The 142,642-nt window shown below is 33.0% G+C and overlaps 14 protein-coding genes and 1 pseudogene across 19 annotated transcripts in view; 10 read left to right on the top strand and 5 right to left on the bottom strand.

Annotated features, from left to right (window-relative positions):
• Positions 1 to 2,365, top strand: part of LOC114750151 (B3 domain-containing transcription factor ABI3-like) — a 2,593-nt gene extending 228 nt beyond the window's left edge. The window contains exons 1-6 of the mRNA XM_028938697.1: positions 1 to 1,425; positions 1,515 to 1,607; positions 1,700 to 1,800; positions 1,884 to 1,930; positions 2,057 to 2,133; positions 2,231 to 2,365. The exon at positions 1 to 1,425 is cut by the window's left edge and continues 228 nt beyond it. Of these exons, the coding sequence (XP_028794530.1) occupies positions 1 to 1,425; positions 1,515 to 1,607; positions 1,700 to 1,800; positions 1,884 to 1,930; positions 2,057 to 2,133; positions 2,231 to 2,365 (1,878 nt within the window). The remainder of the gene's footprint in view (positions 1,426 to 1,514; positions 1,608 to 1,699; positions 1,801 to 1,883; positions 1,931 to 2,056; positions 2,134 to 2,230) is intronic.
• The window catches only part of LOC114750155 (beta-glucuronosyltransferase GlcAT14C-like), a 25,254-nt gene extending 20,910 nt beyond the window's left edge, over positions 1 to 4,344 (bottom strand). Inside the window, exon 1 of the mRNA XM_028938702.1 lies at positions 4,340 to 4,344. The gene's annotated coding sequence lies outside the window, so the exon portion shown is untranslated. The remainder of the gene's footprint in view (positions 1 to 4,339) is intronic.
• Positions 4,345 to 9,042: 4,698 nt separating this feature from the next.
• Positions 9,043 to 18,365, top strand: LOC114750145 (uncharacterized). 3 transcript variants are annotated; one of them, XM_028938692.1, is made up of 5 exons: positions 9,043 to 9,377; positions 10,472 to 10,533; positions 10,650 to 10,754; positions 11,042 to 11,201; positions 18,345 to 18,365. In XM_028938692.1, exons 1-4 carry the CDS (start codon positions 9,149 to 9,151, stop codon positions 11,189 to 11,191), a joined length of 546 nt encoding a protein of 181 aa, XP_028794525.1. In that variant the 5' UTR covers positions 9,043 to 9,148; the 3' UTR covers positions 11,192 to 11,201; positions 18,345 to 18,365. The 3 variants fall into 3 exon arrangements, with proteins under 3 accessions (XP_028794525.1, XP_028794524.1, XP_028794523.1); XM_028938691.1 differs by lacking the exon at positions 18,345 to 18,365 and adding an exon at positions 11,376 to 11,550; XM_028938690.1 differs by lacking the exon at positions 18,345 to 18,365 and adding an exon at positions 11,808 to 12,085 and having other exon boundaries at positions 9,044 to 9,377.
• LOC114750143 (alcohol dehydrogenase 1-like) lies at positions 12,305 to 15,986 on the bottom strand. Of its 2 annotated transcripts, none has more exons than XM_028938687.1 (10): positions 15,820 to 15,986; positions 14,688 to 14,824; positions 14,529 to 14,575; positions 13,937 to 14,262; positions 13,653 to 13,735; positions 13,472 to 13,547; positions 13,279 to 13,340; positions 13,096 to 13,191; positions 12,737 to 12,898; positions 12,305 to 12,622 (listed from the first exon to the last, which is right to left on the bottom strand). In XM_028938687.1, exons 1-10 carry the CDS (start codon positions 15,980 to 15,982, stop codon positions 12,506 to 12,508), a joined length of 1,269 nt encoding a protein of 422 aa, XP_028794520.1. In that variant the 5' UTR covers positions 15,983 to 15,986; the 3' UTR covers positions 12,305 to 12,505. The 2 variants fall into 2 exon arrangements, with proteins under 2 accessions (XP_028794520.1, XP_028794521.1); XM_028938688.1 differs by lacking the exon at positions 15,820 to 15,986 and adding an exon at positions 15,320 to 15,344.
• A 944-nt stretch (positions 18,366 to 19,309) lies between the features above and the next one.
• LOC114750144 (alcohol dehydrogenase 1-like) lies at positions 19,310 to 24,119 on the bottom strand. The gene is made up of 10 exons (XM_028938689.1): positions 23,962 to 24,119; positions 21,696 to 21,832; positions 21,538 to 21,584; positions 20,860 to 21,185; positions 20,576 to 20,658; positions 20,395 to 20,470; positions 20,202 to 20,263; positions 20,019 to 20,114; positions 19,661 to 19,822; positions 19,310 to 19,527 (listed from the first exon to the last, which is right to left on the bottom strand). The coding sequence occupies exons 1-10, from the start codon at positions 24,107 to 24,109 to the stop codon at positions 19,411 to 19,413; spliced, it is 1,254 nt and encodes a 417-aa protein (XP_028794522.1). The 5' UTR covers positions 24,110 to 24,119; the 3' UTR covers positions 19,310 to 19,410.
• A 3,570-nt stretch (positions 24,120 to 27,689) lies between these two features.
• On the bottom strand, positions 27,690 to 33,669 carry LOC114750142 (uncharacterized). Its single transcript, XM_028938686.1, has 7 exons — positions 33,289 to 33,669; positions 32,870 to 33,002; positions 32,323 to 32,426; positions 31,276 to 31,447; positions 31,041 to 31,181; positions 30,723 to 30,951; positions 27,690 to 30,607 (listed from the first exon to the last, which is right to left on the bottom strand). The coding sequence occupies exons 1-7, from the start codon at positions 33,318 to 33,320 to the stop codon at positions 28,062 to 28,064; spliced, it is 3,357 nt and encodes a 1,118-aa protein (XP_028794519.1). The 5' UTR covers positions 33,321 to 33,669; the 3' UTR covers positions 27,690 to 28,061.
• A 1,995-nt stretch (positions 33,670 to 35,664) lies between these two features.
• On the top strand, positions 35,665 to 37,146 carry LOC114750150 (beta-amyrin 11-oxidase-like; annotated as a pseudogene).
• Positions 37,147 to 41,323: 4,177 nt separating this feature from the next.
• On the top strand, positions 41,324 to 43,723 carry LOC114750139 (pentatricopeptide repeat-containing protein At5g48910-like). The gene is made up of 2 exons (XM_028938681.1): positions 41,324 to 41,545; positions 41,694 to 43,723. Exon 2 carries the CDS (start codon positions 41,825 to 41,827, stop codon positions 43,721 to 43,723), a length of 1,899 nt encoding a protein of 632 aa, XP_028794514.1. The 5' UTR covers positions 41,324 to 41,545; positions 41,694 to 41,824.
• Positions 43,724 to 51,361: 7,638 nt separating this feature from the next.
• On the top strand, positions 51,362 to 54,360 carry LOC114750149 (putative kinase-like protein TMKL1). Its single transcript, XM_028938696.1, has 2 exons — positions 51,362 to 52,784; positions 53,624 to 54,360. The coding sequence occupies exons 1-2, from the start codon at positions 51,362 to 51,364 to the stop codon at positions 54,262 to 54,264; spliced, it is 2,064 nt and encodes a 687-aa protein (XP_028794529.1). The 3' UTR covers positions 54,265 to 54,360.
• Positions 54,361 to 55,849: 1,489 nt separating this feature from the next.
• Positions 55,850 to 60,609, bottom strand: LOC114750154 (probable pectate lyase 20). Of its 2 annotated transcripts, XM_028938699.1 has the most exons (8): positions 60,469 to 60,609; positions 60,247 to 60,300; positions 59,810 to 59,875; positions 57,948 to 58,049; positions 57,016 to 57,658; positions 56,679 to 56,782; positions 56,166 to 56,304; positions 55,850 to 56,071 (listed from the first exon to the last, which is right to left on the bottom strand). In XM_028938699.1, the coding sequence occupies exons 1-8, from the start codon at positions 60,588 to 60,590 to the stop codon at positions 55,850 to 55,852; spliced, it is 1,452 nt and encodes a 483-aa protein (XP_028794532.1). In that variant the 5' UTR covers positions 60,591 to 60,609. The 2 variants fall into 2 exon arrangements, with proteins under 2 accessions (XP_028794532.1, XP_028794533.1); XM_028938700.1 differs by lacking the exon at positions 57,948 to 58,049.
• A 12,293-nt stretch (positions 60,610 to 72,902) lies between these two features.
• LOC114750141 (tetratricopeptide repeat protein 1) lies at positions 72,903 to 76,671 on the top strand. 2 transcript variants are annotated; one of them, XM_028938685.1, is made up of 5 exons: positions 72,903 to 73,322; positions 73,986 to 74,165; positions 74,994 to 75,120; positions 75,302 to 75,415; positions 76,343 to 76,671. In XM_028938685.1, exons 1-5 carry the CDS (start codon positions 73,050 to 73,052, stop codon positions 76,456 to 76,458), a joined length of 810 nt encoding a protein of 269 aa, XP_028794518.1. In that variant the 5' UTR covers positions 72,903 to 73,049; the 3' UTR covers positions 76,459 to 76,671. The 2 variants fall into 2 exon arrangements, with proteins under 2 accessions (XP_028794518.1, XP_028794516.1); XM_028938683.1 differs by having other exon boundaries at positions 73,983 to 74,165.
• A 6,179-nt stretch (positions 76,672 to 82,850) lies between these two features.
• On the top strand, positions 82,851 to 85,535 carry LOC114750148 (disease resistance protein At4g27190-like). Its single transcript, XM_028938695.1, has one exon. The coding sequence runs from the start codon at positions 82,851 to 82,853 to the stop codon at positions 85,533 to 85,535; it is 2,685 nt and encodes an 894-aa protein (XP_028794528.1).
• Positions 85,536 to 87,663: 2,128 nt separating this feature from the next.
• Positions 87,664 to 92,967, top strand: LOC114750147 (uncharacterized). Its single transcript, XM_028938694.1, has 7 exons — positions 87,664 to 87,870; positions 88,002 to 88,739; positions 89,152 to 89,982; positions 90,176 to 90,586; positions 91,100 to 91,166; positions 91,901 to 92,103; positions 92,572 to 92,967. Exons 1-7 carry the CDS (start codon positions 87,664 to 87,666, stop codon positions 92,965 to 92,967), a joined length of 2,853 nt encoding a protein of 950 aa, XP_028794527.1.
• Positions 92,968 to 110,533: 17,566 nt separating this feature from the next.
• Positions 110,534 to 116,799, top strand: LOC114750146 (probable disease resistance protein At4g27220). Its single transcript, XM_028938693.1, has 4 exons — positions 110,534 to 113,368; positions 115,372 to 116,103; positions 116,279 to 116,554; positions 116,650 to 116,799. The coding sequence occupies exons 1-4, from the start codon at positions 110,534 to 110,536 to the stop codon at positions 116,797 to 116,799; spliced, it is 3,993 nt and encodes a 1,330-aa protein (XP_028794526.1).
• Positions 116,800 to 140,496: 23,697 nt separating this feature from the next.
• On the top strand, positions 140,497 to 142,050 carry LOC114750140 (probable disease resistance protein At4g27220). The gene has a single exon (XM_028938682.1). The coding sequence runs from the start codon at positions 140,497 to 140,499 to the stop codon at positions 142,048 to 142,050; it is 1,554 nt and encodes a 517-aa protein (XP_028794515.1).
• The last annotated feature ends 592 nt before the right edge of the window (positions 142,051 to 142,642 follow it).

Here is a 142,642-nt window from a genome sequence, read left to right as displayed (position 1 = left end):
TCGTCTTCATCTTCACCCCCAGCAGTCACAGTCAAAACCGTCACGTGCGCCTCTTCCTCCTCTAATACGTCGTCGTCTAATTTGGCGGCTTCCTGGGCGAATCTCAAGTCAGATGCAGAGCTTCGTCTCCCACCGCCACAGACCCAGCCACCGGCGTTATCCTCCACTGCTTCTATGGAGATCCAGCAGCCGCCGGATCATCAAGGCGGCACTAATGACAGCGGAGATTGTCTGGACATGATGGACACATTTGGAACTATGGAACTCATGGAGGGAAATGAATTCTTCGATCCTTCATCAATCTTTGAAAATGAAGAGAATCTATTGGACGAATTTGTCCAGTGGGACCCGAATCCGCCGGAAGAGGGACATGCAAGTGGTGGAATGATACTGCAGGAGGAACATCAACAGCAGCAGCAGCAACAGCCACCGCCATTGGCGGAGACGGCGACGGATGAAGAGATGAGCTCGGTGTTCTTGGAATGGCTAAAGATAAACAAAGACAGCGTGTCTGCGACTGATTTGAGGAACGTGAGGTTGAAGAAGGCGACAATAGAGTGTGCAGCGAAGCGTCTTGGTGGAGGGAAAGAAGGCATGAAGCAATTGTTGAAGCTAATTCTGGAATGGGTTCAGACGAGCCATCTTCAGAAGAAAAGACGCCTGGAAAATCATGTTAATAACAATAATGAGAATGACAATCTTTTCACCACTCATTTTCTGGATACCACAAACCCTAGCTCTAATCTCAACCACCAACCTTCATTTGGCCTGGAATGGATCTCTCAGCCGCCGTACGGGGTTGATCCAGCGGCTTTACCGGCGGCCCCGCCACCATTTCCGCAACCTCTAGTTGGTTATAGCAATAACCTGGGAGACCCGTTTTCCAACGGAGCTTCAAATGAATTTCATGCGCCGGATTCTTCACATTCATGGCCTCATTCGCAGTTTACTGTTTATACTAACCACCAACCATATGGGAACAATAATCTACACCCGTCGGCGATGGCGGGATTTGGCGGTTATGGGAACAATCAGTACCCGTATCAGTATTTTCATGGCGGCGGCGGCGGCCCAGATAGATTGGGTCCGTTGGCGACAAAAGAAGCGAGGAAGAAGAGAATGGCGAGGCAGAGACGGCATTTATCTCATCACAGGCATCACAATAATGTCCAAGACCATCAACAAAACCAGCAGAGCCCAACCAGTGATTATTACACTACTGCTACAGTTGTACCGCATGCAAATCCACCCAACTGGTTGTATTGGCCGCCGGCGGCGCCGTCTAACGGTGGAGCCGCTTCTGTTGTGCCAACGTCTCAGGCGGAGCCACCACCGCCGGGGAGAAATGTGGGGGATCGGATGGCGGCCATGCAATCCGACCAGAATAATAATCAACAAAACCGGGTCTCATCAGATAAACGACAGGTAGATTATATTCATCTAATAAGTCTGGTATCGTGACCTTTGTAATGTTCTGAAATTGAAACATTGAACTATTTGGGATTATGTTATAGGGATGGAAACCAGAGAAGAACTTGAAGTTCCTTCTGCAGAAAGTGTTAAAGCAAAGCGACGTGGGTAATCTGGGGAGGATAGTGTTGCCAAAGGTGATTCTTGTTTTCTGTGATAAATTTGAATTATTGATGACTGTGTGGTTGTAACGGAAGAATTAATTACTTTGTTTGGATTGCATCATCAGAGAGAAGCAGAAACCCATTTGCCAGAACTGGAGGAAAGAGATGGGATTTCCATAGCAATGGAAGACATTGGAACTTGTCGTGTTTGGAACATGCGCTATAGGTAATTCCGAAATCAATTTCTCTGTTTGGTTGGTGTTTATCTTTCTAATCAAAATTATAGAAACTGAAATGTTGGCGTATCAGATACTGGCCAAACAACAAAAGCAGGATGTATCTGCTTGAGAATACAGGTGGGTTATTCCTAAATCAATTAGCTTCTCATCAAAGTTTTCATTTTTGCTGTTTCTTTTGGGTTTCTCTCTCTCTCTCCATATAGATATATATATATATATCTGATTGATCATAATGATTCTCAGGAGATTTTGTGAGAGCCAATGGACTTCAAGAAGGAGACTTCATAGTGATATATTCAGATGTAAAATGTGGCAAATATGTAAGAGCCGTATATTCTAATAATGACATTCTGTTTAATTCCTTTGCTTTAATCTCTGAAGATTAAGCCCAGTTCATGTTTTTGTTTTGGCAAACAGATGATAAGGGGTGTGAAGGTAAGGCAAGCAGCTGGCACCAAAGTTGAGACGAAGAAAGCAGCCTCAGGAAAATGCCAGAAGGCTAATGGATCTGATACATTTTCACCAAACAAGAATGAGAGAACAAGGCAATAACGTTGGATGAACAAGTCTTGAACATGACATATATATTATTATCTGTCGTTCGAATCTATAGCGAAATGGAAGGTGAAGTTCTGTACAGCGACAAATTGTAATATTGTAATATACATATATATATATATATATATATATGTTCTTAGTTGGGATTAATCGTCAATTATGTATTATTCTAGTCGCTGGCTTATGCACTTTATGATATGCCAACTTGGGAATACGTATAATTATCTGTTTAAACCTTGTATTACTACTATATTTGCTATCATTTTTTAAGTGTTTTTTTTTTGGCCAACCATCATTTTTCAAGTGTTAACTGATATAGACACACATACACACAGCAGTCGCAAAGATATTCAAACATATCAGACTGAACAAAATATTTGTGGAAAAAAGGATCAAATTAGCCAACGAACACAATTAAGTTAAGTGCGAATAAGGGAAGTTTGACTTTGATTTTATTTACATTGGGATAAGAAAAACTTTTCGGACAGAACCAAGAATAGTTTAGCTGGCTAGGACGTTTGTCAGTTTGGTTTAGTTTAGCTCTTTTCCCCATTTATTCAATTTATTTTTGTTGTTTAAAAGTGTAAGATATTTTTAATAATTAATTTACAATGTTGCATCCCTCAATAAGTTCGTTAATTACACATTCTTTTCATAATTACGTTGAGTATCTTAATTAGAAATCCTTGTACCCTCAATCAAGGAATTTTTTTCAAATTTTTTTTTATTAACAACACTTTGGAAGACCAAAATACCTTATATCTTTGAACATGGTACTTCAAAATATGCCTTGTAACTTTGAAATGGAGGGAGTAAAAGTTTCATTTTTTAAAATGTAAAATTTAATTTTATATTTCTACTAAAAAAAATGCCCTCAAGAAACAAGACTAACTAAAAACTACAAAACTTTTCATACCTCGGGAATTGGACTAGGCCGAAACTGAGCTTGGGCCAGCAAACGGACAACCTTTTTTAGGTAATACAAAGAACAAGGACGCCACCTTAAACTTTTTGGCCAGACGAACCCTTCAATGAATTTTACCCAATTATAAAAGGTAAAAAACAGCTTATAACTTTAAAATTTTTTTATCAATACATAATATCAAAGTTTTTTGTTACAAACTTACAATATACTCACATCAATTTTACTTACCTCACGCACATGACACCCTCACATTGTCAACTCTTTGGTTTTCTCTTCTTTTAGCCCAAAAAAAAAACAATTCTAATAAAAAAATTCCAATAAACTTCTATATCATTAAGGCCCTATTTGGCAAGCACCATAAACCATGGTTTGGGGAGCCAAACCATGGTTTGGGGAAAATGCTAGCCAAACAGCCTCTGGAATATTTAAAACCATGGTTTGGGGGAAACCATGGTTTTGAACCCCCAAACCATGGTTTCATTAGAAGCCATTTTCGTCTGCTTCTAGCTCCAATTGTTGAAGGCTGACGGTGGGCCCTCCTCACATGACCGAATAGCCCCAGCTTCAATTATCCTCTGGCTTCAATTATTTCTTCCATTCCAGTCGGTCCAAAATATCTTCAGAGCTCCATTCCAGTTTGGTCGAAACTTCCTCTCGCTTTCTTCCCCACTCGGTCCGCCTGCTTTGGAGATGCTTTGGGTTCCATTCATTCCCTGTGCACGGTCTTCCTTTCCCCCTTCGGTCTTTCCTCCTTGACAGAACGAGTCGCTGCCCGTGAAGAAGTGAATGGTTTGAAGTGCCGGTGAGAGAAATCGCGTCGGTGGAAGAAGATCAGCTATCAGTTCCGACGCTCAGGTTCGCTCTGAAGCATTCGGCGGTGCTCAGTGTTCCCTGGCTCTTTCTTTGGCGCTCAGGTAAGGTGGCTCAGATCCGGCATTTATCCTCTGCTACTCAATCTCTTCTGTTAATTTCAGTGTCAATTTAGCTCAATTTTCGTTTGAGTATTTGTGGATTCTGGATCATATTTGTAATTGCAAATTTACAACTTGCAAGCCAAAACCAGAGCAGCCTCTGTTTCTTCCTCTACCGGTTGCGACGTTGAGTTGTAACCGGGGGGGAACCGTAGCACAATCAAAACTAAAAACCCAAGTACTGTGAATGGGATTTTTGTGAAATCAATTCGGATCAGATAATGAGAGATTCGAAAACAAAAAAAAAACTACTTTTGTGGAACAGATATATTAAAGTTGTATTATGTCCGGTTGGTTTGAGCCTGATATATGGTATCTTCGGTTGGTTGATAATCTGTGAATTTGTTTTTGGTTCTGAGATCTGTTTATCTAGCTCCACATCTCCTTCACCGGACTCTCATACGCACAAATATAGCAAATGGAAATCTGTGTTTAATATTTGTAGTTTGCCACCCTATAATTTTTACGAGCACTCAACGTTGATGATGACCGGGCTGTCTAAAATTTTGTTTTATATACTCTGCATTTTTTAATGTGCATTGAACTTGTCATGGCTTGTCGTCTGACCGGGGTAATTTTTTTTTCCAGTACTGGCTTGGGGTGTTTGGTGGGTGCTGGTTTTGCTTGGTTGATAGTTATTGCTGACGTTCTGCTTCAGTGGTGGGTTGATTTTCATTCAAGAATTCATTTGTGTAGCTTGGTTTATCTGATTTCAGTTAGAGGATTGGTTTTCGGTCTATTCAAGTGACTAGTTTTTCCAGAGACATATATTTGTAATCCTTATATTTTATTTTTCGTAATCCTGTTTTGAATAAAATTATAGGATGTTGTATTTGTGGTAATTAAAATTAATTTATTTAATTTTTTTCTAGTCATGAAAGGAATGGGAACATAATTCCATTTTATGTTGGATTAAAAAAATTAATTACTTGTTATAAATACATAGATTGAATTTCTTTTTGTTTTAAATAATGAAAGAAAGAAAAATGTTAATATGGTATTCATAGTTGATTTGGGTAACAATGACACTTGTTATTTCAATTAATTTTGAGTTGATTAACCTGTGATGACTGAAGAGCTGTAATTGTGATATAACATAATGGGTAAGAATACGGTGAAAGCTTCCTGGGACCTACGAACCACGAAAGTGTTTATTGACTTATGCATTAAACTTGTGCAACAAGGGGAAAGAAAAGGTACTAGCTTAACAAAGAAAGCTTGGGATTCTTGGTGATAAATTTACTGCCAAAACTGGAAGAGTGTATGAAAAAGCTTAATTTAAGAATAAATATGATTCCCTACGAAAGGAGTGGCAGACATGGGATAGGCTGCTTCGTAAGACAGGATTGGGATGGGATACTGAAAGGAATACTGTCAGTACAACTGATGATTGGTGGGAGAGAAAAATAAGGGTAATTATTGAACCTTTTGATCTTACATTTTCTCTACTTGTTAATGTTTTGTGTATATTTACTGTTTTTAAAATATTTTATGATATTATTGGTGTCTAATGTGTAGGAAGTTCCAAACTACGAAAAATTCAGAGAAAGAGGACTTCAATTTAGGGATCAATTAACTCAACTATTTGGGAGTGTAGCTGCAACTGGACCACAAGCATGGGCACCTTCTTCCATGACACTTCCAAGTGAAGGAACACTGAATGAAGATTTGGAAGAAGGGTCCGGAGATAGTGATGAAATTTTAGGTGCACCAACTGGTATAAGTGAGGAATTTAACTCAGTGAACTTCAATGACAATAGTGGAGGTAGTGGGGGCAACACTGAATTGAGGTAGGATAATAGTGGTGGGGGTACGAGCAGAGGTGGGAGTCGACCTAGTAGTTCACTGGGGGTCAGAAGGAAGAGTGAAGTCATGAAGAAACACACATCTCCCTCTATGAAAATAGCGGATGCACTTAGCAAGATTGCTGAAAAAAATATTTCTGAGGCTGAGCGTGGCAATGAGGTCATTTCACGAGTAGAAGCTAGAAGGTTGGAAGAAGAAGCGCGTGCTCATGAGATTTCAATTAGGGGAGTCCTGTCTCACCTCAAAACAATTCCTGAAGTTGTCAGTGATCCTGATTTATTTAGACGGTGCACACAACTCCTTATGGAACGGCCGGAGGCACGGGAAATGTATGCAGCTCTGAAGGATCAGAAGGAACAACTTCTACCTATTTTGGAGTTTTACACTAGGGATTTATGACTTATTTATTATATTAGACAGTTCCATATGTGTATGTTTTATGTGATGAGTGGATTGTTATATGAATCAGACAACTCTGTAACTTTTATAAATGTTTCGTAATTTCTACGTAGGAATTCTAAACTTTATGTGTATGTGCACAGGATAAAACGAATATGGATGATGAAATTAAACATGTGGAAGAGCATGCTAAGGGACGAAAAAAAAGGGTTAACAAAGTTGCAGCATTGGTCGGTGCATATGCTACTTTGAACTTGTGTAAGGGGCCTCGGCATACAAGTGCTTATACAAGTAGCTTATGGGTAAGGGATGTTTTACATGGCAACCCCAGTCGTTGCTATAACATGTTTAGGATGGAACGAGATGTGTTCTTAAGTCTGGTGGAACAATTGCAACAACATGGTCTAAAAGAAACTAAAAATATAGGGTTACATGAATCAGTTGCAATGTTTTTACATACCGTTGGCCATGCACTTAGTAGTAGAATGCAACAAGAAAGATTTCAACATTCAGGGGAGATAATTAGCAGACATTTTCATAATGTTCTAATGGCATGTTGTAGACTTGCCATGTCTAATATCAAACCAAAAGATCCAACATTCTGGCATGTTCATACAAAAATTCGGTTTGGTAAATATTGGCCTTTTTTTAAACATGCTATTGGAGCAATTGATGGCACACATGTTTTCTGCGTTGTCAGTGCAACAGATCAAACTAAATTTATCTCTAGGAAAGGAACAGTGTCACAAAATGTCATGGCGGTTTGTGATTGGGACATGTGTTTTACTTTTGTCTTGGCCGGATGGGAAGGTAGCGCACATGATGCTCGGATATTTGATCATGACCTCACAACTCCTTCAATGAACTTTCCCCATCCACCTGAAGGTATTTTTTATTTCCTGCATTTTTTTATATTTAGCTTAACAATAGAAACATAATTTACAATAATTTCATTTTTTATATAGGAAAATATTATTTGATGGATGCTGGATACCCAACACCGAATGGATATCTCGGCCCATACAGACGGGAGCGTTACCATCTGCCTGATTTTCGAAGGACATCTGGGTTTGAAAATGACAATGAGATCTTTAATTATTTCCATTCAAGTTTAAGGAGTACAATTGAAAGAACTTTCGGAGTTTGGAAAAAAAAAGTTCGCAATCTTACAAAACATGCCATCCTATGATTATGAAACACAAGTTAAAATTGTTTGTGCAACGATGGCTATACATAATTTTATTAGAACGACATCTATTACTGATCCTGGATTCGTTCAGTTGGAAGAAGAAGGTACTTATGCAGAAGATGATGATGATGGGGTTGGATTTTCGCGTATACATTCATCAATTCAATCTTCATCTTACATGGCTCAGGTTCGTGACAGCATAAGAGACGAACTTGTTAATTTAATACGAGGATAGTAGTCATGTCTTATTTATTTCCTTTTATCATAGATTGTAATATGTAGTTAAAAACAAAACCTATTACAAATGCTTTGTATCGATGCATCATCTTAACGATTATGACACTTCTTTATTTATATTTCTCTTATTAATATTATACCTTATATTCTCAAGCTAATTATTACTTACTTGAATAATTAATAAATTATTTTAAGACGTGTTTATTCTATTTTATCAAACAATATCATCCCATTTTATGTTTATAATCTTCATGAAAAATACATGACTTTTTGTTTGCAACAAAATAATTCATCTTCTCTAAAAATATTTTCACTCTTATATTTTATGAATATATATGTGTGGTGACAATTAATTAATTAATTGTATTAAACATAAGAGGTTATTATACATGTAGTATGTTATTACAAAAAGTAGTTGTGAAAAAATGTTATGGGATTTCACGTTTACAATCTTTAAAGAAAATTAATATTTTTCTATTATAAAAAAATCATTTTTCTATAAACATATTTAATATTATGTTTTATAAATATATGTACACATATTAATTATGTATTAATTATATTATCTTATATATTATTAATTATGTTAGTAAAAATTTTTTCATTAACAATTTTATTTCTTCAAATCAAAATAAATCATAAAATCTATCCCTTATATAATTACTCCTCCGGTCCTAATTATAAGACCCAATTGACTTATTTGAGGAGATTAAGGAAGTAAGTTAAGTTGGTTATTTATAATAAATAAGTGTTGTTATTCCTAAAATATCTTTGCTAATTAAGTATATTGGCTAAAACTATCATTATTAGAAGGATTATTTTGAAAAAAATGCATAAATATAAAAGAAAAAATGGATTGGGTCTTATAATTAGGACCAAATAAAAAGTCAAATTGGGTCTTATAATAAGGACCGGAGGAGTATCATATTAACTTATACCCTTTTTGGTAATTTTCGCATGTAAAAAGTGTTTCTGGTAATAACTATCTAAACACTCTTACTTCTTAGAATCACTTTTTTTCAAAATCTATTCTCCACAAAATTTATTTTCCAGAATCATTTTTTCAAACCACGGTTTGGTTTCATCCAAACACACCCTTTTAAGTACTGGAAAAATGGTTTATTTGTGAGGCTGAGAGAAGCGGCGGCATTCTGGTCACACTTTCTTCCCGCTTTCTTTCTGGCTGCGGCAAAAGCTTTCGCCTTCTTTGATAGCAACAAAAGGCAGAAACTTTATGCTCAGAGGGGAGAATGTGTTCTTCAGTTCTTAATATTCATAGTTCATGTCCCATTTCGTCCTACTCCCCAACTTGCTTTCATGGTCGACCCTGTGCTCTAACCCCTCTTCGATTTCTTTCGTCCAATTCCTCTTTGAAGTTCAAAAATCAGCCTTTGAGATTCTCTCGCCCCAAGAGATCCAGAACCCACAAGCGTCGCTCTTCCTTTGTAGTTCTCGCAGTACAATCGAATATCTTTCAAGGTTAGATTTTTCTTCATTCGGGCAGTCTTGTTCATTCAGGGTATGTTCGGATTGGACATGTTATTTGCTCACGGTTCCAAGCTAACAAAAGTTTGAATCATTTAAAAAGAAGGAAAACATATTTGTTTATATCCAAACGAATGAAATTGTCAAACTTATGAATACTTCTGATATTTGGGACGATGAGATTTCAGTTCACTGACGAAACGATAGTGGAGATAAGCCGATTTCAGAATTATTTCCGGGTTATTAGATTATATTTGTTTGCAAGTTCTAGGTTTACTGGCACAGGAGACTTGGTATAAATAAAGAGAATCGGATTTTGAATGACCATTGGTGAAATGATTTGTTATATTTTAATTGTGTAGCTGAATTTGAACTTGCTTGATCTTCTTTTGTAATCTGTGAATTGGATTATAGTAATTGACATCAATTTGAATTTTCTCAATCCTAAGCACTATCTGGCTGCAGTTATCGCCCTTGTGACTGATTTTTGTTGAGTAAACTTAGGGTAATGGATCATCCTTGATGTCCTAGCGGCTTCGTTTCAGTTTTTATATATATATATATATATATATATATATATATATATATATAGGATTTAGGAAGTTATGCATAATAATAAGAGTATGATGAAGAGCACTACGTTTAGGTAATATGAACTGTCTAATCTCAAACAGAACTTGATCTTGGGTCACAATCTGCAATTTGCATTTTGTAAAGCAAGTCAGTTAGTTTTTATGCAAAATTTTCAGTGGAATTTCCTGACATCTTTGAAGGGTTTCCTATGATGTGATGACTACCTAGACAATGAATTTTATCCTTGCTGAGGAGTGAACATATAAACCCAAGAAAATTCCCACCCCCAGTACTCGCCTCCCCATCCATAATGAATGTAGTTGATTAGCGTGTCTGGTTGTTGCTTCTTGACAATATCATATGATTTGTTTAAAATTTGATTCATGGTATAGTTTTGTGTTATAAATTTTGAACTTTTACTCTGAATGCTGCATATTGCCTTAACTTTCATGCTTCTTCAGGAAAACCTAACCTTTCATTTTGATTCCCACTGCCGTCATGATTATGTTTAATAGCTCTCCAGACAGCATGGAAAGTTGGTAGGGATGGAATTGAGGCGGGTACTAATCTGGTTCCTGTAAGTTTGAATAGCCCTTTCAACATGGCAATCCTTGGATCAAGTCTACTTATTGAATACTTTGTTCTGCTTTATTATTCATTTTATATTTCTTTTCTTCTCCTTTCTGGCACTAGGATTCTATACCAAGACCGGTAGCGAGGATTTCTGTAACTTTTGTAGCATTGAGCGTTGGACTTTTTGTTCTGAAGTCTTTCCTCTCTACAGCATTCTTTATACTGGTGAGTCAACAACTTTCTTTGTGCAAAGAAATTTAAGTCTGGACGTTCTTTATACTGGTAAGTTCTTAAGGCAGGATAAGAATGCCAGGAATATCAAATGAATATATTTTTTCGATGCACTTCTTTGTATCAATATTTCTTGTCTTGCCTGCTATTCTAAAAATGGGATCAATTATTGCAACCTGATTCAATATTCTGAAGTTAATAAATCGTCTTCAATATTATTTTGGCGTTCATTTGATAGGCAATATTGAGTTCATAGAAACAAATGATTTGCATGATGTCAGGCCACTATGGGACTTGCATATTTCGCATTCCTAGCTTTTAATAAAGATCAAGGACGAACAGGAGGCAGCGACACCACCTCCACTTCCACCTCCACCCCTATGGAGGATCCAGTAGAAGAAGCCAGAAAAATAATGGACAAGTACAAGTAGCGTCACCAGAGTAAGTCATTCCGAGCCATTTTTCTGCATTCTATAATTGTCCATTGCAATGTTGGATGTGATGCCTTGCTCATTATGGAAATCTAGATCTTACATATATTGTGCTCCTTTTCTTTTCTTCCTTGCCCCATGAAATGAACGCTATCAGTTTGTTAAAAAGTTGAGACTTTGACAGATCTAAATCCATGATGATTGAGATGGAAGAGATCGAGGCTTACTTAGAGCACAGTCATCTTCAGTCATGCAAATCATGACATTTTGAGTTGTTTACATCATTTCATAATGTAACAATTTTGAGGCTTGTTGTTTAGGGAAAAAATGACCCTAGGTTAGAAAAACTGTTGTAACGTTCCACTTGAACCTGTTTCTTCTGGTGATATCACTCAACTGCAAATTAGTTGTAGATAAACCTGAAGTTAAAATAATCATATGCCCAGAGAGCATGAGAATACTGTGATTTTTCCATTGGTGATGGCTGTCAAAGGGATACTGAAATCAAATGAGAGTCCAAAGTTTATGCTCTCTCTCTCTCTCTCTGTGTCTATTTAATTAATGAGAGGGCTGAGTTGGGAGGTTTTACAGGTTTGTGCATTTGCTTATCCTGCAGGTCTTCTCACTCAGAGAATTGTAGCTGCACAACTTCATTATGTAATATATGCTAACGCTAAATAGTGGAAGTTCATGCAAACTTTACTAGGACCCTGTATAAAAGAATTTCTTAGTCATTTTTCTTATCAAACTTTGCATGATAGAATTTTCAGTTCCTTTGGGAACTTTTCTTGTGGTTTTATTATCCTTTTGCACGTGTTGTTATGCCAAGATATATTTATAAATAAGCACTAAACACTATTTAATTAGGTTATGCAATTTTAAATGGTTTACAATGACTTTTACGCATTATATGTTACAATCGTGAGTTGTTCTATTTGGCTTAATCTTATTTAATATCATCTGACCTTATGTGTTATAATATTAATATCCTAATGAGAAACTTACACATAATTCTGGAACATTATATTAAAAACATTATCTCGCCACACCTTTTTATTTAGTTTTCTACGCTATCAATAAAAATATAACAGCCTAAATAATTTAAAATGCAAATTGTGAGGAGCCTCTGAGGGAAGAGTAATATAAGAAAATATTGTATATCATTTATGTCCTCTGTTCTTACTCGGTTCTCTCTCTGCCCCTCGCAAAAATATTTTACTAACGACACGTTCGAGATAGTTCAATCGTTAGGGGTATAGATGAGAATTACATAAAGGCAGCTATGGATCAAACGATATTATGCATTCCAAAATTCTATTCGTCGATGTCAATGATACAGCGTAGCCCCTCTCCCCTTATCATCAACTCGAACGCCTTGTTAATCTCAGAGAATGGAACTCTGTGTGTTATAAACTTTTCCAATTCCAACTTCTGCAACCAAACAAAACACGCAAAAAAGAAAATGCGAAGTATATCAGTTTGCATAAATTTCACTCATTTTATCAGAGACCTAGTGACTGTAACAGAATGAAAAACCATAGTCACCTTGCTCATGTACATGTCAACAATAGACGGAAGATCTGTCCTGGGCTTGTAGTTCCCAAAGAAAGTCCCTTTTAGTGTTCTTTCGTTCAGCACATTGATTGGCTTGGTCATGAACACTGCATCCTTGGTGGGTACTCCTACAAGAACTGCAACTCCCCAACCCTAAAATGTTTTGCACAAAATTATTAGCCATATAGCCGAATTCCTATCCTCAACGTAGACTTATTCTCCAAACTTTTGAGGGAAGAAGCTTTGAAGCTCTCTAGCTATCATTAATATAAGTTATTGGTCCTTAACCATCATTTTTCCAGATTTTCTGCTATCATATGATATGGCTATCTGATAAAAAGGTGGCTTACATCATGAACACATTCAAAAGCAGAAATCATGGCGTTGATGTTTCCAGTGCACTCCACACTGCGGTCCACTCCACCGTTTGTCATCTCTGCAATAACCTGTGATTTATAACCATAGCTTCATGAAGCCATAAAAGACCAGGTGAAGTGAACAGTGAGTACATAGCTGATGGAAAGTTGATGTACCTCTTGAACTGGTTTATCATAATCCTTTGGATTTATAAACTCAGTCACCCCAAATTTCTTGGCTACAACATCAAAGAAAAAGAAAACAAACAGTCAGATTCTTAAGTTCTCAGTTTATTAAAAGGGGGCGATTTCTGAAACTATCAGATTATTAGTAAGGGGAGATTACTGTAGGTCTGAGAACAAAATCTACCTGCTTCAAATCTGCTAGGGTTCAAGTCAATCCCAATGATCCTAGATGCCCCAGCAATTCTTGCCCCCTCTGCAGCCTGATATTTTAGAATCTAGTTATAATATTATGATTGAAGAATTTGGTAGGGCATTGAAAATCTGTATCCATGTTATGTTTAGAGAAACATTAGATGTTAACTTACAGCAAGGCCGACAGTTCCAAGGCCAAAGACTGCAACAGAGGAACCTTTCTTTGGCTTTGCCACATTCAGAGTTGCTCCCAATCCTGAAATCTCAATGAGTATTGTTCCACACAAATCAGTCAGCAAGAAATTGAATCTAAAGCTGAAATCTATTCATCTATGCATAACCTAAGAGTAAAGCAACAACTCAATTTGTGAATTATCAGATTGTTTTAGCTGCATGTTAGTTTTCTGTCAAACGATCTGGAGATGAGCTAAAAACTTAAAGTAGAGTGGGACTTGACCAGTCGAAATGCCGCAGCTGAGAACACAGACTTTATCCATAGGTGCCAGAGGGTTGATCTTTGCAAGGCAGCCAGAGTGAACCACAGTGTATTCACTGAAAGTGGAAGTGCCAAGAAAGTGGTTGACAGGGTCGCCATTAATGGAGAACCTGCTTTTTTCATCACTGAGCATCACACCTCTGTTTGTATCTATTCTCAGAAGGTCACACATGTTGCTCTCCTCAGACTTGCAATGTGCACATTCTCCACATTCCCCTGTGAATACCGGAAGCACATGATCCCCAGCTCGCAAGTCTGTCACTCCTTCTCCAACACTCTCCACAATTCTGTTCATTATTCAAATTAAGTAAACTAACACAATTCATTGCATGATGTACAAATAATTCTTTGATTTTTAAAATTTGAGAAGGAATCTTAATAATCTGTGTCATAATTAGTTTACTAGTAGAAGGATGACAAAGTTAGGGTACCGGTGTTAACTATAGATGATTTAAAGAAGCTATATGCATATAACACAGTACGAGGGAGTCACGTCCAATTAAACTTTCTTTGTTGAAAACAACTTGCTTTAATGAAATAGAACACGTCTTACCCAGATGCCTCGTGCCCAAAAATTCTGGGGAAAAGAGGAGTTTGCCCCTGAAACACAAATAAATGAAAGATCAAGCTTTGTGAGTTGGAGAACAAACATAGTAATATTCTGCATGTGGCTTGGATTTTAAAAAATGAAAGAGAATTGAGTTAGAAAGACCTTGGCCTCCCAGAAGTAGAGATCAGTGTGGCAGAGAGACGTGTATTTGACCTTGATCCTCACTTCCATCGCCTGTGGTGGAGCTACTTCCACTCGTTCCATCACCAATGGTTTCCCTGCTTCCCATGCTACTGCAGCTGCTTTTCCATATATTTCATTCCATAAATTTTGTATTCATTCCTGTATTTCTCGTACTAAAAACTACATGTATTGAAGCATTTCAAGCCTAATGAAGAGGGGGAAAATAAAAGAAGAAATATAATTTATTTATTTTTTTGGCTGGATTTCACACGAATGAATCTCATTTTTCTTCTACTTTGTTTAAAATTAAAATAAAAATGTATTTCAAACCATTTATTTAATTAGCTATGTATTGGAAAGATTAAAAAAATAATTATTCATTCTTTTAAAAAATTATATCAGGAAAATTAGAATCCTCAAACATTATAGATATCTTTACCTGCATTACCACTTATGGCTAAAATACATGTAACATTCTCAAAAAAAATCTAATAACTTCTTTCGGAAAATCATGTGGAGTTGAAAGTACTAAAAAAGAAAGGGGAAAAAAAGACAAATCCATAGAAAGATAACATAAGCTATTGTTGTTTTGTAGTGCCAAGGATAGTGACCGCATAACATCACAAAGAAATGATCTCGACCCTTAATTGACTATCTTCATCAATGGTTTTGAAACATTCGCCTTATTTCATTGATCCAACCGTCTACATTCGGATATAGATCTCAGAAGGCTTGAGAACATGAAATCCAAATTCTAGTTGTGTGATTCTCTTATAGAGACTTGTATAGAGTTGATTTCGCTATGGAAAAGGATTCAGAGGAGGATTCAGCAGCATTTCAGTCTAAATACCTCTTTCGTCCTATCTGTGGCTCCGTGGATAAAACTGAAAATACAGAATCGAACGAAACGGAACGGAACCGAAGAATCAAACCTGATTTTGCTATGGAACTCAACCTTCTGCTCCGATTAGAATTCTAATTTCCCAATTTACAGTATGAAACTAGACGAAGACTGAATAGAAGAATTCGTTACAGTGTCCAGCACCATCTGGTTGCGTGATTTTGCCACGAAAGATTCTTAAAAATAAGGATAAACAAAATGGATTCATACCTTTGCATGGAATCGTCAGACCAGCAGTGGTGGACATCGTGGTGAAATCTGCAGATGAGGAATGCGGGTACGAATTAGTAGAAAATCTCCTCGAAATACTGCTCCTTAGCGTCCGGACACAACTTATTAGCCTCTGGGCATGACACATCTGTCTAATATGCATATGCCAAGGGCCAACTGTGTAATTTTCGTTTTCACTATCTGTCACCTTTCAATCATTATCTTTATACGTAACACAATAGAAACAACGGCTTATAATTTTCTAAGGAAACGGGATTTTGGACCCCATGAACAGTGAATAATGCTGGCTAGTTCTATGGATGCAGCCAAATGAGAGTTTCAATATCAAGAGGAAGTTGCAGAGATTCAGTGTCTGGTTTTTTGAGTCAAAGTATTAAATGAACGAACCGCCCATAGATGGATGACACCGGGTTCTGGGGATGGAATCATGCCAAGAATAATAGAATTGGTAGTAAAATGCCAATCATCAACTTGGTTTGAAAGCAACGAATCAATGCTATGAATTTGCTTGTTTCATTAAACTGTGGTCTCTCTCTTACCCAAAAAAAAAAAAATCTATAGTTCATCCTTTGATGATATGCTTTTTTTTTTTCCCTTGATACTAATACCAACATTCAATCCTAATTATAAAAGCCAGTTGACTAATTTGAGGAGATTAAAAAAATAAGTTGAGTTAGTTATTTGTTCTAAATAGGTGTTGTCTTTCCTAAAATATCCTTGCTAATCAAGTGTATTGACTAGAACTATCATTGTTAAAAGGACTACTTTGAAAAAAAAGTATAAATATGATAGATAAAGTGGATTGGAATCTTATATTTAGGAGCAAAATAAAAATCAAACAGAATTTTACATTAATGACCAAAAGTAATATTTTCATCGGGTATATTAAGATTGGCCAATGTAAATCAATTGGGTTTTTGGACCTTGGTAAACCAATTGGGTTGGCCTCTTGCATATACTACCTCCATTTTTTAATATAAAAATTAGTTTGATATTTAATTTAATTTTAAATATAAAATTTTAATCCATTTTATTTTTTATATTTATTTATTTCTTTTTAAGATAGTTTTTGCAATAAGTTGCACGTTTTAAAGATTTCATCAAATAGTAATTCTAATTAACATACATAATTGGTAAGGATATTTCAAAAAAGATAATATTTATTTATTATAAATAACTAACTTAATTAGTTTTTTTAATCTGCTCAAATTAGTCAACAAACTCTTATATTAAAGACCGAAAATATAGTATTAAACATGGTTTTGTATGAGTAATTTTTTGAGCATTATTCTGACCCCAAAAAAAACAAAAAAAAAATTGAAGCATTACATCTTTAGTTTTAGTGGTTCGATTCAATCAAGTGGAAGTTGTTTGGCAGATGCTAGTCTTTATTCTCCTTGGAGCTGTCGCCCACAGCATACCCTCTCACATTGGCGCAACTATGGTCTTGCTCATCCTATTGGAAAGGTTAATCTGTATTTTTCATTTATTTATATTTAACTTTATGTATTTTCATTCTTTTATATAATATAATTGACATTGTTCTTAAAAAAAAAAAGGGTAGGCCACGTTCATATAAAGCTTTCTCAATGACAATTTCATTGATACACAAGACTTGAGCTTGATCTTTTAGTTAAGAGAAGGAACTAAACCAATTGTCATGGTTTCTTTGATAATAATTTTATTAATGGGATGTATTAACAATGGAAAACTGAAAATAAATCGTTGATGTAAAGAAGAAGAAAAAATTAACTACAAAAAATTACGCTTTAAAAAAAATCAGATTGTCTTGAACATGAAATTAACATTGTTAACGTAATTTTATATAATTAATTCAATTTAATACATATTCCTTTTTAGAACAGAGACTGATTTGAATTGAATGCAATTTCTGTAATCAAAATCTACGGCAAGAAGTCAATGTTCGGCTTAAAAGCGTGTGGCAAAAGAAAATATCCAAGTACATGCAAAAGAGGACATTGACATCTAGCAAAAGGAAAATAATGGACAGGTACAAGTAGTGTCACCAGAGAAGTCATTCCGAGCCATTTTTCTGCATTCTGTAATTGTCCATTGCAATGTTGGATGTGATGCCTTGCTCATTATGGAAATCCAGATCTTACACATATTGTGCTCCTTTTCTTTTCTTCTTGCCCCATGAAATGGGATTTGGATTCTCTCCAATTTTTCTCCCATCCTCTTCCCCTCCACTACCTTCTTTTTCCCTTCACAACCATTGGATTAAAATTCTAATGGTCCAGATTTAACATCTTATAAAAATAATATTATTAAAAAAATAAATAAATTTAAACTGTTAAAATCTGATCTAAACAGTTAACAACTGTAATAAAATATTAAATTTGGACCATTGAAGTTTTGATCTAATGATTATAAACGGTCAAAGAGAATAGTGAAGGGGAAGAGGATCAGAAAAGAAACGGAGAGAATCCAAGTCCCATGAAATGAATGGTATCAGTTTGTTAAAAAGTTTGAGACTTTGACAGATCTAAATCCATGATGATTGAGATGGAAGAGATCGAGACTGACTTAGAGCACAGTCATCTTCAGTCGTGCAAATCATGACATTTTCAGCTGTTTACATCATTTCATAATATAACAATTTTGAGGCTTGCTGTTCATGGAAAAAAATGGCCCTAGGTTGGAGTTTTGTTGGGTTCCACTTGAACCTGTTTCTGCTAGTGATGTCACTCAGCTGCAAATTAGTTGTAGATAAACCTGAAGTTAAAATAAATAAGGCTCATACAATTTTAAATGGTTTACGATGAACTTTACGCATTATACTACCTTCAGTCCTAATTATAAGGTTTTGTTTGCATATTATAAACAAGGTCTTATAATCAGAACTTGAGGTAATATATTACGATCATGAGTTGTTCTATTTGGTTTAATCATATTTAATATCATCTGACCTTATCATGTGTGATAATATTATTAATATCCTAATGAGAAACTTATACATAATTCTTGAACATTAGATTAAAAACATTATCCGCCACACCTTTTCATTTAGTTTTCTACGCTATCAATAAAAATATAACAGCTTAAATAATTTAAAATGCAAAATTGTGAGGCCCCTCCAAGGAAAGAGTACGGTAAAAAAATATTATATATTCCTTTGGTCCTTAATATAAGATTTATTTAACTAATTTGATTAGATTAAAAAAGTTAGGTAATTTAGTTAATTATAGGAAATATGATATGTTTTTCCTAAAATATCATAATTATCTTTCTTAATATTCTCCCTCTCTTTTTTACTTGATTATAGTTGAAATAGTATTCATAAGGGTACTTTAAAAATTTTTGATAAATATAAAAAATAGATCTTATATTTATGATCAAAATTATTAATAATTAGGTCTCATATTAAGAATCAGAAAAATACAATATTTATTTCCTCTGTTCTTACTCAGTTCTCTCTCTCTCTCTGCGCCCGCCCGTCGTGAAAATATTTTACTAACTACGCGCTCTAGATAGTTCAATCGTGAGGGACATAGATGAGAATTACATAAAGGCAGCTATAGATCAAATGATACGATGCATTCCAAAATTCTATTCGTCGATGTCAATGACGCAGCGTAGCCCTTCTCCCCTTATCATCAGCTCGAACGCCTTGTTAATCTCAGAGAATGGAACTCTGTGTGTTATAAACTTCTCCAATTCCAACTTCTGCAACCAAACAAAACACAAAAAGAAAAGAAAAGAAAAGAAAAAAGCAAAGTATATCAGTTTGCATAAATTTCACTCATTTTATCACAGAATCAGACCTAGTGACTGTAACAGAATGAAAAACCATAGTCACCTTGCTCATGTACATATCAACAATAGATGGAAGATCTGTCCTGGGCTTGTAGTTCCCAAAGGAAGTCCCTTTTAGTGTTCTTTCGCTGAGCACATTGATTGGCTTGGTCATGAACACTGCATCCTTGGTGGGTATTCCTACAAGAACTGCAACTCCCCAACCCTAAAATGTTTTGCACAAAATTATTAGCCATATAGCCGAATTCCTATCCCCAACATAGACTTGTTCTCCAAATTTCGAGGGAAAAAGCTTTGAAGCTCTCTAGCTATCATTAATAGAAGTTATTGGTCCTTAACCATCATTTTTCCAGATTTTCTGCTATCATATGATATGGCTATCTGATAAAAAGGTGGCTTACATCATGAACACATTCAAAAGCAGAAATCATGGTGTTGATGTTTCCAGTGCACTCCAAACTGCGGTCCACTCCACCGTTTGTCATCTCTGCAATAACCTGTGATTTATAACCATAGCTTTAGGAAGCCATAAAGGACCAGATGAAGTGAACAGTAAGTACATAGTAGATGGAGAATTGATGTACCTCTTGAACTGGTTTATCATAATCCTTTGGATTTATAAACTCAGTCACCCCAAATTTCTTGGCTACAACATCAAAGAAAAAGAAAACAAACAGTCAGATTCTTACGTTATCAGTTTATTGAAAAGGGGAGATTCCTGAAGCTATCAGTTAATTAGCAAGGGGAGATTACTGTAGTTATGAGAACTAAATCTACCTGCTTCAAGTCTGCTAGGGTTCAAGTCAATCCCAATGATCCTAGATGCCCCAGCAATTCTTGCCCCCTCTGCAGCCTGATATTTTAGAATCTAGTTATAATATTATGATCGAAGAATTTGGTAAAACATTGAAAATTTGTATCCATTTTATGTTTAGAGAAACATTAGATGTTAACTAACAGCAAGGCCGACAGGTCCGAGACCAAAGACCGCAACAGAGGAACCTTTCTTTGGCTTTGCCACATTCAGAGTTGCTCCCAATCCTGAAGTCTCGATGAGTATTGTTCCACACAAATCAGTCAACGAGAAATTGAATCTAAAGCTGAAATCTATTCATCTATGCATAACCTAAGAGTAAACCAATAACTCAATTTGGGAATTATCAGATTGTTTTTGTTGCATGTTAGTTTTCTGTCAAACGATCTGGAGATGAGCTAAAAACTTAAAGTAGAGTGGGACTTGACCAGTCGAAATGCCGCAGCTGAGAACACAGACTTTATCCATAGGTGCCAGAGGGTTGATCTTTGCGAGGCAGCCAGAGTGAACCACAGTGTATTCACTGAAAGTGGAAGTGCCAAGAAAGTGGTTGATAGGGTCGCCATTAATGGAGAACCTGCTTTTTTCATCACTGAGCATCACTCCTCTGTTTGGATCTATTCTCAGAAGGTCACACATGTTGCTCTCCTCAGACTTGCAATGTGCACATTCTCCACATTCCCCTGTGAATACCGGAAGCACATGATCCCCAGCTTGCACGTCTGTCACTCCTTCTCCAACACTCTCCACAATTCTGTTCATTATTCAAATGAAGTCAACTCACACAATTCATTGCATGATGTACAAATAATTCTTTGATTTTTAAGATTTGAGAAGGAATGTTAAACTCCCAGATTTGTAAAATAATCTGTGTCATAATTAGTTTACCAGTAGAAGCATGACAAAGTTAGGGTACCGGTGTTAACTATAGATGATTTAAAGAAGCTATATGCATATAACACAGTTCAAGGAAGTTATCTTGGTTGACACTGACATTTAAAAGTTAATAAATTATCTGCCCATGATTCACAATACGAGGGAGTCACGTCCAATTACACTTTCTTTGTTGAAAATAACGTGCTTTAATGAAATAAAACACGTCTTACCCAGCTGCCTCGTGCCCAAAAATTCTGGGGAAAAGAGGAGTTTGCCCCTGAAACACAAATAAATGAAAGATCAAGCTTTGTGAGTTGGAGAACAAACATTGTAATGTTCTGCATGCGGCTTGGATTGAAAAAATGAAGGAGAATTGAGTTACACAGACCTTGGTCTCCCAGAAGTAGAGATCAGTGTGGCAGAGAGACGTATATTTGACCTTGATCCTCACTTCCATCGCCTGTGGTGGAGCTACCTCCACTCGTTCCATCACCAATGGTTTCCCTGCTTCCCATGCTACTGCAGCTGCTTTTCCACATATTTCATTCCATAAATTTTGCATTCATTCATGTATTTCTTGTACTAAAAACTACATATATTGAAGCATTTCAGGCCTAATGAAGAGGGGAAAAATAAAAGAAGAAATAGAATTGATTTTGTTTTTGGCTGGATTTCACACGAATGAATCTCATGTTTCTTCCACTTCATTTAAAATTAAAATAAAAATGTATTTCAAATAATTTATTTAATTTGTTATGTATTGGAAAGATTAAAAAATAATTATTCATTTTTAAAAAAAATTCTGTTAGGAAAATTAGAATCCTCAAACATTATAGATATCTTTACAAGTATTACCACTTATGGCTAAAATACATGTAACATTCTCAACAAACAAAAAATCTAATGACTTCTTTCGGAAAATCATGGGGAGTTGAGAGGACTAAAAAAGAGGGGGGGGGGGGACACAAATTTTTTTAAATAGGCTATTGTTGTTTTGTAGTGCCAAGGATAGTGACCGCATAACATCACAAAGAAACGATCTCGACCCTTAATTGACTTATTTTCATCAATGGTTTTGAAACATTCTGCTTGTTTCATTGATCCAACCGTCTACAATCGGATACAGATCACAGAAAGCTTGAGAACATGAAATCCAAAATCTAGTTGTGTGATTCTCTTAGGCTCTGTTTGGTTGGAAGGTTGTTGAGGGGAGGGGAGGGGATAAATGTGTTTGGTTGGAAAAAATATAGATGGGAGGGGAGGGAAAAAAATTTGTCTTTTAGTGCTCCCCTCCAAATTTGGGGTTTTTTTGGAGAGGAGAGAAATATTATGTTTAATATTGACTAAATTATCCCTACTAGTTTGTTAATATTCTAGGCTTGCCCCTCTTATTAGAAACCCTTTTCTCCCTTCTATCTCTTTTCATCCAATATTATTATACTGTAGGGAAGGTTACCGACTTACCGCTTAGCTGTTTGAAAACTCAAAGTCTTTGTCATCGTCAGTATGCCTGCATACTTAATTTATATATATAGGCCTCACATGCTGTATGATTGTTTTCTATTAAGTTCTGACTCTGTTGTGTCGATATAATAATGCAACATGGCTTATATTTTGCATAAATTAAAAACGAATAGGAAGAAAATACTCAAATTGAGAATAATTTTAATCAGTTTTTGAGAGTGAAACTAATAAAAATATCATATATTGAGCAATTGAATTATTGTTCATATGCATTGATTGATATATACATATCACAACGTGTGTGTATTATAATTATATATCATGACGTGTGTGTATTATAATCTCAGATAGGCTGCAAATATACATATATATTAATCTCAGATAGGCTGCACACATGCATATATATATATTAATATATACATATCATAGCGTGTGTGTATTATAATTATATAATATATACATATCATATGTATTAATATACATGTGTGTGTATTATAATTATAAAATTAATGAGATAGAATGTTAAACTTTTTATCATATTTCCTAATTTTTTTTAGTTTTATCATAATTTTTTTATCACATGTAAGTGAGGTAATTGGTTTTTTTGAAATTGATAAATTAAGAAATAATAATTTTGATATAAATATTGTAATAAAAGAATAAAGTAGTCTATATATATAGATAAGAGTATATTTGTTAATTTATAATTACCTCCCCTTATGAACCAAACAAGAAATCTCCCTTCCCTTCCCCTCTCTTCCAACCAAACAAAACCCGTGACCTCTCTTTCCCTCATTTTCCCTTTTTTTAATTAACCTCCCCTCCCCTCCGTTGAACCAAACAAAGCCTTATGGAGACTTGTATAGAGTTCATTTTGTTACGAAAAAGGATTCAGAAGAGGATTCGGCAACATTTCAGGCCAAATACCTCTTTCGTTCTATTTGTGGCTCCGTGGATAAAACTGAAAATCTAGAATCAAATGGAACGGAACGGAACCGAGGAATCAAGCCTAATTTTGCTATGGAACTGAACTTTCTGCTCCAATTAGAATTCTACTTTCCCTCTTTGCAGAATGAAACTAGACGAAGATTGAGCAGAAAAGTGATCGTTATAGTGTCCAGCACCATCTGTTTGCGTGATCTTTCTCCGAAAGATTCTTAAAAATAAGGATAAACAAAATGGATTCATACCTTTGCATGGAATCGTCAGACCAGCAGTGCTCGACATTGTGGTGAAATCTGCAGATGAAGCATGCGAGTACGAATTAGGAGAATATCTCCTCGAAATAATGCTCCTAAGCGGCCGTACACAACTCGTTAGCTTCCGAGTATGATACATCTGTCTAATATACATATGCCAAGGGCAAACTATGTGATTTTCGTTTTCACAATCTGTCACCCTTCAATCATTATCTTTATACATAACACAATAAAAACAACAGCTTATAATTTTCTAAGGAAACAGGTTTTTGGACCCCATGACCAGTGAATAATGCTCGCTAGGTCTATAGATGCAGCCAAATGAGAGTTTCAATATCAAGAGGAAGTTGCAGAGATTCAGTGTCTGGTTTTTTGAGTCAAAAATTAAATGAATGAGACGCCCATGGATGGATGACACCGGCTTCTGGGGATGGAATCACGCCAAGAATAATAGAATTGGTAGTAAAATGCCAATCATCTCAACTTGGTTTGAAAGCAACGAATCAATGCTATGAGTTTGCTTGTTTCATTAAACTATGGTCTCTCTCTCTCAAAAAAAAAAAAAATCTATAGTTCATCCTTTGATGATATGCAATTTTTTTTTTTTTCCTGTTTCGATGCTAATGACAACAAATTTTGAGAAGATATATTAAGATTGGCTAATGTAAATCAATTGGGTTTTTTGATCTTGGTAAATCAACTGGGTTGGCTTCCTTGGACATACTACTTTCAGTATTTAATATAAGAGTTAGTTTGATATTTAATTTAGTTTTAAATATAAGATTCTAATTCACTTTATCCGTTTCTTTTTAAAATAGTTCTCACAGTAAGTTGTACATTTTAAAGATTTTATCAAATGATAGTTCTACTTAATATATATTACCTTCGGTCCTAATTATAAGATCTCGTTTCATCAAACGAGGTCTTATAATTAGGATTGGAGGTAGTATGATTAGTAAGGATATTTCAGGAAAGACAATATCTATTTACTATCTCCGGTCCTTAGTATAAGATCTCATTTGACTTTTATTTTAGTTCTAGATATAAGACCCCAATCCATTTTGTCTCTCATACTTGTTCATTTTTTCCCCAGATAGCCCTTCTAATAATGGTAGTTCTAACCAATAAACTTGATTAGTAAAAATATTTTAGAAAAAACAGCACTTATTTATTATATATAACTAATTTAACTTATTTTTTTAATCTGCTCAAATTAGTCAACTTACTCTTATATTTAAGACTAGAGGGAGTATTACAAATAACTAACTTAACTAATTTTCTTAATTTACTTAAATCAATTAACTAACTCTTATATTAAGGGTAAAAATACAATATTAAGCTTGGTTTTGCATGAGTCATTTTTCGAGCATTATTCTGGCCGGAAAAGAAAAATTGGAGCATTACATCTTTAGTTTTAGTGGTTCGACTCTATCAAGCCGAAGTTGTTTGGCAGATGCCAGTCTTTAGTCTCCTTAGGGTTTGTTTGGTTGGAGGGGAGGGAAATGAACCCCTTCCCTCATTTGGTTAAAATTTTAGAAGGGAGGAAAGCCAAAATGTTCCCTCCCCTCTCTCCCTCCCATTTTAGCTCTACTTCAAATTAGAGGTTTTTGGATGGGAACTAAATTTTTGAACAATTATACCCTTATGGTTTTTTTAATATTTCACTACTACCCATAAAATATATTATTATAATATTTATTTTATTAAAATACATTATCCTAACTAAAAAATAAAAAATATAAATTATTATAAAAAATTATTTAAAAAAATTATAATATTATAAAATTAATTTTTTTATAAGTATATTATTTATTAAAATATTTTAAAGCTGAAAAAAAGGATAGCCTAAAAAGAATAAAATTTCATTTTTCTTAGAGTATAAAATTTGTTAATTTGATTATTTTAAATATATTATTATATTAATTAGAATAAAAAATTACTGTACCAATTTTTTAATGCACATATTAACATGATAAGACTGAATTTTCATTAAATTATATAATTTAAATTAAGATGTAAATTAATTTTTATAATATATCAATAAAAAATATAAACTAATATGTAAGGGTAAAATAATAAATTGATTATTACCATCCCTCTCCTCCTCTTCTTGAACTAAATAAAGAATCATTAAATATCTTCCCCTCCCTTCCTTTTTAATCAAACCAAATAAGGTGAAGATAAAACCTCCCCTCCCCTCCCCTCAAATCATACAGGCCCTTAGAGCTGTCTCCCACAACACAGCATACCCTCTCACATTAATTCGCAACGATGGTCTTGCTCATGCTATTGGAAAGTTTTGTATTTTTCAGTTATGTATACTTAACTTTATGTATTTTCATTCTTTTATATAATATAATTGACATTGTTATTTAAAAAAAAAAAAAAAGGCTGGCCACGTTCATATGAAGCTTTCTCAGTGACAATTTCATTAATGCACAACACTTGATCTTGATATTTTAATTAAAAGAAAGAACTAAACCAGTTGTCATGGTTTCTTTGATAATAATCTTATGAATGGGATGTACTAACAATGGAAACTGAAAATAAATCGTTGATGTAAAGAAAAAAATTAACTACAAAAAATTACAATATAAAAAAAAAAGATTGTCTTGAACATTAAATTAAAATTTTTAACGTAATTTTTTATAATTAATTAATTAATTGAATTTAATACATATTCCTTTTACTATGAGCACATCTAATTTTTAGAACAGAGACTGATTTGAATTGAATGCAATTTCTGTAATCAAAATCTACGGCAAGAAGTCCATGTTCGGCTTAAAAGCGTGTGGAAAAGAAAATATACAATTACATGCAAAAGAGGACATTGACGTGGGGAAAAAAATAAAAAAAGAAAAAAAAGGAGGACATTGACTTTCGTTTTTTTTATTTTTTATTTCTATTCTGCTCGACTCTTGCTACGCGCAACAGGTTATTCATGTTCATGATTTGACGTAATAAGTATTAGCCCCTAAAATAATACTACCCCCTCCACGGCTTAATGTAGAAGAAGCTGATTGATATAAAAACTGGTTAAAAAATTAAATTTGATTTTAGATATAAAATCTAAATCTATTTTATTTCATATTTTTCTTAATGTTTTTATTGATTGCAAGAGATTTCCACCAAGATATGATTTCAACATACATAATTAAGGAAGACAGTTTACTGAAATCAATATATATCTATTATAAATAATTCATTTAACTATTTTTTTTAAATTAATTAATTATTTTTTATATTAAGCACCAGAAATAATATTTTGATTAAAAGCATGGTGACCAGTCTTAGCAGAAAACGTTCTTTCTTCCTATCCATGAAATTTATTCATGGGTACAAAACAGTTATTGATATTTAATTTCATCCTAGATAGAAGTATTCGAACTTCAATTGTATTTTTATTCTTTTGTCGCCAAGGAAGACTAATAGAAGTAGCACGAGTGATTGATGGTTCACAGTTTTTCTATTTTTTTAATATAATCCCACACCATAAATATTCTAAAATAATTTGGGTCCTTAAGTTGAATTTCATTATAAATATAAGATTTCAACATGTTTTATCTCTCATATTTATCATTTTTTCTCAAAACTAACTCAACTTATAAATTACTATATAATATAATGTTGGTTGTGAGAAATTTGCACAATCACCTCTAAATTTTCTTAGAACAAACATGAGAAACAGGTAATACCAACCCAACCAGTCATGTGTCACGTTCAGACAACCCAGCTCAACTCACTCCAACTCCATGAATACAAGCGACAATACAACCGGTGCAAAAGCCAAAGAAATAGATAAATAAAGATCCCAGGACTATATGCCCATGACACAAATCTTACTCACAAGGTTTCTGAATTCTAATGAAGGTTCTAACACAATCACATATACATCTGGTACTGCTCAATTTATTGGATATGCGCCAAAATGGTGTAGCGAAACAAATGCATGATCTCAATTTATACAAGAAAAATGTATGAATCACTATGTTCCTAACGTAACTCGAATCTTATTCCACAGATTTACATGTAGAAAAGGAACCAACTATTATGGCAGAGCCCTAATAGTGCTGCATGCAATCAATTCAAATTCATTGACGACCCTTCTTAAGAGATAGGAAGTGTGCAGCGAAGGAATCATAGTCGGGCAGCTTAGGATGAACGTGACTAGCCGCCGCCTTATCATTAGAGGGAGCATCTCTATCAGTACTTGGAGAACCTGAAGCCTCTGCGTTATCTGGTGTCACCGTTCTAGGTAAAGGATGGGAAGGTTGCACCTTCGCAGATGGCCTTGTAACTTCATCTAAGGACTTGCGAGAATCTGGGATTGGTTTAAATGCTGCTTTTTCTGCTGATCCATGCTCAGGGTTTGCCACATTATCAGAGGTCACCATCCTGGAAGAGGCCATTTTCTGTTTTTCACTGTCGTTATAAGCTCTTGAAGATTTCCATACGAGTCCTGAGCCAGACGCTGAAGGAGCCTCCTTGGAGGTTGAACTTGCACCAGATTTTGAAGAAGTTGCTGTCCTTCTAGGAAATCCACTAGCAGGGCGTGCACGACTGTCTGAATTTTGTCTGGGAACTTCATCCTCAGAATAACTACTATCAGAATCAAAGTAAGTATACGAGACCTTGGATCTTGATTTCTTCCTTGCTTCACTTTCCTCTGGCTTTTGAATGTGAGGGTCTTGAGTATCAGTCCTGTCTTCATGCGACTTCGGATCAGGGTTGAAACTATCAGAATCCAATGTTTTCTGTTCTCTCACCATACTTCTCCTTCCACTACTCACCTTACTCTTATATGCATCCCGATGAGCATCGGAGTTCACTGACGTCCTCCGAGAAGGAAAAGATCCTTCATCCTGCACTGGAATGTCCTCCAAGGATGAAGAACCCTTATTTGAGCTTTTAAGATATGGTGGCCGCCTGATACCTTTATTGCGAAACCCACCCTTCAGTGATCCGTAGTTTAATTCCTTACCACTTTCTTCTATAAGAGATTCGTCTGAAGTATGAGGTGACTTTGATGAGAGGACGCTTGTCTTGAAATTTGAACTCAACGAAGAACTTACTTCAGAAGATGGCCTGTTGGTTGGCAGTTCATCATAACTGTAATTCTTTCCTGGCACACTAGTGATGTCTATCTTTCCCTTAAAATTCTCTTCCACTGTATCTAAATCAGCTAAAGATGAAGATAGTCCAAGCTTTCTGTCAGAATCAACATTTTTATCATACAATGATGAGGACTCTAAGGCCTCATGGTTTGCACTCCGACCAGGGAAAGAATTTCCATGATTGTAACTCTCGGTAACGTTAGACTTGACCATATCCTCCTCACTATCTGAACTTGGACCATCTGAATCATCAAAAGTCACAGGTGGCAAGTCTTCTTTCCCAGAAGAAACGGCAGACTTTCTCAAGCTTTCAGAAACCTCAGAAAAATGTGACTGTGAACTTAAGCCTGTCTCTTTCCCCTCAACGACTTGTCCAGGGCTCCAAGCATTGGTATTAGCTAATGGATCTGCATGTGATTTGTTATCAAGAGATGAGAAGAACGAACCAGATCCCTCTTCCACATGCGTCTTATCCAAAAATTTATAATCATCATCCTCTGATGCTGAATCATCAAAAACAACAGGCGTATCATCATGAGAAGTCGTTTCCATATATATGCTATGAATGTTTCCTTCATCAGTAACAGAAAGGTCTCCCACAGGACTGTTGTTTATCTTAGGATCATTCGACTTGAAAACATCATTACGATTATCACTTGTCATACTAAAGTGAGAACCAGAAGGGGAAGCATTTCTAGATTGCCTATCCATCCTTCCACCTCCAAAGAGATCATAGTTCTTCATTCCAGTATCCATATCAGCATGCTGTTCACTGACTACATCTACTTCAGTTCCACTCGCCCCTTTTTCCATGCTCACTTCGTATAGGTAGTCACTACTTTCTTGCCTAAACAAACTATTTTCAGGATATAAATTTGCCATTTTAGAATCCACAGCAAACGGGTTATCATCATTAAAAGGACCTCTAGATGTGAAGGAAGTAGACTGGGGACGTTTCAGCACATTCTCATGAATATCCCTGTAATATTCATCAGGCGCTCTTACTGGTCTATCCTGTTCTTTTCTGTTAATTTCCTCATTATGCATTGCCAAGCTACTACTGCGAACGATGTTATCAGCAGAACCAGTAGAAATATGAATTTCATCGTGAAAAGGAGGATAAGGTAATTCATTACTCTTGCGTGATATATGTGATCCAGTTGAATACTGCCTGCTGGTCTTTTCATGGTTTGATTGTTCTGGAGCTGCACTAGCAGTCATGCCTGAACGTTCTGTAGGAAGATGTTTGTCATCATGAAATAAAAATTCTTGAGGAACTTCATGTCTTAAACCACTTCCAGAAGAACTCTGTGATCCACCTGAATACTGCCTATTGATCCTATCACGGTTTGAGAGTTCTGCAGCAGCCCGAGCAGCCATACTTGCACGCTCTGCAGATTCTGCAGCTGCCTGCGCAGCAGAGGCAGCATCTTTAAATTCCATGTTCCAATTTATATTATCCGTAGGGGCACCCCTTCTGTTTTCATAATAAGCTGCAGAATCCATTTCTTGATTTCCAGTTCCTGTTAGACAGGTCCCCACAAATCCATGCAATGGACAGGATATAAGTCCCAAAATAGAGCATATTATCATCATCTTCGAACAAAATAGATGACATAAAGTAACTGAAAAAGTTACCTGAAGATCTAATCCCTGGACTAGTGGTCCCTGATGTTGTTGACTTACCGCCACCAACCATTTTCTCGGCATCATTTGTGGCCTCAACTAAATTTGTAGGCGTATTTTGCATTTTTTCATATTCAGAGAAACCACGTAAATTAGGAGGTCCCATTTCATCACGAACAAGTGGAACATGAACTTGAGGAGGTTCCACGTAGTTACCCTTCTCATAAGCATTTGTCCCAACCTTGAAAGATCAATAATGTCATATAACACAGCATGACGTTTCCATAATGATACAAAATCAACTAATCATCCATGCTTGACAAAGCCTACCTGTGAACCTTGAGAAAGCTTTACATCACTTTCTCCGAAAGACTTGGGTTCCCACTTTATATTATGTTCCTCTGCAATTGCAGTCAGTATTTTCATCTTAGTTGGACCATCAGGTGCTTTGGCAGACAGTTTCTCGACCAACTGAAAAGACAAAATCAAGTGAAAACAAAATTAACAATAAATAAGCTTAAAATTAGTCCTTGTTGCAAATTTTTAAGAAGGAAGAGGAACTTGCCAGACGATTTACACCACAGTCAGGGCGTAATTCAACAGCTGCTGAGATGAATTCTTTTCCATACTTAGCTGTAATATGCTTTCGCACATCCATGAGCTCAGGTATATCTGAACATCGTGGTGATGCAAATATTACACTTGATATTGCCTCCTTCAGATCGATGGGACAGTTTCTGAGGGAGAAAACAAAGTGAGCCACCTCAAACAACTACAAACTAGATTCTCAGTCGCAAATTCAACAGTGTCAAGCAAAATACACAAGCAGTTAATCCTTAAGGCAAGCGCAAGGTCATAGCATATGGTAAAATATATACACAAAAGCATGCGTGGAAAAAATTACATGAATGCGAGATAATACTGAATTGAACATGATGACAAATAATGAAGCACCGCATTACAGAAACCAGAACAAGTAAAGCCAAAAGGTTTCAGTGGACCTATTCACTGGTATACCAGATGCAGATTTTCTGCATGAAGAATAATCGTAAGGCTGATAAAGAAGCTTCAAGGATGAAGCCTTGCAGATCAATGCGCTATCTACACTGCATCCTTCCTTCAAGACGAAAGTGAACTTCTTAACCTATCATCATCCACCACCTCCCTATAAGAAAGGTTGTGGCTGATATTGCTTATATTTTTCACACAAATTCAGATTCTCCAGAAATGAGGTGTTAACATGATCAATAAGATGGCAAAGACATAGTTCCACGTTTTGTCAAGTTGACTTGCCTGCTCGCTATTCAAATCCTAGTCTGACTACAACTTGTCCTCAGCCCCACTATAACTTTTACTCTTTCATAGAGTTCCAAAAACTACGATCATACATTTCCTTGACAAAGCATGACATGTGAGATATAGAAGAAAATTTTGTTTTGTTGGCTAAATTACCCATGTATTTTAATATAAACACCAAGGCAGACCAGCCCAAAAATTGAAAAGGTGATATTGACTAAACAGGAAAAACATACAGTAAACATTAAAAGCAATTTCATGATGTTGACAAAGTAGAATGCACCAAAATTATTTGGACGAGTTTCAGATCACATACTTCTGTGATTCAATCATTGGCAAGCGAGCTGCAATCAGCTCACAGTATATTTCTATAAGATCATATGCGGCCATTGTCTTCTCTTCCCTAACAACATGTTCAACCTGAATGAACAATGAAATAAAAGTCAAGGGTCACAAAAAAAGCATCACAGAAAGAGGAAGAAAAAGTTTTGCCAGTAACCATATTACAAGCACAACTCAAGCAACTGGAGTATTCTATAATTTTTCAGTCATTTTAGAATCTGGTTGTACTGTTTCGATCCATTTCTGAGGCACTTAAATTGCCACAAGCATGTGGCATTTCGATTTTAAGGCGTCACATCAGTGGTTTGGAAATTTATCTTCATCCAGTGGGATAAATAATTGAGTGAAGATTGAGTGGTTTTTTTCACTATAATCGTGGTACCAGTCCATAACGATCAAAGTCGAATCAAACCCCAGTTTAAAGACAAAATGAACTTGAGCAATAGGGTTATTTTATACCGACATAAGCGATGACGCTGTTTTTAAGGACAATTATGGATTTCTCTTATCTATATTATTACCCGGATTCTAGCAGTCTGGTCCTGCCCAGACTCGAGCAATTGGGCTAATTCCCTCTTGTGTTGCTTCACCAGCGCTTCTCTTCTATTCTTCAAAAGCTTTATTCTTGAAACCGCGAGTTTTAACGCTGTTTTGCTGTAAGGAAGTTCAAAATACAAACATATTGTTATTTTCAGTAGAAAAACCATCTCCATCAAGAAAAATTACAAGATTATCAATTGCAACACTAAACCGGAAAGTTAATTTCAAATCAGTATACTGCACAGAGACAACGACAAACACTAATTAGATTTCTAGGCGAACATGGAATCTGCTATCAGCGAATTCTACCACAAGTCAATCACTAAAGGATCATATCAGCCTACTGAAATCGCCGAACGGCATAATAAATCGGTGTGGGCAAGACAAGATTGATTATTACCATTTCGCGGGCTTAAAGCTTCGATGTAACATATTTGCTACGTAATCGGAGAGAAGACTCTGATTCTGCTTCAATCAAAAGGATTGGATACGGAGCAGTTGTGCAGTTATGGAATAAGGGTACTTTCTAGCCGCGAAAACGTCAAAGAAACGGCTTTTTGGTTGATGAAATTAGTTGTTGAGGAGGAGGAAGACAACAACAAAATTGGATCTTATAGTCTTACAGGTTAAGAAAAGAGAGAATAAGCAACAGTTATTGGAACTTCGTGGCAATTCGGATCAAAGAAGCGAAGAAACCCAGGCGGCCCACATGGCCATGGGAACCACGAGGGACGGAAGCCGAAGCTGACTTTCTCTCTCTTCGGAAAGTTCCTTCCTCCAATGAATCTCTCCCTCTCTCTCTCTCTCTCTCGTGAAAGGAACTTCGATAAGCGCTAAAAACACGCCATCGCAACAAAAGAGAGGAATTAATTTTTTTGACCAGAAGAGGAGAATTAATTAGTATTTACTCCGCCGGTTCTAAACTACTCCTCCGGTATTTAATATAAAACTTATTTAATTAATTTGATTAGATTAAAAAAGTTAGTTAAATTGGTTAATTATAAAAAATGTGACACATTTTTTTTAAAATACCATAATCATCTTTCTTAATACCCCATCTTCTTCTTCTACTTGATTATGGTTGAGAGAATATTCATAAGGATAATTTAGAGAAAATTGATAAATATGAGAAATGGGTCTTATATTTAGAATCAAAACTAACTCAACAATTGGGTCATATATTAAGGACCGGAAAAGTACTACTGAGCCATAATTCATTTCTAAAAATTTAAAAATATTAGTTAAATTAATTATTTATAAAATAACATTTTCCTAATCCTAGGTATAAGACTCATTTTATGGTAAAAGATTTACACAACAGAATAAGTTTTATGTTTAGAACCAGAACAGTAGCCAAATATCCAATTTTTGGCCATCATGTAAGCAGATTTTCATAAAAGTAATCTTTTTAATCATTTGAATTGATTCAGCTCAACAAAAAATATTTGAATTGAAAAATATTAGTATTCATGATGAAAATAAAAATGTTTAATATATATAATTAATAGAAAAGGTTTTAAAAAAATTATAAATTTGAGAGATAAAATAAATTAAAATTTTATAACTTGTGTAATTAAAATAAGGGGTTGCTCTCAATAATAATTTAGTAATATAGCCAAGATAAGTCTCTCTTCTGGCTTGCTTTGCGCAGTGAGCTAGTGATGGGGCTGTTTAAATAACTTATAAATAATTTTTTAATAATAATTATGAAATATTAAATAAGTGCGTAAAATTCTTTAAGAAATAGATAGATGATTGTGGGGCATTGCTGCCGTGCGTGGCCTGTTGCAATTACGGTGTACGAGGAAAGATGTGAAAGGACTTTTTCCAGTGTAAAAGTACATCTAAAGAAACAAATCGCAATGTTCAACTTTTGCTCCTTTTTGTGGTTTCTCCAGACCATGAGAATTATCTTGAGTGAGAGTGTCTCCTGAGTTTGTTCATGCGGTTAAAAGGTTTAACCTGTTCATCACAATATTTATGAGTCTAACATGTTTCTAAGAAAGTACTCCTTCCTTCCGTACTTATTAGAAGAGATATTTGATGCTTATGGCATGTTTCCATATATAAGAGACATTTAAAAGTTGTCTCTATTTTTTTGTATTGATTTCTTATTTTACTCCTATTTATTTTGTCTCCAACTCATGCTCTCTCTCCTTCCCACTTCTCTTTCTTTTAATAATTTAATTGTTCTCTCTCATACTCTCTCTCCTTATTAATAGGGGCATTGTTGGACAAAACATTATACTTTTTACACATTAATTGTCCTTAACTAATTTTAACTGTTTTTTATCAACGTAATTTAGTTATTTGTCTCTTATAATGAGGAACGGAGGGAGTATATAATAGTCGATATTACCTGCTTAAGTTTGCCCCAAAAAGGAAGTGAATCTCATGATGTGCATTGGGTAACAACGATATAGGGGGTGTTGGGATTGCAACCAAACCATGATTTCAGAAGTGATTTTACGGTCTACGAAGTAAATATATGGAAGAGTTTATCTTGGGTGTTTCCAAACACCCTCATAGTTAGAACTTGAACGTGATTGAGATTATTGATTAGGAATCATTATTTAGTTGCTTACTAAACATATATGCCTTTTCCTCTCTTACATTCCACCCGTCGAAGAATTTGAAAGAATAACAGCTCAAAACAATCTCTTAATAATTTGAAGACTCCGCTTTACTTTGTTCGAATTCTTCATGACTATACATATAAGCTCAGATTTTCAGGGGACAATTCAGAATCTGCTCCCAACTTATTTTGCATATGACGATGGGCCAGTGAAAATTGAAGCCTTGTCCGATTCAACATTTTGAGAAAGCAACACGGGCTAACATTCATGACCAAACATGATCAATACTTCCAAACCCAGAAAGGAAACATTCCATGAAACTTCTCCATTTCTTTATCATCCACTTCCCTAATATCCTGAACCTTTTCATCAAACCTGCGGCTGAAAACTGGCAAACGCACCTTTACAACACGCACTACAAGAATTCTCCCTCTGATCCGCTTTTTATTTCACGCACACTACAGGAATTCATCAAATCTCTTTTTAAAAGGAGATCTAGTTAACATTGAAAGAAAAACAAGGGAAAATAATAAATAAGAAGACTGACAGAGGAACAGATGAAATTAAACTAAAAAAGCCATCAAGTTTTACTAGCTTAGTCACTTTTTGGTGTTTTTATTTCTGTTTTAGATATGGCAGAACTGGCATGTATACGTTTGGAAGCCCTAGCATCATTGTGTGCAGTCCAGACGCTTGCCGGAAAGTGCTCACGATGACGACCGATTCGAGATTGCATACCCCACCTCTACCATCGCCCTCATCACCGGCAAGAGATCTTTCCACAGCATTTCCGCTGCCGAGCACAAGCGCCTCCGCCGCCTCACCACCGCTCCCATTACCCGCCACGAGGTTTTGTCTTCCTACATTACGATCTCATCGAAGACATGACCGTTAAATTGTTGCAAGAACTGAGTAGCATCCAAATGCCGGTTGAGTTACGTTGTTGACTGAACTGAGTAAGCTAAGTTTGCCTTTGCCGTCATCACCAACATCTTCTTCGGCTTCGACATTGATTCCGTCGACCTTGGCCTCGTCGAAAAATCGTGCACCGACCTTAATCGAGGAATGAAGTCCCTCGCCATTAACTTCCAGGCTTGGCTTGCCACAAGGCTCTCAAGGTTAACCAGCTACACATCGCTCTCTCTCTCTCTCTCTCTCTCTCTCTCTGTGTGTCTCTGTGCACACACACACCTTCTCTATTGTCGAACTTTTTGGAGCTTGTCAGGCAAGAAAGAAGTTGACGAAGATGCTGCTAGGTTTGCTGGAGAAGAAGAGAAGGAGCTTCAAGAGAGAGACAACAAAGAAAGATATGATGGATTTTTAATGGAGGTGAAAGATGAAGTTGGAAGGCAATTAGAGGACGAAGACATAACAGAATTAATTCTCCCGTTCTCGTTAGCTGGTCACGAAAGTACGGCTCACTCTTTAACGTGGATCCTCATCTACCTCTCTCAACACCCACACCTCTTCGAAAAGGCTAAGGTTCGACTCTTGTATATATATGACATACATCATCGTACCTCAGTATCATATGACCAACATTAATTACAATGTTAGTTTTCGGTATTGCATCCTTGCTGGTAAAAAGGGTGGGACCTTTCGGATTCTCTGAAACTCTCCACTTGAAGATGCGGCAGAGGTTTTGTAAAGTTGGATACAGCCGCCTTAAGGCTCCTTCTTAGTTTGCTGACTAGGGTTGGGGTTTTTTGTGCAGGCTATGTTCTTCAGGGTTTTTGTTTTGTGTGCTTTTTTCTGGATAGCCTACTTTGTTTTAGTATCTTTTATTTTATTTGAAACCCCCCCTTTTTTACGGTAAAAAGGGGGTCAAGTTTAGAATTTTTTTTATCATTATGAAAATAGTGCGTTTTGCTCTCTAGGCCACCTTCCCCAAACCACAACAATTACTTTCTATTATCTGCCTATTTGGATGGGCGTTTTGTGGGCTAAAATGAGGTTTAAGTAGTTGATAAGTTCCATTGGTTATGTAAAGGTGTTTGGGACAGCTTTTGGGTTATCCCACTTCAGTTCCAAATCGCTGATTAGACAATGCGTTTTAATAAGTTGCAAGGGAGGAGCTTTTTAAAATTGCATCGTGCTTATACTGGATTGTTGGGAAATTATTTTCTTGTCAGATTTATTTTTATTCCTGCCTTTCCTCATTTAAATTCATTGTAGATTTGTAGTATGTCAATTCATTTTTTTTATTATGTTTTACTTTATATTTAAAAATATTTTTTATGATTTCTCTATAGTTTTCAAATTTATTTTGCTCATTAAATTTTACTTCTTCATTATATTGTCTCAATTCATTTTTTTTTCATGTTTCACATTATATTTACAATATTTTTTTATGATTTTTATGAAGTTTTAAAATTTAATTCACTCGTTCAATTTGACTTCTTTATATTAAATTATTTTAATTTCATTTTATTATGTAAAATCATTTTTATTAACCATGTTTCGTTATTTATTAAAACTCATACCCATTTTGATAATTTTACAACTAAACTTATTTTTACTCAATCATAATCCAAACAAACAACTTTTTACCAATCTCACTTTTACAAACTAACTTTTTTAAATTCCAATCCAAATACAATTCAGCTTATCCAATTTAAGTTTTATCCAACTTCACTTTTCCAATAAGCTACTTTTCCAGTCACTAATCCAAACAGACTCTATGTTAAGGATTTGATTAATAATGCGTAAATTATAGATTAAAAGTTTCATTTTTCTCTCAACTAACAACCAAAAAATTACATAAATTTCCACATAAAATTAAAGCAAGTTTTATGTTGCACAAAGGGCAAGAGGAGATCACAGGACGAAAATGTATGTTCGTGGAAGGAAAGGGCTAAGTCTTAAGGATATTGGAAAAATGGAATATCTTTCGAAGCTATTTGCATGAAGAATCTTAACCACCACCACCACCTTCTTCTTCAATTCTAGTGAACATATTTCCAAAACTTCAATGCTTACCGGTTTTTTTATTAACTAATTGATCCGCAATATTAAAGACCAATCTTTTTATTCTTTTTGAAATCTAGGTTGCACCATTCCCGAAAGATGGAAAATTGTGGTTTGGAATAGAGGTGCATATATGGATCCTGAGAATTACGTCAACCCCGAGGAATTTGATCCTTCCAGACGGGAAGTATGTACGTTTATACTTCTACGTCTGTTAGATTTAATTTTTTGAATTGGTTTGTTTTTCCACCAGAAATTGGTTTGTTCATATTTATATTTTTAAGATTTGTCCAAACAATAAATATATTTTTACTAACTTTATTCTTAATTGATATACTCTTTATCATTGTCTTTTTTTTCATATATTCTTCCCTATTTTTTTCTCACTCATACCTATCCACTTATAAATAAAAACATATGTGAAAAAAAAGTACATTTCTAGCATGGTTATTATATTACTTTGAACTAATTTTAACTGTTTTTTTTAACTAAACAATATAGTTAAGTGAATCTTATGATAAGAGAGGGAGTATTATATTAGTGTTAATTCATTATTTATTATTTTGCCCCGAGGGGTATTATTTAGTGATAAATTAATGTGGTGCAGAACTTTAAAGCAAAAGCGGGTTCGTTCCTTCCCTAGACATGAAGTAGACTGTGCCCTGGAAGTCAGCTGGCGTGGATTGAGATCGCTATTTTCCTTCACCACTTTGTTCTCAGTTAACTACAGGTTAATTAATTAAGAGAGGTTGATCTAAGTGGTAAGCGGCTTGGTACTGTTTAAGTGAGGTCTCGAGTTTCTTAGCGTATGCAGAAATCTTCATTGGAAAACTCACCCACCACAGCCAAGTGTGTGACGGGGGTCATCACAGCCAAGTGTAGTCAGAGCAAAATTCTGGTAAATTGGGTGGGTAACAACAACAAAAAAAATTACAGGTTAATTAGCTATTATTCCTCTTACTTTTCATTATATTAGCCACACACACGCATATTACGATTAAGATCCGTCTTCCACGTACTTTATCTTATTACTATTTAAAAATCGTTTTATTTATTACTATCTCATCCTGTCTTTAATATAAAAACTTATTTAATTTTTATTTTAGTCATAAATATAAGGTCCTAATTTACTTTTTTTTTCTCTCATAATTATCTATTTTTTTCAAGATAAATCTTGCAATAATGATAATTCTAACAAATATATTTGATTAGCAATGATATTTTAGAAAAGATAATACTTATTTATTACAAATAACTAATTTAACTAGTTTCCTTAATCTACTCAAATTAGTCAACTAACTCTTATATTAAGAATCGGAGTTGGTATTATACTACTACTTTAGATCCTTGACATAAGAGCTGATTGGTTTTTAATTTGACTCTAAATATCAGGCCCAACTCACTTTGTTTTTCATATTTATCAATTTTTTTAAAGTACTCATTGTAATAACTGTGCTTGTTAAAGATTTCATGAAATAGTAGTTTTAACTAATACATATGATTAGCAAAAATATTCTAAGAAAGATAACATTATTTATTACAAATAATTAACTTAATTTTTTAAACTTTTTTAGATTAGTCAATTAAGTTTTATATTAAGGATGGCAGGTAGTACGATGGATTTTACATATATGGTGCAGGATGGAGAGAATTAACGAGGCATGATCCAATGATCTACCTGCCAGTTCCCAGACCTTCAAGCAGCTGTCTTGCACGAATTATAAAAGGTGACTAGTTACTTATGGCATTAATCTTACGTTAAAGTGTGTGCTTGCGCTCAATAACTGTGATTAATATAATACTCCTATAGTCTTATTTATAAGGCGCTTTTAGCATATTTTATACAGACCAAGAAAAATCTTAAAATGTATTAATTCTTTATTAAAATATAACAATTTTTCAATTTTATCTATACACTATAATAAATGAAGGACAAAATAGTACATTCACTATAAAATTTTAATAAAATGACTTATAGTTATAAATAAGACAAAAAAATTTTCTCTTTCCTATAAATAAGACCAGAGGAGTAACACTCTTGAGGTTAACAACCTCTTTCGGATTCCCCTTCTATCATTTCTCCTCCTCTAACCATAAGATGAAACAGAATGTATTTAATTTAATTTATTTTCTGTTATTTTACACTGTATAAAATAAATATATACGAGAAGTTTTATTTCATAAAGTATAAAAGGTTTTCTTTTTATTTTTTGAGTGACCCAAACAATGTAGTTGCCTAAAACCGTGCCCTTAATGGTCCTCTCATTCAGAAACAGATATAGAGCATACGGATTTTGTCTTAAACACTGCATCAACCCTTGCTCCTCCTATCCCTACATTGATTAAAAACAAATATTATGTGGTTTTTTTTTTATTCAATAGATCATATGATTAATTAGTTATGCCCCTAGTCTGGAATTTTTTAATTGCTATCATATTTTTTGGTGAGTTTTATGAATTTATTTATCAATATATATGCATGGGTATAGTGGATTATCCAAAAAATAAAAGTATTGGATCCGTATCTATCCAATTCAGGTATATAACTATATATCCATCATAGAATTCTAGACACACAAGGACTCACAAAGAGAGCAAGGGCGCAGATGGTCTTTTCCTGTCACCCATTGTCGGAAGTAGCAAGGGAGCACAAAATCGTCGTTTTGATGTCACTCATTGTCGTTTTCACGCAACAGACCTCCTTCTGCACATTTTACCTCTGTAGTGTTCATTTCGGTGGATATCTCTCCCTTCCTATCCTAAACTGGAAATCAAAGTCCGCCCTTTTTGAGTTCAATTTTATATGAGGAGGAGGTAAGCTTCAATTTTTTCACTTTCCACGCTGCTCAGCGTTTTACTGGTTATCCTCCCACAATCCCTATATCCCCTTCTTCGAAGGATCCCACCACCATCCCCCCGCCCCGGCCTGTGTGCTCCGATTCTGTCTGTTATTTTGCACCTTATATAGAAAATGACCCCCCCCCCCCAAACCAAAAATGCCTTATCCTTCCTCTGTTTCGCTGCGAAACAATACCATGATTTGGGAGCTTTCTCCCTTCAGCTGTGTGTTGTTTTCTCCTCCTCTTCTTGATCGTGTTGCTGTGTAGAAGTAGTGTGAGTCTTCTTCCTCCTTCGATGCTGCTGTGTGTGATGGAGGCAAGTGAATGCTCTTGCCTCTATTCCTCTGTTCAGTTTTTGTGTGTGTGTGTGTGTGTATGTGTTGAATTATAAACGTTTTTGCTCTGCTGTGGCTGTTGTTCAGGTTTTTATCGGAGTACAATGTTTTGTTTTTGGGACATTAGGGGATTTAGGAGTGAACTGAGCTCAGAGCTGCATAAACTGAAATAAATCATACATTGTGAGCGCGGCAGGTACTGTTATTTGTATTTTGCTATGAATTCTGCAACGTTGAACCTTCACCCACCTTCTCGCATTTCACACTGCAAAACCATACGAGAAATGAAGCAATTTCACGCCCTTTTCATCAAAACAGGTCAAATTCATGACCTTTCATTGGCAACAGAATTCCTTAAGCTATGCGCAACCTCGGATTATCGTGATACTCAGTATGCCCTCTCTGTTTTTGCCCAATTACCTGAACGCAATTGCTTTTCTTGGAACACTATGATCAGAGCACTGGCTGAAAGCGACGATGACTGCGGACCATTGGATGCTTTCTTGTTGTTTTGTCAAATGGTTTCTGATGGAATTGTTGAACCTAATCGCTTTACCTTTCCTTCTGTCTTAAAAGCATGCTCCAGGGTCGCCAGGTTGGTAGAAGGAAAACAGGTTCATGGTTTTGTAATCAAATGTGGATTGGATAGTGATGAATTTGTCATGACTAATCTGCTGAGGATGTATGTAATGTGTGCGAGTATGGAGGATGCCCAGATTTTATTCACTAGGAATATTGATGGGGCTGAAGATATGAACAGGATGGTGAGGTGTAGTAAGAGGAAGCGAGAGGGTAATGTGGTGCTTTGGAATGTGATGATTGACGGATACGTAAGACTAGGAAACATCAAAGCTGCAAGTGAATTGTTTGATAGAATGCATCAAAGAAGTGTGGTTTCATGGAATGTCATGATATCTGCATATGCACAGAATGGGATTTTCTTGAAGGCCATAGACACGTTTCACAAGATGCAAATGGAAGGTGTATCCCCAAACCGTGTGACTTTGGTCAGTGTGCTGCCAGCTATTTCACGCCTTGGAGCGCTTGAATTAGGGAAATGGGTTCATTTATATGCGGAGAAGAATAAGATTCCGATTGATGATGTGCTTGGCTCTGCATTAGTGGATATGTATGCAAAGTGTGGGACCATTGAGAAGGCAATTCAGGTCTTTGAGGGACTCCCTAAACGTAATGTTATAACTTGGAATGCTATAATCGGTGGTCTTGCCATGCATGGTAGAGCCAATGATGCCTTCAATTATTTTTCAAGAATGGAAAGAAGTGGAGTGTCCCCCAGTGATGTTACATGCATTTCAATCTTGAGTGCTTGTAGCCATGCAGGTTTGGTGGACAAGGGCAGATTCTTTTTTAATCATATGGTTGATAAACTTAGATTAGAGCCTAGAATAGAACATTATGGATGCATGGTTGATCTTTTGGGTCGAGCTGGTCTTTTAGAAGAAGCTGAAGAGCTTATACTGAACATGAACATAAGATCAGATGATGTTATTTGGAAGGCCTTGCTTGGTGCTTGTAAGATGCATAAAAATATTGAGATAGGTAGGCGAGCAGCTGAGGTTTTAAAGCATTTGGCTCCTCATGATAGCGGGGCATATGTGGCTCTTTCAAACATGTATGCTGCAGTAGAAGATTGGGATGCAGTTGCAGAGGTGAGGTTGATGATGAAAGACTTGGATATAAGGAAAGATCCTGGATGTAGTTGGATTGAGATTGGTGGAGTGATTCATGAGTTCGTTGTTGAAGATGATTCCCACCCTAGAGCCAAAGAAATACAATCAATGTTAGAGGAAATTTCCCACAAGTTGAGTTTGGAAGGCCACAGGCCAGACACTACACAAATCTTGCTTAACATGGATGAAAAACAAAAAGAAAGTTTGCTGCACTACCATAGTGAGAAGATTGCAGTGGCCTTTGGCATAATTAGCACATCGCCAAAAACACCCCTTAAGGTTGTAAAAAACTTGCGCATTTGCGAAGATTGTCATTCATCGATGAAGTTGATCTCAAAAATTTATGAGCGCAAGATAACTATTAGGGACAGGAAGCGCTTTCATCATTTTGAGCATGGTTCATGCTCTTGTAGGGATTACTGGTAGTCTGCATTTTTCCCACATTGGGCAGGTACATATGTATGTGTTTATTGTCCTAAATATAAATAATTGACTTTTTTTTTTACCTGAATATTTGACTTGTTTTTGAAAAATAAAGCATATGAATTATTGGAGTTATTGGAATTGATCTGCACATTGACAGTTGTCTTTCGCTGCTTAAGAATCGGAAATGTTGGATGGGTGAAACTATAGCAGTATATAGCTCCAAATATAACTTATTGGTATGGCTTTTTTCTTGCTAACAAAAAATTTAGATGAGTGAAGTCTCAGGCTTTCATCAAGGCTTGTAAGCTCATGACTCAAAGGTCCTATTTGCTATAAAGCATTAAAAATAAAGAATAGGGACTAAGATTGCAATTGAAAAAAATCATTAAAAAAGTCTTTAGCATGGGTAATTACGTGTTATATGGAATTACATAAACTCATGAAAGTAGGATTGGGGATTACCACTTTTTTCTATGGTATTCCTCAATCCCTCATATATGGGTTTGTCTAATTTCATATAATAAATAATCTCTTATTCTAAATACTATTTTCTCAATCTCAATCTCAATTCTTATTCCTCATTTTTAATACTTCGTAGCAAACGGGTATCAAAAAATGCTAATAAGAGTAACACTCACAAATTGCCCATAAACGAGCAATCAGTAAGTGACATGGTCTCGAATTAGCGTTTGTGAATTATTGATTGTAGTCAATAGAATGTGGGCATTGACAAGGATCTTGGACTTGGATGCAGCAACAATAATCATTGTTCCTTAATTTCTTAGCAACGTGGTGCAGCCTATTAGCACAGTTGCAAGTATTGTTAACAGTGTTCCATTTTAAAACTTGATGGTGAAATGTGTACAAGTTAACTGCTCTGTGATAGCCAGGTCTGCATAGTTACATACAGTGATCAGTACAATGGGCTTTTGCTTCAGATGGTACGCAGTGACTTTTGTTCACCCTTCATCACCCATGGGATGAGCACAACAAATCGGAAAAATGGACTGGGCTAGGCACGTGAAAGTTGAAAGCGACAGTTTTGTTAGAATGGGCCGAAAAAGGTATCATGAGCTTATACAAAAAGTGAAGATGACATCCTAGGGTGTCTCATCTTTCCTCAAGCATCTGTCAATCAATATCAATATATAAATATAAAATCTATATAAACTGTTTTGGCTCATTTCTTAAACTCTTATGTGTTGCAGGAGATATATCCAAGCTCTCTCTTGCCTACTCATCTGGCTTTGAAGAAGAAAATCAATTGACAAAAAGGTGAGAAAAATTGGTCATTGATTAATACACAAACGAACTTTGTTAAGTGACAGCCATATCAAACGATTTGAGTATTCAGAAGTTTGTTGGTGAAGGATGATGAAGTTAGAAGAATTGACACGCTACAATCAATAAAGAGATAATTTCCCACCAACTGTATTTCTCACTTTGATTGAGATTTCAGCAATTTTTTTTTTAATGGAAACTTGGTGAACTTGTAATCTCTTTTTGGACTAACATGATGTAACCTCAGAATTAGAAATAAAACAAAAATTGATTACTTTTGACTGTTCAAGTGCATCACCTACTCAAAACTCAAGTTGAAGATTGAATAGCTCAAGTGGGTTCGTTAATAAAGATTGCGCATTAATTAAACATAATAATTAAGAAATAAAAAAGCAAAAGAGAAAAAGAAAGCAACAAGGGGTGTCATTGATGACTACTGTTTTCATTATGGAAAAAAAGTTATATATGTTCCCACCATGCTCAACAGCTTTCTTCTCAAATTCCAAAAGTGTCTATTTGGTTCTCTCAGCTTCAAAATCTTGTTTCAAATAACGATATTGCTGAAAAAAGACCCTTATCATTAGGTAAAATTTTCCAGAAACATTGTATCTTGAAGTCAAGATTTGGTAAACTAAACCCATGTTAATTTATTTTTAAAGACCAGAGATACAATTAAAATTTCAACAATTTATGTCTATTTTCTTTTTTCCACTTTTTGGGGAGTGGGGTATGTTTCTCTTTTTCCTTATAAGACAAATTCCAACTTTTTCAGCAAGCACCATATAAAATACAATAACATTGATGAGCTCACAAGAAGTAAAGTAAATAAACATCTCAAACTGAAAAGCAATTATATATGAATATATATGAGATATTTTAAAGAGTCCAAGAAAACGTTTCCGACTGTTTCTAACCAATAATCATAAGGAAAAATGACCCAAAAAAAAGTTAAAAATTACTAAATGTTAAATAAGGAATGCCAACAAAAATTTGATGTCATTTGCAAATTCAGTGTTGTTAACACTAAATAAAATATTGTTATCAAAACTGATTTAAGATTTAGTAATTTTCAACTTTTTTTTGGTCATTTTCTCTAATCATAAACCTTTTTTAATTTATATATAGACTGGCATAATGAGACAAATATATATATATATATATAGACACAATTCTTTTTTTTTTTTAATTTTTCGTCCATTAAATCCTAATCATCTTGAAGGCTTCATCTTTACTGTTCATTGGCATTCTGGGGAAGCACGAAAACATGATCATTTAGAGCTTTGGTAACTTTAAGAATTGACTTGACTCTTCTAATGGTAAAAAAAAATTGAAATAAAAACACCTTACACAAATCATATCCTCTTTAAAAGGAATTGTTTAGAATATGTCAATAGCTTTAATACAATTTTTTTTTTTTTATAGTCCAAACTATACTCATATGTTATCAAATTTTTCTATTTATGTTGTTGTTTTATACATGACATTTTAAAATTATAATTAAGGATAAAGAGACAATATTAACCCTGATCTTATTTTTCATTTATAATTTTATCTCTGATTTTTTCAGCATAAATTTTATCCCTAATCATTCTTTATAAAAATAAAATTGTACCTGAAAAATAATATTGTAGTTAAAATTTCATCTTTACCCAAATAATTTATATAAGAGCGTGTATTCTCAAATAGAAAGACACATAAATATGACATAAACACTAAGAAATCGAGTTTTATATATCTGTATAAACATGATTTAATCATCATGCACTAAATTAATTAGCACACGGTCAAACAATATAAAAAAAAAAGGATGGGCACTAATTAATAATAGATTATGAAAAAAAATTGGAGAATAATAAAAGAGAATAATGGCGAAGAGGAGCGTGAGATTGAACAGTGAAAGGATAACAATGATGTGTGGATGTCATAATCAAATAGAATGAGTGCTATGTCCCCCCCCTTCCTTAAAGTCGAGGTTGATTACCACTCTTACTCTTTTGATTCTGGCCAAAAAATAATTAATACTCTTTTAATTTTATTTATAAAATATTTTCAATATATCTTGTACAGATTAGGAAAAATCTTAAAATTAATAACTCTCGATTAAAATATAATAATTTTTTCAACTTTATTCATATTTAATATATAAACTTTTTAAAAGAGATAATTTCCTAATCCATAATAAATAAAAAACAAAATAACACATTTATATTAAAAGTTTAATAAAATGACTTATACATAAGGAAAACAAATTTTATATTTACCCTGTAAATAAGGCAAGAGGAGTAGATATTATTGCACGCAGTCCCCTTTTTTTTCAAAAGAAATTCTGGCAAATATTATTGCATGCAAATCTAAACCAATCGATGTGTTTATATCTACTTGCCTCCACTTTTGATGCGTGGACCCTCTTATGTTGATTCATTACTCGCCGCTGTCTATCCTAAATATAAAAACTAAATAATTAATTTTTAAAAATTAATAAAATCACGTAAGTAAATCATTTATAAAAAAAAGTATATATTGATTTCCCTTAAGTGTCTATTTTAATCATTTGGTTAGGTAACTATTTTTCCAGTGAAAAGCCTATTTAAAAATTGAAAAAAAAAAGCGTATAGGCAGCAAACTTTGACTATTTGTTTTTCTTTTTTTAAAATTTTTGAAGTGCATGGAAAAATAGAGTTTTAAATTTCCATAATCATAAACATCTTGATCAACTCAAGGATGTGCAAAAATAATTAATATGTGTATCTGTATGCATGTCTATGCATGTACTTTTATATCATTAGGCAACACAACAATCACAAGATATAATGTTCAGGGGAGAAGTGTTGTATTTGATCACAAGACTTTAAGGTTATTATTTATTTATGAGTTAAGATACATTTAACACTTTTAAATATTAATATTTAATATCATAAACTAATTTATAATTCATTTAAAGTGTATTTTTAGTAACACTCTAAATTTTAAAATCTTATTTAATAATATTTTATCCATATAGTATCATAAAATATTATTTGAGTTGCATTCACTATCGTAGGTTTGAAATATTATTATTGTTAAGAAAAATGCTTTAAGAATAAAATTGCATAAAAATCCTCCAGAACATCTGGTTCAAGTGTTACTAAAAACATATTTTAATATACTTTTTTTAGGTACACATATTTTCTTATTAAAAACCATCATATATCAGATATTATATTGGGTATTAAATATGAACATCTCGTTTAATAAACATTCAAACTTTGGCTCTTAATAACGTGTGAGCAACTGTTCTTTCGAGGATTGTCAAACTCATTACATCTTAGCCTTTCATTTAGTGGTTGAAAATATAAATACTTATAAGAAAAGTGGGGGAGAGACTCACTGGAAGAATAGGTGGTACTTGCCCTATGTGAACAGAGCTCTCCAAGGCTCTTCTTTTTGTTCAACATAGCCATCCCATCATTGCTTCTTATTTTTGCATTCAGTCCTCCAAGCATGTGGCCCCCTTGATACACTACGCCACTAATCTTAACCTTTTCATAAAAATAAAAAAATAAAAATAAAACAAAAATATTTCATATGAAAACAAATACTCCTCCAATTCTTAGTATAAACTTTATTATTAAGTTGATTTTAATTTTAAATATAAGATTTATTTTTCACATTTATCAATTTTTTTTAAATGATCCTTATGGATACTTTCTCAACCATAAACATGTCATATTTTTTATGCTCAAATAACTTATTTAGCTTTCTTAATCTAATTAAATTAGCTAGATAAGTCTTATATTAATGACTGAAAGAGTATATTTTTATTGGTAATAGATTTTTTCAGTTGAAAGTATGCAGTGTTATTATTGACAATTAAGTTGGTTTTTTTAGGCACAGTAGTAATATATATAAATATGTGGAACTTGTGGGGCATGGCGGTGTAATTTTGTGAGCAAATAATTAAACATAGTCCCTTAGAGAGCGCAAAGTAATAAAAGAAGGAACGCAAAATGAAAGGGAAGCGTGCACAGACACACAAAATAATAATGCAAACCTTCAAAAAGCAGCACAACAAAATTATTGAATATTCAAACGCCAATGTCTCCTTGTTTCCTTATTTCTTCATTTTTTAAAAAATTTTATTGTTATATCTTCTCTTCTTCTTTTACTTTTTTTCCCCACTTGATTTTTTTATTTTTAAAAAATTACAGCTATTAATTAATTCACTAAAGTCATTGCTCATCTATGACGGTGAACTTCGTTTCTAAACCCCTCTTTTGATGCTGACTTAAAAACCAGAATTGGACTTGCAATAATTACACACTCTTTTTATCTTTAATGCATTAGCCATATTTTAGAAGAATGCTTTAGTTTCAAATACTACCTCCGGTCTTAATTATAAGAACTAGTTAACTAATTTGAGGAGATTAAGGAAATAAGTTAAGTTAGTTATTTGTAACAGATAAGTTTTATCTTTCCTAAAACATTCTTACTAGTCAAATATATTAGTTAGACATATCATTATTAAAATGATTACCTTAGAAAAAATGTATAAACATTAGAGACAAAATGGATTAGGGTCTTATATTTAGGACCAAAATAAAAATCAAATAAAGTCTTATATAAAGGATCGTAGATAGTACTGTAGTAATCATTTCGAGAGATTTCAATTATATTAATTATTTTCTTTCATTTATGTTACTCCCTCTGCTCCTCATACCTTTTCCCACGTTTTTCCTTGGACCTAAATATAGAAAATTTTATAGAATATAATGCAATACTTCTATGATCCATTCCCAACTATACTCATATTCAAGTTATGTAAAAGAATATGAAAAATAGAACCTACACATAATTCTACTTATTCCAATAAAAAGTAAGAGTATGTTCAAAAAAGGTATGATTTTTGAAAATATGAGTCAAAGAGTATGTTCAAAAAAGGTATGATTTTTGAAAATATGAGTCTTGTTAACTATGTTCAACCAACTTTTTATCCATGAGATTCAGTTAAAGAAGAAGCACTATATTTAATATTGGAGAGGGTATTAGTTTTTAATCAAGAGATGATGATTTAATGTTAGAATTTTTAAATGGTGGGAACAATTTGATTTAAAAAAAATAATTTTTTACACTAAAAGTATGTACGAATACATATTCTTATTATTGTTGTTTGGTTAAAGTAGAGAAGTTTAAACTTTTAAAGAGTTGATGAATTTTTCCTGTGCTTGGTTTGTCAAAAACTTTAGCTTTATTAAAAAAAACTCAGCTACATAGTACATACTTCTTTCAAAATTAATTTATCAAACAGCTAGATTTTATTTTTATAATATTTATTGTATATTTACAAACTTACATTCAAAAATCATGAAATATAATTTAATATTAAAATGATATTTTTGTCTTCAAAATTAAAAAGTATTATATGTATTTAAAATATATAATTGGACTCTTCAAAATAATTTTAAAAAAAAGTCATTTATGAATTTTTTGAGACTACTTAATTTAATAATTTTTAAAAATAATACATTAGTTTAATGGACACAATTTGCAACCTAAGCGTACCACTTAATCATTACATATAACAGATGACTATAATATAGTTAAATTGGGTGATAAGAGGTGGAAAATTCTTAAACTCAGTTCTTAGTTACATTATATAAATAAAATAATCACGTTCAATTTTTTTTAATTGCACTTAATTCAGCCCAACCTAAATCAACTACGATGGGAGATATTCGTATGCTTCTTTAATTTAGTTCTAAATCTAAGGTCACATTCTCATTTATTTTCTATATTAATTTTAATCATTAAATGATAATGATATTTTTTATATGAAAATTTTCTTATATCTATTATATCAAATTCTCTAATCACATTTAGTTATTTGTTTTATCTTTTATATGAATTTATAATTAAATAATAATATTATAAAAAAGGTACATGTTCGAGTTATTTACTTTTTTAAAAAAATTTTTTGAAGTACTACCTTCAGTCCTAATTATAAAATTTTATTTGTAAACTATAAATAAGGTCTTATAATTAAAACTGAATATAATAATTGTTAGGATTTTATATTTAAGATAGAATGGAGTAATTAAATTTTCTTGCAAAAGTGTTTTCATATATTATTCTTATATTAAAAAATGAAAAGCCTAGCAATCAACAAAAATATCAAAATTCCAAAAGTTTTCACCAACGGTGAATGAATCTCAACCACACGATCTTACGTGTGTTAATCGAATCGGAGCCGTTGAAATACTAGACATCGGGCTTACTAATAGTCAACACTCTGTCAACTTTCCCGAAAAAGAGAGCGTCTTTCCTCCTTTGTGAGACTCGCTCCCCACTTCCACCTTTCCCCTCTGCTTCTTCACCTCATTCATGGCGGTGACGAAGCTTTTCTCTCTCTACATTTTCATGTTCACATTCTTATTCTGCAGCCACTACAACGACAAATCTAGTGCCTTTGCAGTCTCTTTGCCGCCTTCTTCATCTTCATTTTCTTCGGATGTCGAGCTTCTCTTGGGTAAAATCAGAGCTACCCTTCAAGGTAACGCCGATAACCTCGTTTTGTCTTCATGGAATTCCTCTATACCGCTTTGCCAATGGAGGGGACTCAAATGGATATTCGCAAATGGCTCTCCCCTGTCATGCAATGACTTGTCTTTACCCCAATGGACTAATCTTTCGCTTTTCAGAGACCCCTCTTTACATTTACTCTCTCTTCAGCTTCCTTCTGCAAATCTCTCTGGTTCGCTTCCTAGGGAGCTTGCAGAGTTTCCTATGCTTCAGAGTCTCTACCTCAACATCAATTCGTTGAGAGGGACAGTTCCTATTGAGCTTGGGTATAGTTCCTCACTCAACGATGTCGTTTTGGATGACAATATGTTGAGTGGAGCTTTGCCACCATCGATCTGGAATTTGTGTGATAAACTCGTTTCTCTTAGACTCCATGGCAACATGTTTTCCGGGTCTCTTCCTGAACCGGCATTGCCTGAATCTTCTTGCAAGAATATGCAATTTCTTGATTTGGGGAACAACAACTTCTCTGGGGTTTTTCCTGAATTCATCACACATTTTGGTGGGCTGAAGCAGCTTGACTTGGGAAATAATATGTTTACGGGTTCAATTCCTCAGAGCTTAGCTGGGCTAAATAGGCTAGAGAAACTGAATCTTTCTCACAACAATTTTAGTGGGGTTTTACCTACTTTCGGTGAATCATCCAAATTTGGTGTGGAGGTTTTTGAAGGAAATAACCCTGGCTTGTGTGGGGTACCTTTGAGAGCTTGTAGTGGAACTCCTAGATTGAGCTCTGGTGCAGTTGCTGGAATAGTTATCACTCTCATGACTGGAGCTGTGGTTTTAGTTTCTTTGCTTATTGGGTATATGCAAAATAGAAGGAGGAAGGGTAAGGGAGATAGTGAAGATGAATTGGAGGAAGATGAAGATGATGATGAAGAAAATGGTGCTATAGGCGGTGGTGAAGGTAAGCTTATGTTGTTCCAAGGTGGTGAGAATTTGTCATTAGATGACGTGTTGAATGCGACGGGACAAGTTATGGAGAAGACATGTTATGGGACTGTTTATAAGGCAAAGCTTGCTGATGGAGGAACCATTGCTTTGAGGTTGTTGAGAGAAGGTAGCTGCAGGGACAGGGCTTCGTGCTTGCCTGTTATTAAGCAATTGGGAAGGATTCGTCATGAGAATTTGATTCCTTTGAGAGCCTTCTATCAGGGGAAGAGAGGAGAAAAGCTTCTTATTTATGACTATCTTCCTCTCAGAACTCTTCATGATCTCTTACATGGTATGTTCAACGCGAAGTCACATGCTATTAGTTTCTCTTGAGTACTTTTACTTTCCTTAGGTGCATATGCTTACATGGTATCTTCTATTGCAAATCACTTTCATTTTTGGCTTGGAGTGCCCTGGTTTTGTTGTCCAGTGTCTAATTTGATCGAAGATTTCTACAATTCAAAGCATTCATGTAAGACTTGGAACTATCTCAAAATTAAAATTGAAATGTGGAGAGATTATTTCTTCAGCCTTAGGAGAAACGTAAATGCCCAAAGATGGAAAAAATGCTGTCCAGGGAGACCATGTGGGTTAATTACTTGCACTACTTTCAGTTGGATGAAATACCTCCTATAATTTTATTCACAAGAGGAAGATGATTGGCTATTCAATGAGGGGACACTGGTCTAGTGTCATGACGTTTTTAACGTTGTCCTGTTAGTGTGATCCCAATAAGCCCATAGCGTGGGTTGTGTAGGTGTTGTTTTATTGTATTTTCCAATGACAATGTTTCCTTGACCACCATTTCTGTTTATCTCACTTTTGCTAAACAATCACTCTGAATGTAGTTTTTTGATAGTTTATGTAGCAAAAGTTATAATTCCATTAGAAAGAAGCCAAAAAAGGGTTAGCCTTTATCCTTCTGGAAATGGGGGACTGGATTCATCGTTGACCATTATCCTATCTATTAGTAGAGTCACTTTTTTGTGTTCACTGAACAGCTTGATGTATTGTGTTTCATTTTCTTAGAATTTTTTTTTTAAAAAAGAAGGACTATAAATTGCAAATGGTTGATGAAGTTAAATATCTTGGCATTGACCATAGTGTTATAATTTTGCCATCCTACAACAGAAACTAAAGCTGGAAAGCCAGTGCTAAACTGGGCCAGGCGACACAAGATTGCATTGGGAATAGCCAGGGGACTAGCATATCTTCATACAGGACTTGATGTTCCAATCACTCATGGAAATGTACGATCCAAGAATGTGCTAGTTGATGAGTTCTTCGTTGCCCGGCTCACTGAGTTTGGGCTGGACAAGCTGATGATTCCTGCTGTAGCTGATGAAATGGTGGCACTTGCGAAAACAGATGGCTGCAAGGCTCCAGAGCTTCAAAGGATGAAGAAATGTAACTCGAGGACCGATGTTTATGCGTTTGGGATATTACTGTTGGAGATATTGATAGGGAAGAAACCAGGTAAGAACGGGAGGAGTGGGGAGGTTGTGGATCTGCCTTCCATGGTGAAAGTGGCAGTGTTGGAGGAGACCACAATGGAAGTGTTTGATGTGGAGCTTCTGAAAGGGATAAGGAGTCCAATGGAAGATGGGTTGGTGCAAGCACTGAAGGTAGCAATGGGATGTTGTGCCCCAGTGGCTTCAGTGAGACCAAGCATGGAGGAGGTTGTGAGACAGTTGGAGGAGAATAGGCCTAGAAATAGGTCTGCTTTATATAGCCCTACAGAAACAAGAAGTGGCAGCGGCACCCCTTTTTGAATGTGAATTTTACATTCCAGTATGCCAATTAGGTTACGTCCGTTTATTCTGTGCTGTGACTGTTTCGGATTTGGATTTTTTCTTCTTCTTTCTCTTCATTTTTTTCACTAGATTTTGGAAAGAGATAGACAGTCAGAGTATTTGTGATCTGTTTAAATAGTAGATATGTGACTCTTTTGAGTGATAGTGTCCATAAATTTCATGTCTATCTCTCCCTGAAATGGATGAGAAATGGTTGGAAGGAATTGGAAAGCATTTAAACTCGTATGCATCTTATTTTAAAGCAATTTTAGTCTATGATTTTTCTTTTACTGAAAATTTGGAGAATGTATTTATAGAAATAGATGATCTAATCTCATTAGTGAGTGTCGTGATGAGCATAATCATCTTGACAAACTCATTTTAGTACTCTGTAAACAGTGAATGCTATTATCATATATTGTTGGGTTGAATTTTTAAATCTTAGAGTAGTTAGTTATTTATCAAACTTCGAATTACTGTATTACTTATTTCTAGTATTACAAGAATATAATATCTTAAAATGAAAGTACGAAAGGACTTGATGTATCTACCTGAATGATCACATGTTAAAGAGGTGCTCATGTGCGTCCTGATCTCTGTACCATAATCTGAGTCATTTTAACTTGGCATAAGGAGGTAAGGAATCAAGCTAGACTGGTCTTGTGTCTTGTAGGATACTTAAGACAAGTTGCATTTTAATTTATAGATAATGCAATTTGGTATAAATTTTATTATATATATTGATATTGATATAGTCGGTCATTATGGCTTTTTTTTTTTTGTTTAATAGTGACATTTTTCAATTTAATCAATATCAATATGTATTATTCAAAAATTACAAATAAGACAATTTATTCTTCATACTCTGGACTAATTAAAAATGTCTATATATAATAATTCTTGTGACACCTCTACAAAATAATTCATGCATGTAATCAATCATATTCAATATTGACTAGCCATGTTAAAAGCTAAAAGGATGTAATTAAATGTTCAAAATACTTTCAGGATGTATAAAACTATCTATAGAGCTAATATAAATATCAAATGTATTCTAAAATAAAAAATAACTTAAAATTACAAGGCGAGGGGGCAGGAAAATTAAACTTGGATTTGAAGAAAATACACAGCTAACCATTATAGTAGTACGTCTCTCCTCTACTCCCTTGGTTCATCTCATTTGAAATAAACCAAGAAGTTTTTTTTTTTTTTTTGCCTAAAGAAGGTCATACAATAATAATCAAAGAGACGAGTTCTGTAGAATCTGCTTCCCTTGGAAATGACGAAGCAGAAAGAATATCCAGAAAGTTGGCGAAACTAATGGCTTCTTCAATAAAAGCATTGTTATCAATTTGACAACAACTGGGACGTGTAAAATTTACATTTACACGGTTTCTCCCAACACCTTAATGGGAAGGACAAACAGGGGATGTGACCTCAAGTACGGCCTCTTACTCTACATATCTATAATCATGCAATTTTCACGTAGGAGAAAGAATGAAAACTACTTATTTTCTTCCTTTCTCCATTTCATTGATCCTTTTTTTTATGGAGTTTTGTGGTTTTAACAGGTGAAGCCCCTGCGACAGGTAAGAACACCAGCTCCATAAGTAATAACACCAACCATAGAAGATGACTTGGCCCCTAAACTGGAGGCTCTGGCATAGCTTGCAGAAGCACCCGCTCCTGATGAAGTGAAATAGGCTCCATTTAACATAAGGTCTCCCGTTGACCTCCAATTCCAGTGCTTCCATATCCTAGCGTCTGTGCCTACTCTCTTCGTCACCTGGCCACATACCAAGTATCATATATTACTCCTCTATAGTCTATATATAAACTGCCATGTCTCTGCCAGTAAAATTCACGGTTCAAGATTTTACCTGCTTCGCAAAACGGTTTCGAGGGGCGAGGTATCGGTTGCCCTGGCTGTTAATCGTGGGATCAGCACTTCCACCAATTGCATACATTTCCCAGTGGGTATAGTCATTGTTTACCACATGGAAATACCCGTGTCTGCACCTGTATAACCGGAAAAGTTCGCCTCCATTATTGGTATAAGTTTTAGCAAAGCAATTAGATTATTTTCACATCAATTCTGTCGTCTTGTCGCAACAGTAGCTTAATATTAAAATGTACTTGTATTAGGGAATAGGCATTTGGAAAACTAAAAGACAACACCATTGCTATTACTATTACAGTTATCCACATTACCATATGACTGATCACCGAACAGAGTGGAGACTCTGGGGAAAGAATAGGCCTAGATACTAAAACAGTCATTAAAGTTTATTGGTAATCCTCTAGTAACAAGGCTTGTGGTCCATCTTACATATCATCTGCCTACAAGCTCAGGAAGACTGCCAGTAATTGAGTTTTCTTAAAAGGAATGTTACCTCGGCATTCTCTGGATAAGACCTTCCCCAAAATGATTGTAGGCAATGGTTACTTGCATCTGCTTATCCCTTACATATGAATCACTGTGGCCCAGTAGCATAACCTGCATAATTGAAAAGCTATAAGTATGTATAATCTTAGGGCCTATTTGGGAGGGCTTAAGAAATTCTCTGTAAGCACGTTTTATGTAAGTCGAGACAAAAATCCTCTCACATACTTGTCTCGTATTTTATAAATCATTATTGAAAAGCTGCTTATAAGCTCTTTAATCTTTATAAGCTGTTTTAAACGGGTCCCTAATCCTAGAAATAAGAGGGCAAGATGAGAATCGATCACCTCATTGTGGTGGGTGAAGTAATTGTTGGAAATGGTAATAGCAGTGGAACCCATAATTGCATCAATAAGGCCATCAGCGCACTTAGACAGTGAGTTATGGTCAATCCAAATGTGGCTTGAAGCAAAGATGGAAATCCCATCTCCATCAGCCATACTTCTCCAACCATAATGAGTTGGTGAGCTACGAACCAGTGCATTACCAGTGCGTTTGCAGTCATGGATATGTAAACCATGGATGATGATATTAGTGACGAATTGTATAGTAATGCACGCCCCATAGGCAATGTGCACATTCACTCCACGACCATCTATGGTCTTGAAACTGTTCATGATAAGCTCTTGCTTTAAAGTGATAACCATGTCCCTCTTGAACACAATCCACAAGGGTCTGTCTTGAATAACAGCGTAGCGCAGGGTGCCTGGCCTTGGGTTGACAGGGTCATCATCCCTTGGATCCGTCACAATATAGAACCTTCCATCACGGCCACCAATGGCATTACGTCCAAAACCAATTCCACAATTGGCCAAACGCTTTCGCCGTCTGTGCCAAAGTTTGTCACAGCGCCAGCAGTCATCAATTGGATTTCCGGTCACACATGAGAAGAAACCCAGATTCCTTCTCTCAGTATGATTACGTATGCTCCTGTTAAATTCAAAGTCACCGACATAAGTGAAATTAATGCTAGAATTATAATATCTTATTTGTTATTTAAAGTATTCGCATTGATCTACTAATATGTTTGAAGATATGTCAGAACGATCCGAGAAAAAATAAATGAATAATTCACGGAAAGTCAGAAGGGAAGCATGTGTTACTATTTAATTACAATGCCCCACCAAAAGGAAAGTCCAGGGGGTCATGTGGGTCTGCAATAATGCATACGGATAGAATGATACGGTCGATACGGAAACTGGGGGGTTGAATATCTGACCTGAAATTTCTCTGGCAATAAATAAATGCCAAAGGTGGGGGAGGAACAACTAATTTCTGCTTACTACTTGAGGGTGTCGGTGGTGATGGCCAAATAATTAACTTGAGTCATTTGATAAGGTTCTCTGAGATAGAAGATGCTGGATCAGCTATAAGCTAAAATACATACAACTGTGTGTCACTCTGTGGAAAGAATGATGGAGAAACCAGATCTCTTCTGCAGTTTGGAGTGTAGGCTTATAAGGACAGGCTGGAGAGGGAAAGCCCATTCCTTTGGGTTACCCCACCTTGTTGGAAGATGCGGGAACTTCATAAATTCCTTACAGTCTGAACTGGCCATTGTATTTGGTCATTTGGGTGGAGAAATCATGAAGGCAATCAATTAACAAACAAGAGATCTTTTTGAGTTTTTCTTTTTTACTGATTCAGCCAGTGTTGGGAAAATGAATGATCGAGTTAGATATAAGGGTGTTGCAGTTGCATGAGTATCTTAGAGAACCCAACATTAGGCCATAGAATTCTCGGTGAATTGGCCAAATACCAACAGAATTGCAGAAAATCACAGCAACCATAGAATCAGAGCCAAATTTAGACGAAAAAGTTGGTAAGAAAAAATACAGTGATTTCACCGACCGTCTATCAATGAAAATATAATTAGTGAAGCAATTAATGGTACTAGCAATGTAAGGAGTGAGAGTGTCTGCTGGATCAACAAATCTGGAATACTGAGATTATACATATGAATAGGATATTCGGGCCAAGAAATAAAAGCAGAAGCCTAAAGCTGGTATTTAATGACAACAAACGATTTCTTTTTTTTTTTTTTTTGGGGCCATCAATTGACATCAAAAGATTTCAAGTCAAATGTAACTATGTTTAAAATTAAGTAATTTATTGAACTAAGAGATAAAACATAAATAATAGTGTGATTGAGCGATTGATAATTCTAAGAACATAAAAAAACGAACTGATATATAAGTAGGCAAGATAGGTTGACTTAAAGTCACTCAAACAGCGCTTTTGGTATTGGAAAAGGCATCTGTACTTGGAGATGATATTCAGATAAGGGGAAGAAAAAGACAAGAAATTAATATTATGAGCGACAGGGTCGGATCTCGGGACATAAGCATGTGGTTAAAGCTGGCATATATAATATAAAGGTTCTAACTTTCAATAGATCTCGTTCCGCAAACAGCATGGTGCTTCCTTGGAGCTTTGAAGGGCAACTTCACAATGTGAACGTTTAATTTATTAATTAATTAAAGCCATATTTATATTTCCATATTAAATGAGGAAAAAAACAGAGGCCCAAGGGATCCCATATTGCATTTACTTTCGTATATTTAATATATGTGGAGTTTCATTAAATGGGTCCCGGATTATGAACTCTAATAATTTTACCTGTGTGAGTGGGGAACTGGTGTTCTTCCTAGGTAATTAATCTTCATCGTTTAATGATTCTGCTTTAAACGGTCGATGGTAATTTTTTTTATCAGTCCAGCCAAGCATGTGGCTTCTTATCAAAGGAATTGGAAGAAAAAGAAAACAGAATTTTTCTGGCTTTGATTTAAACACTTGACATGTTGGACGCTGGTTTCTTAAAGGCAATATTGACGAATAAGGACGAAAACGGCATGTTTTCTGAGCCCAAAACACGTATAAACTAATCTACCAAGCACATGACCCTAGTAATAGCACAAGGGAACGAATAAAAAAAAAAAGGAATTTGTGTAATTATAAAAATAATAACGAAAGAGTTAGTAATAATTTCATGGGTGTTTAAAAAAGTAATTAAAGTGAAAAAGCCCAGTCTTCACACACAGAGAGAGAGAGAGAGAGAAGATTTCAGTAGAGAGAGATTACATATCAACCATGGAAGCTATCTCCTCCGGGTCGTCCACTGCGTGTTCATTTAGAGCATCATCTAGCCTGAAAAATGACAAGAATATTGTATCAAGAAACAGATGTAGCAACGACACCGCTCTGTGCTCTATTGACTGGTTAACAAATTTGCAGGTGGTAAAGACCAAAGAGTAAAGCCATTGTCATGAGCTGCGACCCAGCGAGTAGAAAAGCATCAAGACTGAAATGAACTGATTAACAGCTGAGATCCGATCTGAAGGGCTCAGATTGTTCCTTTTCTGAGATACACTACTGATTCATATCTCGAATATAGTACATCTCAACAAAACGGTTATTTGGCAATTGGTATCCAATTCCACGTGAACGGTCATTGCCGTCATTGAGAATTCAAACCGGAAGCTTAAAAGTCCAACGAAACGGTGATTAATTGTACTAACCTGTCCGCCATTGATGAATTCTTCAAACTCTGCAACTCCTCTGTTTCTACATTCCTGTTCCAGCCAAGAACAACCATGTCACAAACTCATTGACTGATCACATTGTAATGCGTCAACAAACAAAGCGCTAAAGTGTCTTAAGATTCGAAATGAATCAAAGTTCTCTGAAGCTCATGAAACACAGAAGAAAGCTGTGATTTCTCGTTGCTGGTTGATTGTTACCTTGACTGTACAAGACGGCCTTTAGCATTATCATCTCCATTCAATGGCTTGGCGCTAGATAAAAGCAGCGCCACAGTCAGAACGAAAAGGATGAATGGCATATTCAGAGAAACCTCCACCATTATTGCTTCTGCTCTCTCTCTCTCTGTGTGCGTATTTTCCTCTGTTTTTTGAGAAAAAGATGAAGGAGGAAGCAGGGAAGGGAAAGGAAAGAGCGAGAGAGAAAGGGGAGGGAGGGATTGGTTATATAGCACAGGAGAAGAGAAGGCAGGGGAGGAGAGGAAGAGGGAGATGGGAAATGTTAACGTGTACTTGGGGCCTAACCCGAGAGAGTAACCATGGTTAGGTTAATTAACTAACTTCCCAGCCGGCCCCTAACCGTCATTAACTGATGCTTGTTTTCCTTCTCTTGCTCTTCGCGCTCTCTGTCTCTCTCCCCGCTACGTGGCAATCACATGTTTGTCACTTACTGGCGTATTTCTCCCGTTTAAAATTACTCCCTCCGTTCCTTATTATAAGAGACATTTGATGCTTATGGCATATTCCTATATATAAGAAACATTTAAAAGTTATCTCTACTTTTTTGTATTGATTTCCTATTTTACTCATATTTATTATCTCCAACTCACATTCTCTCTCCCTCCCACTCTCTTTCTTTTAATAATTTAATTGTTCTCTCTCATGCTCTCTCTCTCCTTATTAATAAGGGTATTTTTGGAAAAAAATTATACTTTTTACACATTAACTGTTTTTAACTAATTTTAACTGTTTTTTTTATCAACGTACTTCGGTTATTTATCTCTTATAATAAAGAACAGAGGGAGTATAAGGTTAAAGGAATAGATACGTAGAGTTTCTCACTTAATATCGCCTCACTCAGAAGTGTTAAAAAGGGAACCTTGTCGCTCTTATGAGATAAAACTGTTAATGATACATGCTAATTTTTAACCATTAATGTTAGTTTTGTAACTACTAAAATATTACTCCTTTTCTAACATTTAAGATCTAATTTTATACCTTTTGATTTTTGAATTTTCAATATTTTCTGTCAACAGAAAGATTTTTAAGAGTTTGACATTGCTTTTATTTTGTGGTTATTGTGGGGAATGTGGGAAAAATGGAATGATAGAGTCTTCAACGCCAAATTTCGAGATTATCGTGGAGTTTTATTGAAAGTTTGCAAAGAAGCCATGGAGTTTTGGTCTGCCTTAAACCTTACTAACCCTAAGGACGATAAAGACCATTTCTGATGGATAGGGTGCACTACTTCCCATAATGGATGCTTCAAAATTAATTGTGATGGGACTTTCAAAGTTAAGGATGGGTCAGCTGTGATTGGCCTCATCTATCGTGATCATAAGGGAGAATTTGTTTAGTCTTTTGATGAGATGGTAAGCGCGCATTCTACTTTTATTATTAGTTGTTGATAGTCCAAAAAGCTATCTTGCTAAGTGAGGAATTAAATCTCCAATAGGTCATCATTGAATATGATAATATAGATTTAATTGATTGCTTTACTTGTTCTTCTTACTCTAGATGTATGTGGGCAGGTTAGCATCTGCTTAAGGATATTTTGGAGATAATAGCTTCTCAATCTGGTATTTGTTTTTCATTCTCCTTACGAGAGGGGAATGTTGCTACTAATTTTCTAGCAATCTCAATTCGTAGGAAGGTATGTCCTCTGCGGTGAGTTGTGAGGGCTTGTGATGGTATTGGTTGATCTGTTTTAGTTGTCTAACTTTTTCTTTAACTTTGCATTGTTTGCTTTTGTTTTCTTTCTCCTTATTTTGCTCTGTACTAGTTTAAAAAAAACAGATAAAAAAAATTTTCTAGACACGCTACCTTGGTCATGGATAAATAGTCTTCGACCCAAAATTATAAAACGGAAAAATTCTAGAAAAAGAATTTTCAAATTGGTTTTTTTTTTTAATTCAGGTGCTGAACACTTTAAAATGGTAGAGAAGGAAGTAAACCCAAATTAAAATTTTGAAATCTAAGAAAAATGACAAAAACACCTTTTGTAAATAACAAGTCGTGACATAACGTCTCAATTTATGATTAACACCATATTTTTTTTTTATACATAACATGCGAATTAGTTAAAAAAATAACAATTTATCTGAGAATAACAAGTTCTTATTGTGAAATTACAAATCTTGATTTAAGATTAGGAACACATTTTTTTAATGGAATTAACAAAGAGGCATTTTTGTCATTTTTCTTGGATTTTAAACTTTTAATTTGGGTTTACTTCCTTCTTTGTTATTTTGAAGTGTTAGGTGCCTAAATTAAAAAATACTAATTTCAGAGTTCTTTTTCTGAAATTTTTTCTTATAAATTTTTTTTATTTTTATTTTTTGAACAAATACAAGAGTCTTGAAACATTTAATATTTTATGTTGAATACAGAATAATATTCAAAATAATACACCACATTTTTTGCCAACAAATTGCAATACTACATACAGGAAAGAGTTAATATGTTTTATGTGATTATTATTTCCATATGACAATATTACAAATAATATTTTGTCTGTAACTATTTGATATATAATATTATTTAAAGGAAAATAATTAAGTCAAATTTTTATATTTATTATGTTAAGTTTTCCAATCATATAAGGTCACATGTCCTATTTTATTTATGTGAGTTTATAATTAAATGATAATCTTTTAAAAATAAGATACATGGTCATATTTAATTGAATAACTTCACATTTATAATCTTTGTTTTTTTTTTTAACCGAAGAATATAATCCTTGTTTGTACTACCTTAAAGGTGTGAATAAGATGTTTTTTATTTCCTGTAAACTTTGTGTTTAGGATTAATTAATAGAAAATTTTCTATTCCCGAAAAATGTGTCATGTTCTTGAAAGGAATTTTCAACTGACAGTTTTTTCCCTCATCGTCGGTGTTAATTTATTTCTACAATATGTTTTGGGGACACATTAGTCCTTTTAATTAGTACGGCAATTTATATTTATTTACACAGTACATGTGTCTGGTTCCCGTTCATGCCGGTCATTCCCTGTATTATTGTTATTATTATATTCCGCCTCAAGAGTGTCCATTCGTAAGTAGCAGAGCATGATCAAAGTTTCCAATTATGCTGTCAACATGAAGATTTTGTTAGTAAATAATTTATAAATATTTTTACGAGTATTTTTTGAATTTAAAAACTTTCTTTAGTTTTGATGAGTTATTAGAACCCAACTCACCTAATTTTCTTTTCATAAAAAAAAAATTCTTTGATTCACTTAAACTTGTCCGCTTCATATAAAAACTTGTACAACGGACTTTTACATATATATATATATATATATATTCAAAGACAGTCATGTAAAATATTAAAAAATATATAAATATATAGATATGAAATGTCACCTGAATTTTACTTTAAGTTCAATTTTCTTAATAAATACTTTTTTTAATTACAATTGGTCTAATAATCTAAGGATCGTGATGTTTATAAGGCCACTAGTGATGCAATGTACAATAACGGACATAAAATCATACTACCTCCGTTTCTTAATATATTCATTGTATCTAATAAATTTTAACTAACTTTTTTAATTATGTAGTTCAATTGTTTATATTTTATATATAGATTCTGGAGTAGTACAAATTTGTACAATTATCTATTTATTTATGAGATTTGAATTTATATAATACTACCTCCAGTCCTAATTACAAGATGTTGTTTGTAGTCTACAAACAACATCTTATAATTAAGACCTGAGATAGTAACATTGTTTTGGAGTCAGCCAATCATGTATTATGGGGTTTTGTAATTTTTTAATAAATAAGAAATTAATAAGTGAGTAAGAGTATGCTTTTGCGAAAAGATACAAAAGCATTTAGATAAGATTATTGTTTGTAGAGCTAAAAAGGGAAACTGAAATGATATACATATATTTATATATATATATATATATAATATGAATAAGGAGCTAAATTAAAATGGAAGAATTGGCATGAGAAGACAACACATAGTCTCGTCGTAGAAGCTGGATTTTGAAACGTAGAAGGAAAGCATCATGCACGTTGAAGAACCATAACTCATTAATTCCCAATCACATTAATAATTCAGCAAAACTTTTGAGTACACTTTTATATATGCTAGCTTCAAATTCTATTATTTTCGGTCTTAAATATAAAATATAGTTTATAATTCAATTTGCAGTGCAAATTAGATCTCATATTTAAAACTCGGGGTAGCATAACTTTGTTTATCCACACCATATACAACACACATATCACACACACCCCATTTGTAGCATTTGTTTTTTTTTGGTAAAACCCATTTGTAGCATTTTATTACATATGAGCAAATTTAATAGAATTATACTACCTCTGATCTTTAATATAAGAGCTAATTTAATTTTTAATTTACTCATAAATATAAGAGTTTAATTTATTTTGTCTCTCATATTTATTTATTTTTTTAAGGTAGTCCTTGTAGTAGTTGTACATGTTAAATATTTTGTTAAATGTTAATTTTAGCCAATATACTTGATTAGTAAAGATATTTTAAGAAAGACATCACCTATTTATTATAAATAATCAACTTAACTAATTTTTTAATTTACTCAAATTAGTAAACTAGCTCTTGTATTAAAAATAAGAGGTTAAAAAATTGAGAAAATTCCTTTGAAGTGGAAGAAAAGTACTCCTCCGGTCCTTAATATAAGACCCATTTAACTAATTTGATTAGATTAAGGAAGTTAGATAAGTTAGTTAATTATAAGAAATATGACACGTTTTTCCTAAAATACCATAATCATATTTCTTTATACCTTATCTTTCTCTTCTACTTGATTATGGTTGAAAGGGTATCCATAGGGGTAATTTAGAGATAATTGATAAATATGAGAAATGGGTCTTATATTTAGGACCAAAACCAACTCACCAATTGGGTCCTATATTAAGGATCGGAGGAGTATATACAAACTATATGTGAAAAGAACTCAAATTAAATACTAAACTGAAAATATAGCAATGAGAGTTAAGCTTTTTATTTTTTCCAAAAGAAAAAGCCATCGCAAACTCAAAGGAAAATTTACAAGTCAGAACATAAAAACTACTCTAAATATAACTATAACAGCCGCATATCGATGGTCAAATTAAAGTGTCAACCAAGCTAAAAAAGACAAGGATGTTATCGCCAATTTCGGCTGCAAATTAAAGTGAAGAACTACGCTGTAGGCGTCAACGCTAAAAAGACAAAGACCAGCATGTATCGAATAACCTTTGGCTTGGTTGAAAAAGAACACTTAAGAGATTAGTTATCACTATCGTATAAGATAACTAATTTAAATATATTAAAAAAATAGTTAAATTAGTTATTTGTTACAAAATGTATATTGATTTTCTTAAACTATCCTTTTTAATTATATACATTGGATTATTGAAATTATTTCTAAGTAGAAATATTTTGTAATCAATTGGAATATGTTAGGAAAAGATAAAAGACAAAGTAAATTGAGATCTTATATTTAAGACTAAATTTAATCTTCAACTCTTATGATAAAAATCAGAAGTAGTATTATTGTTTTTAAACTACGTAGTAAATGGAGGTGTTCTCAATCTGGGGCAGTCTTGTGCCTTTTATAAGGCCGGCAAGTTCAATTACCATTTATGCATCAATGAATTAACTAATAACTTCAGTTTTTAGCTATGTACTACCTCTGATCTTTAATTTAATATAAGAGTTAGTTCGGATTGAATTTTATAACAAATACAAGACTTTAAAATCCATTTTATCCCCCTAAATTTGTAATTTGTTCTCTAAAGGTATTCCTATTAATTAAACATATTAAAAGGGTTGTCATCTAATAGTAATCATAATTAAAACGGCCATTTTAAGAAAATCAATTCATATTTATTGCAAATAATTGATTTATAATAAAAAATTTTAATCTATTCAAATTAGTTAAGTATATCTTATACTCCTCCGATCCTTATTATAAGACCCCATTTGACTTTTTATTTGGTCCTAATTATAAGACCCCAATCCATTTTGTCTCTTATATTTATGCATTTTTTTTCCAAGATAATCCTTCTAATAATGATAGTTTTAGCCAATATACTTAATTAGCAAGGATATTTTAGGAATGACAACACTTATTTATTATAAATAACCAACTTAACTTACTTTCTTAATCTCCTCAAATAAGTCAATTGGGTTTTATAATTAGGACCGGAGGAGTATATTAAGAACTAGAGGTGATATCTACTTCTTCTTGAGTTACCAGACAAGTTAAAATTGAGTTTTGAAGATAAAAGGAGATTGGATGATGCGAGTGAAGAAGTGAACATTATTATTAGGTGAGAAGTGCCCCCAAATGACAAGGAAAATGATCACAGCACTGAACTGAGTTAGCCACTCAGCGCTAATTAAGGTAATACGACGCAGCTTTGTTCTTAATTCTCATAGTAACTTCACGTCTCATTGTATACCTTCATTAATTCCCATGATTGACGCTTTTGTCTTTATACACTATCTTCTGGAATGTATGTACGTGTGAATAATAGTCAAAATATCTCTATTGGACGGTTTACCAAAATTGGTTTTATTTGCAAGAAAACAAATCCCGTACGTACTTATAAAGATGTAAAAAGCACAGTCAATGACATTTTCATAATAAGATCCAAGGCTTTTGGCTTTTTATATCAGTTTCATTAGCAACCTGTGTGGAAAATATGCACTAGTTAAAATAACACCTGGAGTATATAACTATTTAAAGTATTTAATGTTTTAAAATTTATCTCTTTTTAATTATACAAATTACACAATCAGTGTAAAAAATTTTTTTTTAACCACAGTAAAAAAAGAGAGGCTTTTATACAATAGTGTTACAAATGGGAGAATTTTATTAAACTGTCTGTAGATATATTTTAATCATGGGGTATATTCTGTTTCTTATAATAAGGCTTTTGAGACTGATAATTCACATTAAATCTTTGGTCATTAATTAAAAAGAAAAGAAAACATATATCGATCTATTTCAATTTTTGATTATATCTAATACTTGAAGACAAAATACTAGTCATTTTTAGGTAAAGAAAGGCAATAGAAATACATTAATTACCAAAAAGAACAGAAGCAAATATATTACAGGACAAGAAAATTTATAACTACTCCTATTATTTTATCCATGTTTTTCTCAATCTTTCTGGTATTCGTTGACAACCCAGTATTTAATTTCTAAACAATATATAAATCCAGTCAATGGTAATAATTAAGATTTTCTTTTTTTCTTGACTTCAAACTTTGAATTTGGGCAAACTTGCATTTTTCAAACTTTAATATGGGTAGATATTAGATGCGCAATTAAAGGCAATGAAACAGTGAAGGTTGATCACTTGGTTTAGTTGATTGTATATAATATTATGCCGTCATTTCTGTGGCAGTTGAAGAAGAAAAGTGGAGCGGCAATTGAACACAACAGCTTTGGTGGAGAGATTTTTGGTGCGTGAATTCTTTACATGTCATTATCATCTCTAAAAACTAGTTCTCTCTCTCTCTCTCATTCTAAATATAAAAATAATTAGTTGAGATATTTGTTTTAGTTTTCAATATAAAGATTTTAATTCACTTTATCTCTCAAATCTATAATTTTTTTCCCCAGACTATCTTATTGATTGTATATATGAAAAGGCACTTTTATCAGTGTGATAATAAGTATAAGGGTATTTTAGAAAAATCAACATATATTTATTACAAATAATTAACTTAACAAATTTTTTTAAAATTTATGAATTAGTTATTTAGTCTTATATTCCTGACGGGAGGGGTATAATAATAATAACAATAATAATTATAAGAAGTAAAATCCGATATTCAGTTAATTCAGTTGGTTTCGTTGTATTCAATATTTTTTCATAAGAATAAATAATCCAGAGCATTCAGACTGATTGGGCAGTCCTTACTCCTTATTGATTTAAAACAACTCATTATTCTAACAAAAAGTTAGAAAATTGGAGTAATTTGGATTAATGAGAGTTTTTTTTAATTGTACGAATAAAAAGAGTTCTTTTAATATACTTTTCCCCCTAAAATTTGAATTTAAGATATTATTTAAAGATTATCGAATTTCTTCTATTTAATTCAGTTGTACCGGTTATATCCTTTTTTGTGGGCATGGAAAGAGAAATGAAAAGCCTTGTGAAGGTAAAGACCAATATTTGAAAGCTTTCATCCCAAAAAAAAAAAAAAAATTAAGCATGCTTATTAAAAGAGTCAGCAAGCTAACACTTGTCCAAAGTGTTTGGCACGCTTCCACTAAAATTAGAACCAGAATGTTATATGAAATGTACATTTCACTTATAAATTAGTGGACATTGATGTCAAATATTTAAAACATATTGCAACAATAAAAAATGATCAAATGTTTGGAACCACGTATCTATCACTAAGGAGTTTCTATAGTTTTATTTTATTTGGTTTTTGGGAACAAAGATTAGAATGAAAATGACTTTTGTGACACATATTGTCTCATTTTCTCACACTTGTTAACTCCTTCCCACTCTGACTCTACCTACTCTTGAGAAGGAAAGAACATTGAGTGACAATGGAGTCTCTAGAAGTTTATTTGTTTGACTTTATTGAATGTTGATTACTTGATCTTTTTTTTTTTCCCCCCACAACACAGTTCTAATTATAATTTTAATATACTTTATTATTAAGAATCATTAAATGTTATACCTGTATCTAATAGATTCAATATCGTAATCATACTCATTAAGTAAACACATAAAGCATTACTTTATGTAATTAGTTAATGAAATATTATTTTACATATAATAATAAATTACGTAATAACAAAAAGAAAAAGAAGGTTTGGTAATAGAAATATAAAATATACCCATTCATCTTATTTGTCAACTTACACGAACATATTGGAGCTTACTTAATACAAGATATCAGGTATCTGAATTGTTCATTTTGTGACAATTTGAATAGTTCTTATTACTACTTTCGATCCTTAATACTACCTCCAGTCCTAATTATAAAAACTAGTTGGCTAATTTGAAGAGATTAATAAAAGAAGTTAATTTAGTTATTTGTAATAAATATATGGTGTCTTTTTTAAAATATCCTTATTAATCAAGTGTGTTGGCTAGAACTACATTGTTAGAAGGACTACTTGGGAAAAAAATACATAAATATAAGAGACAAAGTCAATTGGATTCTTATATTTAGGACCAAAATAAAAATCAAGCAAGGTTTATATTAAGGACTGGAGGTAGTATATATTAACAAGTACTTTTAATGAGATTACTTAAAACTACAACTCTTTAATAATAAAAAATTAATCTTGAAATTAAATATTTTCCGACCAAATTGCAACTCTGCATTTTGCTTGGGTCTGTTAGTATTAGAGCCAAGAAGAAAATGGAATTTTGTTTTATTCTTGAATTAGGGTTTGACTATTGGCACTTAACTTGGGTGTTTGTGTGTGTGTGAGCATTTTCCTCTCAAGGTGATTCTTATGATGATTTAGGCCACTATACATAAAGTTGGTGCTTAATTTGACCAAGTTTCAATAGCCAACACTCTTTCTTTTTTTATTGTCCCACCAAGTTATTCCACTAACATTAATGTCTCAGACATTAATTGGAACCTTCTGATTTACTACTCCTCCAGTCCTCAATATAGGACCTAATTATTAAGTTGATTTGGTCTAAATATACTCTCATTTTTCATATTTATCAATTTTCTCTAAATTACCCCTATGAATACTCCCTCAACCATAATCAAATAAAAAGGGAGAGGAGTATTAAGAAAGATGATTATGGTATTTTAGAAAAAATGTGTCACATTTCTTATAATTAACTAACTTACCTAACTTCTTTAATCTAATCAAATTAGTTAAATGGGTCTTATATTAAGGATCGGAGGAGTATTATAAAAGTCACTTGCTTAATCAAATTCTCGTTATCATGATTCCTAATAGAGTTCCAACAATGAAAAGATTTTTTTTTTCTTCAGAACAATTACAAATTCAAGGTTGGAAATGTCAATGAATAAATACTCTTATTAAAAACTAGTTTATGGCCACATGCGATGAACAATGTGTTTTGATCTTTTTCACGTGTAAATCTAAGAGTAACACTATATTAAATTTGATACAACTCTGACTTATAAGATGTGAAGTTGAGGTATACTACCTCCTATCCTAATATAAGAACTAATTAACCAATTTATACAAATTAAAAAAATTAGTTAAATTAATTATTTGTAAAAAATTGTGTCACCTTTTTTTTTAAAAAAAATAATTACTATAGTTATTTACATTGGAGATGACTTGATAAATACCCCTTAATATGTGTAAAAAGAGTTTGGGAAAAGAATTATAAATTTATAAGACAAAGTAAATTGAGATATTATATTTAAGAAAAGCACATTTCTACTGGCTTTTACATTTAGAATCGAAGGTAGCAATATTTTTTATTTTGAATTAATTCTTCTTTTTGTTATCCCTTCTTTTCAAAAATACTCCTCTGGTGCTTAATATAAGACCCATTTAACTAATTTGATTAGATTAAGAAAGTTAAATAAGTTGGTTAATTATAAAAAATGTGACACGCTTTTTTCTAAAATACCATCATCATCTTTCTTAATACTCCATCTTCTTCTTTTACTTGATTATGGTTGAGAGAGTATCTATAGGGATAATTTAGAGAAAATTGATAAATATGAGAAATGGGTCCTATGTTTTGGATTAAAACCAACTCAACAATTAGATCCTATATTATGGACTGGAGGAGTAGTTTTTAATGAAAATAAATTTAAGCTGTACTGAAAAAGAAAATAAGTTTTATTTCCCTCAGTTTGGCGCTGATAATATTGTTTTTGGTTTTTTTGGTAGCTAAACGTGGTAGTATATTGCGAAATGCATGGAGCAAAATCTATGTACCTGAATCATTTGATTTAGATATGTATATAATATATTTTGGTTGTTTTCCTTTGCATGATATTAGCATTATCTTCAACACTGATAAAGTGAACAACTGTTAACTGTACCCATTTTCACATGTCGAAACATAAAACACTACAATCTAGGGACTTTTGTATTGATTTTAATGTAATCTAAAATAATGAGTTTGAACTTACTAAATTTTAGATAAAAAAATTTCTATAAAAATGTGTTGTTATCTATAAATTCAATTGTGACAAAACTTATTAAAATATTTTCACTAAACTTGATTTAGAATTTATTAATTTTAAAATTTTTTTGGCGAGATTCTCACATTAAAATAGGTGCTAAATCATCTAAGTCAGAAATTTTTGTTCCTGAAGATAAAAGTTTTAGTCAAAATTGGCCTAATGGAATTGGAAGCATTCTCAGGATAATAAGTTTTATCATAAACCAGATTAGTCCATATTCCTTTGAATCAAATTTCAGCGTTTTTTAAAGCTAAGGTTATTATTATTATTATTATTTTGCTAAAGTATAGGTATCCTCTATTCGAGATATTATCAGGTACTAAATGTGAACACTTTTCTCAGGGACTCGAACCAAGGTTGTTAATCAAGGTCAAAAACAAGAAGCTAAGGTTGTGAATTGAAGGCCCATACTGTGGCTCCCTCCTTCCAAAGCTCGTATTTCATGGGCCACAAAAGCCCACCGTATTCCCCAAACCCAATATGACCAAGTCAAATCTGATGGGGTCCAATCCTTAAATCCCATATTTAAGGTAGAAAATATTAAATTCCGCCTAATGTCCAAAAACATCTCTAATTAAACTTGTGTTAATCGAGAGTGGTAATGTCATATTATCATTAATCTAAGTTATATTTGACCAAAAAAAAGAAGTACCACCTTCAGTCCTAATTCTAATACTTCATTTTTTTTATTAGTATTATAAGACCCAATTTATAGATTCCAAATAATATTTTACAAATGGGACCGGAGGTAGTATGTATTAAACAATTAAAGCTTTTGAATCATACATAATACTCATTCATGTTAGTATGAAACTATGAATAACACATGCCTTTTATTCAAAAAGAACAACCAAAAAACAAAATTGTTAGGATTAAGATCCTAATTACTACCTCCTGTTCTTAATATAAAAGTTAGTTTAATTTTTAATTTGATTTTAAATAAGATCCCATTCATTTTGTCTTTTATATTTATCTATTTTTTTTCAATGTAGTATTTGTAGTGGTTGTATATGTTAAATATTTTATCAAATGATGGTTTTAACTAATAAATATTATTAGTAAAGGTATTTTAGAGAAGACAATACATATTTATTACAAATAATTAATTTAATAATTTTTTTTAATCTAATCAAATTAATCAACTACTCTTATATTAAGGAATTAAAGGGTAGTATTAATAAATCTTTTTTATTTTCTTAATATGGTATATTATGTTTTGGATATATTTCCTGTTTGTTTAGCTTCGCTCCATCGAGGTGGAGGACGAGACGGTTCTGGAAGGGGGAAGCGGAGTCTGATAATCGTATAAATTTTTAAGAAGGGAGGGTTACGTGCAAATTCGTAGTTGTTCTGAAAATCGCTTTCTATTTCTTTCCCATCATCGGAATATAAATCCCTAGGCTGCAAAATGGTTGTGATCCAACCGGAAGAAACTGAGACTGAACGGAAAGTCGTGAATCCCTCTGAATCTGCAAAAACTGCAAAATCGTCAGCTTCCTCCCATGTCGATGACCATAAAGAAGCTTCCGATGGCTTTGAAACGGCCAGTGACACCGAGCTCGGAAGCGACGCAGAGGATACGCATAATGAACGGGGACAACAACATCAAGATCAGGAGGTGGGGATTCCTCCGGGCACTGAGTCTTCCGAAGAGGCATCACAGGACGAGGAATTGAAACAGGTTTGAGTTAGCGGCTTTGAGTGTATTCTTAATTGCGTTTTTGACATTTCCCTTTTTCGTGTGTGGTTGAAATTTTTGGTCATTACTGATTTGTTCAACTCTTTGAATCATATTGTTAACTAATGTGATAGTGCGGTACAAATTGTAGAATTGGTATTTCAGGACATATCCATATTGATGAGGTAATTTAAAATTACCAGGGCTATTAAATCTGAAAAGTTTTTGAATATCAAGCTGCTAAAGCTAATCTGTAATCATGTGATTATGGAAGACTTTGAGCTTGTTCATAGGTGTTACTGCATGGAGTATTTGACAATTAATATCATCCATGACCCTTTCTAATTTGTTGCTTGAGGTCAAAATTACAAACTGATGGGGAGGTAAGTGTTGGGATGCTAAAGCGGCTAAATTTGTTCCCGGGGAATGGTGCTGTTTAAGCTTGGTCTTTTGTGAATGTTAATTTGCCCGTATTTAATTTCATTAATTAATAACCGAATTAATTAACCAAAACTGATTGGCATAATGCATTTGCAATCAATAGCTGAATTTATGAACCATCAGTTATCTTCCGGTATTATTTTGCTGATGATTCAAGAATATCGTTTGGATGTTTTCTATGTCAAAGAAAAAACACTAACAGAGTGTTATTACTTTCTCTAGCAGAAAGCATTGGCTCAAGCGAATGATGCAAAATTAGAAGGAAATAAGCTATTTGGGGATGCACGATTTGAGGAGGCATTATCAAAGTATGAACTTGCTTTACAAATTGCCCCAGACATGCCTTCATCTGTTGAAGTACGCTCAATATGCCATTCAAATCGTGCTGTATGCTTTATGAAATTGGTACGTGCTTCTTTATCTTTTCAAATTATTGCAATCATGAGCACATTCTTGTATTATGCTCTTCCACGCGGTTTAAGTAAATGCAGTGCTCTTTATCTTGTTTCTTGACCTTGCTAATAATTGGACATCTTATACCAAGTAATGCCGTATCTTGTTTATTGGCCATCCTAAGTAACAAATAACTTCTGAACTATGAATTGATGTGCAAAGTTGGTTTTACTCCCATGCTCATCCGTGTCTGTGATCTGTTGAATGCTGGTTTAGAAGAGTAGGTATTAGGTATTATTTGACTGCTTATGCTATTGATGAAGATTTTTTGTTGTCTTGGATTTATTGAAGAAGTTTTTATTGAAAATTGAATGCTTTTTTGTGAAAACCTAACCTTGGAATTCATTACTCTATTTCTTTTATGTAAAGAGGATTTGGTATCTTCCATAGAATACAAATTTCAGAACGAAAATGTACATAATACATGGAAAGAGAATGTTAAGCAAGCAGCAATTCTGCCTCTCTCTGTGGATATCCAATGGGGGCAGTCTTCAAAAATACTGTATATTACATGGGAAATTAGATGGTTATTACTTAATTGGATCAGCATGAGTGAAGTCTAAACCATTTTTTTGAGTGGTCTGTTTAAGTAATATTCAGACCATAAGAGTGGAGACTAGATCACATCTGTGTTGATTAGAAGGGCTGTCTCACAAATTTGCATGTTTGTTTCAACTATGATATCTTAGTGTCACTCTTGTATTTAATCAAGTGTGATGCCACTTTCCTTTAAATTTTTGATTTGGCGATTTTAATTTAACACCTAGAAAATTGCCTCAGGGGAAATATGAGGACACAATCAAAGAGTGCACTAAGGCATTGGAACTCAATCCTGCATATCTGAAAGCTCTGGTGAGAAGAGGCGAGGCACATGAAAAACTTGAGCATTTTGAAGAGGCCATTGCTGGTGCGTTCAATTTTTTGTGTGATCTTATTGAATATTGTGGTGCTGTCCTTAATATATGCTTTAGCTCGCATTGTATTAGTATTTAATTGAAACACTAATGGGATACTAATCTACAGTTTTATTGCTTGTTGGACTTGATCTAACTCTTTGCCTTTAACAATTTTTTTCTTTGAATTGGCAGATATGAAAAAGATCATAGAAATTGATCCCTCAAATGATCAAGCTAGGAGAACCATCCGGAGATTGGAACCCCTGGCAGCAGAAAAGCGGGAAAAGATGAAGGAAGAAATGATCGGTAATTCTTTCTTTTCTTTTTTCCTTTCTTGTTTTTGATCTGTCGGGATGGAAAGCTTTTTGTTTTATGATGTTTGCTCTTATTTTATAGTTGAAATTTGTAATTTATTATGCAATATGACTTTCTGCAGCCTGTTCTCTTTCTTTCTCCTTCCGCAAAAATTGACATGGCATGATATCCATGGTCCCAAGGTATATTGGGAAGATGTTGCAACAGATAGATGGAAATATTTCTACTTATAATTAGGAGTTCCAAATTCTCATATACCTAATCAAAAAAGAATAAGAAAAGGAAAATAAGGAAAAAGAAACCAGACCTTTTTATGATATGATATGCTTGCTCTAACAATGGGATCTGTTCTTGCCTCTTGTCAAGATAATTTTCTAGCACTGCGGTGTGAATTGGCAGTTATAAGTGGTCTTGATGACTAATTTTAAACATCGTGCAAATTTATGGATCTACTGCGTAACTCATCTTACTCAACGCCTAAATGTGATCCTGAAGTCTTGCTCTTCAACGAACGCTCAGGATGTGTTATGTTTGTGTTCTTTGCGATGGACACTGGGCAAGCTTTTGTTGATTGAAATCCTGGGGGAGGAACTTTATGCAGATCTGGTCTTATGGGTGTTGGCCTAAACCTTTTGGATATCCAAAAAAAAAAAAACTAATTAGTTTAGTTGGCTGGTTTGGGTTAACCTTTTTTGGTCAAAGTTTGGGGTTAACCTTGGATACAAATGTGATGGCCTCGGATCCATTTTTCCTTTCTATAAGCTGACAATACATTGGTTGTCAAAAAAATTAGATAACAGGCCTTTTATCTGTTACATCTAAAGATCAGTATATAATTATACTAATGTAGTTACGTGGCATTTGTTTCAACATTATGTCATTCTGACCCTTTGCTAACACAATTTTGTCTTGGGGCAGGTAAGCTGAAAGACATGGGCAATTCTTTGTTGGGCCGCTTTGGGATGAGCGTTGACAACTTTAAAGCTGTTCAAGATCCGAACACTGGTTCCTATTCCATCTCATTCCAACGCTAAGCTTTTCTGAGCAATGAGCTGTAGAAGTTGCTGGCTTGAATATTGCAGTGGGGGGCTCTATTGGGCATGAGATCATTGGCACAATACAAATGTTAGCGAAGTGGGTGAACGTCACTTATATTTATATCTGCTTCGTTTGGGAATTGGTTGATTGATTTCTAAATTACGATGTCAAAGGATTGTCATGGATAAGTCTTTTACTCTCTTCTCTGACGTGCTATATTTCTCATGGTTTACGAGCACCTGAGTTTATTTTATGGAATGAATATTGAGAGTTCATAATGATATTTTTTTTTTCTTTTTTAAACAAGGGTTAAGTAGCATCTGAAATTCTGAAATATTCTTTCCACAGTTTCCAATATTCTAAACCAATTTTTGGTGCATCACTGTATATGTGTTTCTAGTAGCATAGGGAATTTTTAATGTATTTAACATCTTAAAAATATTTTTTTGAACTTCTAAATTTTGGGTGCTTCTTGTTATTGAGAAGAAATGCTTTCTAGACAAAATTGCATAAAATTTTTTTGGGATATGAAGTGTTATTTTAAAAGTATTTTAGGATATTAAATTAAATGCATAAAATTTAGTTTAAATAATTAGGGTGCTGAGTACAACTATTTTTAGGATGTTGGATATAACCATTTTTTAGGCTTTTAAATAACTACTTTACTTTCTGATAATTAAAATGATTTAATTTTAATGTTTTTCTCAAAATTTCACGGCAGCGCACGAGAGTTAAGGGTTGGTTTATGTTTAGTTTTTAGTGGCCTGAAGTTGATGTCTAGTTTAAATTACATACTAGTGTTTCATAAAATAAAAAGTTGCAAGTATAATTTGGAGGACAAGTTGAGTCTCCAAAGTAATTTCCAATGCTTTCCTTTATGTGCAGGCAACCTGAAGTCTGTCTCTCCGCGTTTTTTCTCCCTCGCAGAATAATTTGTTTTCATCTTGTAGCAAGGGAACTTGATATTCGTTGCTTCTAAATACTTGATATTCGTTGCTTCTAAATACTCAAACTCTAGCCCTCTGTCTTTCAAATTTCAACATAAAATATAAATTATAGTTATTTATTAAATTTGTTATATGCGTTCTTCCTCCAATGTTAAATGTGTAAATTAATTTTAAGTACCTAACTTTAACTAAGGAAAGATATTAAAATTATCTATAAATGAAAGAAACTTACAAACTTGCTTTTATTTAAATGCATGAATTTATAAAGCTAATTAATGCTTTAAAATTTTTTTAATATAATGTTACTAACATACTACCTTTGTTCTTTATTTTAAGAGCTTATTTGACTTTTAATTTGGTTCTAAATGTAAGATTTTAATTCACTTTGTCGTTTATATTTATTCATTTTTTTTTCAAAGTAGTCCTTATAGTAAGTACACATGTTAAATGTTTTATTAAATGGTAATGCTAGCTAATACACATGATTAGCAAGGATATTCTAGATAACACTTATTTATAACAAATAACTAATTTAACTAATTCTTTTAATATTTTCAAATTAGTCAATTAGGTCTTATATTAAGGATCGAAAGTGGTATAAAATTACATGTTTGTTTTAGGAAATGACCAATACATACAGAGGCAGTAACCGTATAATACACTCATGCATAAGTGATGCATGAAAAATATTATATCACCTAATGAAACTAACAGTATTCAGATTAAAAGTTTGAAAAGACACTTTATATAATTAAAGAATCAAATTGAACACTTGTATCTTGATCTTATTGATTTTTTGATAATCAATGTATTTTTCATATTCATATTCAAATATTTTTTAAATCAAATTTCATGGAGGTAATTAAGGTTCTTTACTGTTCTTTTTCAAGAATAATTTGTAGGACTAGACAAGAAGCAAGGTATAAAGTTGAGTCCCCAAAATAATTTATAAGGTCCTTTCCTTTATGTGCAGGCAAGCATTAGTCTTTCTTTTATGTGTCTGTCTTACCGATCATCTTCTTCCACATCTTACTACTGCCATTGTTACACTGAGATCTCATATTCATTGCCTCCTGCTTCTTAAACTTTCAGCATTCTCTGTTCTTCAAATTTCTTCCTCTGTTTCCTTGCAAGTTTCAGAAACAAATCATTCCAAATCATTTCCTTGTCTCTGTCATATCTGTTCACTCCTTGTTCCCAACTTTCTTTCTCTGTTTTCTTTTCCCTGCCAGACCTTGTTTCATTTTTCAAGTCAAACTTGTTTCCTTGCCGTCCACATAGAAGTTATTTTTCAAAAACCCAAAAAAAAAGGTCTGTTTTCTGCATCAAATTTGTTTTCTTGTCAATCATATACCCATAAAATTTTTTTAAAAAAATCGTTTGAATTTTTTTTCCCTTGCTGTTCATCTTCTGCATTATATTATAACAAGTCTGCTGCTTTTCATTGTGTTCGATCCTGTGTAAAAATCTCAAAAGAGAACCCAAAAAAAAAAAAAAAACTTTTGTGTCTTTGGAAGCGTCTTCTTCTTGTCGTGGACAATCTGATATTGATTGCTTCCCATTTCTCAAACCTTTTACCAGCACTCTCTGTTTTTCAAACCTGTTCTTCTACTCTTTCCTTCAAGTTTCTGAAGAAATCATTCAAAACCAAACATTCATTTCCTAAAAAGTCCTGACTTCTAATTCTTGTGTTGTATCTTCCATATATCTATTCACTCCTTCCTCTTCCCAGCTTTCAGATCAAACTTATTTCGCTGTTTTCCACATACAAGCTACTTTTCAAAAAAAAAAAAAAAATCATTTTCCTGCGTCAGCTTTGTTGTTTTCTTGTCAATCATCTGCCTAAAAATATTTGGAAAAAAAAAATCCCCTTCAAAGGTTGTCTTTTTTCTTCCTCTTAAGTTCACATATAAAATTGTTTTTTCTCCCCAAAAAAAAAAAAAAAGACAAAGCCTGTTCTTGTGCATTGTGATCAATCTCGCATACAAGTCTCAAAAAAAAAAAAAAAAAAAGAAGACAGACAGAGTCTTTGCCTTTGAGACTTTGGAAGTGTCTACTTCATATTCAAGGGATCTGAAAGCTGTGCTGATCAATAGTGTTGCTGGTAAATTCTGCCTCTTGATAGTTATAAGTTTTTAGATAAAATAACTAAAATAATTAATAATAAATGCTATGAATTGAAACAACTTAATCTGTTTCTTCTCGATTACAGAACTTCCTTAGACCTCAAGCTAGAAAGGACAACCACAGCTCGCCTCTCATCCACTTTGGGTAAGGTATGCGTATGTGATAATTAATTACTCTTAATCAGATCCCTTTGATTTTTGTTTATCAAGTATTCATAGTTTTATTTTATATTAATAAGATTTTTGTAGTTTCTTTTTACCATAATCTTATAGTTTTACATGTAGTGTTTTTAATCTACTATGAGGACATGATGAAAAGGAAAATAAAAAAACTCCAAGGACATGATTAAAATAAGATGAAATTCTAATAACATGATAAAAAGGAAAAAAAACGGTTACTTTGTAACTTGTGAAATTATACAAACTTGTAATTAGTTTTTTTTATAAATATATACTTCCTTTTTATTATTTCCCTTAGTATTGCTTTTATTGTTGTTGTTACTATAGATATAGATGTCACTTCTTATTATCTTTATAGCAAGTCATCTCCTTCGGCTGTAGTCTTTGTGGTTATGGAGTTTCTCACTGGGTCGTAAGTTACAATATAATATATTCATTTAGACTATTCATGTATGAGTTGAAGTATGGTGAAAAGTTTTTAATTAATTGCTCTTACACTTTTATTTTATATCTTTTCTTTATTAAAATTTTATAATCTTATTTCTCTAATTTTTTAAATCAAAGTCGTTAAAATTTTTTCTCCTCTCACATTTCTCCCATACTAGACATAGAGTAAATATGACTATGAGAGACGGAAGGATTAAATTTAGGCCTAACTAAATATGGTAATATGAGTTGGGTCATCGGGTCTAATCTGCCAACTAGCTAAAGATACAGGTTTATGTTTGCAAAACAGGAGCCTGTTTTAACGTACACTTTTTTAATCTACCTCGGCAACCCATGGATTGGCTTCATTTTTTATTTAAATAAAATTTTATTTTACATTTTATAAAAAAATTTCCTATCTTGTAATTAATTTGAATATAGTCCAATTTTATGTTAGCAACTATATCTTTGATTTCTCATTTTCTTTACTGATTTATCATGTTTATATTAATATTATAATTATGTAAAATTGTGATGACAAAAGAATAAATATATAAAATAGATTATATGTTTATACTTATAAGTTTTGGAGTTAGTTTAACTACATAGCTTCCTGGAAAGAACAACTTAAATTTAGCCTATAAAAAGTTATAATTTAATTTTTAAAATTAAAATAGAATATTTTAAAATGTAAGAGAATTTTAAAAAAGGGCAGGTTCGTAGGTTTGGGGTGGCAAAAGTTGAGTCCAATCCACACTTGGCAACCCCTGGCCCACTACGAACCTCCCAGCAAACTTTGTGTTGCCCTTTTTTCCCACCTCGATCCTAATTTTATTTTGGGTCAATTGTTTAGGCCTTATTGAAGCAGCATATCATATGTTCTTGGGGGTTTAAGCCCCTTCGAATGTTTGACAAATTCAGTGTGGGCTAATATTTTGGCCCAAAAGCAGTGTGGGCTGATAGTACACTTCTGGTTCCATTTCTTTCTTGCATGTCCATGTTTTCTGCTATCTAAAAAAGGGAGGTAATACGAGTCAACCCGCGGGTTGCGGGTTGATCTGTGATAGGTTGGACTCATATGAATTAGGTTAGAAAGTGTTGTTTGAAGGCGAGTTGGCTGAATAAGGTGGGTTGGCCCGCAAACCCGCCAACAATTATTTTACTTTTTTTTTTTAAAATTTTTTTTATCCTTTAATATTTTTTTATTCAATATCCAAAAAAATATAAAGATACCTTTATTTTTTGTTAAAATATTTAATTTAAAGTATCAAATAAATTATATAGGTATTTTTTTAGATAGGATATAATATATAATAATATAGTTATAATAATTTTAAAAATTTTTAAAAATAAAAAAAATTGGAGGTCAGCTCGCGGGTTGCGGACCTGGCTGTGCGGGTTCAAAAGATTTGTTTAAGGCTGATTGATAGGTTGGACTCTTGGGTTTAACCTATATTACCAGCTCTACTCATTCATTGGAGACCAAAAAAAAAGGGAGAATTAGAGAGAAGGACCAATAGGGAAAGATATTTAAGGGAGAGGACCATAAAAATTAAAATTATTTAAAAGGACCAAATATTCAAATATAAATTTAAAAATACTACATTAGTTCTATTCAAGCCTCCTACATTTTCTCCTATATTTTGTCCTGTATTTTATTTCAAAACAAATGTGAATTAATAAATTTCACTAAATTAAACATGGTTTCTCTCAAAATTTACAACTTACATAAAAATCAATTAAAAAAAAACTCAAACATCGTTCAATCATGTAAAAATTAAGGTTCTATTTTCTTTATCAAAAGTTAAAATTTTCTTTATAAAACCATCACAGACTTTCATTGAAAATAAAAGTTATATAATTTTATTAAAATTTAGATTATTGTATAATTTATTATATAAATAAATTTAAAAATTTAAAGAAAATGATTTCATTAAATTTCTTAACACTAAATGTATTTTTTATTTTAAAATCTGATATAAATCTCTTATAAAATAAAAATTATAAGTAATAAAAATTTTCTTTGGATTTTTTAAAACCATGTATATAATAAATTATATAATAATCTAAATTTTAATAAAATTATATCATTTTTGTTTTCAATTTTAAAAATAAATTAATTTTTATAAGGAAAATAAAAATTTAATTTTTACATAAATAAACAATGTTTGCATATTTTTTTAAATTGATTTAACGTAGGTTGAAAACTTTGAGAGAAATCAGGTTTAATTTAGTAAAATTTGTTGATTCGCATTAGGTTAAAAATAAATTATAGGAGGGAATATAGGAGAAAACGTAGGAGGTTTGGATAGGGACAATGTGATATTTTTAAATTTATGTTTCAATATTTGGTCCTTATAAACAATTTTAATTTTTATGGTCCTCTACCATAAATATCACTCGCTATTGGTCTTTTTCTCTAATTACAAGGAGGAAAAGAAAAGCCCATGATGCCTTTCTTTGTTGTTTTTCTGGGCCGATCATGTATACAATTCAAAGCAAGTTGGAAACGTTGAGCAAGAAGAGATGGAAGCAGAGACATAAATACTACTGATCATACTGCGTTTTATTAGTTAAAGTCGAGCAATTGTATACGTAGATGTGCGTCGTTTGGGTATGCGCCCCTATTTTATTTAAGGGGGTGGGATACTCGTGACTTCTATTTATTTTAGCACTAAATTTCTTAACATTTTATTCAGGAAGAAAAGAATGGAAGTTCTCACTGCTATTGCTGGAAAAATAGCAGAGTTAACTGTGATACCCATTGGTAGGCAAGTGGGATATTTATTATCTTACAAAGGAAATTACAAGGAGCTGGAGGATAAAATTGAGGAGTTGAGGTCAACAAAACTTCGCATAGAGCATCGTGTTGACGAAGAAAGAAGGAATGGAAAAGAGATTGAAGTTGATGTAGTAAGTTGGCAAGAAAGAGTTGATGAGACCTTGAAAGAAGTCGAGAAGCTTCGTGAAGATCAAACTCATACTAGTGTACGGTGTTGGAAATTGTCTTTTCCTAATTTGATATCACGACATCAAGTTGGTAGAAAAGCAAAGAAAATGACATTCACCATTGCTGAACTGAAGGAAAAGGGGACGTTTGATCGTGGAATTGGGCATGTTCCTGCTCCTGGCAAAGGAAGCTTAATTTTTGCTACTCCAGGCAATGAAAAGCTTGACTCAAGAAACTCAGTGAAGGAGCAGGTTATTTTGGCTCTAATCGATCCAAAAGTAAGCAAAGTTGGAATTTATGGGTGGGGTGGAGTGGGGAAGACCACTCTAGCTAAAGAAGTTGCCAAACATGTTAAGGATGACAGGCTGTTTGATGTGGTGGCTATGGCAACTGTATCCCAAACTTTGGATGTTGAAAGAGTTCAAGATGAGATTGCATATCAATTAGGCTTCCACTTGGATGAGAAGACCTCCATTGGAAGAGCTGACCGCCTATGTGCAAGGATAAAATTGGAGAAAAATATCCTTATCATACTAGATGACTTGTGGGAGGAAATTGATTTGGACAAGCTGGGAATTCCTCCTGAGCAAGATCTTAAGGGTGGAAAATTTTCATTGACTTCTAAACGTTTAGATATGCCACAGAAGAATGAAACTTATCAGGGTTGCAAATTATTGTTCACTTCTAGACGTTTAGATATTTTACAAAAGAATGAGACTCAAAAGAACTTTGTTGTTGAGGAATTGAATAATGCAGAATCAAGGAGTTTGTTTGAAGATATAGTTGGTGATGCTATTAAAGATGCACATTTGCAAAAGATAGCCACCCAAGTGGTTGAAAGATGTGCAGGTCTGCCTGTTATGATAGTCTCAATTGCAAAGTCATTAAAACATAATAAGAATATTCATTATTGGAAAGCTGCCTTGAACAACTTAAAGAGAGTTGATAATGGGGACATGTATGGGACTGTTTTTTCAGCCTTTGAATTTACTTACAATCGATTGGAAGATGATCAAATGAAGAAAGTATTCTTGCTTTGTGGTGTACATGGACGACCCATGGTCGTCCGTGACTTGTTGAAATATGTAATTGGTTTGGGTATTTTGAAGTACATAGATACCCTTGAAGAGGCAAGAAACGAACTATATAAAATAATTGATCACTTGAAGGCATCTTGTTTGTTAATTGAGGATGATGCAAGTGAGAGCAATGTGATTAAAATGCATGACCTTGTTAGCGAAGTAGCTGTTTCAATTGCTCGTAAGAATGAATATGTTTTTGTGCTGAGAAATGGCAGGATGCAAGATTGGCCAAGCAGGGGATTTCTTGAAAGGTGTACTCAAATAATCTTAGAAAATTTTTTTATCCAAGAGCTTCCTCAAAAATTAGAGTGCCCTAATTTGAAGTTTTTTCACTTACAATACCCTGATAATTGCACTCTGGAAATTCCAGAATCCTTTTTTGAGGGAATGAGAAACCTTGAAACATTAGATTTGACAGGCTTGGTGATGTCTTCATTACCTAAATCTCTTGGTTCCTTGACCAAACTTAAAACATTATGTTTGGATGATTGCACTCTAAAACATATGGCCGGAATAGGTGATTTAATAAATCTAGAAGTTCTTAGTCTCATTAAATCATTCATAGAGGAGTTGCCGAGCGAAGTACAACAGCTGTCTCGTCTGAGAATGTTGGATCTGAGCAATTCTATAATTAAGACTATCCCACCCAATATTTTGTCCAATTTGACTAAAATAGAGGAACTCTATATGGGCAACGCCTCAATTAAGTGGGAGGAGGAAAGTTCAACTAAACAAAAAAGTGCTAGTCTTGTTGAGCTTAGGTGTTTGACAAGTCTGACTGCTTTAGAAATTCAAGTTCGTGAATTTTGGATGTTGTCGAGGGACATGATGTTTAACAAGTTAGAAAGATATAAGGTTGTCATTGGAGATAAATGGGAATGGTCAAGCAACAAAAGGATCTCAAGGTTGATAAAGCTAAAGCTTGACACTAGCATTCATTTAGAACATGGAATTAAATCATTGATTAAACGAGCAGAAGATTTGTACTTAGATGAAGTCAAAGGAATTTCGGATGTGCTTTTTAATTTGAATGGTGAAGGATTTCCGCTACTAAAGCATCTCCATATCCAAAATAATGGCCAACTTCAACATATTATCAACACAACAAAGAGGGATGAAACTCATGTTTTATTTCCAGAATTGGAGACGTTGATAGGTCACAATCTAAAAAACTTAATGAAGATATGTCATGGCCCACTTCCTGTTAATTCCTTTGGCAAAGTAACAGTCATCAAAGTTCAAAGTTGTGATAAACTAACATTTCTCTTCTCTGTTATAATGGTGAAAGCACTCTCTCACCTCATTGAGCTCCAGGTTTCGAAATGTAGTTCAATGAAGAGGAGAATGATGATGGTGGAATAACTAGTGATAACAAGATTGAGCTTCATTCACTACACTCTTTGAGTCTCTGTCATTTACCAGTCATTCATAATTTCTGCTCAAACGACTTGACATCTTTTGTGACAGCGACATCATTGTTTGATGGCATTAAGGTATGTTTTTTTTTTATTTGTTTTATAATTCTCTTATTTGCAATTTAAAAATTAAATGACTGAATCATAAGTGAGTACTATCACAATAATCATGCATGGTAATTTTGAAACGAACTTGAATGTGTGTGTACATAAATCTAAAAGTAGAATGTCAGATTATTGATATTTTTTGGATAAACTATATTTTATAAAATGACTAATGAGGTGCAATGTATATAAATTTTTAATCATATAAATTACTCACCGTTTCATTGAATTTATCAACATCTGTTGTGATGCTCACAAAATTTTATTGTGCATATTTTTTGAGAAAACCAAAATTTTGCCCCACAAATTTGTTTTATTGCATGTTTCTTCTAAAACCATTGACGGGTGACCAGTTTGTTAGTACTAGAAGTCTAGAACTAGTGAGGCACTGAGGCATTAAAAAATTATTATCAACATTTTAATAATTATTAACTTAACTATGATTATATCTTTTATGAAATAAATTTGATTATTTTAATAATATTTTCCTGTAACAATTTACAAGTCCATCTCCGTTATTTACAAGCAATACATTATTTACAACTTATGTCTTAATTTGGCCGCTTCTTTTTCTGCAATTTATATCTTTAAATTACAATTCTTTGGCTGTTTACATTTTTTATTTTTATTTTCAAAGAAAGCTTCTTAATATGTTTGGCTATTTAATTTAGATTTATAATGTTTTAATTAGTGTCACAGTAATAAACTAATACTCTTTGACCCAAAAAAAAAACTAATACTCAAGCGTTGTCTTGGCCGACATGCATGATCTGAATCTGAAGCTTGTTCAACAAATCCTTTTCCTACTTGTTTAAATGATACTCCCTCCGCCCCCTTTCTATAAAAAACAATTTCTTTCATAATATTATTTTTAAATATAAAAACAAATTATTTTGTCTAAAATTTTAAATTGGTCTTTTCACTTTTACCCTTATTAAATGTATGCCGCTTATTGTAAAAAACTTTCACTAATTATCTCTCATATATATTCTTTACAAATAAAGATGTAATTAGAAAAATATGCATATATCTTACACATTTCTTGTTTTTAACTAAATTTAATTAACATTTTAAACTGTGTAATTTTAGTAGTTGTTTCTTATAATAAACGACTTATAGAGTAATTTTGTAAAAATGCATTTACTTATAAAACATATTTATATTATACCGCATTTTAAAATTAATTTCTACAGAGTGCAAATTTTTCAATTCCAAACAGTCAACTTGCAACATTGGAAAAACCTATAAAAGTACACATTTTAAAGATTTTGCAAGAAATTTATGCGGTAGAAATAGCAAACAGTCATAAATTTTAAAGAAATAATTTGTAGAATAGGGGATAAAAGTTTTAAATGAATTTGTAAAATTTGAATATGAAAAAAAAATAGGTTGGGTGATGAACTACAAAGTTTTATCTTTAAATAGCAGATGTAGACTTGAAAATTATTATAGAGAAATATATTCAAATAAAAGTATTTTAATAAAATATTATTGAAATATTAATAACTTGTAATGTGGTACTGGTGATAACAGTCCGATTGGTCTTCCAATCAACAGCTAAAGGTACGGTTAAGATGGACAAATTAGAAATATTACAAGTCATAAAAATGATACTCAAACTCTCTTAGACTTATTTATAATTTATTAGATTCACGATACCAAATTATCAATGTCTTAGTTTGGATAAATGGTCATCTTTCCATTTTTTTCATAGAAAAAAAATAAAAAAAGTTGAAAATTACGAAATTTCAAATCAAATTTGGTAACAACACTTTATTTGATGCTGACAATATTAAATTTGTAAATAAAAATAAATTTTTGTTAACATTTCTTATTTGAAATTTAGTAGTTTTTAGTTTTTTTTGGTCATTTTTCCTTTTTTCATATTTACCAAGTTGAAAATAAATTATTTTTTTTTTTCACAGGTTCGTTTTTCTAGTTTGGAGACCCTGAAGTTGAGTTCAATCAAAATGGAAAAAATTTGGGATGATGATTACCTTTCTGCAGTGAATTGGGTTCACAATTTGGCTAACTTGATAGTTGAGGATTGCAGAGGCCTCAAGTATCTATTCTCATCTTCTGTGATTGGAAGTCTTTTAAAACTTAAACACCTTGAAATAAGCAAATGTGAGATGATGGAGGAGATCATTGCTCCGAGCGGCATTATTTCACAAGAGGTATTACGATTAGAGTTGAAATAAATGCGAAGTAGATAACATCAAACATTTGCCCTTGTGTGGTTCCGTTCAATATCATTCAGATATAATGTTGGTTCTTTTGAATTTGTAAATCGTGCTTTGTATCACAGGTCAGGTTCACAAAATTGGAGACGATGGCAGTTAAAGACATGGAAAGCTTGAAGAAAGTATGGCACTTTCAATTTGATAGGTTAAAGAGTTTGGAGGTAAGCAATTGTGGGAAACTTGCGAAAATTTTCCCATCTGATATGCAGGGGACTTTTGGAAGCCTTGAGACATTGAAGGTCACCGATTGTGGTTCAGTGGAAAAGATATTCGAATTAACTGCCAAAGAAATCCGTAATGAAGAGGAAACAACGACACAACAAGTCTCACAATTGAAGAAACTCCATCTGCTTCACTTGCCAAAGCTGAAACAGATTTGGAGTAAAGATGCTCAAGAAAGCCTTTGTTTCCACAACCTGCAACTTGTGTGGGTTGAAGACTGTGAAAACTTGGAATACCTTTTTCCATTCTACATTGCAATGCAAGCTACTCAACTTGAAGATGTTACCATAATATATGCAGAGAGAATGAAACGAATTATTTCAGACAAAGAAGGCCCCATGTATGGTCCAGTCAAATTTGAATTTAATCACTTGACCTCTTTGGTACTTTCGCTGTTATCTGAACTTGAGGGACTTTTTCCTGGAAAATATAGTATACTATGTCCATTATTAAGGGAATTGGATGTCCACGCTTGTTGGAAGTTGAAGCTCTTCAAGACTCAAAGTACAGGTGGACCAGACAGAGTTTTTGATAGTAAACTACAAATTTCAACACAGCAACCTCTTTTCACACTTGAAGAGGTATAGGAATGAACATAAAAAAATGTCTTAATTTATCTAGGCACCATAAATATCTCAATGCATGCACTGTTTCATAATAATTTTTCATTTCCAAAAAATTAATTAGATTTGATTATGCATACTGTTCATCACTTGTTTACTACCTCACTCTTATATCTGTTTTTTATCATAAACTTCAAATCTCAATGCAGCAGCCTCTCTTCACTCTTGAAGAGGTATAGGAATGATTATAAAAAAATCTTAATTTATTTAGAAATAATAAATACCTTAATGCATGCATTGTTTAGCAATCATTTTTTAATTCAAAAACATAATCAGGTTTAATTATGCGTGTTATTCCTCACTACCGTATCTGTTTATGTTGCTCTGGACAAAATATTTGATCAACGCTTTTTACCTATATTGTATACAGGTGATTTGCAACTTGGAGAGGTTGGCCATAAATAGTGAGGATGCAAGCATGATATTACAGGGGAAACTTTCAGAGAAACACTTCACCAAACTCAAATATCTTACTTTGACAAGTTTTGAAGATGTCAACACTACTTTTCCCTATTGGTTTCTCCAAAACATCAGTCTCGATTGGCTACGAGTTGAATATAGTTCCTTCAAGGAGATATTCCAAGAAGAAATAACGACAGATGACAGAAAAAAATTTAAGATCAGAACGCGACTTAAAGCATTGTCACTCAATGAATTGCATGATCTCCAGCATATATGTAAAGAAGGATTTCAATTAGACCCAGTTCTTGAGGTACTTGAAACCTTATATGTGGATCAATGTTCCAAATTGAAACACTTGGTGCCTTCCTCCGTAACTTTTAGTCAGTTGACATATTTGGAGGTGGAAAATTGCAATGGATTGATTCACTTGATTACCTCATCAACCGCAAGAAGTTTGGTCAAATTAAGACTAATGAAAATAATGAACTGCAATTCACTTGAGCAAATTGTGGCGGCAGAAGAGAAGGAGGGGTCTGAAGATGAAATTGCATTCAGCAGCTTACAAATTTTGGAGCTTGAGTGTCTGCCAATGATCAAAAGGTTTTGCTCTAGTAATTGTGTGCTGAACCTTCCATTGTTGGTGAATGTTGTTGTTAAGCAATGCCCAAGAATGAGGATCTTCTCTGATGGAGACACAAGCACCCCAATGCTTCATGGGATACTGTCAAAGAAAGAAGATGAAAAGATGTATTGGGAAGGTGACATAAACAGAACAGTAAACAAGATGTTTGTGGATATGGTACGTTTTGAATTTGACTAGAAAATTTCTGATAGACAAGAGGAAGAAGATCATTCTCTACATATAATTACAAACTTTTTCTGACTTACAGTGGCAAAATTTTACGGACAAACATTTAAAAAAGCCTTATGTTTAGTTTTCTTTATTTATGCCTTTATTTCTTTCTACTGACCCTGCACCTCAATTTTTGCAGGTGGCATTCCATAGTTTTGAACATTTAGAGCTGTCTCAGTTTGCTGAGTTAAGAGAATTGTGGCACAACCGTGTTCAGCCAGAAGCGTATGGCAACTTGAAAAGCCTTGTAGTGCAGAAATGTGATTTTTTATCCAATGTGCTTCTACCTTCAAATTTGGTGCAAGCACTATCCAACTTAGAAGAGCTTCAAGTAAGTGAATGTGATTCATTAGAAACTGTGTTTGATTTAACCAACATGGATCGAAAGGAAGTCTTTGTTAAGGAGACCATTCCACTGAAGAGAATAACTTTCTCTAGTCTACTTAAGCTCAAACACATATGGAAACAGAACTTCCAAGAAACTGTCAGTTTTAGAGAAACAACAGAAGGTCATATCCAGCATCACCATCCAGCATGTTCCATTCAAGAGGTATGATATGAGACTTGCTGCTTAACTATAGTTTGCGTTATGTTTTGAACATATGTAGCATAGGTTTAATATTTATTTTTATCATATTTACTCAATTAAAAAAAAAGGGGCAGATTCAGACGATCCAATAAAAATATGATAATATAGTGTTAGCCACAAGGATTTGGTGTGTGTATGTGTGTGAGAAATAATAATTGTACGTTTTTTCTAGTGCTGAATTCATTGCCTCGTTTCGTAGCCTTGGTTCCTTCTAAGTTCTTCCTAGCCTTAATGCTTCTATATGCAGTATATATGCTTTTGTTTCTTTTTTCCCCCCATATTGTATTCATAAATATTCTGTTTTGATTCATGTGAGATGGAAAAAAAAGTAAAAAATATTGCTCAAATTTTATTTAAGACACGCATATTAAATAAAAACTTTTATTTGTTTTAATTTGGCTAAACTATATGTTTCTCCTTTATGTTTACATTAGGTTTTTTTTGGTCTCTTAAGTTTATAAAATGCATTTGTAGTTCAACAATCTTAACGCCATTAGTTTTAGGATTAAGGTACAAATTTGCTCTAAAGATTTTCTTTCTGGTGAGTTTTTTTGTATTTAAATTTGTCCCAAAAGTTTAAAATTGTAATAATATTACTACCTATAGTTAAAAATGTTAACGATCACATCACTATTTTAACGGTCAACGTTAATGTTGTAATAAAAAGGGGTAATATTCTACTATTTGAAACTTTTAAGGCAAATTTATACCTAAAAAAACTTGTGAGTATATCACAATCTTGAGTAAAAACTTGCAGGAAAATTTACACGTTAACCCTTTATTTAATTTAACGGAAAATGCTGATCCATCAATAAATGTTGATCCATCAAACTTAAGTGAAGACTGTAAAATTAAATGTTGACAGAACATACCTACATTTTAATATTTTTAATCTAATATTTTTATTTCAAAAACAATTAATATTTTTAAATTAAAATAAAAATAAAAATAAATGAGGCAAAAATTTAATATTTTATGTTGGAAAACATAATATTTTTATGGTTTTTGGCTGGTTAATTTTAATTTAAATATAAAAATATTACTTTTTGACAATATACAATAATATTATATTAAAAACATTAAAATCCTGGCATTTTTGTTGGTGTTTAATTATGTAGTCATCGCTTAGTTTAATGAATCAACACTTTCCATTAAGTGAAACTAAAGATGTTAAGATTGAGGGATTAAAAATACACTTTGTAAACTTAAAAGACTATAATAAAACACGTTGAGAGGTTCTTTGAGGAATTGGTGTGTCCTTGGTGGCCAGATTAGGGAATGAAGCTGCAGATCACATGGCAGCTTGTGCTATGGGAGGTATGGTACCAAATGGATGGCTGAGTTGGCCACCATCCTCCTTGTTGACCTTTCTGCAGAAAGAACTCCGTGGTGCTGAACTGTCTTCGGTTGCTGATGTGGGAGAAAGAATAGGAATTGGTTGTGCTGCTGCTTTTTCCGTGTCTTGGCCGTTGCCTGCTGTGTGATTTTTCTTTGGTTGGTTGTGTTGGTTTTGTTTTTTGGTTAATATGTTGCCTTTGCTTTATTCTTTTCTTTTCTATCTTGTTAGTTCTTTTGGTGTTTGTAAGCCTTTTTACTTGATTCTGAAATAAAAATATAGCACTATTCAGCTCAAAAAAAAAAAAAAAGAGAATAAAACATGGTATAAATATAAAACGCCAAACATATACTTTAGCCACTAATTTTTAAAGACTTCCTAGACAATCGGAACCTTTTTTTTTTACGCCAGAATAATTGAAGCTTGCTAAACAAGGGAGATTTATAAATCATAACAATCTTGCTGCGCGTTGTTGTACATATTTTAAGATTTTAAGATTTAATTTCTTGATTCATCATTCGCAGGTCAAGTTAGTATTACTGAATTATCACAATTGGTCATGTTTCATGACATATCATGTCTTGACTTGCCTTATTCAAATAAATGGCAGGTACGTTTTCCCAATTTGCAGCTTGTGTGTGTTGAACACTGTGAGACCGTGGAATACCTTTTTCCACTCTCCATTGCAATGCAAGCTACTCGACTTGAACGTATTACCATAAAGTATGCAGGGAGGATGAAAGTAATTGTTTCACGCAAAGAAGGCCTCATGGACAGTCCTATTAAATTTGAGTTTAATCACTTGACCTCATTGGTGCTTTGGCGTTTATATGAACTGGAGGGATTTTTTGCTGGAAGTCATAGTGTACGATGTCCAGTATTAAGCGAATTAGATGTCCGCCTTTGTGTAAAATTGAAGCTCTTCAAGACTCAAAGTACAAGTGGCCAAGAAAGACTCTTTGACATCTCAATGCAGCAGTCTCTTTTCACACTTGAAGAGGTATAGCAATAATTATTAGGAAAAAAAAACTTAATTTGTTCGGACACCATAAATATATCTCAATGCATGCCCCGTTTCATGATAATTTTCTATATGGTGCAAAAAAAAAATCAGGTTTGATTATTTATGCTATTCATCATTTTCTTCCTGCCTCACTATTTTATTTCTTTTATGTTGCTGTGTACAAAATAGTTGATCAACGATTTCTATCTATGCTGAACATAGGTGATTTGCAACTTGGAGAGCTTGGCACTAAATAGTGAGGATGCAAGCTTGATATTACGAGGGCAATTTTCAGGCGAACAATTCAGCAAACTCAAATTTCTTTGTTTGGTAAACTTTTATGATGACCATATTATTTTTCCGTACTGGTTTCTCCAACACATCACCACTCTTGATGGGCTACTTGTTGAAGGGAGTTCTTTCAAGGAGGTATTCCAAGAAGAAATGCCTATAGATCACAAAGGAAAATTTAGAACTAGAACACGACTTAAAGATTTGACACTAGGTGATTTACATGAACTCCAGCATATATGTAAAGAAGGATTTCAAATAGACCCAGTTCTTGAGGTACTTGAAAACTTATATGTGGATCAATGTTCCAAATTGAAACACTTAGTGCCTTCCTCTGTAACTTTTAGTCGGTTGACATATTTGGAAGTGGAAAAATGCAATGGATTGATTCACTTGATTACCTCATCAACCGCAAGAAGTCTGGTCAAATTATCAACAATGAAAATAAAGAACTGCAATTCACTTGAGCAAATTGTGGCGGCAGAAGAGAGGGAGGGGTCTCAAGATGAAATTGCATTCAGCAGCTTACAAATTTTGGAGCTTGAGTGTCTGCCAATGAACAAAATGTTTTGCTCTAGTAATTGCGTGCTGAACCTTCCATTGTTGGTGAACGTTGTTGTTAAGCAATGCCCAGGAATGAGGATCTTCTCTGAGAGAGACACAAGCACCCCCAAGCTTCAAAAGATATCATTAGACAAAGAAGATGGTAAAGTGTATTGGGAAGGTGATCTAAATAGGACCATAAAGAAGGTGTTCGCGGATATGGTATGTTTTGATTTGACTAAACTTTTTCCTATATACATAAAAGTTTTTCTAAAAAAATCACTGTGACAATATCTTTACTTGTTGTTATAATTGTATAATGTCTTTTGTTAAATCTAAATGCGTGTTACTGTCAACATATAATGTGTTTTATGCATACCTTAATTAGGCAATTAGAGAAGAAGGGAGCTATACGGACTCTTCAAGTGATATTACAGAAAGTAGTCGAACTCATGAAATGACTGCAAATACTACGGGAACATCAAGCTCCGAGGAGCAAGTAGGACAATCAAAGTCTAATCAGATTACAGAAACTGGGAAGCAAGAAACACACAAACTTCCAAGTCAATCTCATGACAAAGAGCAGAATGAGAAAGCCTCGTCAGGTATTGAGACGCCTCTAGCTCAGGTTGCTCAGAATGCCTCCAGCCCTTCTACAAATCAAGATACAGGTATAGAGAATCAGAGATTGTCTTGCATTCTTCTATTTGCCATAAATAGTCAGATATTTCTCTAACTTTGGCCTTCATTTCTTTTACAGATTTGAGTGTCTTAGTTTTTTTTTTTTTAATATCACCGTCACTATCCTTGGGCAAATATAGTGACTAATTCTTTTTGTTTAATGGAATGCTTAGTGACACTTAGTTATCTAATTTTTTTGGCTTCATTGATGTTCTTTTTTTTTTTGGTGAAACACTTTGAATTCTGATTTTATAATCTGAAATCATCTAAAAATAATTGATATGACCAAAAAAGTTCTCATGGTGCTGAATTGTTTAATAAAATCACCACCTTTATCATCAGCCGCAAAGGAACATAATGCATTTCTTGCTCTTGTAAGAAGGAAGAAATTTCTTATTATATTTTCTAAAACCTTATGTCATTCTATATTAAATTTCTCATTAATAGTTATTGACACTCACAAGATGAGTAAAAATCATCTAGCAACCCTCAGTTCCAACTGCTTAAATCATGTGAAGTCTTACAAAAGCTGATGTAGGTTTAAACCTTGTTACAGTGCTCATATTTTTGTTTATTTGAAAGGAAGGCACATCATTATATTTTGCGAACAATCGTATTTCATTCTTTACTTCTCTATTTAGCTATTTAGATTCAAGGAATGCATGAAGCCATTGAGAGGAGCTTTGTTTAAGTTACCGGAAACAATGCTCTGCGTTTTTATATTAATTAATGATTCTAGTATGCTATTATTGGAATTGAAAACTACTAGAAGAATCACACGATACAGAGACTCAGACTAGCAAGAATCTGTCAAAGCAATCCACAACTGTCAACAATAGGGAAAGTAATGTTTTTTTTTGTTTTGTTTGGGTCTGTTTTGCAGTTTTCAGAAGTAATATAATTTTATTTCGTTAAAATGTTGTATCATTTGTGTCTACTCTGGCATTTTTAAAACTAATAGGTTTAGCTGAGGGGACTCAAGAGATTGGTGAGAACATTGAAAGGCCATTGGTTGAAGCTACTAAAATTGCGCTTAGCCCCACAGCAGTTTATGATGCAGGTACTGGTATTGCTTTTAACATGCGACAGATTATCTACATTGCTTTCTTTCAGGGTAATGCATGTTAATTATGGTACTTGGCTAATTAAATTTTTTCTGACTTTCTTACATATAAATTGATATACAGTAAAAATTTGATCATCAGGACCACCCATTTTCTTCTACAAAAAGTTCCAGAACACATTTTTATTACACTGATGATAGCTTAATTTTATTTATTTATTTGGAGAAATGATTCTTACTTGCTATAATGGGAAATAACATCAATTACAGGGGAATTGCTCGCTTAAAATTCTCATTTGGTGAGAATTTGCCTAATAAGATATTTGCCTTCATTATTGCTCAAAACAGAGGAAGTTACATTTCTTTCACATGTAGAGGGAAGGAACTTATTTTTATTTTGGTAAAGTCTCATGAAAAATATTTTAAATTTAATGTTTTGTTTTTTTCCTGAAGATAAGGTGTAAATTTGCCTCGAAAGTTGTGAGAAGCAATGTTATCATTTTTTATACTTCTAGGGCAACATTACTCCTCAAAAGACTTATGGATATTCAATGGTTTTAGGTGAAAACTTTTGGGACAAATTTACACCATATCTATTTTATTTATTCACTTAGTATTAGGACTCAACAAATACATATGTGAAGTCATAAAAAGCCGTTGGTTATAACCACTAAATTCACCAATTTCTAGTGCATTTCAGGATTCATGGATTGATTTTGTTGTACTCATAACCTTAATGAATATGTCTGAATTCTTATCATGTGAGAAATATTTTGAAAGAACCATGTGACTTGGATATTTAGTCTCGTAAAGATTCGTTCACCCTGGCCACAAGCTCTTCAATATTTTAGATTCTTTTTAGACGGAGGAGCTTTTTTATGTTGTAAATGTATTGGGTCATTGTAAGTCCTTGCACTTTTTTTTTTTTTTAACGTTTTTATTCAGTAACAGGGACACATGAGACAATTGATCAGATGCCCTTAGTTCAGCCTCCTCAAAAACATATTGAGTCCTACCACAATATGGAAGGTAACTATTGATCTTATTTTGTTATCTTAAATTTGTCATAAATGACCTCAGACGAGTTTCATGTGTCAAATGGCATCATTGCAGTACTGTTTTGCTCAATTAGCTATCATAAACTTCCATTATGCCAACTTAAATATACCAGAAAAGAGGGGCTAAACTTATTATTTGGCCTTTTGACTCCAGAGATGAATGAAATTGTTGAGAAGCCCTTAATTCAAACTGCTCAAGAAGCACAAAGACCAGCTGCGATACAAGACATAGGTTCTAGCCTTGCTTTGATGGATATATCTTTGATATAATAATGTTGCTTAGTTAAATAATGAATGAAATTTCCTTTTTTTGGCTACTGGAACTCAAGAGATTCATGACACCATGGAAAAACCCTTAATTCAAACTGACCACGATGCAGAGAAACTCACTACAGCACAAAGCGCAGGTTCCTATCCTGTTTTGTATTTTTGTTTGTTTTGGTTAGCATTCTTTGGATGAACTAGCTCATGACAGACGTTTTTATAAAAATCTACCAGAAGAACCATGTGATTCGCATAGTGAGACTCAAAAGATAGGCGACGCCATCAAAAAGTCTTCAGTTCCAGCTACTCAAGATGTATCAAACTCAACCATGATTCCTGAAGCAGGTGTTGATTTCATTCTGCAAGATTCGAAATAAATTGATGATTGGGCAATAAATAGTGCATTTCACAAGACTTGTTTTTCAAAACTCGACTCAACCTATTTTATTTCATGTTTGTTTTGTTAATTCAGCTATTGATGCGTCACCTTCACAAGCTTCAGAACCTATGATTTCACCACTACAGAAATCAAACATTTATACAAACTACACGGAAATGATTGACATTCTTGAACAAAACATGCCATATTTGGAGGCTGGGGTGAAGCGTCATCCTCAAGTGCTTGATTGGCTCAACACAAAGCGACAAAGAGTGTTTGCTTCCTCCTCTTTTTCCTTATTTGCTGAAGTGACTCGCATTTTGAGGACCACTCGAAGAGGCCACTTCACAGAAGATGATAGGAACCACATCAAAAAGTGTTGCAGAATCTTAGAAGTGGTTGGTTTTGATGCTTCATGGCTCAGTTACGTGTATAAATGCCTTGAGGAATGTGGTGATGGAGAAGACATTAAGAGGAGGGTTGAGGAGACCAAAGGTCAAGCTTTCAGTCTTGAAGCTCAGCTTGAGTCCATCAAGAACGAGTTAGCTTCTGTGAAGGAGTCATTAACCTTTTTGCTTGACAAGGCTGGCAAGCTGGACGACTTCATTGAATCCTGAAGTTTTTGTGAAATCCCTTAGAGCTACTTGCTTTCACAGTTTCATGTTTAGCACTACATATTTACGTTCTCTGTATGCTGCTTTGTGAATTGTCTAATGCACATTATAAGTAATAATCTGTCATTTGCATACAATGCACTTGTTCTGTATGTTAGGTTATGAATGAACTGGAAATGCTATGCCCTTCTCTGGGTACTATTTTATTTATTTGGTTGTGCATTGTGATGTTGGAGATTATTATATGAATAATTCAATTTTTGAGCCGAAATAAGCCATCCAACCATTTTTTTTCCCAATTCGATTTCAGGTTTTTCTCTTCATGCAAAACTTCATTTTTCCACAGGTTTGGATTTTTTCACATGATCAGTTCAAATATTAAATGGTTCATTTGTCAACATGATAAAACCCTATGCTTTTCACTTGCACAAGTGATGAAGTCCGAAAAACGAGTGTCAGTAGTCCTATGCGTTAAAGTTGTTTTCTGCATTATGTTACACTAGTCTCTGTTCTCCAAACTTCTTGTTCTGTTTCTGTTTCATTCAAGTTGCAGAAGAAATCATTCCAAATCAAACATTCATTTCTTAATTATGATTAATTTGAATTAAATGTAATTTGATGAAAATACTGGTTGTAATTCTTAGTTTGGAATTGAATTTTTGTAATTGGAATTAGATTTTGCAATTTGAGATATATATATATTTATATATTGTTTGAAGTGCTATGTGCTTATCTTGTTCTTTCATCATTTGGATGAATTTTATAATTGCATAATACTTGATGAATATCTCAAGTTAAGTGTTCTTTAATTTACATAAAGACCCCAATTGCATTAATCTAATCCTAATTATACACTAATCGGTTTTTAATGGTATTTTTAATTAGTGGTTGTGGCTAGAGTTCTAGGACATCCATTGATTAAAATTACTTGACTTAATCAGTGGTTAAAGTTTTGATTTTAAATTAGTGAACAAAATAACTTCCAAATCATTTTGAGTAAGGATAACATAATTTCCATTTTCCAAGAAGCATTCTCTCTTATTTCCCTAGAATCCAAATTTTTATCATTTTCTATCTTTTTAATTAAATTTCTTTGATTTCCAATTTCAAATTACCTTTTCATTTTTTATATAAAAATCCAAAAAAAATTTAGAATTTTTTTTAATTTACCTTTTCAGACGAGTTTCATGTGTCAAATGGCATCATTGCAGTACTGTTTTGCTCAATTAGCTATCATAAACTTCCATTATGCCAACTTAAATATACCAGAAAAGAGGGGCTAAACTTATTATTTGGCCTTTTGACTCCAGAGATGAATGAAATTGTTGAGAAGCCCTTAATTCAAACTGCTCAAGAAGCACAAAGACCAGCTGCGATACAAGACATAGGTTCTAGCCTTGCTTTGATGGATATATCTTTGATATAATAATGTTGCTTAGTTAAATAATGAATGAAATTTCCTTTTTTTAGCTACTGGAACTCAAGAGATTCATGACACCATGGAAAAACCCTTAATTCAAACTGACCACGATGCAGAGAAACTCACTACAGCACAAAGCACAGGTTCCTATCCTGTTTTGTATTTTTGTTTGTTTTGGTTAGCATTCTTTGGATGAACTAGCTCATGACAGACGTTTTTATAAAAATCTACCAGAAGAACCATGTGATTCGCATAGTGAGACTCAAAAGATAGGCGACACCATCAAAAAGTCTTCAGTTCCAGCTGCTCAAGATGTATCAAACTCAACCATGATTCCTGAAGCAGGTATTGATTTCATTCTGCAAGATTCGAAATAAATTGATGATTGGGCAATAAATAGTGCATTTCACAAGACTTGTTTTTCAAAACTCGACTCAACCTATTTTATTTCATGTTTGTTTTGTTAATTCAGCTATTGATGCGTCACCTTCACAAGCTTCAGAACCTATGATTTCACCACTACAGAAATCAAACATTTATACGAACTACATGGAAATGATTGACATTCTTGAACAAAACATGCCATATTTGAAGGCTGGGGTGAAGCGCCATCCTCAAGTGCTTGATTGGCTCAACACAGAGCGACAAAGAGTGTTTGCTTCCTCCTCTTTTTCCTTATTTGCTGAAGTGACTCGCATTTTGAGGACCACTCGAAGAGGCCACTTCACAGAAGATGATAGGAACCACATCAAAAAGTGTTGCAGCATCTTAGAAGTTGTTGGTTTTGATGCTTCATGGCTCAGTTACGTGTATAAATGCATTGAGGAATGTGGTGATGGAGAAGACATTAAGAGGAAGGTTGAGGAGACTAAAGGTCAAGCTTTCAGTCTTGAAGCTCAGCTTGAGTCCATCAAGAAGGAGTTAGCTTCTGTGAAGGAGTCCTTAACCTTTTTGCTTGACAAGGCTAGCAAGCTGGACGACTTCATTGAATCCTGAAGCTTTTGTGAAATCTCTTAGAGCTACTTGCGCTACTTGCTTTCACAGTCTCATGTTTAGCGCTATATATTTACTTTCTCTATATGCTGCTTTGTGAATTGTCTAATGCACATTATAAGTAATAATGTGTCATTTGCATACAATGCCTTTGTTCTGTATGTAAGGTTATGAATGAACTGGAAATGCTATGCCTTTCTCTGGGTACTATTTTATTTATTTGGTTGTGTATTGTGATGTTGGAGATTATTATATGAATAATTCAATTTTTGAGCCGATATAAGCCATCCAACGTTTTTTTTTTCCAATTCGATTTCAGCTTTTTCTCTTCATGCAAAAACTTCATTTTTCCACAGGTCCGGAATTTTTCACATGATCAGTTCAAATATTAAATGGTTCATTTGTCGACATTATAAAACCCTATGCTTTTCACTTGCACAAGTGATAAAGTCCACAAAATAAGTGTCAGTAGTTCTATGCATTAAAGTTGTTTTCTGCATTGTTACACAAGTCTCTGTTCTCCAAACTTCTTGCTCTGTTTCATTCAAGTTGCAGAAGAAATCATTGCAAATCAAACATTCATTTCCTAAGAAGTCCTGAGTCCTACTAGTTCTTGTGTGTACAATATATATGTATAATATATATATATATATCCATTCTCCCATTTTTTATATCAAACTTGTTTTTCTGCTTTCCACATACAAGCTACTTTTCAAAAACAAAACAAAAAGTCATCTTCTTGCATCAGTTTTTTTTTTTTTAATAAGAAGATCAATTATATAAAGGAGGAAATTATACAACTAGGATTGGCATTATAGAGTTTGGGAAATGGAGAACTAATAAAACATCCGCTTTGTTGCTTTCTTGTCAATCATATGCCCGTAAAAATCTTTAAAAAAAAAAAAAAGAAATCTTCCTTCAAAGGTTCTTTTTTTCCTTCCTCTTAAGTTCACATATGACGTGTTTTTTTTTAAATAAAAAAAAGTTGGCGTCTCGTTTGGACAAAGTGCTGTTGTTTTTCATTGTGATCAATTTGGTATAAAAATCTATTAAAAAAAATTCTTTGCCTTAGATATTTTGGACGCGTCTGCTTCATTGTGATAAATCTCGTATTAAGAGTTTCAACTAAAATTACCAGTGTAACATAGAACCAGTCAAAGCAGATGCAAACTAGCCAGTTCAACCATAAATCAGCCAACAACCACTGGTATCCGGTTTGCACAATTTCACCTTTTATGAAATGGTCCTGAAGGCAGGAAGCATTTATTTGGTTTTACCATATCTGCTCCGGAAAGAATTTAAAAATTAACATGTAAAATCAAAATAGTAGAAATGCAATTCACCCAAAAAAACAAAAAAAGTAGAAATGCAACTGTAAAAATAATACTTCTCTTGTTATTAATGTAAAACTTATTTAATTAATTTGATTAGTTTATATAAGTTAGTTAAATTAGCTAATTATAAGAGATACAACATATTTTTCTTAAAATATTATAATCATCATCCTTAATATTTTCTCTTTCTCTTCTAGTTTATTATGTTAAGAGAGTATCAACAGGAATATTTTTCAAAAATTAATAAATATAAAAAATAAATCTCATATTTAAAATAAGACTAATTTAATAATTAAGTTTTATATTAAAGATTAAAGGAGTAGTTATCACACTCCAAGGACTGATCTGAAAATCAGCAACATATATTTTAGGCCCATTCCTCCTGTTTTTAGTCGGCCACTAATAAAGGGGGCGCGTGAAAAACGTTGTTGTAACTTTTTATTGTTTCGTTATTCACCAAAAGAAACTTTTTATTGTTTTGCTTTTTTCTTTTAATTCTCTGAAAACTTTTTAATACATTCTGAATTAGTTCATACTAATAAAATTAAATAAAATTTAAAATTCTTTAAAACTATAATTATATTATTGTGTATATAATATAAAAATGATAGAATGTTAAAAAATTTAGCATTCCAAATACATTGATATATGTGAGAATAATATATTTATAAAGAATATAATAAATCATAAGAGTAAAAAAAAAAAAGAGTTAATGAAACACCTAAAAAAGGGAAAATAACACAAAAATAACAGTTAAACTTGAAAATCCTAAAATGGTCACTTGAATAAGTAAAATCTCAATTTAGTTTAAGTTAGTTCTTTGTAATAAATATATGTTATCTTTTATTGCTAATCATATATATTAGTTAAAATTAATATTTGATAGAATTTTAACATGTGTAATTACTATAAAAACTACTTAAAAATGGATAAATATAAAAAATAAAGTAAATTAAAATCTTATATTTAAGATTAAATGAGAAGTCAAATTAACTTTTTATATTTATGACTGATATTTTATTAACATTGTGTATTACTATAAACTATAAAAAGAGGCAATACTTCTTAGGGTAAATGGGCACCCAGCACCCCAATCTTTTTTTTTAGGAGCACCCAGCACCCCAATCTTTTTTTAGTGCAATTTTACTCATCATTTTTTTTTTGGATGCAATTTTACCTATTTGCAACGGTCCTGTAATATTTGTTAACACAAACATGTTTTTTTTTAAAAGTCCAGTTCTCAAATATGTATTCAAGAATACCAGTTCTTTAATATATATTCAAGAAAAACAATTCAGAGAAAGGTAATTTTAACGTTGACCATGAGTTGAAAGTTAGCTCGGGGCGATATTGTTACGAAATTTACACTTCCAGGACGACATTGAGACCCAAAAAACTTCCAGACACCCATAGCTCCAACATGAACACTTTCGAGGTAAAAATGCACCTCATCCCAATTACAGTCTTTTGCTAGAATTACTTTTCTCTGAACTGTTTGTTTTCTTGAATATATATTAGAAAATTGGTCTTCTCGAATACATATTCGAGAAGACTAGTTCTTGAATATGTATTCGAGAACTGGACTTTTTTTTTTAAAAAAAAAATGTTTGTGTTAACAGATGTTAGAGGAACTTGGCAAATGGGTAAAATTGCACTAAAAAAATTGATGATGAGTAAAATTGCACTAAAAAAAAGATTAGTGTGCTGAGTAAAAAAAAGATGAGAAAATCACAAATAAAGACCCTAGAATATACAAAATTACGATTTGGGTCCTTGAATTTATATAATTCTTGTCAAAGACCCGGTCCCAAATAAAAATTATGAAATGTTATTTAAAAGACAAAAATACCCTTCTGCTTTTGTCCGATTCTGTGCCCACATGCCTCAACTTTATCTTTCTTCACTATCTGAGTTGTCTCCCTCTTCCTTTCTTACGATGACAGCGAGGGATCCGGAAGAATAAGGATGTAGATGTTGGTTTTTCTACCGGCAAAGGGCCTAGAAAGCTTGAGAGTGGGATGATAGAGTGAGGTAGAATCAGCCCCATCCATGTCCTAGAGCTTCAGAATCTAAAAGAATGGAAGTGAAGAGTTCGATGAAATATGTGTGTGGAGATGATTGATTGGGTGGGGGCTGTGTCTTGGTAAAACGTCGGGCTTAATGGATTGCCGCTACCAGTACTGTTAAACGTAATTGCGATCGTTGGGTGTCTTCTTTATAGTGGCAAGAGTATATCCCATTATTCTTAATTCATTTTCTTTCCCTTTCTCGGACCCAAATATTACTGAAAAGAAAGTATCTTCATATTTTCTCTGAATTTTTTTGCAATGAGATGTTTTGATTGAAGTAAAAAGAGCTTGGAGCTTTTGTTCGTAGACAAGTATTGAATCTTGCAGAAACTGGTTGCTGTCAAAACACCTCTGGTTTTTTGTTATTTGACTTACCATTGTTGTAATTTTACTTAGTAGTGTTATAACTACAATTTGGTTAGTTTGATCACAGCAACATGGCATAACAATCTGAAAATGTTGGTATTTTGTTTTTGGGCAGAGCAATGTTAACATTTAGTATTTATAGTTGTAAATGGTACCAATGTAAATCCATTTAATGTTCTGAAATTCATGATAAACCCCCTCACAAACTTATATTTCACTTACCACAGTTGTTATTTGGCTTTCTACTCTTGTCAATTGATTTTCATAACTTGTCATTCGCCTTACTCAACTTGTCATAAATTACTTATCAGAACTGGTCATCTGGTAAAGAAATTTGAAAATTCTGTCATTTGAAAAGAGAAAATTAAATTTTTATGAATTGCTTATCAGAAGTTGTCATTCGCCTTACTAAATTTGTCATTCGTCTTACTAAACTTGTCATTCACCAAGAATGTTTAGCAAGGTGTATGATAACTTCTAATAAGCAATTCATAGGAATTTAAGATTCTGCGTTAAAATGACAATTTGCACAATTCCTTGGTGAATGACAATTTTAGTTTTATTTAGCAGATAACAAGTTCTGATAAGCAATTTATGATAAGTTTAGTTAGGCAAATAACAATTTTAGTAAGGCAAATGACAACTTCTGATAAGCATTTCATACAAATTTAATTTTCTCTGTTCAAATGACAGAATTTCCAGATTTCTTTAGTAGATGACAAGTTCAGTAAGGCAAAGGATAGAATTTTTGTATTTCTGTTGCTGCATTTCTGCCACCACGTTTCTAATTAAATGGACAACATTAAATAGCTCTACATTATTATAATATAGAACTGATTAACAAAAAATGTTAACATTCCTCTGCACAATATAAAAAGACCATCATTATCAGATTATCATGTGTTTCTATTACTGCATTGTTATCATAATAGTTAAAAGTCTGCATTAACAACACTAGCAAGTGAAATTACAACAATGGTGATCATTACACTCCCTCCAATATATTTAACTCCCTCTTCATCACTTGCTTCAAAATGTCCGCCAACGTGGACGTAACAAATTCTATGTTTCTATCATCACAAGATGATTGTTTTTTACTTTAGAAAATCATAACTTAAGTATCATATATGACAAGTTAAGTATATCAAATTATAACTTCGTTTATTTTCAGATTTCTTTGGCGAATGACAAGTTGAGTAAGACTAATGACAATTTTAGTAAGGCGAATGACAACTTCTGATAAGCAATTCATAAAAATTTAATTTTCTCTTTTGAAATGATAGAATTTTCAGATTTCTTTAGCAGATAACAAGTTCTGATAGGTAATTTATGATAAGTTGAGTAAGGCGAATGACAAGTTATGAAAATCAATTGACAAGAGTAGAAAGCCAAATAACAGCTATGGTAAGTGAAATTATAAGTCTGTGAGGGGGTTTGTCATGAATTTCAGAACATTGAATGGATCTACGTTGATATCATTTACAACTGTAAATACTAAATGTTAACATTGCTCTGCCTATAAACAAAATACTAACATTTTCAAATTGTCATGTTATGTTGTTGTGATCAAACTAACCAATCTGTAGTTACAACACTACTAAGTAAAATTATAATAATAGTAAGTTAAATAACAAAAAATCAGAGGTGTTTTGACAGCAACCAATTTCTGTAAGATTCAATGACAAGTGTATCTCAAACTAACTACAACATCCTCCAACTAACATTTTTCATCATTAACTTCATGTTTCATTCTCTTCCACTGTATAACCCAGTGACCACACTGCAACCCACCAAGATGATGCCATGCCAATCATGAAGTATATATACATGTTGTGTCTTGGGTAGCTTGAATATCATCCTCTCCAACATTGATTTTGTATACCATCTCCAGAACACTATTGCTATCAACTTGAATCTGATTACTTTTGCCAACTAGCATGAACAATGGGTCACCATCTTTTTTGTAATAAAGATTGATGGGAATGGCCACAACCTTAATCATATTGATAAATGCATGGGCGGGAAATGAATATTTTTGAGAGGGAGAGGAATAGAAAGAAGAAGAGGGAGAGAAGGACGAAGACGGAGAGAAAGAGAAGAAGGAAAGAGAAAGAGATGGGATGATGAAAGAAAGAGAAGAAGGGTATTTCTGTCTTTTTAGTCTGATTTCATAATTACAATTTGAGACCGGGTCCTTTATAGTAATTTAACTTATTCAGGTGACCTCTTTATAATTTTGATAATTCAAGGGTCTTTATTTATCATTTTTTCAAAAAAAATTGGAGTGCTGAGCTCCTTTATCCTACTTCTTATATAGACATTTGTACGAGCACGTGTCATATCTCAATCATGTACAAATAATGTACTTCTCAGGTCCTATTCATAGGACAGAAAGGAAGACATTTTTTGTCTTATTTACAGGGTATTGAGAGAAATTTTTGTGTGTAAATGTACAATTTTATCCATCATTTATTATCTTATTGATTTTATTTATATGAGGTATAATATATATTAAATAGGAATAAAATTAGAAAGTTAATAAATTTTAAATAAAAATTAATGAAGTTTAAAATTTTTCTTAATATATATAAAAAATATTAAAAGAGTTTTATAAATAGAATTATAGGAGTATATTACAGAACTAGATTTTAGTCTGAATCCGTAGGAAATGAAGGACAAAAGAACTGTCGGCCCCTAATGAGAGGGCGCATGGAAAACGATGTAGAAACTTTTTATTGTTTCGTTATTCACCAAGAGAAACTTTTTATTGTTTTGTTTTTCTTCTTTTAATTCTCTGAAAACTTTTTAATACATTCTCAATTAGTTCACACTAACAAAACTAAAAAATAAAAATAAAATTCTTCAAAACTGTAATTATGTTATTACATATATAATATAAAAAATGATAGAATATTAAAAAAATTAGCATTCCAAATATATTGACATCCGTGAGAATAATATATTTACAAAGAATATAATAAAATCATAAGAGTTTAAAAGAAAAAAAGTTAATGAAACACCTAAAATATGTCCCTATGCTTCCGGATGTTTAAATAAAACCAAATCATAGTTTAGAAAATAATTTCTGAAAAAAAATTATTTTCAAAAATAAATTTTGAAAAAATAGATTTTATGAAAAAATGATTCTGATAAAATAAAAGTATTTGGATAATTGTTATTAGAAGTACTTTTTATATGTATAGATTATTAAAAATGACATAAGTTAATATGATAATTAATAAAAGATAAATTTGTTAATAATATATTTTTTGCCAACATAATAAATAATATATAAAAATATAATTAATAACTAATTAATATGTGTATATGTATTTACAAAATCTAAGATTAAATCTGTTTTTAGAAAAATGATTATTTTTTTTCAACAAAAAAATATTATTCTACCTTAAAGACTTTAAACATGAAATTTCATAACATTTTTTCACAACTAGTTTTTTTAACAACATACTACTTCCAATATTTAATATAAAAGCTATTTTAATATTTAATTTGATCATAAATATAAAATCTCAATTTATTTTGTTTATCATGTTTATCTATTTTTTTAAAGTAATCTTTATAACAGTTAGATATGTTAAATATTTCATCAAATAGTACTTCTAGTTAATATGTATGATTAGAAAGAGTATTTTAAGAAAGACAATACCTATTTATTATAAATAATTAATTTAACTAATTTTATTATTCTACTCAAATGAGTTAACTAACTTTCATACTAAAGATTAGAAGTACTATTAGAATGTAGAAAAAAAGACCACATTTTCAAAAGCAATATTTTTTAGTTTTTCATGAAATTATGATTTAGATGGGTCGAACTATAGTCTTGAAATCAAACTATAATTTCATAAAAATGTAAAGTGTTTAGCCATTTTTTAGACCAAAACATGATTTAGGCTCTAAAGTGATTTTGGACAAGTTTAGCAAACACCTTTTAAAAAAGAAGCCTATCGCTGGTTAGCATATTTTCTTCTCTCTCTCTTCTTCATCTCTTGTTCGTCTTTCCTTTTCCTCCTTCGGCTTTCATCCTCTGGTTGGGGACCATCTGATAGTGATTGCTTCCTATTTCTCAAACTTTTTATCAGCACTCTGTTTTTCAAACTCGTTCTTCTACTGTTTCCTTCAAGTCTCAGAAGAAATCATTCAAAATCAAACATTCATTTCCTAAAAAGTCCTGACTTCTAGTTCTTGTGTTAGTGTCCCCCATATATTTGGTGTTCACTCCTTTTTTTTCCCAGCTTTCAGATCAAACTTGTTTTGCTGTTTTCTACGTACTAGCTACTTTTCAAAAACCCAAAACGAAATTTTTGTTGTTGTTGGCATTTTCCTTTGTTAGATTTGTTGTTTTCTTGTCAATCATATGCCCATAAAAATCTGAAAAAAAAAAACGTGGAAGTGTCTGGTTTGAACAAAGTCTGTTGCTTTTCCTTATGGTCAATCTTGTATAAAAGTCTCCAAAAAAAAAAAAAAGACAAGTCTTTGCCTTAAAGATTATGGAAGTGTCTGCGTCATCCATAGAGTTCAAGAGAGATAAGAAATTGTGCTGGTAAATTCTGGCTCTTGATAGTTTTTAGATGAAATAATTAAGCATGAGTGCTATGATTGGAATACCTAATCCGTTTCTTATCAATCACAGAACTTTCTCACAGCTGAGGCAAAGACCACAACCACAGCATCGCCTCATCTGCTTCAGGTAACTTCACTTCCTTATTGTTGTTTCTATCAGTATTGCTTTTATTGATGATCTTGGTATAGGTGCCGCTTCATGTTACCTCAATTTCTGTTGTTTTTTTTTTTTCCTTTTTCCGGAAATAACTTATTTCCGAAAGTATATGGTACATGGAAAGAGTTTTGCCCGTAGTTCGTCGGAACTAGGGGCACTCCCACACCAATTTAATTCTAAGCATAATTAGAAATTAGTCTGATTGTAAACATAAGATTTAATTTTTTATATTTATTGATTTTTTCTATGTTATTCTTATTGATTATTTTGAAAAAAATAACAATTTATTATAATTAATTAATTTATTTAACTTTTTTAATTTGATTAAACTAATTAAATAAGTTTTAATTTAAATTAATATAGTGTGGTACAACTTATATGGACATTTGTACGAGCAGGTGTCATATCTAAATCAGACATCAGTTACAAAATTACAGCTAAGCATGAGCTGGATACATTTACTCTGCCAACCCAGTACTCTTTTTACCTTGGACTTCAATCTTATTTAAAAAATTACAATTAAGCTCCTGTGATAAAATTTATTTTATATTTTAAACGGGAGGCGGGGAGGAGGGAGTGTTGCTTAGTGCATAATGGAATAAAAATGACGCAATCTCACTTAAATTAACTTTTCTTTTAACTCCGCCATTGACACTTGAACCTGCTGGTCAAAAAAAAAAAAAAAAGGAAGACAGCTGAACTTTTTTTTTTTCTTCGGAATAATGACACCTCAGTCGTTTCGATATGCCCCATGCTCTCCGTCCTCCTTGCAGACTTGTATCCAATTGTCTATGATTGATGGGAAGGATACGGAAAACAGGAAAAGGTAAGAAACTCAGGGCATTTATTAAAATTATAATTATAAAATAAAAATACTTGTTAATGAGAAAATTTTGAAAATACATTGTAGATAATTAAATATATATAATTAATTTGGGAAGATTAAAGAAGTTAAATAAATTACTTTAAAATATTTATATTTATTTTTTTCTAAAATTAATTTACATGACTTATAAACTAATATATAATCTCATGATACATATAAGTATTTTAAAGAAATTATATAATATATAATTAAATTAAGTAAGTTGTTAGTTTTTTTAATCTCTTTAAATTAACATACTGGGTTTTACATTAAAAGGCTAGAAAGTATTCTCTCTCTCTCTGGTAAAAAAGTAAAAGTACCCGAGTGGATCACATTGACTTGCAGTGTAGAAGGAAGCCGAAAGCTACTCTATGGAGCCTTGAAAAAAAAAAAAAAGGTCAGTTTAAAGGATAAGCTCATTTACCCCATCCAAACATGTCTGATCTTCAAATTTCTTCCTAACTTACATTTCATATTGTCCAATGTGCGTTCACCTTCCAAACGTTATACCAAACACGTGCTAAATAGTTCCTCACATCCTAAAAATGCCTCTATCTACCAAACACATGCTAAATACTAAAAGTTCCTCACATCCTGAAATGCCTTTACCTACCACCTCAACCGCCGTTGGGGGAAAAAAACAAGAAGAATAATACCTAGATTCATTGAACCCTTCGAAACTCGAATTTGAATCTGAATCTGAGAGCTATTTCGAATTTACTACTAGTCATACTGCCTTTTATTAGTTAAAGCCAAGCAATTGCATGCGTGGGCGTGGTTTATGTATGCGTCCCTTTTTCGTCATTTTCTTGGGGGAGTCATTATTATAACTGTGACGCCTGTTTATCGAAGCTTTAAATTTTTTATCATTTTATTCAGGAAATAAGAATGGAAGTTCTCAATTCTATTGTTGGAAAAATAGCAGAGTTAACTCTGATACCCATTGGAAGGCAAGTGGAATATTTACTACTTTACAAAGAAAATCTGAAGGAGCTAAAAGATAAAATTGAGGAGTTGAACACAAGAAAAGTTCGCATCGAGCATAATGTTGAAGCAGAAAGAAGGAATGGAAGAGAAATCGAAGCTGATGTAAAAAGTTGGCGGAAAAGAGTTGATAAGACCTTGGAAGAAGCAGAGAAACTTTGTGAAGATGGACCTCATGCTAGTGTACGGTGTTGGAAATGGTCTTTTCCTAATTTGAAATCACGACATCAACTTGGTAGAAAAGCGAAGAAAATGACATTCACCATTGCTGAACTGAAGGAAGAGGGGAAGTTTGATGGTGGAGTTGGGTACGTCCCTGCTTCTAGCACGGCAAACTTAATTTTTGCTCCTCAAGGCAGTGAAAAGCTTGAGTCAAGAAACTTAGTGAAGCAGAAGGTTGTGTTGTCTCTGATCGACCCCAACGTAAACAAAGTTGGAATTTATGGGTGGAGTGGTGTTGGGAAGACAACTCTAGTTAATGACGTTGCCAAACATATTAAGGATGACAAGTTGTTTGATGTGGTGGTTATGGCAGCTATGTCCCAACCATTGGATGTTGAAAGGGTTCAAGATGAGATTGCTTATCAATTAGGCTTTCAATTGGATGAGAAGATTTCAATCGGAAGAGCTGACTGCCTTTGTGCAAGGATAAAAATGGAGAAAAATATCCTTATCATACTAGACGAGTTATGGGGGAAAATTGATTTAAAACAGTTGGGAATTCCATCTAAGCAAGATCTTAAGGGTGGAGAATTATCATTGAGTTTTAAACGTTTAGATATTTCACAGAAGAATGAAACTTATCAGGGTTGCAAATTACTGTTGACCTCTACAGGTTTAGATATTTTACAGAAGAATGAGACTCAAAGAAACTTTGCTCTTGAAGCATTGAATAATGCAGAATCATGGAGTTTGTTTGAAGATATGGTTGGTGATGCTATTAAAGATGCCAATTTACAAGAGATAGCAACCCAAGTGGTTGAAAGATGTGCGGGTTTGCCTGTTATGATAGTCTCAATTGCAAAGTCATTAAAATATAATAAGAATACTCACTATTGGAAAGATGCCTTGAACAACTTAAAGAGAGTTGATAATGGAGACATGTATGGGAATGTTTCTTCAGCTTTTGAATTTACTTACAACCGACTGGAAGATGATGAAATGAAGAAAGTATTCTTGCTATGTGGTGTTCATGGACCATCCATGTGGGTTAGTGACTTGTTGAAATATGTAATTGGCTTAGGTGTTCTGAAGCACATAGATACCGTTGAAGATGCAAGAAACCGTCTCTATAGAATAATAGATGACTTAAAGGCATCTTGTTTGCTACTTGAGGCTGATGAAAGTGAGACCTATGTGAAGATTAAAATGCATGGCATTGTTGAAGAAGTAGCTGTTTCAATTGCTCGTAAGAATGAACATGTTTTTGTGCTGAGAAATGGCAGGATGCAAGATTGGCCAAGCAAGGGATTTCTTGAAAGGTGTACTCAAATAATCTTAGAAAATTATTTTATCCAAGAGCTTCCTCAAAAGTTAGAGTGCCCTAATTTGAAGTTTTTTCACTTACAATGCCCTGATAATTGCACTCTGGAAATTCCAGACTCCTTTTTTGAGGGAATGAGAAGCCTTGAAGCATTAGATTTGACAGGCTTGGTGATGTCTTCATTGCCTACATCTCTTGTTGCCTTGACCAAACTTAAGACATTATGTTTGGATCAATGCACTCTAAAACATATGGCCAGAATAGGTGACTTAATAAATTTAGAAGTTCTTAGTCTCATTGATTCATTCATAGAGGAGTTGCCGAGTGAAATAGGACAATTGACTCACATAAAAATGTTGGATTTGACGAATTCTAGAATTAAGATCATTCCACCCAACACTTTGTCCAAGTTCACTAAAATAGAGGAACTTTATATGGGCAATGCCTTAGTTAAGTGGGAGGAGGAAAGTTCAAGTGAGCAAAACAAAAGTGCTAGTCTTGCTGAGCTTGGGTGTTTGACAAACCTGACTACTTTAGAAATTCAAATTCGTGAGGCTTGGATGCTGTCGAGGGACATGATGTTTAACAACTTAGAGAGATACAAGATTGTTATCGGAGATAAATGGGAATGGTCAAGGAACAAAAGTACCTCAAGGTCGCTAAAGCTAAAGCTTGATACTAGCATTCATTCGGAAGATGGGATTAAAGCATTGATTGAAAAAGTGGAAGATTTGTACTTAGATGAAGTCAATGGAATTTTAGATGTGCTTTTCGATTTGAATGGAGAAGGATTTCCTCTGCTAAAGTATCTCCATATTCAAAATAATGGCCAGGTTCAGCATATCATCAACACAACAAAGCGGAATGAAACTCATGTTGTGTTTCCAAAATTGGAGACACTAATACTTCACAATCTCAATAACTTAGTGAAGGTATGTGATGGCCCACTTCCTGTTAATTCCTTTGGCAAACTCACAGTCATCAAAGTCAAACATTGTGATCAACTGGTATATCTCTTTTCTGTTTTAATGGAGAAAGCTCTTTCTCAACTTGTCGAGCTCCAAGTTTTGGGATGCAATTCAATGAAGAGGATTATGTTAATTGAAAATGAAAATAGTGAAATAAGTAGTGATGAGAAGATTGAGTTTCATTCACTACGCTTCTTGAGTCTTTGTCATTTGCCAGTCATCCATGATTTTTGCTCAAATGAAGTGACATCTTTTATGACAGCCACATCATTATTTAATGGCACTAAGGTATGTTTCTTTTTCATTCGTTTTATAATTTTGTTATTTACAATTTAGATCAAATGACTGAATCATAAGTAACTACCACAATGATCATGTATGGTATTTTTAAATATATATATATATATATCTAGAAGTAGAATGTCAAATTATTAATGTAATGAGGTACTCCCTCTGGATAAAATTATATTTTAGAGAAAATCATAATTTTGTTCTAACAAATTTGTTAGATAAATTATAGACAAGTCCTAAGATTCTCTAGTATCAATTTCTAACACGTGCAAAATATCTAAAATGCTATTCTAAACCTGACCTTTGACAGCCATTGATGGGTGACAAGCTGGTAAGTATTGGAACCAGCAGGGCATTAAAAAATTATCATTAATATTTTATTAATAATTAATTTAAATATGATTATCTTTTTTATGAAGTAAATATGATTATTTTAGTAATATTTTCTTGTAACAATTTACAAGCCCATATGCACTATTTACAAATCATACATTATTTACAACTTATATCTTTTCTCACACGTTCTTCAAATTTTATAAATCCATTTAAAATTTGGCCTCTTCTTTTTTCGCAAATTATATCCATAAATTTACAATTCTTTGGTTGTTATTTTTAACTCATAAATTGCTTCCCAATTCTTTTCATATTACAATTGATCAGTTCTCCTTTCAACTGCAATGGAAATTTTTTTACAAAACTCAACAACTCACTTTTCTCCGAGGTCATCCATACCTGTACATTTTTTATATATAGAAATACAGTTTTTATTTTTATTTTTAAGGAAAACTTCTCATTATGTTGGGTTATTTAATTTAGATTTATAATACTATAATTAGTGTTACAGTAATATATTAATACTCAAGCGTTGTCTTGGCTGACATGATCTTCAAGCTTGTTTAACAAATTCATTTTCCAACTTGTTTAAATGATAGTTTTGTACAAACGCGTTTACTTTTTAGAAGATGTTTACATAATAAATTTTTACAAATCCATTGTAATATACCGCTTGTTAAAATTAATTTTTATGGGGTGAAAATTTTTTCAATTCGAAAAAAAAAATCAATTTGCAACATTTGAAAAACCTATAAAAATGCACATTTTAAAGTTTAACTTGTAAATTTTAGAAAAAAAATTTGTAAATAATCAAAACTTTAAAAATCTTACAAGCAATTTATGAGGTGAAAATAGAAAAGAGTTAAAAAACAAAAGAGTAATAAAATGTGAAGAAATAATTTGTAGAATAGGTGAGAAAAAGCTTTAAATGGATTCATAAAATTTGAATATGAAAATAAAAATTAGTTGGGTGGTGAATTGATGCAAAGTTCTATTTGCAAATAGCAGACGTAGACTTGTAAATTGTTATCGGGAAATATTATTAAAATAATAGTATTTAAATAAAATATTATTGAAATTTTAATTAATTGTCATCCTGTCAACGGCCAAAGGTCTATATGTCATAAAAATTGTACCCAAATTCTTTGAGACTTATATATAATTTATTAAATTCATGAGACCAAATTATCAATGGCTTTACCAGTTTTGATCAAATTGTCATCTTTCCTTTTTTTTTTTTTCGGGATTTACCAAGTTGAAAGTAACAAATTTTTTTTTATCACAGGTTATTTTTCTAGTTTGGAGACCCTCAAGTTGAGTTCAATCAATCTGGAAAAAATTTGGGATGATGATCAGCTCTCTGCAGCGAATTGTATTCACAATTTGGCTAACTTGATAGTTGAGGATTGTAGAGGCCTCAAGCATTTATTCTCATCTTCTGTGATTGGAAGTCTTTTAAAACTTAAACACCTTGAAATAAGTAAATGTGAGATGATGGAGGAAATCATTGCTCCAGAAAGCAATGCAACACAAGAGGTATTACAGTTAGATTTGAAATAAATGTTAAGTCCATAACATCAAACATTTGCTCGTGTAGTTCTCTATTCAATATCATTCATATATAATGTTGGTTCTTTTGGATTTGTAAACTGTGCTTTGTATCACAGGTCCGATTCTCAAAATTGGAGACGATGGTAGTTAAAGACATGGAAAGCTTGAAGAAAGTATGGCACTTTCAATTTGAAAGGTTAAAGAGTTTGGAGGTGAGCAATTGCGGGAAACTGGCGAATATTTTCCCATCTGATATGCAGGGAACGTTTGGAAACCTTGAGACATTGAAGGTCAGCGATTGTGGTTCAGTGGAAGAGATATTCGAACTAACTGCCAATGAAATCCGTAATGAAGAGGAAACAACGACACAACAAGTCTCACAATTGAAGAAACTCCATCTGTTTCACTTGCCAAAGCTGAGAGAGATTTGGAGTAAAGATGCTCAAGAAAGCCTTCGTTTCCATAACCTGCAACTTGTGTGGGTTGAAGACTGTGAGGACTTGGAATACCTTTTTCCATTCTCCATTGCAATGCAAGCTACTCAACTGGAAAGTATTTCCATAAAGTATGCAGGGAGTTTGAAATATATTGTTTCAGGCGAAGGACCCACGGATGGTCCAGTCAAATTTGCGTTTAATCATTTGACCTCACTGGTGTTTTGGCATTTATTTCTACTGGAGGGATTTTTTGCTGAAAATCATAGTTTACTGCATCCATTATTAAGGGAAATAGATATTCGTGAATGTTGGAAACTGAAGCTCTTCAAGACAGAAAGTTCAAGTGGCAGAGAAAAAGTTTTCCATAGTAAACAAATATTAATGCAGCAGCCTCTTTTCGCGCTTGAAGAGGTATAAGAATTACTATATCAAAAAATCTTAATTTGTTGGGCACCATAAATATCTTAATGTGTGTATAATAATAAGTTGTTCATTACTTGCTTCTTGCCTCATTATTGCATATGTTTAATTATATTGCTTTGGACAAAATATTTGATCAATGCTTTTTTATTTGTGCTATATACAGGTGATTTGCAACTTGGAGACATTGGCCCTAAATAGTGAGGATGCAAGCATGATATTACAAGGGCAATTTTCACGAAAACACTTCAACAAACTCAGAAATCTTTATTTGGCAAATTTTGAAGATGATCATGCCACTTTTCCCTATTGGTTTTTCCAAAACATAACCACTCTCAATGAGCTAGTTGTTGAACAGAGTTCTTTCAAGGAGATATTCCGAGAAGAGATACCTACAAACGAGAAAGAAAAATCAGTGATCGGAATGAGAATTAAAAAATTGGTCATTATTCAATTGTCAGGTAAAGAAGGATTTCGAATGGATCCAATCCTAGAGGTTCTTGAATACTTATGGGTCTATGATTGTTCCAATTTGAGACACTTAGCACCTTCCTCTGTAACATTCCATCACCTGACGTATTTGGAGGTGGAAAATTGCAATGGATTACTTCACTTAATTACCTCATCAACTGCAAGAAGCCTGGTCAAATTAAAAGCAATGAAAATAGCAAAGTGCAATTCACTTGAGCAAGTTGTGGCAGAAGAGAGGGAGGGGTTTGAAGATGAAATTGCATTCAGCAGCTTAGAATTTTTGGAGCTCAAGTGTTTGCCAATGATCAAGAGGTTTTGTTCCTCCAATTACTTCTTAAACTTTCCGTTGTTAAAAGAAGTTGTCATTGAGCAATGCCCAAGAATGAACACCTTCTCAGCCGGGAGAGACACAAGCACACCAAAGCTTCGAAAGATATCATCAAAAGAAGAAGATGGAAACGTGTATTGGGAAGGTGATCTCAATAAGACAACAAACAAGATGTTTGCGGACAAGGTATGCTTTGATTTCACTAAAAAATCATTCTCTATTCCCCTGACACACGATGAGAAAATGGTATAAACGAACTGTCAGAAAAGCCAATTGTTTATGTAAAAAGAAAGCTGATTGTGAAAATATCTTTAATTTTTATTGTAAATATTTATTTTCATGATTTTATAGCTTTTATTAGCCTTTATTATTCACTCGTCCTTTTTATCGGCGTATCTGTTTGGATATATCTTAACTTTTAGATGAATTGAAAAATACAAATTTCTCATGTAATCCAGAATCACATATTGGTGCCATTGCCATAAAAGCATTAACGAAATAAAGATGAGGCTGTGTTTAGGTTTGAGTTAGATATTTTTATCCTTTTTATTTCTGCCAACATAATAGTTAGTTAATATTTTGAATGAATAGTATTAATTTTATTAACTGAAAGTAACAAAATGTTATTGTTTAATTTGCTTCGCTGCCCTTGTCTTTTCCCTTACCTTGGTAATTATTTGCACAGGTGGCATTTAGTAGCTTCAATCTTTTGGAATTTTCTGTATATCCAGAACTAAAAGAACTATGGTATGGCCAAGATGGGCCAAATGTATTCTGCAATTTGAAGCATCTAGTGGTGCGAAAATGTACATTCTTGTCCAACGTGATTTTTTCATCAAATTTACTGCGATTGTTACATACATTAGAGGAACTGGAAGTATCAGAGTGTGATTCGTTAGAAGTGGTATTTGATGTAAATGCGTTGGATGAGAAAGTAATAGAATCAAAGGAAGTTAGTCGGTTGAAGAAATTAACACTCTTGGGGCTTCCAAATTTGAAATGCATATGGAACAGAGAAGCAGGTGAAATAATCAGCTTTGAAAATTTACAAATTGTGAAAGTTGATGAATGCCAACGCCTGAAATGTTTGTTTTCGGTCTCACTGTGCCAAGGCTTGAGGCGACTTGAAGAGCTTCACATTGAGTCGTGTGGTGTTGAGGAGATTGTTTCAATTGAAGAAGGATTCGAGGAACTCAAGTTTGATTTTCCTCGGTTGACAATCTTGAACCTATTGAATCTGACACGGCTCACTAATTTCTATCCGAAAAGATATACTCTAGAGTGTCCTTCGTTGAAGTGGTTAGATGCTTGTGGATGTCAAGAATTGCAGATATTTTCATTTGACCATTTGAATCCCCAACAGCTTAGGAAGGGTGACGATGAGTCGCAAATTGAACAAGCTTTGTTTTATATTGAAAAGGTATGCATCTTTTTTTTTTTTTGCTTCTATCTGCCTTTAATTACATTTTTTCTCTAGACAAAAAGATGCATGGTTGAGGAAAACTATAATTATATATGTGGTTTGTAAAAGTATAAAAAAATGTTTTATGTTAACTTATTAGTTGATTATATGATGAAAGAAACAAGTTATATTTTCTCTGTCAGGTGTCTCAAAATTTGGAGAATTTGCCATTAAATGAAAAGGACACTATGAGGATACTGATTGGCAACTATGAGAAAAATCTCTTTCAGAGCATCAAATCGCTTAATTTGCAATATTTTAAGGGAACTCCAATAAAGTTTCTGTATGATTTGATCCAAATATTTCCAGTTATGAACGCACTACAAGCACGTTGCAGTTCTTTTGAAACACTCTTTCATTCAAAAGAAATTAGTCATTGTTGTATTGAAAGCCCCACCCAAATTAAAACGTTGTGGCTATCTCAATTGGAGAAGCTTGAGCATATATGGAATGATGACAACTCAGCATCGCATCCGCTGGTTCGAAACCTTGAAGTTATGCTTATAAATCAATGTTCTAGGTTAAGAAGATTGGCACCACCTTTGACATCTTTTGCCAGTTTAACCACCTTGGGAGTCAAGGATTGCAATGGCTTGATGTACTTCATGACACCTTTCATGGCTAAAAGTCTCGTCCACCTCACAATGTTAATAGTTAGCAACTGTGGGATGCTAGAGGAGGTTGTGATAACTAATGAAGGAGGATCAGAGGAAGAAATCATATTTGAAAGCTTGGAGTATTTGAAACTAACTTGTCTATCAAGTTTCAAAAGCTTTTGCTCTGGAAAACACACCTTCATATTCCCCTCTTTGGTGACGTTGGAAGTGACAGGATGCCCCAAAATGCAAAATTTCTCAGCTGGAATCATTATTGCGCCATTTCTAAAATTAGTGACAGTGGAAAATGGGAAAAAATGCTGGAAAGGAGACCTTAACACCACTATCAAGCATTTGTTCACAGACAAGGTATGTATGCTAAATAGTAAATTCTGAGATGATTGGCACTCCTGTAATAGCATGTCTGTGTCTCAACCTTCATTTGTAAAATCTAAAGAACTAGATTTAGACAATATTGTGCTACAACAAAATATGATTGACTGGAAAAATATGTAAAACTTGAACACAGTCAAATGAAAACTTAAATATGGATACAAATATCTTGTGTGTCTACCTTAATCAGGAAATTCGAGAAGGAGATGAGGGGAACCATAAGGAATCTTCAAGTAATATTACAAAAAGTACTCAAACTCATCAAATGACTGCGAGTACTACTGGAGCATCAAGCTCCGAAGAGCAAGTAGGACAATCAAAGCTTGGTCTGATTACAGACACTGGGAAGCAAGAAGCACACAACCTTCCAAGTCAATCTTATGACAAAGAGCAGAATGAGCATGCCTCCTCAGGTATTGAGAGGCCTCTGGCTCAGGTTACTCAAAATGCCTCCAACCCTTCTACAAATGAAGATACAGGTATTGAGATTGTCTTGCATTCTTCAATTTGCCATAAATATACTACCTCCAGTCCTATTTATAAGACTCTATTCGTAGACTACAAACGAGGTCTCATAATATGGACCGGAAGTAGGAATAAGATACTTCTTCAACTTTGACCTTAATTTCTTTTAGAGGTTTTAGTGTCTTAGCTATTTATCAATATCACTGTCCTTTGGTATATTTAGTGACTGATTCCTTTTGTTCAATAGAATGCTTAATGACACGTTGTTATCATATTCGCTGGCTTGATTTGATTGTTGTTCTTTTTTTGGTTGAACACTTTGAATTCTGATTTTATAACCTGAAATCATCTAAAAATAATTGACATGACCAGAAAATTTCTCTCAATGCCTAATTGTTTAATCAAATCACTACCTTTCTTTATTAGCCTCAGGGAACATAAAGCATTTCTCTCACGGGCAAGAAGGAAGAAATTTATTATTATTTTTTCTGCAACCTCATGCAATTCTGTATTAAATTTCTCGCTAATTTAGTTATCGACACACAAAAGATGTGTGAAAATCATCTGGGGACCCTTATTTTCAACTACTCAAGTCATGCTCAATCTTACAAAAGCTGATCTAGGTTTTGACCTTGTTACAGTACTCTTATTTTTGTTTATTTAAAAGGAAGACAAGTCATTATTTAGCTATTTAGATTCGAAGAATGCATGAAACCGTTGAGAGGAGATTTGTTTAGGTTGCTCGAAACAAAGATGTGCGTCTTTTTATTAATTACTGATTTTAATGTGCTATATATTATGGGAATTGAAAACTACTAGAAAAACCACAAGACTCAGAGACTCAATCTAGCAAGAATCTGTCAAAGCAAGACACAACTGTCAACAATAAAGAAAGTGATGTTTTTCTTTCTTTCTTTTCTTTTTGGTTCTGTTTTGCAGTTTTCAGAAGTAATGTAATTTTATTTTGTTAAAATGTTGTATCATTTGTATTTACTCTGGCATTTTTAAAACTAATAGGTTTAGACAAGGGGACTCAAGAGATTTGTGAGAACATTGAAAGGCCATTGGTTGAAGCTGTTAAAATTGCTCTTAGCCCTACAAGAGTTTATGATGCAGGTACTGGTATTGTTTTTAACATGTGACAGCTTATCTAAATTGCTTTCTTGTAGGGTAATGCATGTTCATTATAGCACTTGGCTTATTAATTTTTTCTGACTTTCTTTTATGTGAATCGAAATATATTAGAGGAATCACAAGACTTGGAAATTCATCCAAGTGAGAATTTGACCATCCAGAACTCTTTTTTTCCTTCTACAGAAAGCTCAAGAACACATTTTTATTGCATTGATCATAGGCTTAATTGTTTTTATTTATTTAGAAAAATTAATATTAGTTGCTATTATGGGAAACAAAATCAACTACAAAAGAATCACTGACTTAAAAGTTCCCATTTGGTAAAAATTTGCTTAATCAGATTTTCACTACTACTATTATTGCTCACAATAGAGGAAGTTACATTTCTTTCACATGCTAGAGGGAAGGAAATTGTTTTTATTTTGCTAAAGTCTCGTGTAAAATATTTTAAATTTAATTTTGTGCTTTTACTTTTTGTCACTTAGTATTAAGACTCAACAGATACATATGTATCTTTTTTAATAAAATTGTCTTCTATAAAAAAAAAAATATATATATTTGAAGTCATCAAAAGGCCGGTGGTTATAACCACTAAAGACACAATATCTCCTTCATTTCAGTATCCACGGGTTGATCTTATTGTATTACTCATAGTCTTAATTAATTAATATTTCTAACTTCTTACTTTGTGAGAAATCTTTTGAAACAAGCTCGCGACTTGGAAATTTGGCCTCATAAAACTTCGTTCACCCTGGCCACAGGCTCTTCAAATATGGGGGGAAAGAAGTGCAAATTTTAGATTCTTTTTAGAAGTAGGAACTTTTTTATTTTGTAAATGTATTGTGTTCATTGTATATCCTTGCATTTCTTCAACTTTTTTATAGGGACTCAGGAGGCTCATGAGACTATTGATCAGATGCCCTTAGTTCAGCGTCCTCATAAACGTATTGAGTCCTACCCCAATCTGGAGAGTATGTACTGATCTTATTTTGTTAACTTTGTCATAAATGAACTTAAATGACCTTTTGTGTTAAATGACATTGTTGCGGTATTCCATTGCTTAATTAACTACCATAACCTTCTATTATGCCAACTATTTATACCAGAGAAGAAGGCCTCAAATGACTTAATTGCCTTTTAACTTTTGGAAGCATTTTTTCCTTTTCTTTACAGTATCTTGTGTCGTTTTGTTTGCCAAGTATTTTCTAAACTTATTTGTTTGGCTTTTTGACTTCAGAGGTGAATGAGACTACCGAGAAACCCTTAATTCAAGTTGCCCAGGAAGCACAGAGACCAGTTGCAGTACGGGACACAGGTCCTAATCTAATACTCTTGCTTAATTAATTCATGATTTTGACTTTCTGTCATGTTAACTAAAATTTGCTAGAAGAATCACACAGTTCAAAAACTAGTCCTAGGGAAAATTTGTTCAACCAACCCAAAACCTTTGTCACTAGTGACAAAAGAGAAAGTAACAAATTTATTTCTCTTGAGAAAAAAGTAATTTATTTTTACTTTGATAAAACTCGTCTCATAAATTTTTTATTGTTTTTTAGCTGTTGGAACTCAAGAGATTGATGACACCATGGACAAACCCTTAATTCAAATCGACCAAGATGCAGAGAAACTTGCCACAACACAAAATACAGGTTCTTATCCTGTCTTGTATCTTTTTTCTTTCTTTGGGGGTAGTATTCTTTGAATGAACTAACAAGTCTGTCATGATGTTAATAAAAATGTACTAGAACAATCACGTGATTCACATATCGAGACTCAAAAGATACGCGATACTATTCAGAAGCCTTCAATTCCAGCTGGTCAAAATGTACCAAGCTCAACCATGGTTCATGAAGCAGGTATTGATTTGCAAGCTCCGATCAATTTGAAATGATTTGATAGGGAAAGAACTGCACTTTTCGCAAGACTTCTTTTTCATTTTCTCAAAACGTGCCTCAAAATTTTTTGTTTTTTTTCCTCCTTGCTTGTTGATTCAGCTCTCGATCCATCACCTTCACAAGCTGCAGGACCTATGATCTCATCAATACAGAAATCAAGCATTTATAGAAACTACAAGGGAATGATTGACATTCCTGAACAAAGCATGCCATATTTGGAGGCTGGGGTGAAGCGGCATCCTCAAGTGCTTGATTGGCTCAACACAAAGCAACGAAGAGTGTTTGCTTCCTTCTTCTTTTCCTTATTTGCTGAGGTGACTCGTATCTTGAGGACCACTCGAAGAGTTGACTTGACAGAAGATGATCCAAACTACATCAGAGAATGTTGCACAGCGTTAAAAGGGGCTGGCTTTGATGATTCCTGGATCAGTTACGTGCATGGCTGCATTGAGGAATGTGGAGATGGAGAAGACCTCAAGAGGAAGATTGAGGAGGCTGAAGGTCATGCTTCAAATTTGAAAGCTCAACTTGAATCCATCAGCAAGGAGTTATCCTCTGTGGAGGAATCCTTAGTGTTGTTGCGTAACAGGTCCAGTAAGCTGCATGATTTCATTGAGTCCTGAAGTTTGTGGATTCTCTTGGCCATTTATTTTCTTTGACATTTTCAGTATATATTTCCTCAGGTGTGCTCATTTATAGTTTGTCTAATGTACATTACAAGTAATGCGTCATGTTGGATCTAATGAACTTAATCGTTCTGCATGGAACTTGCAATATTGAAGGAATGTGATCATGAAGACTTTGTTCATTGTAGCATCAGTGACGTTGTTCTCTCTTGTGTTTTTGTTTCTGAGTTCCCCTGTTCAATGTAAACAAAACAGGATTTGTTTATCTTCTGCTAGCATCTTTTTGAGCAGAATGGATAAGTGTTTCATCAATACATTGATAAATGTGTTATCTACCATCTTAATCTTCATCATTGTATATATTTATCAGAATAAAAATTGATATTTGAAGAGGGCATAGTGTTATCGAAAATTAGATGAAAAGCAGAACAAAGCAGAGCAGTAGATAAGTTACAAGACATAAGCCGACCAAATTGTCAATGCAAGCTTTCTAGTCTATTTACCACGTCCACTCTCTCATTTCGTTGGCTTGCGTTGTAAATATAGACAGTTTAATTAGTACAAACATTAAGGAGATTCACATTGCTCAATTTTGCTATTAAGTTAGATGAAAAGTTCCAACTTTTTTCTTTCTTAGAAAAATTTAAGCCAACAGAGATTTTTTAGTTACATATGAACCTACGCAACACATCACTCCTTTGCTATTTGTGAAAGAAAGTTTAAATATAGTACCTATTTAAATTCAGCTTCAAATCAATTATAAGAGCAGAAGTCAATACTTTAGTTATTTAACTTTATAGAAAGTTTTAATTTAAACTCTTAACTTTAAAAGGTATATTTTTAGTTATTTAATTCTAAAATTCTTAATCTTAAATAATTTTTTTTAAAATTAAACTCAAGATATTAGTATTTTAGACTTTTTATTAATATTTGATATCTCAATATCATTATTTTTTTATTAATATTTTTTGAGCTAAAAAATACTTTTTAAAATTAAAGAACTAAATAGAAATTTTATGTAGAGTTAAAACTTAAAAGACCAAAAGAATATTTTAACTCTTAAAAAAATCCAAATCTCTTCTATACACGTCAAAATAAATTAAAAATCCAAAAACGTAATTATTTCATAGGCTATCAAACAGTCCCTATATATGCTAAAATTAATTACGAACATATATCTCGTAAACTATTATTGCTTTTCAATTATACTCAGAGATCAATCTTACAATCCATTTTATAAATTCATTGTAACCAAATTCTGTTTTTTCAACTCAAACCCAAACACATCCTTAAGTTTTCTCAATGACTAGTACATAATAAAGAACTGAATAAAATCAGCATCTCTTAGAAAACAATTAAAATTTATTATCACTTCTGAATGATGATAAATTTTATTCAAAGAATGTTTCAATTTTTAAATCTTAATCTGATATAAACTATATTTCTTGTCGCCTTTCTAAATTTCTCTATAACATCTGTCAAAGTTAATTTCATTTTCCCCTTTTTAACCCCAATGATCTGCGCAGACATTTATACTTACATCAAATGGAATAGTTGCAAACGTCGGTTGAATTGTGAACTGAATTCTATGGATTAAAAGCAGAAGAATGCACAAAGCACATTTCAAAAACTCGGAAACGATAAACTGTAATTCAAATTATAGATTACGAGGTGGGAACTGCACAAATTGCTTGATCAAAATCAGGAACAACCAAAACATCTACGTATAGAGAACAAACTTGATGGCTTGGGTTCGGGATCAGACTCTGGTTTCTTCCGAGGAAGATGCTTAAAGAATGCTTTCACCGCTCCTTCCACGCCATCCTCGTTTTCTATGGCCTTTGCTAGTTCAAGTGCACGATCCTTTACCTGGAATCACATCATATTGCACATATAAACATGATGGTCATAGAATTTCTGCTACACTGCTAATCATAAACTTCCTTAGAGTTTCAAATAACTGAAATGCTCTGCACGACTCCTCAACCATGGGCGATAGGCAAGTCCTATCATCGTAGCTGAAAACTAGTTCTTCTCAACTAGCAAGCAAAACCAGAGACAAGTATATCTCTCGTAAATTGCTTTTTTGCATCACAGTCCACGTTTTAGTATCATGCATCAATAATTAGCAGACAATGCGCACAGTGGTTAAGGTCCCTCTTCACTTCTGACATATATATATGCTTCTTTTTGCTGGCTTTCATATTATCAAACTTAAAAGTGACAGAAGGTTATATTACCTTGGAATCTAGAATAAAATTTATTGCGTCAACCAACTTAGGAAGAGAAAACTCATCAACTGGGATGGGTTCTGGACCAACTCCTTTGGCATGTACTCGCTCTCCCCAAAATGGCTGATCACCAAAGAATGGAACTATGGTTGTCGGGCACTACCAGGAAACATAAAAATCATTAAAAATAATAATAATGATAATAATAAATTTCTTTAAAAGAAAAAGACAGAATCAGAATATATGAAACTTGGTTATGTTGATGGGTCGCAAATCTAAAATCGTCAAGTTGTTGGTAGAATAGAAGATCGTATTTTTATTTTGTTGGATTCTGATAATTTTATTAGGCCATTGTTTTAAATTAGGAATAGGCTTCATTTTAAGTTGCTCCTAGAAGATACGCATATGATGGGAGATTTTTAAGGAAAAATAGGTGGGAGTTTTTGCCCCAGTTTCTTAAACGTTGGCCGTAACAACTCAAGATAGATAGCAGTATTATATTTCAATTATTTGTATTTGATCTATTATGCAGAGAGCGAGGGTCTATAAATTACTTACTGCAGCCCTTAGCCCAGCAGCAGTAGTTCCTGCACCTCCATGATGTACCTAGAAGAAACAGGGGGAAGAGAATGATAATTTGCAAATACAACCAAAAGTAAACCTAAAAAGAGAGATTTTACCCAAAAAAGAAACAGAAAGAGGCCTGTAAGCACATCATTAAGAATGAAAAATCAAAATTTCCTATAGAAAATTTTGCGGATAGAACTGAGACTTATCGTGTAGCCAACAAAAACAAAACCTTATTCCATTTGCTAACTAAACCTGTTCAATGACCACTTTTGTTTATTCATTTATTTATTGTCTGAGTTCAATAGCCTTTTCTTTTTAAGCTAGGATACAATAAAGATGTTAAAAAAATTTACCAGCAGTAAAGTAATTGAAGTCAAATCTTTTCGATCATCCTCAGGTCAGCATCAACACACACGAGAAAAAGTAAACTTAGAAGCACTTATTATTATTAGGCCTATGTCATTACCATATGAAGTGAATTTTTATTACAGCCAGACAGACTTAGCAGGGCTGTTGGGTCCCACCTTCATGAGATGAACTGCAATTCTGCCCAAAACTTGGACTCATGCTCAGCTTAGTTTATGGGTGGGGTTTGGTCCAGGATCCAATCATAGTTTAGAGTCTCTTTTCACTTCATTGACCATGGCTTGAAATCGTGGGCAACTCAAGGTGTGTTTGGATTAGAGTTTGCAAATCTGTTCACTTCATTCTAAGCGACGAAGAGTGCTTGCTTCATCCTCCTTTTCCTTATTTGCTGAAGTAATTCGCATTTTGAGGACCACTCAAAGAGGCCACTTGAAAGAAGATGATCGAAACTACATCAAAGAGTGTTGTAGCGTCTTAGAAGTGGTTGGTTTTGATGCTTCATGGCTCAATTATGTGTATAAATGCATTGAGGAATGTGGTGATGGAGAAGGCATCAAGAGAAAGGTTGAGGAGACTAAAGGTCAAGCTTCCACTCTCAGAGCTCAGCTTGAGTCCGTCAAGAAGGAGCTGGCTTCTGTGGAGGAGTCCTTAGTGTTGTTGCTTCACGAGGCCAGTAGGCTAGACGAATTTATTGAATCCTGAAGTTTTTGAGTACTCTCTTAGAGCTACTTGCTTTGACATTTTCTTCGTCAACAATTGTGTATTTACTTTGTTATGCTGGTTTCGTGATCTGTTTGCTGCACAATATTATGGACAACGCACATTGGAAGTGCTATATCCCTTGAAGGATACTATTTTAATTATATGGTTTTGGATTGCAATGTGGGAGATTAATCTTAAGTCATTCTAAAGTGAAAAAAACATGTTCAGGGTTCATTACCTTTACTGTTCATTAGCTGCAAAGAATTTGGCTTAGTGCCTCATAAAATTAGGGTTCATTCATCATTTATTAAGGCAGAGTAGGCCTCATAAAATGAACCCGCATGTTCTCCTGCCCAGATTGAACCTCTTGTTTGAAATTGGAATGTGCTTTTCAAAAACAATACCTTGATTATTACGAGGACCACGCAGAGTGGACTTGATTCAGAAAGATTTGGTTCATTGCAGCATGCATCAATGTCGTTATTCTCTCATGTGGTTGTTTTTGAGTTCCCCTGTTTAATGTAAATAAAACAGGATTTGTTTGTCTTCTACTAGCGTCTTTCAGAGCAGAATGGATTCATTTTATCATCAATACATTGATGAATGTGTCTTATACTTCATCATTGTATTCTGGTCTTAAACATAAGAACTAGTTGAAAATTAAATTTGATCATAAATATAAGACCTTAATCTACTTTATCTTTTAAATTTATTTTGTTTTCTCTAAAATATCTTATTGATTGTAAAAGGTTCTCATCAAGGAATATTTTCAATGCATATGATTGAAAAAGTAACTTGAGAGAGTCAATACACATGTATTACAATCAAGAAATTTAGTTAATTTTTTTAATCTCTCCAAATTAATTATATAATGTTTATATTAAGAATAAGAGGTAGTATATGTTTATTAGTAGAGGAATTGATATTTGAAGAAGGAGTAGTGTTATTGAAGTGAAATCTTTTCGAGCATCCTCTGGTCAGCGTCAACACGCATCAAACAAAGTAAACTTAGAAGCACCTGTTATTATTAGGCCTATGTCATGACTATATGAAGTGAATTTTTAATACAGCCAAATAGATTTAGCAGGGGTGCCGTGTCCCACATTCATCAGTCGACCTACAATTCTGCCCAAAATTTGGACTCATGCTCAGATTAGTTTGTGGTTGGGTTTTGGTCCAGGGTCCAATCATAGTTTAGAGTCTCTGTTCACTTCATTGACCATGGCTTGAAATCTTGGGCAATTCAGGGTATGTTTGGATTAGAGTTTGCAAAACGTGTTTAAATCAAATGCCAAACATGGGCTGAGGATTTGCTCTGCCTCAAACATGAGTCTAAGAAAATAAATGAGAGGTTATGGGTGCTTTTCTTTTCTAAGTGGGTCTGGGTCTTGCAAACAGGATACCAAACATAGCCTAAACCACCTAAGATAACTACCATCATGCAATAACTACCTATGATGGAGATTATTAGCATGTCAAGCATTAAGATGGGGGTTTCCAAGAATATTGAAGCCCTTGACTAGCCAAAAAAATTATAGTAAACTGCTAAGTTAGAACAGAAAGCCCAACACACTCAGACAAGTTTGAACCAGCAATTTAACTGGTTGATACTAAAACTTCTCTACATCTACCATGGCACAAATTTCTGAGAATTATGAGATTTATGTTAGTGATTTCCTGATGCCAAAATATCTTTGAAATTGTGGTAAACAAAGATTGACAGAAATGGAGGATCTCCCCACAACCTTGCGGCATAAGAATAGCCAGTCATGAGGGCAGTTATCCAATAAGTATATAGAGTCCTTTGGTTCTGCCACTAAGAAGAAGCATAAATAGTTTAAAACCAAAAACAATTACTATAGAAAAAGAAAGATTTTATCTTACAATTTCCAAGACCTCCCCATCCTTTATTGATGATGCCCCTCTGCCCAGTTTTTTCTAGTGCTTCCACAATTATTTGATTCATTTTTTCTGGTTCTTGAACAGGCTGTAATAAGTGAACGAAAAAGACACGAAGTAAATAAGATCAAAAGAGTAAAGATAAAATAAAAATCAATTCATGAAGTCCTAATTCCCTTCTTTATTATTTAGCAGTTTATGAAGCCTGTAGTTTAACAGACAAACAATCATTAAATGAGGACCAAACTTCAAATAGGGAAGTACCAAATTGCACTAAGGATGCAATAATACTAACATCCTCATAATATGTGTATTATCCTTTACATTACATAGCTTCATCCTCGAGGAGCGAAGAGACTCAACCAGAAGGCAATTAACAAATAATAGCTCTTTTAAGTATATGGTAATTAAGTATAGTTCCTGAATTTTAGTTTCAAAATTTTAGGATATTTTGTCTCATTCAGCATTGAAAAATAGATAAAAACAATTAATAGGACCATTTAATTCTCATTTGAAATGATATTTTCAATAGTCTTTTACGTATTTATGACAAGGGGAAAAAAATGAACACTTCATAGAGTAGACCCTCTGTAAATTATGATAGAGGCAAGTTATAAAACAATTAACTGATGTTGCAGACTAGCATTTCTTAGAAACCATTTTTCGCCCATTGTATATCAGAACCAAATTAAAATCCCCAATCTTATTCGAAAAAGACAACATAAATATTTATACAAACTACATGGAAATGATTGACATCCTTGAACAAAACATGCCATATTTGGAGGCTGGGGTGAAGCGCCATCCTCAAGTGCTTGATTGGCTCAACACAAACCGACAGAGAGTGTTTGCTTCCTCCTCTTTTTCCTTATTTGCTGAAGTGACTCGCATTTTGAGGACCACTCGAAGAGGCCACTTGACAGAAGATGATAAGAACCATATCGAAAAGTGTTGCAGCATCTTAGAAGTGGTCGGTTTTGATGCTTCATGGCTCAGTTATCTGTATAAATGCATTGAGAAACGTGGTGATGGAGAAGACATTAAGAGGAAGGTTGAGGAGACTGCTAAAGGTCAAGCTTTCAGTCTCGAAGCTCAGCTTGAGTCCATCAAGAAGGAGTTAGCTTCTGTGAAGGAGTCCTTAACCTTTTTGCTTGACCAGGCTAGCAAGCTGGACGACTTCATTGAATCCTGAAGTTTTTGTGAAATCTCTTGGAGCTACTTGCTTTCACAGTTTCATGTTTAGCACTATATATTTACTTTCTCTGTATGCTGCTTTGTGAATTGCCTAACGCACATTATAAGTAATAATCTGTCATTTGCATACAATGCACTTGTTCTGTATGTTAGGTTATGAATGAGCTGGAAATGCTATGCCCTTCTCTGGGCACTATTTTATTTATTTGGTTGTGCATTGTGATGTTGGAGATTATTATATGAATAATTCAATTTTTGAACCGATATAAGCCATCCAATGTTTTTTTTTTTGCCAATTCGATTTCAGGTTTTTCTCTTCATGCAAAAACTCCATTTTTCCACGGGTGCAGATTTTTTCCCATGATCAGTTCAAATATTAAATGGTTCATTTGTCAACATGATAAAACCCTATGCTTTTCACTTGCACAAGTGATAAAGTCCACAAAATAAGTGTCAGTAGTTCTATGCATTGAAGTTGTTTTCTGCATTATGTTACACAAGTCTCAGGTCTTCCAACTTCTTGCTCTGTTTCATTCAAGTTGCAGAAGAAATCATTCCAAATCAAACATTCATTTTCTAAGAAGTCCTGAGTTCTACTAGTTCTTGTGTGCACAATATATATATATATATATATATATCCATTCTCCCATTTTTTATATCAAACTTGTTTTTCTGCTTTCCACATACAAGCTACTTCTCAAAAACAAAATAAAAAAGTCATTTTCTTGCATCAGTTTTTTTTTTTTTAAATAGGAAGATCAATTGTATAAAATGGAGGAAATTATACAAATAGGATTGGCATTATAGAGCTCGGGAAATAGAGAACTAATAAAACATCAGCTTTGTTGCTTTCTTGTCAATCATATGCCCATAAAATTTTTTTTTTAAAAAAAAGAAATATCCCTTCGGACGTTCTTTTTTCCCCTTCCTCTTAAGCTCACATATGACGTGTTTTTTTTTTTTAAATAAAAAAAGTTGGCCTCTCATCTGGGCAAAATGCGGTTTTTCTTCCTTGTGATCAATCTGGTATAAAAATCTGTAAAAAAAAAAAAAATTTGCCTTAGATATTTTGGAAATGTCTGCTTCATTGTGATAAATCTCGTAATAAAATTTTTAACTAAAATTACCAGTGTAACATAGAACTAGAGATGCAAACTGGTCAGTTCAACCAGAAATCAGCCAACAGTCACTGGTTTCCAATTTTCACAATTTCACCTTTGTATGAAATGTTCCTGAAGGCAGGAAGCATTTAGTTGTTTTTACCACCATATCTGCTCCGGAAAGAATTTAAAAATTAACATGTAAAATCAAAATAGTAGAAATGCAGTTCACCCAAAAAAAAAAAAAAAGAAATGCAGCTGCACAAATAGTACTTCTTTGCTTATTTATATAAGATTTATTTAATTAATAGATAAGTTAATTAATTATAAGAAGTATAATATTTTTTTAAATATCATAATTATCTTCTTTAATATGTTGAGAGAGTATCAGTAGGATTAATTTAAAAAAATTAATAAATATTAAAAATAAGTTTTAAAATAAAACTAATGTAATAATTAGATTTTATATTAAAGACCAAGAGAATAGTTATATGATTCCAAGGACTGATCTGAAAATCAGCAGCATATATTTTGGGACCATTCCTCCTGGTTTTAGTCTGAACTTGAAACGAGGGACAAAAGAATTGTCGGCCACTAGTAAAGAGGACGCACGAAAAAACGTTGTTACTTTTTATTGTTTCGTTATTCACCAAAAGAAACTTTTTATTGTTTTGCTTTTCTTCTTTTAATTCTCTAAACACTGTTTAATGCATTTTGAATTAGTTCACACTGATAAAATTAAATAAAAATTATAATCATTATTGCACATATAATACAAAAATGATAGAATATTAAAAAATTTAGCATTCTAGATATATTGATATATGTGAGAATAATATATTTATAGAGAATATAATAGAATCATAAGAGTTAAAAAAAAAAGTTAATAAAACACTTAAAAAGGAGAAAATGACACAAAAATGACACTTAAACTTGAAAATTTTAAAATGGTCACTTGAATAAGAAAAATTCTAATTTAATTTAAATTAGTTATTTGTAATAAATATATGTTATTTTTTCTTGCTAATTATTTATATTAATTAAAATTACTATTTGGTAGAATTTTTAACATGTGCAACTACTATAAAGATTACTTAAAAAAATATAAATATAAAAGATACAATAAATTAAGATTTTATATTTAAAATTAAATTAAAAGTAAAACTAGTTTTTTATGCGAATGGCCGATATTTTATTAACACTGGGTTGTACTATGTCTCCGGTTCTAACTAGCCAGAGTCGGTGGTAATACTTCTTACATAGACATTTGCTCTAACAACCTGCTCCCTTGTACAAGCTTTTTATATTAATTACCGATATTTTATTAACACTGCGTAGGTTGTACTAGCTTTTAATATTAATTGCCGATATTTTATTAACACTGTGGAGTTCTAATTACAAGGGTTTATTTAACATTATAATTAGAGTCCGATATTGGCATTTGTTCGAGCACGTGTCATATCTAAATCATGTACACAATTACAGCTAAGCATGAGTTGGATACATTGCCTCTAACAACCTGCTTCTTTGGTCGCTTCTTTGAGGTTGGACTTCAACAGCCATAAAAACGATAGAATATTAAAAAATTTAGCATTCCAAATATATTAAAATCATATTCCTCTAGTAAAATAGAACAGATAGAAGGTATTTTTTGATCCTATTTATAAAGTATTGAAAGAAATTTTATGTCTGGATGTACAATTTTACCTTTTATTTATTATTGTGTTGACTTTGTTTATATAAGATATAATGTATATTAAATAAGAATAAATTAAAAAGTTATTAAATTTTAAATAAGAGTTAATATAGTTTAAGATTTTTTTTAACATGCCGACAAGGAATCGGTTTCAAAGAAAAAAGTCAATGAAACACCTTTCCCCACAACTTTCACATCTTTCCACGTTGCGTTTCCAAAAGTTCTCAAAAGTTGAGAGAGGTATCACGAGCAAGATTAAGAAAGAAGCCTATCACGTGGTCAGAATCTTTTCTTGTCTCTTTCTTCCTCTTCTTCTTGGCATCTCTTGTTGGTCTTTCCTTTTCCTCCTTCGGCTTTCTTCTGGTTGTGGACCATCTGATACCGATTGCTTCCTATTTCTCAAGCTTTTTATCAGCACTCTTTTTCAAACTCGTTCTTCTACTGTTGCCTTCAAGTTTTAGAAGAAATCACTCAAAATCAAACATTCATTTTCTAAAAAGCCCTGACTTGTAGTTCTTGTGTTAGTGTCCTTCGTATATGTGGTGTTCACTCCTCTTCTCCCCAGCTTTCAAATCAAACTTGTTTAGCTCTTTTCTGCATACTAGCTACTTTTCAAAAGCCCAAAACAAAAAAAAAATTTCTTTTTGACATTTTCCTTTGTTAGATTTGTTGTTTTCTTGTCAATCAAAAGCTCATAAAAATCTCCAAAAAAAAAGTGCAAGTGTCTGGTTTGCACAAAGTCTGTTGTTTTTCGTTTTGGTCAATCTGGTATAAAAGTCTCCCAAAAAAAAAAAGACAAGTCTTTGCATTAAAGATTAGGGAAGTGTCTGCTTCATCTGTAGAGTTCAAGAGAGACAGGAAGTTGTGCTGATCTGCTGGTAAATTCTGGCTCTTGATAGTTTTCAGATAAAATAATTAATCATGAGTGCCATGATTGGAATACCTGATCTGTTTCTTATCAATCACAGAACTTTCTCAAAGCTGAACCAAAGACCACAGCCACAGCATAGCCTCATCTGCTTCAGGTAACTTTACTTCCTTATTGGTGTTTCTATCAGTATTGTTCTTATTGATTATAGATGCCGCATCTTGTTACCTCAATTTCTATTGCTTTACCCAACATGATACGACTTAAAAGGAACTGGATCAAGCACTTTACTTTCAGTTTGGGTCAAGCTTAAATCCCTCTTTAAAACCTTCATACAAAGAAACATACTAGCTTTATTTAAATGCTTGATGTGGTATTTTCACCTAGTCCCTTTTAGTCTCCTACTTCATTTCTTCCCATTTTCTTTGATCTTTGATCACTTATTTTGTTTAGATCTTAAATTCCTTTTCTAATGTAAGTGCAAATATATAATATCTTTGAATTTCTAATTGTTTATTTATTTATTTTTCAAATTTTATCTTTTTAATTTAGTGTTAATAAGCCTCCTAAAAGTGCCTAATGAGTTGTTATTTTCTTTATATATAATGAATGTGCGCTCTTGAATATTAGACAAGTTTAGAGTAATTTTGAAAATGCACGATGAACCTCATCTTATAAATTTAATCATGTGAAATAACATTTTACAAAATGTCACTTGCCACAATTAAGAAATAGAATTAAGATTATAATAAATTAATCATACCCGGTCTAACAATAATTTAACTACAGTTCAACCATTTATCATTTTATCTCTTTGAACTAGGATTTCGATCGGTTCTCCAATACAAGTTTTAAAACCTTACTTAGGACTAGCATCATTTTGGATTAATTTAGGCTTATTCAAACAGCAAATAGTATGATATGTGCTGGGGCGTTTAAACTCTTTCAAAATTTTTGATTCATTGTGGGAAGTGAGGGCTAATAATACAATTTTGTTCCCATATCTTTCTTGGTTCTGGATGCTCAGAATCCCTTCCTCTTGTTTTCCTTTTAGAATTCCAACTTTACTATTGGATTAAAATATGAATGCATCAGATTTAATATTCTAAAAAATTGATGTCCACTTCTCTTTCTCATATTTATATAATATTATAATAATAATTTTATAAAATTTTAAATTTGAACTATTTATTTTTTTAATTTAATAATAGAGATGCAATTTTGAGAAGAAAAAGAGATAGAGGAAACATGGAAGTATCCCTTCCGAGTTCCGTCTTCGTTGCCGTCCTAGTTTTCTGCCATCTCATTCGTACATGACAATAGAAAATTCGAAAGGTTCCCTTCTTTGCAGATTATTTAAATATTAAATGGAATTATAGAATATTTGTGCTGCTATTACGATATGATCTTACACTTATTAAAAAAGAAAAGGTCAGCTAGCCATCATCATCGCCGCCTAGTACAGAGAATAAGAGTTGGCTTAGCTCTATAGGGTTACGGGTTTAAATGGGCCAATCCTGCAGTGTCAAAATTTTAGAAATGTTTCATTTTACTAAGTTCAACCGTTAAACTGACAGGTTTAGGACCGATTTATAGGCTTTTAACCTGCTTAAAAAAACTATTTTTTTATTTTTTGTATGTTTTATCAATAAAATAAAAATAAAGCAATAAAATTAATAATAAAAGGTTTAAATATGAATAAAATTAAGTTATAAACAAAGAGTATTATTATATCTAAACATTCATCAATATCCAATGACTATCTAAAACATCTATTAACTAGATAATAGCATCTATAAACAAGATAATATCAAAAAAATTTCATCAACAGTGTAACAAACATTATCATCAATTTTTTGAACTTCGTTGTCACTATCAACAATTGCTTTTTTAATGAGTATGCATTTTTTTAATGTCAAAAATATCAATTTTTTCTTTTATATAAAAATTTTACTTTTAATTTTTGTAATGTAGCTATTATGTTATTTTAGTTTGAGATATATTATTATTGAAACTTATAAATTTTTAATTCAAATTATAGACTAACAAGTTATATAGGTATAAAAATACTCTCTTATTAAATATATATAATTTTAAAATATCAACATATATAATATAAGTCAAATCATTATTAAAGTTCAAATTAACTCTTTTTTTAAAATTTAGTTAAACAAATTATTGTCTAAAACCAAATAAATCAAACTATTTTATGAAATTCAATTTCAAAATGATAATAATAATTAAATATTTAAAATATCATTAATAATTTTAAAAAATTAATAATATTAGCATTATATAAAAAATTATAAAAAAATCTAAACAGGTTGGTCTTCCCTATCCCTTTTAAATCCATTTCCTATTTGAAGGAAAAAATTTTAATCATAATCCTTGCAGTTTTTAGGCCTAAATGTGCCAGCTTGACTAGTTTTTTTCAGCCTCTATAGCCACCCTAAAATTGGTCAAAGTAGGACTTGATCCCATGACCTGTTGGATCCCAAAGTTTTTATAATCACTAAGTCAATATATCATCTTCTTAGGAACCTGCTTGGTTTGAGGAAAGAGTAGGGGAGGGAGATAGGGAGAGAAGGATGGAGTTTGGCTGAGGGTTACCCTCATTTTATTTGGATTGATTAAAAAGAAAGACAATAAGAGATATTTAATAATCTCTTATTTGATTCAAAAGAAGGGAATGAGAAATAGTAATAATCAATTTATCATGTTACCTTTACATATTAATTTATATTTTTTTGATATATTATATAAATTAATTTACATCTTAATGATAAATTATCTAATTTAATAAAAATTTAGTATTATCATCTTAATATGTGCATTAAAAAATAGGTACAATGATTTTTCATTCTAATTACTATAATAATATATTTAAAATAGTCAAATTAACAAATTTAATATGTTCTTAAAAAATAAAATTTTATTCTCTTTAAGTCATGCTTTTGTTTTCAGCTTTAAAATATATTTAATAGAATAATACATATTTATAAAAAGGAATTAATTTTATAATATTATAATTTTTTTAATTTTAATTAATTTTTATAATATTTTTTAATTATAATAATTTATATTTATATCTTTTACTTAGGATAATATATTTTTATTTAAAATAAATATTATAATATATTTTATAGATAACAGTAGAATATTAAAAAAACATAAAGGTATAATAGTCTAAAAATTTAGTTTCCTTTAAAAATCCCATTTTGAGGGGAGCTAAAATGAGAGGGAACATTTTGACTTCCCTCCCTTTTAAAATTTTTAACCAAATAAAAGGAGAGGTTTAATTTTCTCTCATTTTCTCACTCCTCCCCTCCAATCAAATAAGCCCTAAAGGAGTAATGATTATGCAACTGATATAGTTTAAATCAATTTTTGAACAGATCTTTATATATTTTTTAGTCATTTCCTTATACTTACGTATGTTTTTAATTATGTCTATATATTTTATAAATTAATTTAAAATTAATTAAAAATAAGATTGAAATATAATTTTAAATTAATAATTATATAATTGTAAAAATAAATAATAGAAATATTTATTAATTATTTTTATAAGTTTTGTAATTATCACTTAAATTTTATAATGACAAGAATAAATAAAACTTATAATTTATAAAATAAAAAATATAAATTATGTTTAACATAAAATTTAAAAATAATATTAAAAAAATTATTATAATAATTTATTATATATAGAGTACAATTAAATAATTTTATAATTAATATTATTATCTTTTATATTTATAGAAGAATGTTATCAGAATTTATCAAATAAAGAATAAAAGAACTTCAATGAGCTAAGTAAAAATTGTTTGAAACTATAAAAACACAATTAAAAGGAAAAAAAAACTTGTAAGAAGCCAACTAAAGTAAAAACATATAAAAATATAAAGTCTTGATGAAAAATGAGCAAAACCTAGGTAAAAATTACTCCCTCCGTCCCATATTATAAACAACATTAGAGCTTATCAAAGCTCATCAGGTAGATCAAAATGTTAAGTAAAATTAGTTAAAGATAATAAATGTGTAAAAAGACACTAAAATACTCTTATTTAGAGAGAGAGTATAAAGAAGAGAATAAGAAAATTATTATAATAAAGAGAATTTTGAAAGAGAGAGAATGTGTGATTGAGAGATGATGGTTTGAGAAATGAGATACTAAATATATTGAAAATTAAAATAAATAATTAATGAAGATAAAATAGAGAATTCATTACAAAAATTTAAGACAATTTGTAAATGTTGATTATATTTAGAGACAAAAAGAAGATGATAGTTGTTACTTATAATATAAAAAGAGTAATTGAAATGATAAGGATTTTAAGATTAATTATCTCAGAATAATAAATAAAATAACTATCACACTTTAGACATTCAACAAGAGTTCTTAACAATAATTTATGAGCTATTTATTACATTTAATTTCCAAAAATTAGTGTTTGAGGTTAATTAACTCCTTAAAACAATTTAGTTTTTCAGGATATGAGGAATTCTTGTGTGCTCCCAGGGCACCACCTTATTTGTAGTCTTTGTAGTTTGACAGATAAAAACTTATCATCTCTTTATCTATATTTGTTTAGTAATTTAATTCAACAATTTCTTTTAGAAATTCGTACCCATCTTTTTTCCTGACTTCTCTGCCTTCCTCCGTCATCTTCGCTCCCCCTGGCAAACCTTCTGTGTTTGTCCAGTTTTTTCCTCCATGGACTCCATCCATACCCACGAGATGAAGAGTAGTGTTCCTTTCCTCTGTCCAGCACCCTCCTCCCTTCGCTTAACACAAAACAAAAGCAACAAATCAAACATAAATTTCAAATCGTGGACTTAGGTTCAAGAATATCAATTTTTCCCTTATGCTTTGGATCTAGAGAAGGAAGTAACCAGATTCAAGAACTTGAAGAGGAAAAAAGATGGGCATGAGTTGAAGAAGGAGATAGACATTGCCGGGATGTACAAGGAAGAGCTATTGATGTAAAGGTTGGAATCTTCCAATTAGAGAGAAGCGAACTAGACGGATTCACTGACTGTAAGAATGAGGTAGGGCGGGCGGAAGTGACGGTGGGAGGAGTTGGAGGGTGAAGGTGACGGAGATGAGAGAGGATAAATATGAAGAAGGTAAGGGTAATGAGGGAAGAGGAGGGGAAAAACATGGTGGTTCTTGGCGCAGAAACACACAACAAAGAAGAAAAAGGGAGTTTTGGAAAAACAAATGGAGAAGACGACGACGGACTGGCGACAAGGGCAGAAAAGTCAGGAAAAAAAAAGAAGATAAGGACGACTTTCTAAAAGAAATTGTTAAATTAAATTACTAAGCAAATACTCCTTCCATCCCATATTATAAGCAACCTTGAACTAAATTACATAAATTAAAGTGATAGTTAAAATTAAAAACAATAAATGTGTAAAAATTAAATGTTTTCTTTCCAAAATACCCTTATGTATAATGAGGGAATTATGAAAGAAAAAGAATATATAATGAAAGGAGATTACATTAAAACAAATATTTATCATGGGCAAAACAGAAAATTTGTTAGAAAAATTTAAGGCAACTGTTAAAAATTGCTTATATTTAGGGACAAGATAAAATAACAGTTGTTGTTTATAATATGGGACGGGCGAGTAGATTAAAACGCTTACAGCTAAGGTTAAAGTTCAGATTAAGTTTAAAGACATGGCAGGTTTTAATTTGTCAGACCATAAATGACGTGGTGCTCCTGGAACGCACAAGAATTTCTCCTCAAATGAATTCTACTTTGACCAATTTAAAAAAAAAATTCCCCATTCCACTGGCACTTCTGGAGCTCCAATGGCGTTGGAGTTTAGGCCATTGTCACCGGTAGAAGCCACATATTCTTCTTCGGGAAGAAGAGACAAAAACAGAGACGCAAATACTCACATGAATAATAGACAAATTCATTGAACCCTTCAAAACTTGAATTGACGGCTTGGATTCTAATTTGGGAGATTGCGTATTTTCTACTTATAGTCATACTGCCTCTCAATCTCCTATTAGTTAAAGCCAAGCAATTGTGTATATGTCCTTTTTTTTTCCCTAGGGGCCGGGCATTATCTTTTGATCTGTTGTGACTTCTGTTCATCCAACAAACAAATTTCTTGTCTTTTTATTCAGGAAGTAACAATGGAAATTCTTACTACTATTGCTGGTAAAATATCTGAGCTAACTGTGATACCTATTGGAAGGCAAGTGGGATATTTATTATTTTACAAAGAAAATTTTAAGGAGCTAAAGGATAAAATTGAGGAGTTGAAGACAGAGAGAATTCGCAACGAGCATCTTGTTGAAGCAGAAAGAAGCAGTGGCAGAGAGATTGAAGCTGATGTAAAAAGATGGCAAGAAAGAGTTGATGAGACCATGGGAGAAGTAGAAAAACTTTATGAAGATCAGACTCAAGCTAATGTACGGTGTTGGAAATGGTCTTTTCCTAACTTGAAATCAAGACATCAACTTGGTAGAAAATCAAAGAAAATGGCATTCAACGTTGCTGAACTAAAGGAAAAGGGGAATTTTGAGGGTCGAGTTGGGTATGTTCGTGCATCTAGCATGGCAAGCTTAATTTTGGCTACTCGAGGCAGTGAAAAGCTTGAGTCAAGAAATTCATTGAAGAAGGAGGTTATGTTGTCTCTAATAGACCCTAAAGTAAGCAAAGTTGGAATTTATGGTTGGCCTGGGGTTGGAAAGACCACTCTAGTCAAAGATATTGCCAAACATGTTAAGGATGAAAAGCGATTTGATGTGGTGGCGATGGCAACTATATCTGAAATATTGGATGTTGAAAAGGTTCAAGACGAGATAGCATATCAATTTGGCTTCCACTTGGATGAGAATACCACAATTGGAAGAGCCGACCGCCTGTGTAGAAGGATAAAAATGGAAAAAAATGTCCTTATTATACTAGATGATTTATGGGAGGAAATTGATTTGGACAAGTTAGGAATTCCCTCTGAGCTGGATGTTAAGGGTGGCAAATCATCATTGCCTTCTCAACGTTTAGATATTTCACAGAAGAATGAGACTTGTCAAGGTTGCAAATTATTGTTGACTTCTAGAAGTTTAGATATTTTACATAAGAATGAGACTCAAAAGGATTTTGCTCTTGGAACAATAAATGATACAGAATCATGGAGGTTGTTTGAAGATATGGTTGGTGATGCTGTTGAAGATGGTGACTTGAAAAAGATAGCAACTCAAGTGGTTGAAAGATGTGCAGGTTTGCCTGTTATGATAGTCTCAATTGCAAATTCATTAAAATATAATAAGAATACTCACTATTGGAAAGATGCCTTGAGCAACTTAAAGCAAGTTGATAAGGGGGACATGCGTGGGACTGTTTTTTCAGCTTTTGAATTTACTTACAATCGATTGGAAGATGATGAAATGAAGAAAGTATTCTTGCTTTGTGGTGTACATGGACCATCCCTGTTGGTTAGTGACTTGTTGAAATATGTAATTGGTTTGGGTGTTCTGAAACACACATATACTGTTGAAGATGCAAGAAACCGATTATATAGAATAATTCATGCCTTGAAGGCATTCTGTTTGTTACTTGATGATGATACAAGTGAGACTGAAGCAATTAAAATGCATGACCTTGTTCGTGAAGTAGCTATTTCAATTGCTTATAAGAATGAATATGTCTTCGTGCTGAAAAGAAATGGTGACAAGGTGCGAGATTGGTCGAGCAAGGGTTTTCTCGAAAGATGTACCCAGATAATCTTGACACTATGTTTTATCCAAGAACTTCCTCAAAAGTTAGACTGCCCCAATTTAAAATTTCTCTACTTATGTGGCACTGATAATTGCACTTTGAAAATTCCAGACAACTTTTTTGAGGGAATGGAGAATCTTGAAGCATTAGATTTGACAGGCTTGATAATACCTGCACTGCCTATATCTCTTCTTTCTTGACCAAACTTAAAACATGTTTGTTTGGATCAATGCTTTGAAAAATATGGCTGGAATAGGTGACTTGACAAATTTAGAAATTCTTAGTTTCTTGTTCATACATAGTGGAGTTCCCGAGTGAAATAGGACAACTGACTCATATAAAATGTTGGATATGACAAAGTCTAAATTAAGATCATCCCACCAACACTTTGTCCAAGTTGACTAACATAGAGGAACTTTATATGGGCAATGCCTCAATTAAGTGGGGAGGAGGAAAGTCCAGCTAAGCAAACGAAAGTGCTAGTCTTGCTGAGCTTGGGTGTTTGACAAGCCTGACTACTTTAGAAATTCAAATTCCTGAGGCTTGGATGCTGTCAAGGGATATGATGTTTGAAAGTTTGAGAGATATAAGATTGTCATCGGAGATAAATGGGAATGGTCAAGGAGCAAAAGCACCTCAAGGTTGCTAAAGCTAAAGCTTGATACTAGCATTCATTCAGAACATGGGATTAAAGCATTGATTAAAGAAGTGGAAGATTTGTACTTAGATGAAGTCAATGGAATTTTCGATGTGCTTTTTGATTGAATGGAGAAGGATTCCTCTACTAAATAT

The sequence above is a fragment of the Neltuma alba genome, unplaced genomic scaffold (genome assembly GCF_004799145.2).
Source record: "Neltuma alba isolate B1F8T4 unplaced genomic scaffold, ASM479914v2 tig00006334_pilon, whole genome shotgun sequence".
Lineage (NCBI taxonomy): Eukaryota > Viridiplantae > Streptophyta > Magnoliopsida > Fabales > Fabaceae > Neltuma > Neltuma alba.
This window is presented reverse-complemented; position numbering and strand designations above follow the sequence as displayed.

What these genes read in the sequence shown, in the direction of transcription:
- LOC114750145 (XM_028938692.1), top strand. Translation starts at nt 9,149, where the DNA reads ATGTGTTCTTCAGTTCTTAATATTCATAGTTCATGTCCCATTTCGTCC. An exon ending in ACAATCGAATATCTTTCAAG is followed by an intron (nt 9,378 to 10,471) that starts GTTAGATTTTTC and finishes TATGTTTAATAG; the next exon opens with CTCTCCAGACAGCATGGAAA. An exon ending in CGGGTACTAATCTGGTTCCT is followed by an intron (nt 10,534 to 10,649) that starts GTAAGTTTGAAT and finishes TTCTGGCACTAG; the next exon opens with GATTCTATACCAAGACCGGT.
- LOC114750143 (XM_028938687.1), bottom strand. Translation starts at nt 15,982, where the DNA reads ATGCATATTAGACAGATGTGTCATGCCCAGAGGCTAATAAGTTGTGTC. An exon ending in TCTGACGATTCCATGCAAAG is followed by an intron (nt 14,825 to 15,819) that starts GTATGAATCCAT and finishes ATGGAAAAGCAG; the next exon opens with CTGCAGTAGCATGGGAAGCA. An exon ending in TTTGGGCACGAGGCATCTGG is followed by an intron (nt 14,263 to 14,528) that starts GTAAGACGTGTT and finishes AATAATGAACAG; the next exon opens with AATTGTGGAGAGTGTTGGAG.
- LOC114750144 (XM_028938689.1), bottom strand. Translation starts at nt 24,109, where the DNA reads ATGTATCATACTCGGAAGCTAACGAGTTGTGTACGGCCGCTTAGGAGC. An exon ending in ATGATAAACCAGTTCAAGAG is followed by an intron (nt 20,115 to 20,201) that starts GTACATCAATTC and finishes TATAAATCACAG; the next exon opens with GTTATTGCAGAGATGACAAA. An exon ending in TTGATATGTACATGAGCAAG is followed by an intron (nt 19,528 to 19,660) that starts GTGACTATGGTT and finishes GTTTGGTTGCAG; the next exon opens with AAGTTGGAATTGGAGAAGTT.
- LOC114750142 (XM_028938686.1), bottom strand. Translation starts at nt 33,320, where the DNA reads ATGTTACATCGAAGCTTTAAGCCCGCGAAATG. An exon ending in AGCTTTAAGCCCGCGAAATG is followed by an intron (nt 33,003 to 33,288) that starts GTAATAATCAAT and finishes ACTTCCTTACAG; the next exon opens with CAAAACAGCGTTAAAACTCG. An exon ending in ACTGTGGTGTAAATCGTCTG is followed by an intron (nt 31,182 to 31,275) that starts GCAAGTTCCTCT and finishes TTGTCTTTTCAG; the next exon opens with TTGGTCGAGAAACTGTCTGC.
- LOC114750139 (XM_028938681.1), top strand. Translation starts at nt 41,825, where the DNA reads ATGAATTCTGCAACGTTGAACCTTCACCCACCTTCTCGCATTTCACAC.
- LOC114750149 (XM_028938696.1), top strand. Translation starts at nt 51,362, where the DNA reads ATGGCGGTGACGAAGCTTTTCTCTCTCTACATTTTCATGTTCACATTC. An exon ending in TCTTCATGATCTCTTACATG is followed by an intron (nt 52,785 to 53,623) that starts GTATGTTCAACG and finishes ATCCTACAACAG; the next exon opens with AAACTAAAGCTGGAAAGCCA.
- LOC114750154 (XM_028938699.1), bottom strand. Translation starts at nt 60,590, where the DNA reads ATGGTGGAGGTTTCTCTGAATATGCCATTCATCCTTTTCGTTCTGACT. An exon ending in GGCCGTCTTGTACAGTCAAG is followed by an intron (nt 60,301 to 60,468) that starts GTAACAATCAAC and finishes TGGCTGGAACAG; the next exon opens with GAATGTAGAAACAGAGGAGT. An exon ending in TATTGCCAGAGAAATTTCAG is followed by an intron (nt 57,659 to 57,947) that starts GTCAGATATTCA and finishes TGAATTTAACAG; the next exon opens with GAGCATACGTAATCATACTG.
- LOC114750141 (XM_028938683.1), top strand. Translation starts at nt 73,050, where the DNA reads ATGGTTGTGATCCAACCGGAAGAAACTGAGACTGAACGGAAAGTCGTG. An exon ending in CTGTATGCTTTATGAAATTG is followed by an intron (nt 74,166 to 74,993) that starts GTACGTGCTTCT and finishes AAATTGCCTCAG; the next exon opens with GGGAAATATGAGGACACAAT. An exon ending in GATGAAGGAAGAAATGATCG is followed by an intron (nt 75,416 to 76,342) that starts GTAATTCTTTCT and finishes GTCTTGGGGCAG; the next exon opens with GTAAGCTGAAAGACATGGGC.
- LOC114750148 (XM_028938695.1), top strand. Translation starts at nt 82,851, where the DNA reads ATGGAAGTTCTCACTGCTATTGCTGGAAAAATAGCAGAGTTAACTGTG.
- LOC114750147 (XM_028938694.1), top strand. Translation starts at nt 87,664, where the DNA reads ATGGAAAAAATTTGGGATGATGATTACCTTTCTGCAGTGAATTGGGTT. An exon ending in CTCTTTTCACACTTGAAGAG is followed by an intron (nt 88,740 to 89,151) that starts GTATAGGAATGA and finishes TATTGTATACAG; the next exon opens with GTGATTTGCAACTTGGAGAG. An exon ending in ACAAGATGTTTGTGGATATG is followed by an intron (nt 89,983 to 90,175) that starts GTACGTTTTGAA and finishes CAATTTTTGCAG; the next exon opens with GTGGCATTCCATAGTTTTGA.
- LOC114750146 (XM_028938693.1), top strand. Translation starts at nt 110,534, where the DNA reads ATGGAAGTTCTCAATTCTATTGTTGGAAAAATAGCAGAGTTAACTCTG. An exon ending in CATTATTTAATGGCACTAAG is followed by an intron (nt 113,369 to 115,371) that starts GTATGTTTCTTT and finishes TTTGTATCACAG; the next exon opens with GTCCGATTCTCAAAATTGGA. An exon ending in CTCTTTTCGCGCTTGAAGAG is followed by an intron (nt 116,104 to 116,278) that starts GTATAAGAATTA and finishes TGCTATATACAG; the next exon opens with GTGATTTGCAACTTGGAGAC.
- LOC114750140 (XM_028938682.1), top strand. Translation starts at nt 140,497, where the DNA reads ATGGGAGAAGTAGAAAAACTTTATGAAGATCAGACTCAAGCTAATGTA.